The sequence below is a fragment of the Oncorhynchus kisutch genome, linkage group LG14, assembly GCF_002021735.2.
Source record: "Oncorhynchus kisutch isolate 150728-3 linkage group LG14, Okis_V2, whole genome shotgun sequence".
Taxonomy (NCBI): domain Eukaryota; kingdom Metazoa; phylum Chordata; class Actinopteri; order Salmoniformes; family Salmonidae; genus Oncorhynchus; species Oncorhynchus kisutch.
In genome coordinates, this window is record NC_034187.2 from 5,552,655 (window position 1) to 5,696,833 (window position 144,179).

The following is a 144,179-nucleotide window of genomic DNA, read 5'->3' on the forward strand; positions in this document are numbered from 1 at the left end:
GGCAGTATTAGACCACAACAGATAAAGACAACAAGGCAGTATTAGACCACAATAGATAAAGACAACAAGGCAGTATTAGACCACAACAGATAAAGACAACAAGGCAGTATTAGACCACAACAGAAAAAGACAACAAGGCAGTATTAGACCACAATAGATAAAGACAACAAGGCAGTATTAGACCACAACAGATAAAGACAACAAGGCAGTATTAGACCACAACAGATAAAGACAACAAGGCAGTACTAGACCACAACAGATAAAGACAACAAGGCAGTACTAGACCACAACAGAAAAACAACAACAAGGCAGTACTAGACCACAACAGATAAAGACAACACAATTATACTTACTCCTGGAGATATCACGAGTCCTCTCGATATTGAATGAAGTAATGACACCCTATTGCCTATACAGTGCACTTTGGGCCATGGTAAAAGTAGTCTGCAGTCTCGTTTGGGCCACCACAAGCCCGCCAGAACAGCTTCAATGCACCTTGGCATAGATTCTATAAGTGTCCGGAACTCTATTGGAGGGATGCAAATCTAATTCTTCCACAAGAAAGTCAATAACTTGGTGTTTTGTTGATGCTGGTGGAAAACGCCATCTCATGCAACGCTCCAGAATCTCCCATAAGTGTTCAACTGGGTTGAGATCTGGTGCCTGAGACAGACACACTTGTCAGTCTAAACAGTTTGCGCATATATTTTGACAAAATGTGATGTTTCGGCTGTTCGCTCACACAATACGTTTTCTTGAAGCAAGTCGAGCAAAACGAACATAGCATACGGACTGGAGGGAGGGAAGGACACACACACACACACACACACACACACACTATCCTCTTTTGAGACCCTTCTTCCCAAATAACTGAGCTTCTAGCAAAGGTAGTAAAAATATTTGGGAAAGTGGGGCATTTTTAATAGATGACCCTGAACACGATGGGATGTTAATTTCTGAATTAACTCAGGAATCACAACTGTGTGGAAACACCTGATTTCAATATACTTTGTATCCCTCATTGGACAACTGCAAATACCTAGGTGTCTGGCTAGACTGTAAACTCTCCTTCCAGACTCACATTAAGCATCTCCAATCCAAAATTAAATCTAGAATCGTCTTTCTATTTCACAACAAAGCATCCTTCACTCCTGCTGCCAAACATACGTAAAACTGACTATCCTACCGATCCTTGACTTCGGCGATGTCATTCACAAAATAGCCTCCTACACTCTCCTCAGGTAATTGGATGCAGTCTATCACAGTGCCATCCGTTCTATCACCAAAGCCCCATATACTACCCACCACTGCGACCTGTATGCTCTCGTTGGCTGGCCCTCGCTTCATATTCGTTGCCAAACCCACTGGCTCCAAGTCATCTATAAGTCTCTGCCAGGTAAAGCCCCGCCTTATCTCAGCTCACTGGTCACCATAGCAGCACCCACCCGTAGCAGGTGCTCCAGCAGGTATAGCTCACTGGTCACCATAGCAGCACCCACCAGTAGCACGCGCTCCAGCAGGTAAATCTCACTGGTCATCCCCAAAGCCAATTCATCCTTTGGCCGCCTTTCCTTCCAGTTCTCTGCTGTCAATGACGGGAACGAAATGCAAAAATCACTGAAGCTGGAGATTCCCATCTCCCTCACTAGCTTTAAGGAATGCATATATGGAGATTCTGGAGATTCCCATCTCCCTCACTAGCTTTAAGGAATGTATATATGGAGATTCTGGACATTCCCATCTCCCTCACTAGCTTTAAGGAATGTATATATGGAAATTCTGGAGATTCCCATATCCCTCACTAACTTTAAGCACCAGCTGTCAGAGCAGCTCACAGATCACTGCACCTGTACATAGCCCATCTGTAAATAGCCCATCCTACTACCTCATCCCCACTGTATTTATTTATCTTGCTCCTTTTGCACCACAGTATCTCTACTTGCACATCCATCTTCTGCACATCTACCATTCCAGTGTTTAATTGCTATATTGTAATTATTTCACCACCATGGCCTATTTATTGCCTTACCTCCGTTATTTGCACTCACTGTATATAGACTTTTTTCTACTGTATTATTGACTGTATGTTTGTTTATTCCATGTGTAACTCTGTGTTGTTGTTTGTGTCAAACTGCTTTGCTTTATCTTGGCTAGGTTGCAGTTGTAAATGATAACTTTTTCTCAACTAGCCTACCTGGTTAAATAAAGGTGTTCTCAACTAGCCTACCTGGTTAAATAAAGGTGAAATAAATATAATAATAATAAATATAATAATAACGTAACATACACTATTCTAGACCAATGTGTTTGGTCTGGTATTACTCAGCTTTTGATTAAATAAAACCTTGACAATGAATTTGTACAGTATGAAACTGTATCGGTGAACTTTACTGTGGAACAGAAGAGATACTGTTGACTCAGAGACATATTAGTGTACTGAGAACAGTTGGAATGACTGTTCACTGAATGACTAATCTCTGTGACTGTACACTGAATTACTGTAGTCTCTGAATGACTGTACACTGAATTACTGTAATCTCTGCAGTAACCAGGTTTCCATCTAACCATTTAAATGCAGATGAATTTACCTGACGCATTTAAAAAGTCACGACATGGGGCTTAACGGAAACAGGAAATGGTGACAGATGGCGGGATCTTTTTTTTGTGTCTGTAGAATTAATTATGCAAGAAATAGCCCTGGAAACACCTTCATGTGCAAATGTTGATATAGAAACATACCAGTACATGGGACAGGGCAGCTTATTTCTGCTGACATTTCATCTATTTTCATTCTAGCTTGATAAATTGTTTCATGGACAGTGTGTAGAGAAGTGTAAACCCAGAAAGGTTATAACACCACAGTAAATCGATCAATTCAATCAAATCAATGCCATTTGACAGGTGATATTCTATACTCAAGTGAACAGACAGTCAAGTGTCCCAATAGCCTGGGCCAACCAGAGGCCTATATACACAGAATGATTATATAGCCTATACATCAATTGGCTCCAACTCAGTGGCTGGCTAGGAACCCAGTTGGGTGTCCCGACTCCAGGCTCGTTTCCAAGGAGACGCTTGAACAGTCTAAAATGTACATGACAATGATTCAGCCAATACAACAAGACCCCGATCATCATGAAACAGACATTACTCGAAGTGCAACTGTCCTGAGCTCTCTTTATTGGCATTCGTAGGATAATATAAAATGGACTTATTTTTGCTTCATACAAGGTCAGTAGGGTGACGACACACACCTATATACAGATTATACAAAATACATGGAATGTAAAATGTTAAACATCAACCATGGATTGAGTCCCAAATGGCACCCTATTCTCTACATAGGACTCTGGTCAAAAGTAGTGCACTACTTAGGGAATAGGGTGCTAATTATGACCCCCAAAAAAGAAAAACGATTTATACACACACCCTTAATCCACCCCTCTATTACAGTGATTGGATGAGCTGCAGGACTGCTATACATCCACTAGGTGGCAGCGTCGTGCCTTGAGGAGTAAATGAATGGCTCCATATGGATTTCAAAACAGCATCAAATGGTCTGTTTTAAAGTCATATTTGTTTGAAAGTCAAATCATTTTGTTTTCCTTCTTTGCAAACAATACTAAAGTAGATAAAGCAATAAATGTCCGTTTCTCCATAAAAACTATTCACTTACTGCTGTTAATGTGTTAGTGATGCACACCACATGGATTAGACAGAAAGAACAAAAAAAGTTCATTAGATTAACAAATAACACCAGCCTCAATGTGAACCTGGAAACATTTAAAAATAACATTTCTCTTTTAGGGACACACATTAGTGACATAGTCCAGACAGATATAAAACATGTCTCTCCTACTTTACAACATGGACAGCGTAACCGTCATCACTGTGCATTCTAATGAGACGCCTGATTTATATAGTAGCCTGATGATGCCAGTTTGTGCCATCATGTCAACTCCTTGTCACACCAAACAGTTTGTCTTGATAGGGACAGCAGTGGAGTAGGCAAGAGCACAAACAGATCTGAGACCAGGCTATAGGAGGAGACAGCAGATCTGAGACCAGGCTATAGAATGAGACAGCAGATCTGGGACCAAGCTACTATGTTCACAACACATCACCGATTCAAAATTCATCACAAGCCTCAATGTGACTAGTCTGAACCACCTCTCAACCTCAAACACCACAAGCTCAAATGTTATCTTCACACATATAGAGCTACTCAACCTGAAATGATTCTGGTACAATTAGAGACATTTTAACCACAGGAGGGACAAAACATAAGAATTATGAAATCAAAACACACAGCTAATTTGCATCTGTACAGACGGACAAATCAAAACACACAGCTAATTTGCATCTGTACAGACGGACAAATCAAAACACACAGCTAATTTGCATCTGTACAGACGGACAAATCAAAACACACAGCTAATTTGCATCTGTACAGACAGACAAATCAAAAACACAGGGTACCAGTGAGTTCTCAGCCTACTGGCTCACCAAAAAAAACAGATCAGCCATTCAGTTACAAAGGCTACTCTGAGTGACTGAACACAACATGGCCTTTCAGTTTCCAAAAACACCCTGTAAGAACAGGAAACTGGTGAGCAGGCAGGCCCCTTGAGTGAGTCAGGCTCAACCTCTGCCTAGAAACTCTACAAATAAATCTCTATCCTGACAGAGAACGATATCTTTGGGATAAATAAGCTTTTTAGGTCAGCCAAGTCCTTCTGTCTGAGGAGCACAGCTCTGCCCAGCAGAGGGAATGCCATGCGCACATCTTTTCAATTTATTTGTACAATTACAAAGTTCTCATTATCTCGTCGGTGTTATACCTGTAGCAAGAAAGTAAAGTTCAGCATTTTGGTAATCACAAAAAAATATATGTATATACAGTACCAGTCAAAAGCTTGAACACACCTACTCATTCCAGGGTTTTTCTTTATTTTGACTATTTTCTACATTGTAGAATAATAGTGAAGACATCAGAACTATGAAATAACATGTATGGAATCATGTCGTTACCAAACATTTATTTTAAATTTTTAAATAAACTTAAATCAACATACATTTTATATTTTAGATTCTTCAAAGTAGCCACCCTTTGCCTTGATGACAGCTTTGCACACTCTTGGCATTCTCTCAACCAGCTTCATGAGGAATGCTTTTCAATTAACAGGTGTGCCTTGTTAAAAGTTCATTTGTGAAATTTCTTTCCTTCTTAATGCATTTGAGCAAATCAGTTGTGTTGTGACAAGGTAGCGGTGGTATACAGAAGATAGACCTAATTGGGAAAAGACCAAGTCCATATTATGGCAAGAACAGCTCAAATAAGCAAAGAGAAACGACAGTCCATCTTTACTTTAAGACATGAAGGTCAGTCAATCTGGAGAATGTTCAAGAACTTTGAAAGTTTCAAATGCAGTCGCAAAAACCATCGAGCTCTATGATGAAACTGGCTCTCATGAGGACCGCCACAGGAAAGGAAGACCCAGAGTTACATCTGCTGCAGAGGATAAGTTCATTAGAGTTAACTGGCTCTCATGAGGACCGCCACAGGAAAGGAAGACCCAGAGTTACATCTGCTGCAGAGGATAAGTTCATTAGAGTTAACTGGCTCTCATGAGGACCGCCACAGGAAAGGAAGACCCAGAGTTACCTCTGCTGCAGAGGATAAGTTCATTAGAGTTACCAGCCTCAGAAATTTCAACCCAAATAAATTATTCACAGAGTTCAAGTAACAGACACATCTCAACATCAACTGTTCAGAGGAGACTGTGTGAATCAGGCCTTCATGGTCGAATTGCTGCAAAGAAACTCCTACTAAAGGACACCAATAAGAGGAAGAGACTTGCTTGGGCCAAGAAACATGAGCAATGGACATTAGACCAACCGCCGTGTCTTTGTGAGATGCAGAGTAGGTGAACGGATGATCTCCGTATGTGTGGTTCCCACCGTGAAGCATGGAGGTGGTGGTGTGGTGGTGTGATAGTGCTTTGCTGATGACACTAATTTTTTTCAAATCCAAGGCACACTTAACCAGCATGGCTACCACAGCATTCTGCAGCGATACACCATCCCATCTGGTTTGCGCTTAGTGGGACTATCATTTGCTTTTCGTCAGGACAATGACCCAACACACCTCCAGGCTGTGTAAGGGCTATTTGACCAAGAAGGAGAGTGATGGAGTGCTGTATCAGATGACCTGGTCTCCTCAAATCACCCGACCTCAACCCAATTGAGATGGTTTGGGATGTAAAGGAAAAGCAGCCAACAAGTGCTCAGCATATGTGGGAACTCCTTCAAGACTGATGGAAAAGCATTCCAGGTTAAGCTAGTTGAGAGAATGCCAAGAGTGTGCAAAGCTGACAAGGCAAAGGGTGACTACTTTGAAGAATCTAAAATATATTTTGATTTGTTTCACACTTCTTTTGGTTACAACATGATTCCATATGAGTTATTTCATAGTGTTGATGTCTTCACTATTATTCTACAATGTAGAAAATAGTAAAAATAAAGAAAAAAACCCTTGAATGAGTAGATGAGTTCAAACTTTTCACTGGTGCTGTATATTTTCTTTTTTGGGAGGTGGGGGGGGGGGGGGGGGGGGGGGGGGGCTTCAACAAAGTGTTCAGTCCTAGGTTTTGCTTTTAAAAATGCTTTGGAGGAGAAAGATACATAGGTTTAAAAATGCCTCCTCAGTTGTGGTTGGAAGCGCATGAAGAGGACAGTAACGGCTGCAGCAGCTCCTAGGACAGCTACAAGTATTCCCAAGGAGGAGACAGACGAGCCCCCGTCAGGTCTGGAACTGGGGGGACCATTCATGGCCATGGTGGGCTGTTGGGAAAGAGGGAGTACTTCAACTGGCAACAAAGTGACATGTTACAACACATCAGAGTGTGTTCAGCAGGCACGAAAAGTGAAACGGGGAAGGTAGGAGCTATCTGAAAATGGGGGGTGGGGTCAATTTGCAAAACACTTTGCTACAATGTTCCCTAATGAATACGACCAAACCTGCCAAAGATGTTCATAGATTTTTTTAATTATATATATATATATATATTTTTTTTTTAACCTTTATTTAACTAGGCAAGTCAGTTAAGAACAAATTCTTATTTTCAATGATGGCCTAGGAACAGTGGGGTTAACTGCCTGATCAGGGACAGAATGACAGATTTGTACCTTGTCAGCTCGGGGGTTTGAACTTGCAACCTTCCGGTTACTAGTCCAACGCTCTAACCACTAGGCTACCCTGCCGCCCCTCCACTCTAACCACTAGGCTACCCTGCCGCCCCTACACTCTAACCACTAGGCTACCCTGCCGCCCCAGGCAGATTGAGAAGTGAAAAAGAGCCCCCACTCACCCTCTGCTGTACGCGTAGCTGTACGTCCTCTCCTGCTGACCTGAAGAGCTCCACCGCAGCACTGTGTGACAGGTTCTCCAGCTTGTGGCCATTTATCTACATACAGACAAAACAGAGCTTAATACATACTACTGTGATCAAATACTAGACCTAAAGTAGACTGTACTGGTTATATCCTTCCTGTTTGGCCCTGTCCGGGGGTGTCCTCGGATGGAGCCACAGTGTCTCCTGACCCCTCCTGTCTCAGCCTCCAGTATTTATGCTGCAGTAGTTTATGTGTCGGGGGGCTGGGGTCAGTTTGTTATATCTGGAGTACTTCTCCTGTCCTATTCGGTGTCCTGTGTGAATCTAAGTGTGCGTTCTCTAATTCTCTCCTTCTCTCTTTCTTTCTCTCTCTCGGAGGACCTGAGCCCTAGGACCATGCCCCAGGACTACCTGACATGATGACTCCTTGCTGTCCCCAGTCCACCTGGCCATGCTGCTGCTCCAGTTTCAACTGTTCTGCCTTATTATTATTCGACCATGCTGGTCATTTATGAACATTTGAACATCTTGGCCATGTTCTGTTATAATCTCCACCCGGCACAGCCAGAAGAGGACTGGCCACCCCACATAGCCTGGTTTCTTCCTAGGTTTTGGCCTTTCTAGGGAGTTTTTCCTAGCCACCGTGCTTCTACACCTGCATTGCTTGCTGTTTGGGGTTTTAGGCTGGGTTTCTGTACAGCACTTTGAGATATCAGCTGATGTACGAAGGGCTATATAAATACATTTGATTTGATTTGATTTGTACCACGATAAGTTCATTTAGGATCTCCCTTCCAGAGATAAGACTGGAGTCTTCTGCAGTAGATGGCTAAAACCTCAAGCATAATACACATTTTCCCCAGATACACTATTTGATTAATTTATTGATTCAAACATCACATTCCTCGTCCTAACCACTCTGCTCCCCAAACTAGTCCACTAGTCGGCTCTCTAGCGGTTGAGCTAGTGGGGGAAGAGGTTTTCTGCTTCCCAAACTCAAAAATTGAAAGTCCATCTTTACCGCCAATATCTTGTCTCCTTCTTGTAATCTTCCATCCAGCGCTGCAGCTCCATTCTGTTTGATTTTAGCCACATAGAACCCACTGTCATTAAGAACATACTGCTGGTCCAGACCCCCCACGATGTTAAACCCCAGACCTGGAGAGACAGAGACAGACAGAGAGAGAGACAGAGACAGACAGAGAGAGAGACAGAGACAGAGAGAGAGAGAGAGGGTGAGAGGGGGGGGGGGGAGGGTGAGAGGGGGGGGGGGGGGGAGGGTGAGAGGGGGGGGGGTGAGAGGGGTGAGAGTGAGTGAGAGGGGTGAGGGGGTGAGAGGGGTGAGAGTGAGTGAGAGGGGGGAGTGAGTGAGAGGGGGGGGGGGGGGATTGAGGGGAAGAGAGTGAGTGAGGGGGGGGTACAGTAAGTGAAAGTTAACAGCCTACTGATAACGGTCTGGATATTCAAAGAAGGAGAGGCCATAGAGAAATATAAAACATTCTAATTATATGGGGAAGGCAATGTAACTATGGTAATGCAGCCAGTAGTATGTGTTGCAGACAGGTCTGGAGAGGTGTGGACTAGAGGTCGACCTCTAGAGTGGACTGAATGGGAAGTCTGCCGATTAATATGTTGGCATCTATTTGGGACAAAGTACAATCATAACCACTCCAATAATAGCCTATAAAATGCAGTCAGGCTTCTTGTCATGTCGTAAAGTCATGTCATAAATAATGTCGAAAAATAATGTCATAAAACTTGTGAACAAATGGTTCTGAGACAAAGATCTGCCAAGTACACACACTATTTTTTTTCACGGCTAAAATCTGACTTAAAATATTGGTAGGAGAGGTAGCTAATACTACTGTACAGGGATCGGATTGTCACTTCTGATTAGCTGAGAAATGCTATTGCGACAACATTGAATGAGTAGAGGCTATCAGTTAACATTAGCTAACTAGTTGCTAGCTCGATTTTCATTTGGCTCAGTGAACTACATGTGGAAAACTCAATATCGGCGGCGTTCAAGTTGCAACTTATTTGCAATGACCAGATTAGATACCAAGTTGACAAAAGTTTAATTTAAAAAAAAAGACAGCCAGCTGAGCTAGCAAGCAACAGCTTATGAGCTAGCTACCTAGTTAGCCAGGCCATCAGTTTGCAAGCTAGCTAGCTGTCAGGAGATGAGACTGAAAGCTATTTTCTTACCTTGTGGTCCTCTTTTCAACTGTATACCCAGCACTGTAGGCGCAGTATACTTTGCTGACCCGTTCATGATGTAAGGAAATCCCAAAGGACAAGCTAAATAGCTGTTTTTTGGGGAGGGGAGTTTAGTTATAAATGTGAAGGTGAACTCATGCAGGAGTTGTGTGTGTGTGTGAGACACACTGCCTGCCTCGTTCCCTTTCTGCAGTTTGCTGCCCTCTGATGGACTACAACAACTACACTTCAATCTACTGCTCTACTTATCATGACTTTCGATTGAACCAACCAGAAATGTTTTTATCGGTCAAGTGCAAACAGGAAACAGAGGTTACCAAAAGTGCAATGCAAGGGAGTTATGTACTATAGCCACCACTCCTAACACACACACAGTGTATTTTTGACACACCAGAATGACATACATTTTCCAATGACACGCTGCGTGGTGTGTACGTTGGATTTATTTAAGGTATGCGTCAAACTATATGCGTAACGAAGGCTTTGTGACAGAAAGGGTAGCAGAAGGTGAATGTTGAACGTGTTGCACACATACCCAGACGATGCTGCGTACCAATTTTGCGCATTGACCCTGTGTCCCGAAGCGTAAAGGAAAAACAGCTTCTGTCAAACAGTGGTTCTCAACCTGGGGTGCATTCACTAGGAACCAAACAGAACCAAAAGGACAAAACGGGGCGGGACCTAACTGAATTTGTCCAATAGAAACCAGTTTTCATTTGCAAAACCTTTTCTATTCGGAGTGAACGATTTCCATTGCAAAACGTTTAGGACTAATGATTACACCCCTGGCCTATCCACAGGGCGTATTCCTTACGAATGAATACTCATTAGAATATATCACAAGGCATAACGATCAGCGCTCAGGTTTCCCCCTGAGTACAGATCTAGGATCAGCTTCTCCTCCCCCCAATCCATTAATGGGTCAAATCCACAAACTGACCCACGATCAGTGTCTAGGCAGTTGCTGAGAAAGAAACCAACTGATAACTAGTCATAGAATGTATCAGCTCTCTTCATTCTTTATTGACAAAACTTCATTTTGAAAATAATACTTAAGTCTTTGGTAACATCTACAAAATGATACATTGATTCATCTACGACAGTTCACATTTCATTTTTAGCTTCAGATCTGACTACTTCATAACATTTAACAGACCTTAAAAATCAGCGAGACCTAGAGGATTAATACTGTAAAATGTCTAAAACACATTTGTTATGATCTTAGCTAAATGAACCCTAGACCAGTTTACAGTACACAGAGGCTCTCTCTCTCTCTCTCTCTCTCTATCCTTCTAGTCCATGTCCATTCAGCCTTGCAGACAGCATTGCAATAGAGTGTGTCAAAGCTAAAGCTACACGGATGTTCAGTCCATTGGTTACACACACAACATGCATCATAACCCTGAAAGGCTCATTTGTAATTAATAGACATACAAAAACAATATACAGTCTACTTTGCTGCCGTCATGACAACATTGTGAAATGCTAAAAGGACACAAATGTCCTTGAGACATTTCATGCAGAATAAATATGGTTACGTTCCCTAGAACTGCCGTTAAAAAGCAGATATCTCCTTCTCCGAATACCGTTACACAGCCTAGTTCCTTGCCCTCATTTGTATAGATTACTACCACGTTTTAAATGACACAGTCAAATAATTAGATCTCTTTTTTTTTACCTATAGCCTACAGGACATGCTGTGTAGGGCTTTTCACACCACGGAGCTAAACCGAGCCGGGCCTGGTTACCCATCCGCCACAGTAGCTGGAACCATGCTAGCTAGCACAGTTTGGTTCAGCACGGTAGTGTGAAAAGAGGTATGTGAGCTGCACCGCCCCCATCCAGATCATTGGCCACAGTGTCAGTCAGGTGAAGTGAACTGGACTTACATCCCAAATGGCACCCTATTCCCTATGTAGTGCACTACTTTTTTTTGACAAGAACCTATCGGAATAGGGTGCCATTTGGGACACGGCGGTAGTCTCTTGAGTGTTAGATCATGCTTGGGGCCACGCTGTAGAGAGTGACATCCCCCACCACACGTAGCAGGGTGACGTCCTCAAACCCTCCGGCTCTGTGCTCATACTCCAGACAATGGTTCCCATCCACGGCTACTTTAAACGAGTCCTCTTCCACTAGCACCTTCAGCTGCAGAGGGGGGGGGGGGGGGGGGGGGGGGAACAGTCACAATAACAACTCAGCAATTAAATAACATTTGTGTTCAAATACGAATACAGAGCTTAAAAAAAGTGCAAATCTTTAATAGTTACTGATCTTTGTCAGAAAAATTTATTAGAGATTGTAAATTAAATTAATGACAGTACAGGTAAGTGATTATCTATAGTTGAGGTCACAGTACATCATCTATATAAGTAATGTCACTACTTTATTTTTAATGGTTGACATTCTCTACCCACAAAACACCAGGGGACCCCATCCCTGCTCAATACTGTACCTCAAAACACCAGGGGACCCCAACCCTGCTCAATACTGTACCTCAAAACACCAGGGGACCCCAACCCTGCTCAATACTGTACCTCATAACACCAGGGGACCCCAACCCTGCTCAATACTGTACCTCAAAACACCAGGGGACCCCAACCCTGCTCAATACTGTACCTCAAAACACCAGGGGACCCCAACCCTGCTCAATACTGTACCTCAAAACACCAGGGGACCCCATCACTGCTTAATACTGTACCTCAAAACACCAGGGGACCCCAACCCTGCTCAATACTGTACCTCAAAACACCAGGGGACCCCAACCCTGCTCAATACTGTACCTTAAAACACCAGGGGACCCCATCACTGCTCAATACTGTACCTCAAAACACCAGGGGACCCCAACCCTGCTCAATACTGTACCTCAAAACACCAGGGGACCCCAACCCTACGGTACCTCAAAACGTTGTCCAGGAACGAAGGGGAAGCCTCCATCTCTCTCCTCTGGACCCCAACCCCCATCCAGGTGGGAGTTACGGACAACCTGCTGTTCATAGAAACGAGGGTTGAGGTGGAATACAACCTCTTCATCGTCCTCCTCGTCCTCCTCTTTTAAAAAGTCAACATGGAACCTGGAATTTAAAAAAACTAACTGTTTTCATGTATCATCACCAATATACATAAAGACCACGCATTTGACTATAGATAAGGAGTATGAATGGATATACAGCGCCTTAGAAAAGTATTCAGACCCCTTGACTTTTTCCACATTTTGATATACATTACAGCCTTATTCTAAAACGGATTCAATATTTTTTGGCCCCCTCATCAATCTACACACAATACCCGATAATGATAAAGAAAAAACTGGTTTTAGACATTTTAGCTAATTTATAAAATAAATTAAACTGAAATATCACATTTACATGAGTATTCAGACCCTTTACTCAGTACTTTGTTCAAGCCCCTTTGGCAGCGATTACAGCCTCAAGTCTTCTTGGGTATGATGCTATAAGCTTGGCACACCTGTATTTGGGGAGTTTCTCCCATTCTTCTCTGCAGATCCTCTCAAGCTCTGTCAGGTTGGATGGGGAGCGTCGCTGCACAGCTATTTTCAGGTCTTTCCAGAGATGTTTGATCAGGTTCAACCCTGGCTGGGCCACTCAAAGACATTCAGAGACTTGTCCCGAAGCCACTCCTGCGTTGTCTTGCCAGTGTGCTTAGGATCGTTGTCCTGTTGGAAGGCGAACCTTCGCCCCAGTCTAAGGTCCTGAGTGCTCTGGAGCAGGTTTCATCAAGGATCTCTGCACTTTGCTCTGTTCCTCTTTGCCTTGATCCTGACTAGTCTCCCAGTCCCTGCCGCTGAAAAAAATCCCCACAGCATGATGCTGCCACCACCATGCTTCACCGTGGGTATGGTGCCAGGTTTCCTCAAGACGTGACGCTTGGCATTGAGGCCAAAGAGTTCAATCTTGGTTTAATCAGACCAGAGAATCTTGTTTCTCATGGTCTGAAAGTCTTTAGGTGCCTTTTGTCAAACTCCAAGCAGGCTGTCATGTGCTTTTTACTGAGGAGTGGCTTCCGTCTGGCCACTCTACCATAAAGGCCTGATTGGTGGAGTGCTGCAGAGATGGTTGTCCTTCTGGAAGGTTCTCCAATCTCCACAGAGGAACTCTGGAGCTCTGTCAGTGACCATCGGGTTGTCTCGGAGCTGTACGGACAATTCCTTTGACATCATGGCTTGGTTTTTGCACCAATAAATATAATTTACCACAGGTGGACTCCAATCAAGTATAAACATCTCAAGGATGATCAATGGACACAGGATGCATCTGCGCTCAATTTCGAGTCTCATAGCAAAGGGTCCGAATACTTATGTAAATATGATATCTTTTTTTTTTTTTTTTATACATTTGCAAACATTTCCAAAAACCTGTTTTCTGTCATTATGGGATATTGTGATGTCATTATGGGATATTGTGATGTCATTATGGGATATTGTGATGTCATTATGGGATATTGTGATGTCATTATGGGATATTGTGATGTCATTATGGGATATTGTGATGTCATTATGGGATATTGTGATGTCATTATGGGATATTGTGATGTCATTATGGGATATTGTGTGTCGGATTGATGAGGATGTTTTTTTTTTTTATCGAATCCATTTTAGAATAAGGCTGTAACGTAACAAAACATGGAAATAGTCAAGAGGTCTGAATACTTGCTGAAGGCACTGTACATAAAGACCATGCTTTTGATAAGATAAGGTGTAAGGAGCGGAATGAATGTGCAAATGAATGAATGACTGAATGGCTAAATGCACAAACGAATGAACAGATAATGAATGGATTAATTAATTAATTAATGGATGGATGGATGGATGAATGGTGTGTGTGAGTACCTACCTTTCTCCTCCAACAATGGGTTCCCCTACAATGGTGATCAACAGCCTGGACATGATGCCAGCATGGAGAGGCAGTTCGTACGGCACTGGCTGAAACAGGCGTTATATTTACATGTCGTCATCATCAGATGCACTACCGGAAGTGTCTCAGGAATAATACAATAACAGGTGTAAACTGTCTTATCAACCTATCTAATGTAAAAGTGCACATTTTAAAAGATACCACAGTACTTCACCCCAACTACTGCACTGGAAAAGCACCATATAAATCCAATCAATTGTTATTATTAGTTACCACGTCCAGAGTGGTCAGTAGTGACACTAAAAAGTAGCCCTCAGACCAATATAATGCTATTGCAGTATCTAGAATATCAACAGCATTTTTTCCCCCAGCCCTGCAGCAAATCCCTAGCCTGATCCACCATCCTGACCATTGCACTCAGTGTAAGCTGGTGAGATCGGGATGGTCACACAAGGCTAGAAACCCCTCCAAAGAGCCACACTGTGTGTACAGGGAAGCCGAGGATAGAAATGCACCAGGAAGGAAGCAAATGTGTATTGTTTTAAAATCATGTATTTACTCACCAACATGCCTCCTGGAGCTGCCGATCCCCCATATGGTCCCATGGGACCTGGACCGAAAGAGCCAGGGTGACCGGGCTGGGGAGGGAAAACTCCACCGCCCCCAGGACTCCATGATCCAGGGGGGATTGGAGGGAAGGCCCCACCAGGGAACCCAGGGAAGGTGCCTCCTCCAGGGGGGAAGGCAGCTCCTGGACCTCCAGGCCCATACATCCCTCCACCAGGCTGGGCTCCTGGGTAAGGCACGTTGGGATAGGGTCCTGGGGGTGCTCCAGGGCTAGTCTGGAAGGGTTCAGATGGGTACTGCATTGGGCCTCCAGGGAAATGACCGGGGGTCCCACCAGGGGGGAACTGTCCCGGTGCTCCGGGCCCGGCTGGGTACTGTCCAGGTGCTCCGGGCCCAGCTGGGTACTGTCCCGGCGCTCCGGGCCCGGCTGGGTATTGTCCCGGTACCCCTGGTCCGGGCGGGAACCCACCGGGGGCAGAGGGAGCTCCAGGATACTGCCCTGGGGCTCCGGGACCAGAAGAGAAGGGTCCTTGACTTCCAGGGAACTGCCCTGGGGCCCCTGGACCAGACTGTGGCCCCCCAGGGAATCCCCCAGGAGCAGAGGGCTGTGTTGGGGCTCCAGGAGCTGCACCAGGCCATCCTGGGTTAGTGGGAGGAGGAGGGGCGGTTGGGTTGGGGTTACTCGCTTTCTCAGCTTGGCCCGGGACATCGTCCGCTATGGCATCTGCCAGCTGCATACCAGAAAGGAACTTTCATTGGTACCATGATCGTCACCAACACATTTACCAGCTTAAATAAGGTATACATTGATGATAAACTTGATTGATAAAAATAACTAACTCACCGAGAAATCCATGTCCTGAAAGGTAATGGGGGTAAAATAAAGTTGTTAGGTCTGAAGCTTACCATAGACCATCACTTGACATATAACAGGCTGAAGTAGCTAGTTAGCTGGCTAGCTATCACAAGCTACCTAGCTATAAGCTTTTTATTCAACTGGATGGATTACAGGCTGGTTAGTGTTGCACACATGCAGAAAGCTAGAAGCTAGCGGCGTGGCTAGTGGCTCGATGTACACTTACGTAGTTAACTAGCTAGCAAACACTAGCTAGCTAGCTAGCTGATTAGACATATTTATAATGTTCAACGATCAAAGTACAATCAAGACATGTTTTAAAAGTACGGTAGCTAGATTATTCAACGTTACCTCGACAAAAGAGGGACGTCTTTCAACAAATCCTAAAGTTAGATACAAAAAGAATGTACCAGGTTGAGATTAAAAATACTGTACAAAACTCCTGAAAGGAAGTGCACAGTCTGCACACGCCTCGAATATGACGTCAACGGGTGGAACCAAATGGGTGCGTTCCAGAGTCACATGCATTTTCTTGAATTGAAGCGAGTCAGCAATTGAAGATTACCGCAGAGTAACATTTTTTTTAAAATAATAAAATAAGTAAATCTTCCTTTTTTTCCCTCAACTTTATATGAGTAAAACTCAATTAGTACAGTATGAAATGATGCGAAAATATGTCAGTTGAAAGACTGCCTATTCGCTGGAGATCATGTGTTTCAGTGAATTTGGCTTCATAGTCATGGTTATCAACTGTACCGCAGAAATGGAACCTAAATCACAGAATATAGATGTTGTGGTGGCAGCTGCAGAGATGTACGAGATTTTACTGCAGATGAGGTGTGTTGAATGATAGCGTTTCGTAGTGATGTGCGGATTGACTCATAACTCGCCGATTAGCAGGGGCGGGCGGCTTTAGGGCCAGTAATATTGTGTAGATGACATGGCGGGTTGAATAAAGAGAAAACTATACTTTAAAAAAAATCCATCAATGAATAATTATTGTTCATTTTATATCTGTAGCCTACATTGAGGTTTTTCTTTAACTATTTTAGGTTATCTGGCAATGGTGCATAAGCTTTAGAGCCAAACTGTAAACGCTCCAAATACGACATTCGCCATATGGGAAGAACAAATTAACATCGATCCACGGACGCTAAAGTGGCAATGTCGGAGATGAATTCAATAAGAGAAAAGCTGTGAAATGCAGAGTTGAAAATAAAGAGAAGGCAGGCCCAGAAAAGTAATGTTTGGAAAAGAGCATTAGTGAGGTCGGACATTGATGTTGGGCGATTAGGCCTGGCTTGCAGTCTGCATAACAATTAATTCCAAAGGTGTTTGATGGGGTTGAGGTCAAACTCTTCCACACTTCCTCAAGTTCTTCCACACTGATGTCGACAAACCATTTCTGTATGGACCTCGCTTTGTGCACGGGGGCATTGTCATGCTGAAACAGGAAAGGGCCTTCCCCAAACTGTTGCTACAAAGTTGGAAGCACAGAATTGTCTAGAATGTCATTGTATGCTGTAGCATTAAGGTTTCCCTTCACTGGAACTAAGGGGCCCGAAACCATGAAAAACAGCCCCAGACATTTATTCCTCCTCCACCAAACTTTACAGTTGGCACTATGTATTCGGGCAAGTAGCATTCACCTGGCATCAGCCAAACCCAGATTTGTCTGTCAGACTGGCAGTTGGTGAAGTGTGATTCATCACTCCAGAGAACGTGTTTCCACTGCTCCAGAGTCCAATGGTGGCGAGCTTTACACCACTCCAGCCGACGCTTGGCATTGCACATGGTGATCTTAGGTTTGTGTGCGGCTGCTCTGCCATGGAAACCCATTACATGAAGCTCCTGATGAACAGTTCTTGTGTTGACGTTGCTTCCAGAGGCAGTTTGGAACGCGGTAGTGAGTGTTGCAACAGGGGACAGATGATTTTTACGAGCTACGCACTTCAGCACTTGGCGAAACCGTTCTGTGAGCTTGTGTGGCCTACCACTTCGTGGCTGAGCCGTTGTTGCTCCTAGACATTTCCACTTCACGATAACAGCACTTACAGTTGGCCGGGGCAGTTCTAGCAGGGCAGTATTCTGACCATTTGACTTGTTGGAAAGGTGGCATCCTATGACGGAGCCATGTTGAAAGTCACTGAGCTCTTCAGTAAGGGCCATTCTACAGCCAATGTCTGTCTATGGAGATTGCATGGCTGTGCGCTCGGTTTTATACACCTGTAAGCAACGGATGTGGCTGAAATAGCCCGAATCCACTCATTTTGAAGGGGTGTCCACATACTTTTGTATGTTGTGTGTCACATTGAATTGATTTAAGACATGCCTATAGTTGGGTTTTAGTTTTACCCACAGAGATTTCATCTCGTCTGTTTTTTTGTCAGGATGTAAACCCGAGCAACAGATGATGTACGCCGGAAACAAAAACTAACTTGTGCAAACTGTCCAGTTGACCAAAGGTTAGTGTTTTAACCCGTTTCTGTCATCTTTTGGAGCTCATTATTACCTGGATGTATCTGTATTTATTACTAGTTTATTATTGTTATTAGTTAATTGCTATTATGTGATTACATCATACAGTCTAGTACTCTATTACGTGATTACATCCTACAGTCTAGTACTCTATTATGTGATTACATCCTACAGTCTAGTACGCTATTACGTGATTACATCCTACAGTCTAGTACACTATTATGTGATTACATAAAATTGTCTCCAAGGTGTTGGCTTATATTTTGTATTTAAAAAAAGTTTTTAAAAGAGGCGTTATCAGCCTTCTATCGTCTCTTTGTCATTTCTTCCAGGTGTTTGAGATCAGAAACACGGAGGACCTGACAGAGGAATGGCTTAGAGAGGAGCTTGGCTTCTTCGGTTAACACAAGGCCATTTTGGTTGTTCTACTGTACTGAATGGCTTAGAGAGGAGCTTGGCTTCTTCGGTTAACACAAGGCCATTTTGGTTGTTCTACTATACTGAATGGCTTAGAGGAGGAACAAGACAGCGTAGAGAGACTGGTGTCTGTCACTTTAAGGGGAGAAAACAACATCATTGCTTACGTTTCCCTCTGTGTAGCTATTTATCTCCCCATACGATCTCCTCCTTCCCCCCACAACGTCTCCTCCTTTCCCCAACAACATCTCCTCCTTCCCCCAAAAACGTCTCCTCCTTCCCCCCACAACGTCTCCTCCTCCTTCCCCCCACAACGTCTCCTCCTTCCCCCCAAAACGTCTCCTCCTTCCCCCCACAACGTCTCTTCCTTCCCCCCACAACATCTCCTCCTTCCCCCCACAACGTCTCCTCCTTCCCCCCACAACATCTCCTCCTTCCCCCAACAACGTCTCCTCCTCCTTCCCCCCACAACGTCTCCTCCTTCCCCCACAACATCTCCTCCTTCTCCCAACAACGTCTCCTCCTTCCCCCAACAACGTCTCCTCCTTCCCCCAACAACGTCCCCTCCTTCCCCCACAACGTCTCCTCCTTCCCCCAACAACGTCTCCTCCTTCCCCAACAACGTCTCCTCCTTCCCCCAACAACATCTCCTCCTTCCCCCAACAATGTCGCCTCCTCCTTCCCCAACGTCTCCTCCTCCTTCCCCCAACAACGTCTCCTCCTCCTTCCCCCAACAACGTCTCCTCCTTCCCCCAACAACGTCTCCTCCTTCCCCCACAACGTCTCCTCCTTCCCCCAACAACGTCTCCTCCTTCCCACCAACAACGTCTCCTCCTTCCCACCAACAACGTGTGCCAGTTTCCTGAGTCTATATGAAATGGAACACTCCTACTGAGGCGGACAGGTCGTTCCGTCGACTATACAGGCAAAACAAGGGGCTAATTGAAAAGGAGTTGTCATGGCGACAAATGTTTTAGATTTTGAGTTTGTTTATTACATAATTATGACTTGATTAGATTCGAAACAAAAAAAATTTGTGGTCCTTTTTTCCCGCCATTTTTTTTTCTTAATTTCTTCTACAATTAAAAGAAAGGTTTGGATAGTAGATGATTTTGGGGAGCTGTTATTTTGATTTTGAGTTTGTTTATTACATAATTATGACTTGATTAGATTCTAAACAAAAAAAAATTCTGGTACTTTTTTCTGTTATTTTGATCAAGTCATAACGATATTACTTGTGAGAGGATAATATACATCTACTTTTGATTCTTTCTGATATATGTTCAAGGTGGAAGTGTCACCAGGCTCGAAGCACTTTTGACAATCATAGCCACACATGTTGCATTTGGATGTCAAATGTATCTTTTGATTATCGTGGACTTAACACATTTTCTCTTCCTGCTTGGAAATGTCAGTATAAAGAAATTTAAAATGCATTCATTTTTCACAATATCTCTTTTAAACGACAACCGTATGACAACAAACGATCATCATCTAAATTACAATAACAACAACATAAAAGACCGTTTAGAATATAATTCACAATCTGATGGGTGTAGATTCTCTTTCCTGAAGTTTGGGGGGAAACGAGGTAAAGGAATTATGCATATTAATACTCTTATTCACTAACTGACAAGGTAAAAAATCTGTCGTTCTGCCCCCTGAACAAGGCAGTTAACCCACTGTTCCTAGGCCGTCATTAAAAATAAGAATGTGTTCTTAACTGACTTGCCTGGTTAAACAAAGGTAAAATTTAAAAAAATAAAAATGAACTCATTTTCAACCACTCCACAAAATGTCTTGTTAACAAACTATAGTTTTGGCAAGTTGTTTAGGACATCTACTTTGTGCATGACACAAGTCATTTTTCCAACAATTGTTTGTTCCTAGACCAGTTAACCCACTGTTCCTAGACCAGTTAACCCACTGTTCCTAGACCAGTTAACCCACTGTTCCTAGACCAGTTAACCCACTGTTCCTAGACCAGTTAACCCACTGTTCCTAGACCAGTTAACCCACTGTTCCTAGACCAGTTAACCCACTGTTCCTAGACCAGTTAACCCACTGTTCCTAGACCAGTTAACCCACTGTTCCTAGACCAGTTAACCCACTGTTCCTAGACCAGTTAACCCACTGTTCCTAGACCAGTTAAACCACTGTTCCTAGACCAGTTAACCCACTGTTCCTAGGCCGTCATTAAAAATAAGAATGTGTTCTTAACTGACTTGCCTAGTTAAATAAAGGTTACATTATAACTATCAATTATAAACTGCAGCAGCTAAAAGTCCTTGAGAGTCACACCGACAGTTTGTGTGACATGAAGGACAGTTACATATCTCTGTTCATCTTTGTTTTAGAGGAGAAACAGTGTGATTCTTTAGTGATACTTTGCAGTGAGGTAATATCTGTGTCCCAAAATGGCACCTTATTCCCTGCATACTAGTGCACTAGCCTATGGGTCCTCTGAAGGAGAGAGGAGAGGACGGATCCTCTGAAGGAGAGAGGAGAGGACGGATCCTCTGAAGGAGACAGGAGTGGACGGGTCCTCTGAAGGAGACAGGAGAGGACAGGTCCTCTGAAGGAGACAGGAGAGGACATGTCCTCTGAAGGAGACAGGAGAGGACAGGTCCTCTGAAGGAGAGAGGAGAGGACTGGTCCTCTGAAGGAGACAGGAGAGGACAGGTCCTCTGAAGGAGACAGGAGAGGACATGTCCTCTGAAGGAGACAGGAGAGGACAGGTCTTCTGAAGGAGGAGAATAAAGATGAAAAGTCAAATCAAAGGAGTCAAATTCTGATGAACTGTATATTGATTCAGTGACACAGAAAAGTCAGACATCCCAAACAGAGTAAGCCTGACATTGAGATAGGAGCACAGAGCTCAAGCTCAAACAAGTCACAGGTAAAACGTTGTTCCTCTGAATGAGTACCACAGCTTGACATCGGAGCCAGGGGCAGACTGACTGGTTACTGTGGTGAATCAGACAGACTGACTGGTTACTGTGGTGAATCGGATCCAGGGGCAGACTGACTGGTTACTGTGGTGAATCAGACAGACTGACTGGTTACTGTGGTGAATCAGACAGACTGACTGGTTAGGGTGGTGAATCGGACAGACTGACTGGTTACTGTGGTGAATCAGACAGACTGACTGGTTAGGGTGGTGAATCGGACAGACTGACTGGTTACTGTGGTGAATCGGAGCCAGGGGCAGACTGACTGGTTAGGGTGGTGAATCGGAGCCAGGCGCAGACTGACTGGTTACTGTAGTGAATCGGAGCCAGGCGCAGACTGACTGGTTACTGTAGTGAATCGGAGCCAGGGGCAGACTGACTGGTTACTGTGGTGAATCAGACAGACTGACTGGTTACTGTGGTGAATCAGACAGACTGACTGGTTAGGGTGGTGAATCGGACAGACTGACTGGTTACTGTGGTGAATCGGACAGACTGACTGGTTACTGTGGTGAATCAGACAGACTGACTGGTTAGGGTGGTGAATCGGACAGACTGACTGGTTACTGTGGTGAATCGGAGCCAGGGGCAGACTGACTGGTTAGGGTGGTGAATCGGAGCCAGGCGCAGACTGACTGGTTACTGTGGTGAATCGGAGCCAGGGGCAGACTGACTGGTTACTGTGGTGAATCAGACAGACTGACTGGTTACTGTGGTGAATCAGACAGACTGACTGGTTAGGGTGGTGAATCGGAGCCAGGGGCAGACTGACTGGTTAGGGTGGTAAATCGGAGCCAGGGGCAGACTGACTGGTTAGGGTGGTGAATCGGACAGAGTGACTGGTTAGGGTGGTGAATCGGACAGACTGACTGGTTAGGGTGGTGAATCGGACAGACTGATTGGTTATGGTGGTGAATCGGACAGACTGACTGGTTACGGTGGTGAATCGGACAGAGTGACTGGTTAGGGTGGTGAATCGGGCAGACTGATTGGTTAGGGTGGTGAATCGGACAGACTGATTGGTTATGGTGGTGAACAGCTCACAGTAAAAGGCACATACATGTAGTTAAAAAAAAGGTGACACACTGGACTCTTTATATTGACACTGGATCACGTGCAGTGCTAGGTTGTAAAGCATGTTTAGAGACGGACCTTATCAGGCAGTGTTATCAGGGACCTCATCAGGCTAGTGTTATCAGGGACCTCATCAGGCTAGTCTTATCAGGGACCTCATCAGGCTAGTGTTATCAGGGACCTCATCGATGGAGAATGGACCTCATCAGGCTAGTGTTATCAGGGACCACATCAGGCTAGTGTTATCAGGGACCTCATCAGGCTAGTGTTATCAGGGAAATCATCAGGCTAGTGTTATCAGGGACCTCATCAGTGGAGACAGAGAATGGACCTCATCAGGCTAGTGTTATCAGGGACCTCATCGATGGAGAATCGACCTCATCAGGCTAGTGTTATCAGGGACCTCATCAGGCTAGTGTTATCAGGGACCTCATCAGGCTAGTGTTATCAGGGACCTCATCAGGCTAGCCTTATCAGGGACCTCATCAGGCTAGTGTTATCAGGGACCTCATCGGTGGAGAATGGACCTCATCAGGCTAGTGTTATCAGGGACCACATCAGGCTAGTGTTATCAGGGACCTCATCAGGCTAGTGTTATCAGGGACCTCATCAGGCTAGTGTTATCAGGGACCTCATCAGGCTAGTGTTATCAGGGACCTCATCAGGCTAGTGTTATCAGGGACCTCATCGGTGGAGACAGAGAATGGACCTCATCAGGCTAGTGTTATCAGGGACCTCATCGGTGGAGAATGGACCTCATCAGGCTAGTCTTATCAGGGACCTCATCGGTGGAGAATGGACCTCATCAGGCTAGTGTTATCAGGGACCTCATCAGTGGAGACAGAGAATGGACCTCATCAAGCTAGTGTTATCAGGGACCACATCAGGCTAGTGTTATCAGGGACCTCATCAGGCTAGTGTTATCAGGGACCTCATCAGGCTAGTGTTATCAGGGACCTCATCGATGGAGAATGGACCTCATCAGGCGAGTGTTATCAGGGACCTCATCAGGCTAGTGTTATCAGGGATCTCATCAGGCTAGTGTTATCAGGGACCTCATCAATGGAGAATGGACCTCATCAGGCTAGTGTTATCAGGGACCTCATCAGTGAAGACAGAGAATGGACCTCATCAAGCTAGTGTTATCAGGGACCACATCAGGCTAGTGTTATCAGGGACCTCATCAGGCTAGTGTTATCAGGGACCTCATCAGGCTAGTGTTATCAGGGACCTCATCAGGCTAGTGTTATCAGGGACCTCATCGATGGAGAATGGACCTCATCAGGCGAGTGTTATCAGGGACCTCATCGATGGAGAATGGACCTCATCAGGCTAGTGTTATCAGGGACCGCATTGGTGGAGAATGGACCTCATCAGGCTAGTGTTATCAGGGACCGCATTGGTGGAGAATGGACCTCGTCAAGCTAGTGTTATCAGGGACCTCATCGATGGAGAATGGACCTCATCAGGCTAATGTTATCAGGGACCTCATCAGGCTAGTGTTATCAAGGACCTCATCGATGGAGAATGGACCTCATCAGGCTAGTGTTATCAGGGACCTCATCAGGCTAGTGTTATCAGGGACCTCATCAGGCTAGTGTTATCAGGGACCTCATCAGGCTAGTGTTATCAGGGACCTCATCGATGGAGAATGGACCTCATCAGGCTAGTGTTATCAGGGACCTCATCGATGGAGAATGGACCTCATCAGGCTAGTGTTATCAGGGACCTCATCGATGGAGAATGGACCTCATCAGGCTAGTGTTATCAGGGACCGCATTGGTGGAGAATGGACCTCATCAGGCTAGTGTTATCAGGGACCGCATTGGTGGAGAATGGACCTCATCAAGCTAGTGTTATCAGAGACCTCATTGATGGAGAATGGACCTTATCAGGCTAATGTTATCAGGGACCTCATCGATGGAGAATGGACCTCATCAGGCTAGTGTTATCAGGGACCTCATCGATGGAGAATGGACCTCATCAGGCTAGTGTTATCAGGGACCTCATCGATGGAGAATGGACCTCATCAGGCTAGTGTTATCAGGGACCTCATCGATGGAGAATGGACCTCATCAGGCTAGTGTTATCAGGGACCGCATTGGTGGAGAATGGACCTCATCAGGCTAGTGTTATCAGGGACCGCATTGGTGGAGAATGGACCTCATCAAGCTAGTGTTATCAGGGACCTCATTGATGGAGAATGGACCTTATCAGGCTAATGTTATCAGGGACCTCATCGATGGAGAATGGACCTCATCAGGCTAGTGTTATCAGGGACCGCATCAGTGGAGAATGGACCTCATCAGGCAGTGTTATCAGGGACCTCATCGACGGAGAATGGACCTCATCAGGCTAGTGTTATCAGGGACCTCATCAGGCTAGTGTTATCAGGGACCTCATCAGGCTAGTGTTATCAGGGACCGCATCAGTGGAGAATGGACCTCATCAGGCAGTGTTATCAGGGACCTCATCAGTGGAAACAGAGAATGGACCTCATCAAGCTAGTGTTATCAGGGACCTCATCAGGCTAGTGTTATCAGGAACCTCATCGGTGGAGAATGGACCTCATCAGGCTAGTGTTATCAGGGACCTCATCGGTGGAGAATGGACCTCATCAGGCTAGTGTTATCAGGGACCGCATTGGTGGAGAATGGACCTCATCAGGCTAGTGTTATCAGGGACCGCATTGGCGGAGAATGGACCTCATCAGGCTAGTGTTATCAGGGAACGCATTGGTGGAGAATGGACCTCATCAAGCTAGTGTTATCAGGGACCTCATCAGGCTAGTGTTATCAGGGACCTCATCGATGGAGAATGGACCTTATCAGGCTAGTCTTATCAGGGACCTCATCGGTGGAGAATGGACCTCATCAGGCTAGTGTTATCAGGGACCTCATCAGTGGAGACAGAGAATGGACCTCATCAGGCTAGTGTTATCAGGGACCACATCAGGCTAGTGTTATCAGGGACCTCATCAGGCTAGTGTTATCAGGGACCTCATCAGTGGAGACAGAGAATGGACCTCATCAGGCTAGTGTTATCAGGGACCTCATCGATGGAGAATGGACCTCATCAGGCTAGTGTTATCAGGGACCTCATCAGGCTAGTGTTATCAGGGACCTCATCGGTGGAGACAGAGAATGGACCTCATCAGGCTAGTGTTATCAGGGACCTCATCAGTGGAGACAGAGAATGGACCTCATCAAGCTAGTGTTATCAGGGACCACATCAGGCTAGTGTTATCAGGGACCTCATCAGGCTAGTGTTATCAGGGACCTCATCGGGCTAGTGTTATCAGGGACCTCATCAGGCTAGTGTTATCAGGGACCTCATCGATGGAGAATGGACCTCATCAGGCGAGTGTTATCAGGGACCTCATCAGGCTAGTGTTATCAGGGATCTCATCAGGCTAGTGTTATCAGGGACCTCATCAATGGAGAATGGACCTCATCAGGCTAGTGTTATCAGGGACCTCATCGATGGAGAATGGACCTCATCAGGCTAATGTTATCAGGGACCTCATCAGGCTAGTGTTATCAGGGACCTCATCAGGCTAGTGTTATCAGGGACCTCATCGATGGAGAAGGGACCTCATCAGGCTAGTGTTATCAGGGACCTCATCGATGGAGAATGGACCTCATCAGGCTAGTGTTATCAGGGACCTCATCAGGCTAGTGTTATCAGGGACCTCATCGGTGGAGACAGAGAATGGACCTCATCAGGCTAGTGTTATCAGGGACCTCATCAGTGGAGACAGAGAATGGACCTCATCAAGCTAGTGTTATCAGGGACCACATCAGGCTAGTGTTATCAGGGACCTCATCAGGCTAGTGTTATCAGGGACCTCATCAGGCTAGTGTTATCAGGGACCTCATCAGGCTAGTGTTATCAGGGACCTCATCGATGGAGAATGGACCTCATCAGGCGAGTGTTATCAGGGACCTCATCAGGCTAGTGTTATCAGGGATCTCATCAGGCTAGTGTTATCAGGGACCTCATCAATGGAGAATGGACCTCATCAGGCTAGTGTTATCAGGGACCTCATCGATGGAGAATGGACCTCATCAGGCTAATGTTATCAGGGACCTCATCAGGCTAGTGTTATCAGGGACCTCATCAGGCTAGTGTTATCAGGGACCTCATCGATGGAGAAGGGACCTCATCAGGCTAGTGTTATCAGGGACCTCATCGATGGAGAATGGACCTCATCAGGCTAGTGTTATCAGGGACCTCATCAGGCTAGTGTTATCAGGGACCTCATCGGTGGAGACAGAGAATGGACCTCATCAGGCTAGTGTTATCAGGGACCTCATCAGTGGAGACAGAGAATGGACCTCATCAAGCTAGTGTTATCAGGGACCACATCAGGCTAGTGTTATCAGGGACCTCATCAGGCTAGTGTTATCAGGGACCTCATCAGGCTAGTGTTATCAGGGACCTCATCGGTGGAGAATGGACCTCATCAGGCTAGTGTTATCAGGGACCGCATTGGTGGAGAATGGACCTCATCAGGCTAGTGTTATCAGGGACCGCATTGGTGGAGAATGGACCTCATCAAGCTAGTGTTATCAGGGACCTCATTGATGGAGAATGGACCTTATCAGGCTAGTGTTATCAGGGACCGCATCGGTGGAGAATGGACCTCATCAGGCTAGTGTTATCAGGGACCGCATCAGTGGAGAATGGACCTCATCAGGCAGTGTTATCAGGGACCTCATCGACGGAGATTGGACCTCATCAGGCTAGTGTTATCAGGGACCTCATCAGTGGAAACAGAGAATGGACCTCATCAAGCTAGTGTTATCAGGGACCACATTGGTGGAGAATGGACCTCATCAGGCTAGTGTTATCAGGGACCGTATCGGTGGAGACAGAGAATGGACCTCATCAGGCTAGTGTTATCAGGGACCACATCAGGCTAGTGTTATCAGGGACCGTATCGGTGGAGACAGAGAATGGACCTCATCAGGCTAGTGTTATCAGGGACCTCATCAGGCTAGTGTTATCAGGGACCACATCAGGCTAGTGTTATCAGGGACCGTATCGGTGGAGAATGGACCTCATCAGGCTAGTGTTATCAGGGACCTCATCAGGCTAGTGTTATCAGGGACCACATCAGGCTAGTGTTATCAGGGACCACATCGGTGGAGAATGGACCTCATCAGGCTAGTGTTATCAGGGACCACATCGGTGGAGAATGGACCTCATCAGGCTAGTGTTATCAGGGACCTCATCAGGCTAGTGTTATCAGGGACCACATCAGGCTAGTGTTATCAGGGACCACATCGGTGGAGACAGAGAATGTCATGGAGGAGTTCTGATGTTTTTACAGGAATAGGATTATTCCCAGGAGAATGTACCAGTCACCTTGACCCAAAGCAAACCCCTGTGGTCTACCCACCGAGAAAGATATCCCCTTGCTCTCTGTGCCCGTCTGAAGAAAGAGTTGGAGAGCGCATGGAGCAATCTGATATCGTCACCAAGGTCAGTTGTTGACGAGCCGCAGACTTTGCTCAATTCCTTCCCAGCACCAACCAGCAGCTGCTCCCTGAGGTCGTCAGCTACAACGAAGTGTTTTGCAAAACGGGAAACAGAGACGACAACACTAAAAGAGGTACTACGACAGGTCAGCTAGACCGCTGCCACCACTGAATGAACGGAGAGTCGGGTTAGAATCCAAGAGGCCTCTGGGAACCAGCAGTCGTCATCCAACCAGCTGACGCCTGAACGGTCTTTTCACGTCCGCACCGCAGAAGGATCGACGTCGCCTACTGAACAAAAGAAAAACACACAGTGACGGGATTAACTGTTGTGATGGACTGAACAACACAACACACACACACCACCCGAAAACACCACAACAAATGTTAACTGACACCGAAGCGTGCTCAGCTTCATACCACACAAGGCCAGGAAGAGAGGTCAAGCCCAGAACTGTCCTAGACCTGTTAAATGTCAAAGGGTGTAGGTGGATCGCTCCCCTAAAAGAGTTCCAGACTGTAAACTGGTTATTGAACAGTTGAACTTTGAGAAGCTTTGATATTGCATGTCTTTCAAATGTTGTCATGGCTACGGTGAAATGCAGAGTTGCTGAGAAATCATGGTACTAAAACATTGTTTCAGAGTCTGTTATGTTGACGCGGTACGTCAGTATACATGAAGAGGACCAGAAGAAGACTGGCCACCCCTCAGAGCCTGGTTCCTCTCTAGGTTTCTTCCTAGGTTTTTGGCCTTTTCTAGGGAGTTTTTCCTAGCCACCGTGCTTCTACACCTGCATTGCTTGTTGTTTTATGGGGTTTTAGGCTGGGTTTCTGTACAGCACTTTGAGATATCAGCTGATGTAAGAAGGGCTTTATAAATACATTTGATTTAACATGGTTACTTACCTTGAATTCATACTACAGAGCATGTATTCAAATGAAATGCTTGAAAATATGGAGAACATTTGTATTTAATTATTATATATATTTTTTAAGTAATAAGGGGGATGTAATATTCATGTGTGTTAACATACTGTATTATAATTGGTTTGCGTTCTAATATCATATACTGTGCTGTGATTTGTTGAGACCACCCAGGTAGTGAGGTCATTGCAGTTGATCGTTGCCGGAGACACATGACAGATAGGGAAAACACTTTAAATTGCTATGGATTGAAAATGAAGATGGCCAATCCCTAAACCAAATCAATTTTTTAAATATAATTTTAGCAAATGTAACTCTCTTACTTGTTTTTTAAATATTTATTTTCATTACCAAGAAAGATATTTGGTTAGTAATATGATTCAGCAATACCTTCTCCAGATACTATGTACTGTGAACAGCAAAACAACATCCCCCCTGAACTACCAGACATTCTCAAACAGTTCACCAAAGCTGCAATCAGAACCCAACCCCATGACATACTACAGTGGTCTGCAGCGTACTTCTCTGCCCTGTCCAAAGGAGACACTCTGCCCTGTCCAAAGGAGATACTCTGCCCTGTCCAAAGGAGACACTCTGCCCTGTCCAAAGGAGACACTCTGCCCTGTCCAAAGGAGACACTCTGCCCTGTCCAAAGGAGACACTCTGCCCTGTCCAAAGGAGACACTCTGCCCTGTCCAAAGGAGATACTCTGCCCTGTCCAAAGGAGACACTCTGCCCTGTCCAAAGGAGACAATCTGCCCTGTCCAAAGGAGACACGCTGCCCTGTCCAAAGGAGACACGCTGCCCTGTCCAAAGGAGACACTCTGCCCTGTCCAAAGGAGACACTCTGCCCTGTCCAAAGGAGACACTCTGCCCTGTCCAAAGGAGACACTCTGCCCGGCCAAAGATAGGCTGGAGATGCCCGTTGCCACACAGAAGACTGATACCGGATTGACACCAGGCCTGCTGAAGGTCCTACACTAACAGCTGGCCCTTAAGGAGTATAATCAGTAAAGAGGAGATGCAGCAGAAGAGGAAGTGTCTGTGTCTTCCCTCAGAGCAGCTGGACACTCTGCTGGCCCTGGGGAACTTCAACGACAACATCCACTGGATGCACTTCTTCGCTCTGGGAGGGACCATCATCAGTGCCCCGAGGTATGTGTGTGAGATCCTGACGGGGAATGAGGAGGGTGGAGCGGAGAGAGGATCCCCTTTGATTCGTTCGTAGGGCTGTACACTTACCTGGCCCACCTGGATGGAGAGATCCCCTCCATAAGCAGCCTGCAGGAGTCTGTCACCAAGCAGAATGGGATGATTCAACTGGCAAAAAAACAACTGCAAAAAAAAAAATGATAATAGGAGAGATTGAGGGAGAGACGAAAAGGACAGGAAAGAGCAGGAAGGAACTGACTTTACTACTTATTCTACAAATAAATAGTCTTCTCTAAAAAAAACAATGTTTTTTTTAAAGTCAGAGTATGTTTTAGTATTTTCTCGTTAATACCTGCGTTCTGTTTTGTATGATGTAACAATGTAAATTGTTGATCTGTATTTTGAATGAAAAAATAAATACCCCCCACACAAAAAAAAACAAAAACGTGACAGTTGAAAATTGTTGTGAGAGGCAGAGGAGACAGCCGTGTTTGTGAGAGTGCAGTCATTTCTGAGTCTGGACATGGAGTACAAGCATTTCGCTACACTCGCATTAACATCTGCTAACCATGTGTATGTGGCCAATAACATTTGATTTAGTACGTATTCCTTGAGGGGGAACAAAAATCTCTGCTCTCGGATTAATTTACTGCGCGCGGCACTGCAGTTCTGCTCGTTCAAAATCACGCTCACAAACCCTCACGTTTCATTTGCACGCATCATGCTGGCCTGCGCTCCTCTGCTCGCTCGACCACAGTTCTTCTCAATTCCATTTAAGGGGCTTTATTGGCATGGGAAACATTGCCAAAGCAAGGGAAATAGATAAACAAAAGGGATATAAACAATTTTAAAAAATGAACAGTAAACATTACACAAAAGTTCCAAAAGAATGAAGACATTTCAAATGTCATTATGTCTAATTTCCCCCTGTTTTGTAACGATATGCAGATAGTTCAAATAAATAAATATGGTTTGTATTTACAATGGTGTTTGTTCTTCACTGGCTGCCCTTTGGTGGCAACAGGTCACACATTTTGCTGCTGTGATGGCACACTGTGGTATTTCACCCAATAGAATTGATTAAAATTGGATTTGTTTTTTATGGGTCTGTGTAATGTGTAGCATTGGGGAAAGTAGTGGTATGTGTTAATTGTAAGGGTGCCCATGGGGCTGTGGATCAGAAATGTCCCGTGCGAGAGAGGCAGGTTGAGGTTTCCAGGGTTGGAGTAGTACAGAAGTTGACCTATGCTGAGGCAGTGAAGAAAGTAGAGGAAGATGGGTCAAGGTGGAGGGATCCTGAGAGGATTGGTGTGACTAGTAGATCTGTACCAGAACAGAGGGAGGGATCCTGAGAGGAAGGGAGTGACTAGTAGATCTGTACCAGAACAGAGGGAGGGATCCTGAGAGGAAGGGAGTGACTAGTAGATCTGTACCAGAACAGAGGGAGGAATCCTGAGAGGAGAGGTGTGACTAGTAGATCTGTACCAGAACAGAGGGAGGGATCCTGAGAGGAGGGGTGTGACTAGTAGATCTGTACCAGAACAGAGGGAGGGATCCTGAGAGGATTGGTGTAGTAGATCTGTACCAGAACAGAGGGAGGGATCCTCAGAGGAGGGGTGTGACTAGTAGATCTGTACCAGAACAGAGCGATGAACCAACAAGTGATATATGTTTCAGTGAGATTGGATTTATAGCATTTATAGCAATGGCTATCAACTGTACTGCAGGGATGGAACGTAAGTTGCAGAAAATAGAGGTTGGGAAAGGGGGATACCTAATCAGTTGTCCAACTGAATGTATTCATCTGAAATGTGTCTTCTGCATTTAACCCAACCCCTCTGAATCAGAGGTTGTGGTGGCAGCTGCAGAGAGGTATTTGGGTGTGCGAGACTTGACATCAGAAGAGTTACAGGGTGTGTTAAGTGGTGGTGTCCCGTCCTTTCAGGTTGTTAGCCTGAAGTAGGACTAAATACATTTAAATAGTGGAGTAGGATGGGGTTATTTTGTATTATTTTAGTTATTATTTTATTTTTTATTTTTAAAGGTTTAAGTGTTGTGTTTAGTGTCACAGTCTATCAGGCATTCGACGACTGGAATTGCCCACCCCTGTGTTAGATGGTAGGGTTTTTATTTTTCAAACAAAGTGTAAGGGAGTTGTACTCCCAGCCTAGTAGGTGGCGGTAATGCAACATTTATTGGATGCCAACCGCCGTTAAACCTCATCGAAGAAGAACTGCGACTTTGAAGGAAAAAAACAAAGTAAAATCATGAAATCTGTGATCATCAGGTCGGAACTCCAGAAAGACACCCGAGTTTATAAACTTGAAATTCTGAGTTGGATGACCGTTCAAAAAAAATATTACCCCCCCCCCCTCCGTTGGAGCTCGTTTCTTCCCGAGTACCCAGTTGTCTTTGAACGACTGAAGTCAGAGATGACCGAGTTCCCAGTTGTTTTGAACGCAGCATCATTTTTTTTTGCCCTGGTCTGCGTTTTGTAGTTTATCGCTTCCCTCTAGAAGGCAACGGATGACAGATCTCTGTGGTTATAGATATCAGCCAGCAAAGCAACACAAACATGGCGTTCACATTCGCGGCCTTTTGTTACATGCTTGCGCTATTGCTTACGGCCGCTCTCATTTTCTTCGCTATTTGGCATGTAAGTAGCTATATTGGTATCATAATCAAATAGTATGATTTGAACTATAGTGATGTATCTAGGCAATATAGATAACCAACGTTTTGCAATGAACCATTTGCAAACAGGCTTGTCATTCGTTAGTTTAATAACTAACCAAGAATGAATGGCACCGTACATCCGTGCTGTTTGACTGAAAAGACCCGAGTCATTTTGTTTTCATTCGCTATCAAATAATATCTGGCCTACCTTTTCTAAACAAACCTTTTTGTTCAACTCCGAATTTAAACGTCAGCCAGCTAGTAAACTATATCGACATCCGTTAACGTTACCAGTGCTGGCTAAATGGTAACGCTATTAGTTTATACTAGCTAGGTAACTAATTATACTGAACAAAAATTATAAACGCAACAATTAACGATTTTAATGAGTTACAGTTCATATAAGGAAATCTCTTATTGAAATAAATCCATTATAAGGCCTTAATCGCAGCCAATACGCCCATCCAATCAGAATGAGTTTCCCCCCCCCCACTAAAGAGGGCTTATATACTAATACTCAGTTTCATCAGCTGTCCCGGTGGCTTGTCAGACGAACCCGGATGTGGAGGTCCTGGGCAGGCGTGGTAACACGTGGTCTGCTGTTTTGACGAAGATTGGACATACTGCCAAATTCTCAAACGATGGAGGTGGCTTAGAAATGATCTGGTGGACATTCCTGCAGTCAGCATGCCAGCATCCCTCTATTTGAGACATCTGTGTCATTGATGTGACAAAACTGCACATTTTAGTGGCCTTTTATTGTCCCCAACACAAGGTAACATCTGTGTAATGATCCTGCTGTTTAATCAGCTTCTTGATATGCCACACCTGACAGGTGGATGGATTTTTTTTTTTTAGCAAAGGAGAAACGCTCACTAACAGGGATGTAAACACATTTGTGCAGAAATAAGCTTTTTTTGTGCGTATGGAACATTTATGGGATATTTTATTTCAGCTCATGAAACATGGGACCAACACTTTGGGTTTATATTTTTGTCCAGTGTAGTTAACATTAGCTTCCTACATTTCAAACGGGTGAACACGGTAGTTGACTAGCAAACTAAACTAGCTAGTTTATGCAGTAATGAACCGGGGCCTCGTTGTTAGGATTTGATTGCTGTCATTCTCTGTCATGTTTCCTTTTCTGGCCCAGTCATCTATATTCTAACCTTTCAATTCTACTTAGATATTTTGACTTACTGTGTTTGGATTCCATTTCCTAGTCCCCAGACTCGCATAATGTTGTTGGCCCCTAACACTGTACCCAAACAGTCCACACGCGTGCGCAAATTGATTTTTGTCCTCCCACACCAAATGTTATCAGGAAAATATCAAAACAAACTCTGAACCAATTATATTAATTTGGGGACAGGTCGAAAAGCATTAAACATTTATGGCAATTTAAGCTAGCTAGCTAATGTGTCCTATTGAGCTAGCTTGAGGTTGCTAGCTAATTTGTCCTGGGATATAAACGTTGAGTTGTTTACATACTCCTACAATTAATCCACATACAAAACGATCAACCAAATCGTTTCTAGTCTCCTCCTTCCAGGCTTTTTCCATATGGAGATTGGCATCTCATAGTTACCATGACGACTGACCAAACTCTGCTACGGGGGCGATTTTTGAAAGATGAACTATCTGCTTCTGTAAACCAATGAGAAGATGGGAGAGGCAGGACTTGCACCTCGTTCAACGTCACACAGAACTGACTTCTATTTTAGCGCTTGGCAACGCAGACTGTCTTGGGCGCGTGTGAGCAGTGTGGGTGCAATGATTGAATAACTTATTGTTTAAATTAATTTTTGCAACGCTCGCGCACAGCATGTTATGCTTGTTGTACCAGCCATTGTTGTAGGCAAGTTGTACCGGAGGACATTGAAATAATAAATAGGAGGATATGTATTCTCTATGAAAGACAACAGCTGTCCCTCATTGCATATGGCCATAGTTCCAGGACATTTGCAATCTGCAGCCTTTGTTTTTTGTTCAATGATCCAGTTGTCTTTGTCAAACAAGAATGGGGAAGAATTAATTTACTTACACAGGCACATGTTCTCTCTTTCTCTCCAGATCATTGCATTTGATGAACTGAAGACTGATTACAAGAATCCGATAGACCAATGTAACACATTAAATCCGGTAAGTATAGACTTAATGGTTGCAGGTAACATCTTTCTCCTGACTTCATCGACTGCATACTGATCTGCTTTCTATAATATGTGCAGTCAGGCTGGATGAGGTTACGGCCTAGCGGTCAGGCTGGATGAGGTTGCGGTCAGGCTGGATGAGGTTGCGGTCAGGCTGGATGAGGTTACGGTCAGGCTGGGTGAGGTTTCAGCCTGGCGGTCAGGCTGGATGAGGTTGCGGTCAGGCTGGATGAGGTTGCGGCCTGGCGGTCAGGCTGGATGAGGTTGCGGTCAGGCTGGAAGAGGTTGTGGCCTGGCGGTCAGGCAGCATGAGGTTATGGCCTGGCGGTCAGAATGGATGAGGTTGCGGTCAGGCTGGGTGAGGTTGCGGCCTGGCGGTCAGGCTGGATGAGGTTGCGGTCAGGCTGGATGAGGTTGCGGCCTGGCTGGATGAGGTTGCGGTCAGGCTGGATGAGGTTGCGGTCAGGCTGGATGAGGTTGCGGTCAGGCTGGATGAGGTTGCGGTCAGGCTGGATGAGGTTGCGGTCAGGCTGGATGAGGTTACGGCCTGGTGGTCAGGCTGGATGAGGTTACGGTCAGGCTGGATGAGGTTGCGGTCAGGCTGGATGAGGTTGCGGTCAGGCTGGATGAGGTTGCGGTCAGGCTGGATGAGGTTGCGGTCAGGCTGGATGAGGTTGCGGCCAGGCGGTCAGGCTGGATGAGGTTACGGTCAGGCTGGATGAGGTTGCGGTCAGGCTGGATGAGGTTGCGGTCAGGCTGGATGAGGTTGTGGTCAGGCTGGATGAGGTTATGGCCTGGCGGTCAGGCTGGATGAGGTTACGGCCTGGTGGTCAGGCTGGATGAGGTTGCGGTCAGGCTGGATGAGTTTGCGGTCAGGCTGGATGAGGTTGCGGTCAGGCTGGATGAGGTTGCGGCCAGGCTGGATGAGGTTGCGGCCTGGCGGTCAGGCTGGATGAGGTTGCGGTCAGGCTGGATGAGGTTGCGGTCAGGCTGGATGAGGTTGCGGTCAGGCTGGATGAGGTTGCGGTCAGGCTGGATGAGGTTGCGGCCTGGCGGTCAGGCTGGATGAGGTTGCGGTCAGGCTGGATGAGGTTGCGGTCAGGCTGGATGAGGTTGCGGTCAGGCTGGATGAGGTTACGGCTGGATGGCTTCCTGTGCACTGTTGTTAATCTATAGTGATCTTGTCAGCTGTCAAACTCTCAACACTTTTAGTTTTTTGTAATCTGCTTTTTTTTCCATGTACATTTTTTTAATGGCATAAAGACAGTTGAAAAGGTCAAAAAGATAAAAATAATTGAATGTTTGTACCAATCTCCGATATAAAATGCAGTTTCGGTCTCCAGTCGGTCACTTCTGCACATGGGGAGTGTTTGCAAACGTCTTTTTCAGTCAACGAATCTCAAGAGGCGTTGGACTAATTTACAGCAGCAGGGTTATTGATTCAAGCCTCAACGTTCTGCGCTCATTGGTATTAGAAATGACCTGGCATTACCGACCAGGCTCTATGCAGTTCATAGGATGTCTTGTCTGAGAGCGTCAGACCTCAACTCAGTCAGCCTAACATCCTCAGGAGGTGAGTCCAAAGTCCAAAGTTATGTAAATGGGGGGGGGGGGGGCGCGCAGTCATGTCTCAATGTCACTACTTTGCATTACTTCCTGTGTGTGTGTGTGTGTGTCTGTGTGTGTGCGCCTGTCTGTGTGTGTGCGCCTGTCTGTGCGTGTGTGCGTGTGTGCCTGTCTGTGCCTGTCTGTGCGTGTGTGCCTGTCTGTGCCTGTCTGTGCGTGTGTGCCTGTCTGTGCCTGTCTGTGCGTGTGTGCCTGTCTGTGCGTGTGTGCCTGTCTGTGCGTGTGTGCCTGTCTGTGCGTGTGTGCCTGTCTGTGCGTGTGTGCCTGTCTGTGTGTCTGAGTGTGTGTGTGTGTGTGTGCCCAGCGTGTTTCCCCATGAGATCTTTAATGATTAGAGAGGACAGTATAGCTTTGTAGGGTAGAAGGGAGTTTCAACCCGTTCTACCAGACTTCTATGTTTCCATGTATGTAGAGGGCTCGTCATGGTTTTCTCTTCGTTTCATACTTAAAAAAATGTTGAAACATCAAAGTGTAATGAAAGTTGGGGGTGAAGATTAAACCATTTTAAGAGAAATCTATTTTCAAGCTGCGCTGAAATGTATTTTGGTACACTTTTATTCTAAACATTAAGGCTGCATCCCTATGAGCTCTGGTCTAAAGTAGCACTATATAGGGAATAGTGTGCCATAGGGCTCTGGTCTAAAGTAGTGCACTATATAGGGAATAGGGTGCCATAGGGCTCTGGTCTAAAGTAGCACTAAATAGGGAATAGGGTGCCATAGGGCTCTGGTCTAAAGTAGTGCACTATATAGGGAATAGGGTGTCATAGAGCTCTGGTCTAAAGTAGTGCACTATATAGGGAATAGGGCTCTGGTCTATAGTAGTGCACTATGAAGGGAATAGGGTGCCATTTGGGGCAAAGGATACAAAAACAAACAACAAAATGACCCTTGTAATATCCCTGATATAAAGTTACCCATTATTAATTCACTAATAATTACCCATTATACCCAGGATTTACTATTATATCATACCAACTTTTCCCAAGGAGATAATTTTATTAAGTCAACGTTTTTGAAGTAGGGTTTAGCCTATATCTTAGTTCTGAGAATACTAGGCTAGGGTGCCTATAATATTTAACGAGTAGTCTAGTCACACTGACAGATCTCCTACAGTTGATCGTGGGATTTTGTGAGGACAGACGGGAGGCTCTATAAACCAAGAGTTTATGGGATTAAATAACACATGAACTGTGGGTCTCAGGACTGGTTAATCCGTGCTTTGTGTCCCCCCTGGACTATTCAGCTGTAGTGTCGCACGACAACCATACTGCCTTTCTATGATTTAAGGCAACAATAAAAAGCAGCTGAAGAAGAAGAATCAGTAGACATACATCTAGTCTAGTGACACCCCCCCCACCACACACACACATACATCTAGTCTAGTGACACCCCCCCCCCACCACACACACACATACATCTAGTCTAGTGTAACATGACATCTACACCCCCCCCACCACACACACATACATCTAGTCTAGTGTAACATGACATCTACACCCCCCCCACCACACACACACACATACATCTAGTCTAGTGTAACATGACATCTACACCCCCCCCCACCACACACACACACATACATCTAGTCTAGTGTAACATGACATCTACACCCCCCCCACCACACACACACATACATCTAGTCTAGTGTAACACGACATCTACACCCCCCCCACCACACACACACACACACATACATACATCTAGTCTAGTGTAACATGACATCTACACCCCCCCCACCACACACACACACATACATCTAGTCTAGTGTAACACGACATCTACACCCCCCCCACCACACACACACACACATACATCTAGTCTAGTGTAACATGACATCTACACCCCCCCCACCACACACACATACATCTAGTCTAGTGTAACATGACATCTACACCCCCACCACACACACATACATCTAGTCTAGTGTAACATGACATCTACACCCCCCCCCCCCACCACACACACATACATCTAGTCTAGTGTAACATGACATCTACACCCCCCCCCCCCCCCCCACCACACACACATACATCTAGTCTAGTGTAACATGACATCTACACCCCCCCCCCCCCACCACACACACATACATCTAGTCTAGTGTAACATGACATCTACACCCCCCCACCACACACACATACATCTAGTCTAGTGTAACATGACATCTACACCCCCCCCCCCCACCACACACACATACATCTAGTCTAGTGTAACATGACATCTACACCCCCCCCACCACACACACATACATCTAGTCTAGTGTAACATGACATCTACACCCCCCCCACCACACACACATACATCTAGTCTAGTGTAACATGACATCTACACCCCCCCACCACACACACACACATACATCTAGTCTAGTGTAACATGACATCTACACCCCCCCCCCCCACCACACACACATACATCTAGTCTAGTGTAACATGACATCTACACCCCCCCACCACACACACACACATACATCTAGTCTAGTGTAACATGACATCTACACCCCCCCACCACACACACACATACATCTAGTCTAGTGTAACATGACATCTACACCCCCCCCACCACACACACACACACACATACATCTAGTCTAGTGTAACATGACATCTACACCCCCCCCACCACACACACATACATCTAGTCTAGTGTAACATGACATCTACACCCCCCCCCACCCCACACACACACATACATCTAGTCTAGTGTAACATGACATCTACACCCCCCCCCCACCACACACACATACATCTAGTCTAGTGTAACATGACATCTACTTTCACATGTTTCAATGTAGCAGTGCTGTAACCCCCCCCCACACACACACACACACACATGTTATAGAAGCTACTGTCTAGTAATGTTATAGAAGCTACTGTCTAATGTTATAGAAGCTACTGTCTAGTAATGTTATGGAAGCTACTGTCTAGTAATGTTATGGAAGCTACTGTCTAGTAATGTTATGGAAGCTACTGTCTAGTAATGTTATGGAAGCTACTGTCTGTCTAGTAATGTTATAGAAGCTACTGTCTGTCTAGTAATGTTATGGAAGCTACTGTCTGTCTAGTAATGTTATGGAAGCTACTGTCTAATGTTATAGAAGCTACTGTCTAGTAATGTTATGGAAGCTACTGTCTAGTAATGTTATAGAAGCTACTGTCTAGTAATGTTATGGAAGCTACTGTCTGTCTAGTAATGTTATGGAAGCTACTGTCTGTCTAGTAATGTTATAGAAGCTACTGTCTGTCTAGTAATGTTATGGAAGCTACTGTCTGTCTAGTAATGTTATGGAAGCTACTGTCTGTCTAGTAATGTTATGGAAGCTACTGTCTGTCTAGTAATGTTATGGAAGCTACTGTCTGTCTAGTAATGTTATGGAAGCTACTGTCACAAACGATATCAAGGGATTAAAACGCATGTCAAGGGAATGTCTTAACAGTTTAGGCCTAAATTGTTCTTAACAGTTTAGGCCTAAATTGTTCTGTTAGTCCCAATATCTATTTAATTCATGCCCATGGTGTCCACTGTACTTTAACATTTTGCTGTACATAGGCAACAATCATTCTATGACCCAAAACAACATGCAAGTCTTGCGTACATTTTCTCTCATTTCTACGGTCTGTTTTCTGCATAGCAGTGAGTACATTTTCAGTATCTGTTTTCTGAGAGTACATTTGAGTGTATTTTCTTGAGGTCTGAAGGCAGCCGTCAGCGACTCCTGACTCTGATCTTGTTGATAACACTGTGTTGTTTACATGTTCATGCAGCTCGTACTCCCGGAGTATCTCATCCATGTGTTCTTCTGCGTGATGTTCCTGTGTGCTGCTGAGTGGCTCACCCTTGGCCTCAACATGCCACTGCTGGCCTACCACGTCTGGAGGTACGTTCAAGGGGTTTTATATGTCACCTTTAAGCAATGTACACAGTGAACACTTTCTTTGAAAATATTCTGAACCTTATATTTATTTCCACTGCAACATTCACCATCCTATGGCAATTTTCATGGTTCATAATTTGTTAAAACCATTTAATGAATCTCAGCCAGGATGACAGATTTTTTTTTATTTCTCTTGGATATACGCCACTTGCAATTCTGGAGTGTTAACCATGCTGACTATAGCTAAATGTGTCATTTTCAATCAGGTTTTGTGAGGAAACGTGTCCTGTTACTATAAATAGGCCTAAATGTGTTTCTATGCAGGCACATACATACTCTTTACTTTTAACAGATTCAAACCCTGTGGACCTTTAAAAAATAAAGTCCCGCTGCCATGAACCAGCACGTTTCCTGGTTAATAATTTGTTGAAACACAGCAACTTGTGACTTCCATGCGTCATGTTTCTCTGCAGGTATACGAGCAGGCCGGTGATGAGTGGTCCAGGCCTCTATGATCCAACTACGATCATGAACGCTGACGTCTTGGCCTACTGTCAAAAGGAGGGCTGGTGCAAACTGGCCTTCTACCTCCTCTCCTTCTTCTACTATCTCTATGGGTATGTTATTATCTCTACCTCCTCTCTCTACGGGTATGTTATTATCTCTACCTCCTTTCCTTCTACTATCTCTATGGGTATGTTATTATCTCTACCTCTCCTACTGTCTCTATGGTATGTTCTCTACCTCTCCTTATTCTACGGGTATGTTATCTCTACCTCTCCTACTGTCTCTATGGTATGTTCTCTACCTCTCCTTATTCTACGGGTATGTTATCTCTACCTCTCCTACTGTCTCTATGGTATGTTCTCTACCTCTCCTTATTCTACGGGTATGTTATCTCTACCTCTCCTACTGTCTCTATGGGTATGAAAGTAATAACTGATCTGCCTTAAAGGCAGAGTTTTTTTTTTTAGCTCATATCCTGTTTACCCGAAGTGTCTTAACGAATGTTAGTTTCAATGATGAGAATTTCCCCCTAAACAGTGTTCTTTCTTACAGGATGATCTATGTGTTGGTGAGCTCTTAGAGGGGAAAGATCTGCATGTAGGAGATAAAACTGGTTTTAGTGGCCGCAGGAGAAGCTGAAGTGGGACCTGCTGCGAAGACCAAACACTCAATGACTCAAGATGGCTGCCGTTTTCAAGAGACTGGATTGACTCACCCCCAACACAGTGCAGAGCGCCATTAATAAACAAACATTTCTCACCTTTTTTAAAAAATGAATATTGTCGCAGCTGTCCTCGTTCAACAGTCAACACAATGCTTTTTGAGAGGAAGAATGACCGACCTCAGAATCATTATCTTGTCATTATTTAATAATCCCAACAGAAATTAGTGCCGATGTGCATCGTCAGTTTATAATATACAGACCACTCTGAATCTAACACTTTATTGACTATTAGGAAATGTGGATGTGAATTAGATGCCAAGCTTTTAAAATGTATTTAAGGTATGCAATGGGGGGTTTTTAATTATAATTACATAGTAAAATGGTTCTCTTGTCCAGATACATTGAACTCACCTCTTGATCACCGGGTGGAAAATGTGTTGCACAGACGAGGACAATCAGTATGGTTCTTACACTATTTGATATCGTTTTAGGTTTGCCATGCTTTCTGCAGTCTCATTCTGCTTTTAGAGCCCTTGTCAGTAGATGCTATTTGATGTGTGAAGCTATAACAATCCCAAGAGATTTCTGATCATGAAAAGTTCCTTATGAGGAATACCTGTAATGAGCTCAAAGAAAAACAACTTCCGGTAGTTCCCCCCCCCCCATCTAAACAATATTCTGTCAGTGCCCCCCCCCCCATCTAAACAACCAACTCCATAATATTGTCAGTCCCCCCCCCCCCATCTAAACAACCAACTCCATAATATTGTCAGTCCCCCCCCCCCCCCCCCATCTAAACAACCAACTCCATAATATTGTCAGTCCCCCCCCCCCCCCATCTAAACAACCAACTCCATAATATTGTCAGTCCCCCCCCCATCTAAACAATATTCTGTCAGTCCCCCCCCCCCATCTAAACAACCAACTCCATAATATTGTCAGTCTCCCCCCCTCCATGATTTCTAAGATGAATTCTAGATTGAATGTTTTATTTTCCTCCAAGTCGTTGCAGATTAATCAGATTGTCCCTTTTTTGTATTTCCAAATGAAAGATAGTTATTAACCCACAGTCTAAAAAAGATCAAGAATGTTATGTCTTCTGTGTTTCCCTGTTTTCCCACCCTGTAAAGTCAGAGACGAGGTTGGCATGTGTGTTATACATCCATATAGTTGGGGCTTTAACGTATTCAAACTAGAGTAGCTCATTTCACCTTAGGGAATGACAACTTGAGTTATGAACCCAAATAAACCTACCCCCACTATACTCTGTGTACCAGATTGGTTTGATTTTCCAGTGAGTTAGCTAGGGCTAACATGTTAGAGCTGCTGAATAAACTATTTCATTTAAACCTGAGAGGTATACCACGTCATTTAGCAGACCCTAATTAATGAACATTGTGTGTAGGGGTCGATCATTTTCCCTTAAGAAAAATGTAAGTCTCAAATTTCAATGTGGAATTTACTAACTTCAGAAGTATTTTTAAACCTAAAATACACCAACCCCTCTTCACCGACAGAGCCAAATGAGGCCGGACGTTTCTGACACCGATGATCTTACCACCCTCAAAGTCGCTTAGAATGGGCAAAACCAGTGACCTAACGTTCAATCCAACAGTAACAGAATGTCTCGATGCCTGTCTGCCTGCTTTATATAGCAAGCCATAGTAATTTGTGAAAGGGGTGGTGTACCTAATAAACTGGCCTGAGTGTGGATATATATATCCACACACTTTTGGCCAGGGCCCATAGGGTATTACTGCACTACATAGGGAATAGGGTGCAATTTGGGACACACCCTTTCGTTCCTTTACACTAGCTGGGAGGGAGAAATTAGCCTGAGTCCCAGATCTGCATGTGTCATCTTGCCAACTCCTATTTCTTTGTCACGTCATGACAACATACTTTTAATGACAGAAAAAAAAAAAAAATAATACAAAAGAGTTGGCAAGACAGCACAAGCCAGGCTAGAACTCAGGCTAGGGTCGGAAGACATGGCTTCCTTCTGTTTAAGTCCCGGGGTTTAGATTCTAGCCTGGGGGGGGTGACCTGTTATCTGACCATTGGATAGTTAGGCAACGTGGGGTGGGGGGGTGGTATATGTAATACAACCGAGAAGTCAATTTATGCAAATTATTTAGTTATAGTATACATACACAGCATTCACAAGCGTGTACAGTTTTTCTAGTGTATAGCTTTTGTTCTAAGCATTACATAGGAAACCGTGTTTAGTTTTTCTTTTCAGGATTTATTTTTAATAGCATTAGACACCTTTTGCCTCTACTCTGTAAAATAGAAAACTAAATAAAAAGGCACATCCGAGCATGATGCATGTGTTCAAATTAAAAAAGGTATTTCTTGAGAGGACAAGAACCTCTCGCTAACAGAAGCAGGCTCCCCTCTCTGTGAATACAGATATTTCAAACAGCCACTCGGGGAGCTGTGGTGCCAATTCCCAGTTTGTCCACTAGGGGAACCAATTCCCTGTTTGTCCACTGGGGGAGCCGATTCCCCGTTTGTCCACTGGGGGCGCTGTGGAGCCGATTCCCCGTTTGTCCACTAGGGGAGCTGTGGAGCCATTTCCCGGTTTGTCCACTAGGGGAGCTGTGGAGCCATTTCCCAGTTTGTCCACTAGGGGAGCTGTGGGGCCATTTCCCAGTTTGTCCACTAGGGGAGCTATCCTTCTCTTTGTCCCAGGCTTTGGTGGGGTTGCTAAGTGTGATGCCTCCAGTGCTGAATTTCCATACAGAACCAGAAGGCTGGTACAGTAACTGGGGATGATGGTACTAACAAGTCTGTAGTGTTGGACATATAGGACACATTTTTAACTTGGGGTGGTTAGTTTAATTTAAGACGTCATCTTGGCTTTTTAGGGATGTATCCATTAGCAAAACACAACAACAACCTTGCAACAGAAAACATTATGAAACAAGAGTTTCTATTGGACACATTCAGGTCGGTCTCATCCCGTTTGCATCGGTTTGGTTCCTAGTTAATACACCTCTGGAGATGACTATTAAAAAAGATCCCCTGGTCAGACCATTACTCTGTTCCAGCTGGCTGATGTGTGTTATTATTAGGTAGGTACTGATTGGCTTAGCACAGAGAATGTTGGATTGATGGTGTTTGAAACGTCCATGTGTAGTTGCAAGGGGTTCGTTTGAATAGTAGTGCTGAGCTGTCGGTTCGGTTTTTGTACAATTATATCAATATTTATAAAAAAAAAATTACATTTCTTTTCGGTTTCCATCTTTAAAAAACCAAACATGAAATGCATTATGTGAAAAACAGAATAATCCAAGTCCCTTGATGGTAGTGAATCCCATTACTGACTGACCATAGTCTATTCACATTACTGTAGTAAAGTTGCTTATATTAGCAGACATTGTTTTTGTTTGATGACCATTTCATGACAAGCCTCATCTCATGTCTATAAAGCTGCTGTCTGATCACTATTTTACTAGTTCTTCAAAGGAAATAAGACATATTTTTATGCCAACTATCAATCACTTAGATCAGGTAGTTTCAGGTAGAGATACTGCTGATACTGCTGCCGCTGTTCTCAATCCCTCGGATTTAACTACATCTCCTTTCGCTCTCTGGTCTGCCCACAGACCAGACAAGTAGGCGCGCAATGGATTATGGGAATTGTAGTTAATTACTACGTTTTCGGGCCGCTAATCTATGCAGAATATTGGTTTGTTGGAAACTACAACTCCCTTTCGACATCTCACAGTTCGGGCTTGATCTGACTTCTCTCAAGAGGAACTGTGCATTGAGGTCACAGAAAAAAACCCGGAACGAAATGGAATTGAACTGAACTCAATCAATTTCCTGTTTGACCGCCCCCCCCCCCTCCACAGCATTTAATTGCTCAGAACTCAAATGTAGAAAATATTCCTTTATTTGAAATTGACAAGATGGCGGCATACACAATGTTGGATTTACTTCATGGAGTAATTTTTTAATTACGCAGCATTTTCTAAAATTCAAACAAACCCCCTGCAACTAGACAAGGACATTTAGAGGACATTGGTTGTCTTCCAAGTCGGCAATTGAGGGAAGTATGGACAAGTTAAGGCTGGTCGATCTGACCCTACACCAAACAGTAACTAACATGTAACGGCTAACGGAGCCTCACATTAGCATGTTGCAATCTGCTCGCTACCCTGGACAGATAAAGGTCTGGCTGCTGTTGTCACCACGTCACTGGCAGAGGAGAAGAGATATCTCAGAGGAGAGGGCAGAGGAGAAGAGAGATCTCAGAGGAGAGGGTAGAGGAGAAGAGATATCTCAGAGGAGAGGGTAGAGGAGAAGAGATATCTCAGTGGAGAAGAGGAGAAGAGATATCTCAGAGGAGAAGAGGAGAAGAGATATCGCAGAGGAGAAGAGATATCGCAGAGGAGAAGAGATATCAGAGTGGAGAGGGCAGAGGAGAAGAGATATCAGAGTGGAGAGGGCAGAGGAGAAGAGATATCTCAGAGGAGAGGGTAGAGGAGAAGAGATATCTCAGAGGAGAGGGTAGAGGAGAAGAGATATCTCAGAGGAGAGGGTAGAGGAGAAGAGATATCTCAGTGGAGAAGAGGAGAAGAGATATCAAGGTTGTCGTCAAATCCTTTTCCGAGATCGGAGCTCTTTGATATCCATCATATGACTAAAAAAAGGGTAGACAAAACCAACGTTGACCAAGCTTTATGTGCAAGTGGAGCGAACACACACCACCCATCCCTCTAGCAGAGGGTGGAGCGAACACACACCACCCGTCCCTCTAGCAGAGGGTGGAGCGAACACACACCACCCGTCCCTCTAGCAGAGGGTGGAGCGAACACACACCACCCATCCCTCTAGCAGAGGCCTACAGAGGTCAGTAGTGTGGGGTCAAAGGCAACATCTGAAATGGAGGGTAATTCTAGGACCAGCAGGGCTGGATGTAGCTACCAACTACAGCAAGGACCCCATGTCCAGGGCTATATGATCCTCCTGTACCACACAGTAACACAGCCCTGTGAATACCGCTGAGCTCACACCCATTACAGTCACAGCTCTACTCAGTTCAGTGCACAGTGGAGACCAACAAAACAAAGGAGGGGAATGATTTCAGTGTGACAACGATCAGGTTGGTAATGTCTGAACGACTGGATGGAAATATCCACAGTCCAGTTTTAGTTAGTCATTCCTCAAAACATGAATCCCTTATATGACCCCCTGCAGAACATAGGACTGGTCACTAAAAAGTGGGAGTCGACACAGATGGGAGGAGCCTCACGAGGAGAACTTCCAACACTTTGATGATCCTCGTGCTTGTTCCAGACAGAACCAACAGTAAATGTGTGTTTGATTAGTTCCATGATAAAAAGAGCATTGAGGTCTTGTACGGTCCAGAGTGGAGTCCGTCCGTCCGTGAACCACAGGACAGGAGGACTGACTCCTGGGGTGAACGAGTGAATGGCGTTCGCAAACACAACCGTGTGCCAACGCAACAATGCCCATAGATCCACACAAAGCGTTGGCAGTGAGAAGACCTGTCCATGCCGATGGAAGTGTCAGTGGTCTGTATAGTCCCCAACCACCAGGACAGGCTGAAGAGGACACGGCCCTCTCCTTTCTGGGTTCAGCACAGTGTCTCTTTTGGGGGTAGGAGAGTTACTTGCTGGACTATGGCATACTGTCCTGTCCACTCCAGTACAGAGTGGAATATCTATATGAAGAAAATGACACAGTCAATGTTGTGTACAGGTGTGTGACGTGTACTGCACACAGAGGAGGAGTCAGTGTCTTGGGGCTCCTTGTTCATTGGCTGGCACACTGGTGTGGATTATCCATTGGCACAGAGGGCTTGAAATGAAGGTGGGGCTACTGATACCCTGAGAGGAGTGGCCGTGTTGTGATTGGTCAATGTAGGAGATGAGTGGGAGGGGTTTGGAGTCTTTGTTACGATCAGTAGCTTTAAAAAAAAAATCCTGATTAGTTTGTTTTTAAATCGCTCTGTGTCATGAGGTCATAGTATGATACAGTTTGTATTGTGTGGAGCAGCAGCCATGATGAGAAGGAAACAACAAAAGAAGCAAGGAGGCTCCTCATTGGCTACCCTCTGTGCTCTCCACCATTGAGAGGCTCTGTAAAGGAGGTGACAACAGCTCCCTCTTGTAGGTCTTTGGGGGAAGTTTGGGGAGCTGGGAGGAGGAGTTGTGGCGGGGAGGTACAGGTGGGGCCATGATGGGCAGGGGGAGTGGGCAGAGACTGTTCTGGCTGGCGCTGAGCAGGCAGCTCCGTCGGGGGACGCGGGGCGAGGGGGAACCCGGGGGCGTTCCAGGGGAGGAGGGGGAACTGCCAAAATCCCAGTGGAAGCGGCCGAGGGGGGAGGGTTGGAGGTTCGGGGGGTAGTTAATGAAGATCTCTGGTGGCTTCTGGGGGACGGGGGGAGGGGTGTCTGGCTGGGGGTCCCGGGGTGGTGGAGGTGGGGGGCTGCTGGGGAGGGGGCCGTCGCTGAGGCCGTTGTAGACTGGGGTGCGGGGCTGGACCCTGGGGAGAGGAGGGGGCAGTCTGGGGGGGATGGCTGGGGGACCTTTGGACCTGGAACTCAACTACAAAACACAGGAGGGTCAAAGTCATATAAACAAAGAGAAATAGATTATTAAACAGGAGTCAGAGTTGAGAACCAATCAGATTGTCTTTTAGTAGTTAGTCTAACAGGAGTCAGAGTTGGGAACCAATCAGATTGTCTTTTATTAGTTAGTCTAACAGGAGTCAGAGTTGAGAACCAATCAGATTGTCTTTTAGTAGTTAGTCTAACAGGAGTCAGAGTTGAGAACCAATCAGATTGTCTTTTAGTAGTTCGTCTAACAGGAGTCAGAGTTGAGAACCAATCAGATTGTCTTTTAGTAGTTAGTCTAACAGGAGTCAGAGTTGGGAACCAATCAGATTGTCTTTTATTAGTTAGTCTAACAGGAGTCAGAGTTGAGAACCAATCAGATTGTCTTTTAGTAGTTCGTCTAACAGGAGTCAGAGTTGAGAACCAATCAGATTGTCTTTTAGTAGTTAGTCTAACAGGAGTCAGAGTTGGGAACCAATCAGATTGTCTTTTATTAGTTAGTCTAACAGGAGTCAGAGTTGAGAACCAATCAGATTGTCTTTTAGTAGTTAGTCTAACAGGAGTCAGAGTTGAGAACCAATCAGATTGTCTTTTATTAGTTAGTCTAACAGGAGTCAGAGTTGGGAACCAATCAGATTGTCTTTTATTAGTTAGTCTAACAGGAGTCAGAGTTGAGAACCAATCAGATTGTCTTTTAGTAGTTAGTCTAACAGGAGTCAGAGTTGAGAACCAATCAGATTGTCTTTTAGTAGTTCGTCTAACAGGAGTCAGAGTTGAGAACCAATCAGATGGACTAACTCAGAGAAGCATCTTGAATGGTGTACTGTACTAAGTGTGTGTTAGCTTGACCCCAGTAAAACAATCCTTCCATTTCACAAAAAACACAAAACTTGAAATTGCACGGTGTGTGTATGTTACCTTGGTCTCAGAGAAAGCATCCTTCCTGCGAGGGGGAAGTGGAGGGGGCTTCAGTAACTCCTCTCCTAGCTGGTGAAGGCTTCCACAAGACACTGAGTGGAACTCTACACATGTACAGAAAGGTATAGTCAATCAATCAATCAATCAGTCAATCAAATGTATTTATAAAGCCCTTTTTACACCAGCAGTTGTCACAAAGTTATCAGAAACGTTCTGGGGGGGGAAAACGGGCTGGGGGGGGAAAACGGGCTGGGGGGGGAAAACGGGCTGGGGGGGGGAAACGGGCTGGGGGGGGGAAACGGGCTGGGGGGGGAAAACGGGCTGGGGGGGGAAAACGGGCTGGGGGGGGAAAACGGGCTGGGGGGGAAAACGGGCTGGTTTCCAAAGCCGACAAGGTAAAAATCTGCCATTCTGCCCTTGAGCAAGACAATGAACTAGTAATTGCTTCAAGGTTGCCGTCAATGATGGCTGATCCACTGGCTGTGTCCCAACTCTGAGGGTCTCAGGGGGAGTGGGATATGCAAAATATACATACTCACCCTACCCAGGTTACTCACACTAAATGTGGAGCACGACCACCCAGTCTACCAGACACCAGTCTACCAGACACCAGTCTACCAGACACCAGTCTACCAGACACCAGTCTACCAGACACCAGTCTACCAGACACCAGTCTACCAGACACCAGTCTACCAGACACCAGCCTACCAGACCCCATTAACCCAGCCTACCAGACCCCATTAACCCAGCCTACCAGACCCCATTAACCCAGTCTACCAGACCCCATTAACCCAGTCTACCAGACCCCATTAACCCAGACCCCATTAACAAAGTCTACCAGACCCCATTAACCCAGTCTACCAGACACCAGTCTACCAGACCCCATTAACCCAGCCTACCAGACCCCATTAACCCAGCCTACCAGACCCCATTAACCCAGTCTACCAGACCCCATTAACCCAGTCTACCAGACCCCATTAACCCAGACCCCATTAACAAAGTCTACCAGACCCCATTAACCCAGTCTACCAGACCCCATTAACCCAGTCTACCAGACCCCATTAACCCAGTCTACCAGACCCCATTAACCCAAGACCCCATTAACCCAGTCTACCAGACCCCATTAACCCAAGACCCCATTAACCCAGTCTACCAGAACCCAAACCCCATTAACCCAGTCTACCAGACCCCATTAACCCAGCCTACCAGACCCATTAACCCAGTCTACCAGACCCCATTAACCCAGTCTACCAGACCCCATTAACCCAGTCTACCAGAACCCCATTAACCCAGTCTACCAGACCCCATTAACCCAGTCTACCAGACCCCATTAACCCAGTCTACCAGACCCCATTAACCCAGTCTACCAGACCCCATTAACCCAGTCTACCAGACCCCATTAACCCAGTCTACCAGACCCCATTAACCCAGTCTACCAGACCCCATTAACCCAGTCTACCAGACCCCATTAACCCAGTCTACCAGACCCCATTAACCCAGTCTACCAGACCCCATTAACCCAGTCTACCAGACCCCATTAACCCAGTCTACCAGACCCCATTAACCCAGTCTACCAGACCCCATTAACCAGTCTACCAGACCCCAGTCTACCAGACACCAGTCTACCAGACACCATAACCCAGTCTACCAGACCCCATAACCCAGTCTACCAGACCCCATTAACCCAGTCTACCAGACCCCATTAACCCAGTCTACCAGACCCCCATTAACCCAGTCTACCAGACCCCATTAACCCAGTCTACCAGACCCCATTAACCCAGTCTACCAGACCCCATTAACCCAGTCTACCAGACCCCATTAACCCAGTCTACCAGACCCCATTAACCCAGCCTACCAGACCCCATTAACAAAGTCTATGAGACCCCATTAACCCAGCCTACCAGACCCCATTAACAAAGTCTATCAGACCCCATTAACCCAGTCTACCAGACCCCATTAACCCAGTCTACCAGACCCCATTAACCCAAGACCCCATTAACCCAGTCTACCAGACCCCATTAACCCAAGACCCCATTAACCCAGTCTACCAGACCCCATTAACCCAAGACCCCATTAACCCAGTCTACCAGACCCCATTAACCCAAGACCCCATTAACCCAGTCTACCAGAACCCAAACCCCATTAACCCAGTCTACCAGACCCCAGTCTAGCAGACCCCATTAACCCAGTCTACCAGACCCCATTAACCCAGTCTACCAGACCCCATTAACCCAGTCTACCAGACCCCAGTCTACCAGACCCCAGTCTACCAGACCCCAGTCTACCAGACCCCAGTCTACCAGACCCCAGTCTACCAGACCCCAGTCTACCAGACCCCAGTCTACCAGACCCCAGTCTACCAGACCCCAGTCTACCAGACACCATAACCCAGTCTACCAGACCCCAGTCTACCAGACACCATAACCCAGTCTACTCCATAGGAAGGCTGTGTTCTTGTTTGTCCAGCTAAAGAAGCTCTGTTTCCTAAATCCTAAACACAGACAGACACAACTCATCGTACAGCGATAACAGTGACACTCACTTGAGGGCGGGAGGAGAACAGAACAGAATATGGAGTTTCCACCTGATATAAAATGGCCACAGAGAGAAGTTGAGCCACCTGTAAAATGAAGACAGACATCAAATTATATCCACTTCAACTTCTGCAATTATTAGTCTGTGTCTCTCTCTCTGCCTCAGCCTCACCATAAACACTATAGAGATCTGGTTCCATGAAGACAGAGCTGAGGTCTGAGCAGGCAGACTGTGGGGGCGTAGGGGTGCTGGGTGAGGTGGGGACCGAGGCTACGGAAGAGGTCTCATGCTCTGTCTCAGCGATGCTCCTGAAGGTGATCTTGTGTGGGGGCTCTCTCTCCAGGGGTACGGGGTGGCCCTTCAGGGTCCCTGACGTAGAGGTACGCACCGGCCGGATCCCCGGGGACTTCAGGGGGTACAGGGTCTTCCTGGGCTGGAGGGGAGAGAGAGGGGGACAGAGAGAGAGAGGGGGATTAAGTCGTGACAGAGTTGGGGTAAGCATGCACAACTCACACTCACACAAATCTGTCATTTTTATTTTATGCAAATTTTTTGGGGGAACCTTTATTTAACTAGGCAAGTCAATTAAGAACAAATTCTTATTTTCAATGACGGCCTACCGGGGAACAGTGGGTTAACTGCCTTGTCCAGGGGCAGAACGACAGATTTTTACCTACCACCCATTGATGTTACATTTGAGCTAAATACAAAGTGATAATAAATGTATTTGTAAAAAAAAATATATATATATATTTTTTTTTACAAAAAAATGCTCTCGGTTTGACTGATTAGCGAGCAGCGTTTCCATGGAAACAATGATCAGTAATTAAATCTCACTACCGGAAGGTTTGATCTGGTTACTTACGAATCGTGGCGGCTGCTTGCAGTTGCGAGGCTCTATCTCCTGAGACTTGTTGAACAGGTAGTCAGAGAACTCCTTCTCACCCAGACTGCCCATCGGGTTCAGGTTCTCAAAAAACCTCTGGGATAAAAACACAGGCCATCTGATTAACAATATTCCCTTTGGAATGTGTGGATCAAAGGCAAGGTGACCACTGTTGTTATGGTGCAGGGGAAGGAGAGAGGATCTAGGACAGGTAGAGAGAGAGAGAGAGAGACACTGGGACAGGTAGAGAGAGACACTGGGACAGGTAGAGAGAGACACTGGGACAGGTAGAGAGAGACACTGGGACAGGTAGAGAGAGACACTGGGACAGGTAGAGAGAGACACTGGGACAGGTAGAGAGAGACACTGGGACAGGTAGAGAGACACTGGGACAGGTAGAGAGACACTGGGACAGGTAGAGAGAGACACTGGGACAGGTAGAGAGGGACTGGGACAGGTAGAGAGAGGGACTGGGACAGGTAGAGAGAGAGGGACTAGGACAGGTATAGAGAGATGGACTAGGACAGGCAGAAAGAGAGATGGACTAGGACATGTAGAGAGATGGAGAAACATGATGTCCTGCTGCACCTTGAGACAGTAAGGCTGGTTTTGATCGGCCTACCTTGATGTCCTGCTGCACCTTGAGACAGTAAGGCTGGTTCTGATCGGCCTACCTTGATGTCCTGCTGGACCTTGAGACAGTAAGGCTGGTTCTGATTGGCCTACCTTGATGTCCTGCTGGACCTTGAGACAGTAAGGCTGGTTCTGATTGGCCTACCTTGATGTCCTGCTGGACCTTGAGACAGTAAGGCTGGTTCTGATTGGCCTACCTTGATGTCCTGCTGGACCTTGAGACAGTAAGGCTGGTTCTGGTTGGCCTACCTTGATGTCCCGCTGCACCTTGAGACAGTACGGCTGGTTCTGATCGGCCTACCTTGATGTCCCGCTGCACCTTGAGACAGTACGACTGGTTCTGATCGGCCTACCTTGATGTCCCGCTGGACCTTGAGACAGTACGGCTGGTTCTGATCGGCCTACCTTGATGTCCTGCTGGACCTTGAGACAGTACGGCTGGTTCTGGTTGGCCTACCTTGATGTCCTGCTGGACCTTGAGACAGTAAGGCTGGTTCTGATTGGCCTACCTTGATGTCCTGCTGGACCTTGAGACAGTAAGGCTGGTTCTGATTGGCCTACCTTGATGTACTGCTGGACCTTGAGACAGTACGGCTGGTTCTGATCGGCCTACCTTGATGTCCTGCTGGACCTTGAGACAGTACGGCTGGTTCTGGTACTGCTGTATCTCTCCTGTGATTTCGGCTACTTTCCTCCTCTTACTGAAGTTGATCAGCTCTTTGCCGTGTCTCTTCAGGAAGTCGGGGTTCCCCTCCTCTGTCTTCAGGATGTTGGTCAGGTAGATACCTGGGACAGACGGGGAGGTAGGTAGTTATTGGTCAGGGACAGACGGGTAGGTAGGTAGTTATTGGTCAGGTAGATACCTGGGACAGACAGGTAGGTAGGTAGTTATTGGTCAGGGACAGACGGGTAGGTAGGTAGTTATTGGTCAGGTAGATACCTGGGACAGACGGGTAGGTAGGTAGTTATTGGTCAGGTAGATACCTGGGACAGACTGGTAGGTAGTTATTGGTCAGGTAGATACCTGGGACAGACGGGTAGGTAGTTATTGGTCAGGTAGATACCTGGGACAGACGGGTAGGTAGTTAGTTACTGGTCAGGTAGATACCTGGGACAGACGGGTAGGGAGGTAGTTATTGGTCAGGTAGATACCTGGGACAGACGGGTAGGTAGTTATTGGTCAGGTAGATACCTGGGACAGACGGGGAGGTAGTTATTGGTCAGGTAGATACCTGGGACAGACGGGGAGGTAGTTATTGGTCAGGTAGATACCTGGGACAGCCGGGTAGGTAGTTATTGGTCAGGTAGATACCTGGGACAGCCGGGTAGGTAGGTAGTTATTGGTCAGGTAGATACCTGGGACAGATGGGTAGGTAGGTAGGTATTGGTCAGGTAGATACCTGGGACAGACGGGTAGGTAGGTAGTTATTGGTCAGGTAGATACCTGGGACAGACGGGTAGGTAGGTAGTTATTGGTCAGGGACAGACGGGTAGGTAGGTAGTTATTGGTCAGGTAGATACCTGGGACAGACGGGTAGGTAGGTAGTTATTGGTCAGGTAGATACCTGGGACAGACGGGTAGGTAGGTAGTTATTGGTCAGGTAGATACCTGGGACAGACGGGTAGGTAGGTAGTTATTGGTCAGGTAGATACCTGGGACAGACAGGTAGGTAGTTATTGGTCAGGTAGATATCTGGGACAGACGGGTAGGTAGGTAGTTATTGGTCAGGTAGATATCTGGGACAGACGGGTAGGTAGGTAGTTATTGGTCAGGGACAGACGGGTAGGTAGGTAGTTATTGGTCAGGTAGATACCTGGGACAGACGGGGAGGTAGTTATTGGTCAGGTAGATACCTGGGACAGACGGGTAGGTAGGTAGTTATTGGTCAGGTAGATACCTGGGACAGACGGGTAGGTAGGTAGTTATTGGTCAGGTAGATACCTGGGACAGACGGGTAGGTAGGTAGTTATTGGTCAGGTAGATACCTGGGACAGACGGGTAGGTAGGTAGTTATTGGTCAGGTAGATACCTGGGACAGACGGGTAGGTAGGTAGTTATTGGTCAGGTAGATACCTGGGACAGACATGTAGGTAGGTATTGGTCAGGTAGATACCTGGGACAGACGGGTAGGTAGGTAGTTATTGATCAGGTAGATACCTGGGACAGACGGGTAGGTGGGTAGTTATTGGTCAGGTAGATACCTGGGACAGATGGGTAGGTAGTTATTGGTCAGGTAGATACCTGGGACAGACGGGGAGGTAGTTATTGGTCAGGTAGATACCTGGGACAGACGGGGAGGTAGTTATTGGTCAGGTAGATACCTGGGACAGATGGGTAGGTAGTTAGTTACTGGTCAGGTAGATACCTGGGACAGACGGGGAGGTAGGTAGTTATTGGTCAGGGACAGACAGGTAGGTAGGTAGTTATTGGTCAGGTAGATACCTGGGACAGACGGGTAGGTAGGTAGTTATTGGTCAGGTAGATACCTGGGACAGACGGGTAGGTAGGTATTGGTCAGGTAGATACCTGGGACAGACAGGTAGGTAGTTATTGGTCAGGTAGATACCTGGGACAGATGGGTAGGTAGGTAGTTATTGGTCAGGTAGATACCTGGGACAGATGGGTAGGTAGTTATTGGTCAGGTAGATACCTGGGACAGACGGGTAGGTAGTTATTGGTCAGGTAGATACCTGGGACAGACGGGGAGGTAGTTATTGGTTAGGTAGATACCTGGGACAGACATGTAGGTAGGTATTGGTCAGGTAGATACCTGGGACAGACAGGTAGGTAGTTATTGGTCAGGTAGATACCTGGGACAGATGGGTAGGTAGGTAGTTATTGGTCAGGTAGATACCTGGGACAGATGGGTAGGTAGTTATTGGTCAGGTAGATACCTGGGACAGACGGGTAGGTAGTTATTGGTCAGGTAGATACCTGGGACAGACGGGGAGGTAGTTATTGGTTAGGTAGATACCTGGGACAGACGGGTAGGTAGGTAGTTATTGGTCATGTAGATACCTGGGACAGACAGGTAGGTAGATACCTGGTCAGGTAGGTAGTTGGGGCAGGTAGATACCTGGTCAGGTAGGTAGATACCTGGTCAGGTAGGTAGATACCTGGTCAGGTAGGTAGATAGGGCAGGTAGATACCTGGTCAAGCAGGTAGATACCTGGTCAGGTAGGTAGATATCCAAGATGGCGTAGCAGTAAGTCGTCCTGTCGTGTCGTGTCCCTGTATATTTTGTTTATATTTTGTTTATTTTTCGTTTTTTTACATATTTTTCGTTTTTTACATAGCTATCCCTTTAAAAACATTTTGCTAAACCTAAGCTTCCAAATACGCTGGATCTTCACAACTAGCTATCCAGCTAAACCGCAACCCTGGACGATTACCCCTGGCTAGCGTTTCCACCCACTTAGCTTGAAGCTAGCCCGGCCTGCGCTACCACCGTAGCATACTCCTGAGCTACAATACCCGGGCCCACGACCGGTCTATCGATGTCACCGCATGAAGAGGAATAAACAGACTCACCCCATCGCGACGTCCCCCAAAGGCTAACTCTCTAGCCCTCGCTATCTCCCTGCTTGCTAATTCGGCCTGCTAACTGCTAGCTTGTCCAGCTCCGGTCCGCTAACTGCTACCTTGTCTAGCCCGGGCCTACAAACTGTTAGCTTGTTAGCACAGGCCTGCTAACCGCCTGAATCCCTGCGTCCCAAACGCCCTCCGGACCCATATTTACTTTCTATCTCTTTTGACTTTTAATTTGTTTATACCTTCCGGAAACCTGCCTCACCCAATGTGATACGGAATCGCTATTATTTTTTATTTATTTTTAGAACACACTCAAGAACCTCCAGAAGCTAACCAGCTAACTAGCTACAAGCTATTTAGTCATTGTTCGTTTTTTTTACCTGGATAACACTCGCCAGTCCAGCTTCCCTTCCCCATCCACCGCTGCCCCCTGGACACTGATCTCTTGGCTACATAGCTGATGCACGCTGGACTGTCCATAAATCACGGTACTCCATTCTGCTTGTTTGTTTTATCTGTTGGCCCCGTTGCCTAGTCTACGCCATTTTACCTGCTGTTGTTGTGCTAGCTGATTAGCTGTTGTCTCACCTACTGTTTTAGCTAGCTTTCCCAATTCAACACCTGTGATTACTGTATGCCTCGCTTTATGTCTCTCTCAAATGTCAATATGCCTTGTATACTGTTGTTCAGGTTAGTTATCATTGTTTTAGTCCACAATGGAGCCCCTAGTTCCACTCTTCATACCCCTGATAACTCCTTTGTCCCACCTCCCACACATGCGGTGACCTCACCCATTACTACCAGCATGTCCAGAGATACAACCTCTCTCATCATCACCCAGTGCCTGGGCTTACCTCCGCTGTACCCGCACCCCACCATACCCCTGTCTGCGCATTATGCCCTGAATATATTCTACCATGCCCAGAAACCTGCTCCTCTTATTCTCTGTCCCCAACGCTCTAGGCGACCAGTTTTGATAGCCTTTAGCCGCACCCTCATACTACTCCTTCTCTGTTCCGCGGGTGATGTGGAGGTAAACCCAGGCCCTGCATGTCCCCAGGCACCCTCATTTGTTGACTTCTGTGTTCGAAAAAGCCTTGGTTTCATGCATGTCAACATCAGAAGCCTCCTCCCTAAGTTTGTCTTACTCACTGCTTTAGCACACTCTGCTAACCCTGATGTCCTTGCTGTGTCTGAATCCTGGCTCAGGAAGGCCACCAAAAATTCAGAGATTTCCATACCCAACTATAACATCTTCCGTCAAGATAGAACTGCCAAAGGGGGAGGAGTTGCAGTTTACTGCAGAGATGGCCTGCAAAGTAATGTCATACTTTCCAGGTCCATACCCAAACAGTTCGAACTACTAATTTTGAAAATTACTCTCTCCAGAAATAAGTCTCTCACGGTTGCCGCCTGCTACCGACCCCCCTCAGCTCCCAGCTGTGCCCTGGACACCATTTGTGAATTGATCGCCCCCCATCTAGCTTCAGAGTTTGTTCTGTTAGGTGACCTAAACTGGGATATGCTTAACACCCCGCCAGTCCTACAATCTAAGCTAGATGCCCTCAATCTCACACAAATCATCAAGGACCCCACCAGGTACAACCCTAACTCTGTAAACAAGGGCACCCTCATAGACGTCATCCTGACCAACTGGCCCTCCAAATACACCTCCGCTGTCTTCAACCAGGATCTCAGCGATCACTGCCTCATTGCCTGTATCCGCTACGGAGCCGCAGTCAAACGACCACCCCTCATCACTGTCAAGCGCTCCCTAAAACACTTCTGTGAGCAGGCCTTTCTAATCGACCTGGCCCGGGTATCCTGGAAGGACATTGACCTCATCCCGTCAGTTGAGGATGCCTGGTCATTCTTTAAAAGTAACTTCCTCACCATTTTAGATAAGCATGCTCCGTTCAAAAAATGCAGAACTAAGAACAGATACAGCCCTTGGTTCACCCCAGACCTGACTGCCCTCGACCAGCACAAAAACATCCTGTGGCGGACTGCAATAGCATCGAATAGTCCCCGTGATATGCAACTGTTCAGGGAAGTCCGGAACCAATACACGCAGTCAGTCAGGAAAGCTAAGGCCAGCTTCTTCAGGCAGAAGTTTGCATCCTGTAGCTCCAACTCCAAAAAGTTCTGGGACACTGTGAAGTCCATGGAGAACAAGAGCACCTCCTCCCAGCTGCCCACTGCACTGAGGCTAGGTAACACGGTCACCACTGATAAATCCATGATTATCGAAAACTTCAATAAGCATTTCTCAACGGCTGGCCATGCCTTCCGCCTGGCTACTTCAACCTCGGCCAACAGCTCCGCCCCCCCCGCAGCTCCTCGCCCAAGCCTCTCCAGGTTCTCCTTTACCCAAATCCAGATAGCAGATGTTCTGAAAGAGCTGCAAAACCTGGACCCGTACAAATCAGCTGGGCTTGACAATCTGGACCCTCTATTTCTGAAACTATCTGCCACCATTGTCGCAACCCCTATTACCAGCCTGTTCAACCTCTCTTTCATCTCGTCTGAGATCCCCAAGGATTGGAAAGCTGCCGCAGTCATCCCCCTCTTCAAAGGGGGAGACACCCTGGACCCAAACTGTTACAGACCTATATCCATCCTGCCCTGCCTATCTAAGGTCTTCGAAAGCCAAGTCAACAAACAGGTCACTGACCATCTCGAATCCCACCGTACCTTCTCCGCTGTGCAATCTGGTTTCCGAGCCGGTCATGGGTGCACCTCAGCCACACTCAAGGTACTAAACGACATCATAACCGCCATCGATAAAAGACAGTACTGTGCAGCCGTCTTCATCGACCTCGCCAAGGCTTTCGACTCTGTCAATCACCATATTCTTATCGGCAGACTCAGTAGCCTCGGTTTTTCGGATGACTGCCTTGCCTGGTTCACCAATTACTTTGCAGACAGAGTTCAGTGTGTCAAATCGGAGGGCATGCTGTCCGGTCCTCTGGCAGTCTCTATGGGGGTGCCACAGGGTTCAATTCTCGGGCCGACTCTTTTCTCTGTGTATATCAATGATGTTGCTCTTGCTGCGGGCGATTCCCTGATCCACCTCTACGCAGACGACACCATTCTATATACTTTCGGCCCGTCTTTGGACACTGTGCTATCTAACCTCCAAACAAGCTTCAATGCCATACAACACTCCTTCCGTGGCCTCCAACTGCTCTTAAACGCTAGTAAGACCAAATGCATGCTTTTCAACCGGTCGCTGCCTGCACCTGCATGCCCGACTAGCATCACCACCCTGGATGGTTCCGACCTAGAATATGTGGACGTCTATAAGTACCTAGGTGTCTGGCTAGACCGCAAACTCTCCTTCCAGACTCATATCAAACATCTCCAATCGAAAATCAAATCAAGAGTCGGCTTTCTATTCCGCAACAAAGCCTCCTTCACTCAAGCCGCCAAGCTTACCCTAGTAAAACTGACTATCCTACCGATCCTCGACTTCGGCGATGTCATCTACAAAATGGCTTCCAACACTCTACTCAGCAAACTGGATGCAGTCTATCACAGTGCCATCCGTTTTGTCACTAAAGCACCTTATACTACCCACCACTGCGACTTGTATGCTCTAGTCGGCTGGCCCTCGCTACATATTCGTCGCCAGACCCACTGGCTCCAGGTCATCTACAAGTCTATGCTAGGTAAAGCTCCGCCTTATCTCAGCTCACTGGTCACGATGGCAACACCCATCCGTAGCACGCGCTCCAGCAGGTGTATCTCACTGATCATCCCTAAAGCCAACACCTCATTTGGCCGCCTTTCGTTCCAGTACTCTGCTGCCTGTGACTGGAACGAATTGCAAAAATCGCTGAAGTTGGAGACTTTTATCTCCCTCACCAACTTCAAACATCAGCTATCTGAGCAGCTAACCGATCGCTGCAGCTGTACATAGTCTATTGGTAAATAGCCCACCCTTTTCACCTACCTCATCCCCGTACTGTTTCTATTTATTTACTTTTCTGCTCTTCTGCACACCAATATCTCTACCTGTACATGACCATCTGATCTTTTATCACTCCAGTGTTAATCTGCAAAATTGTAATTATTTGCCTACCTCCTCATGCCTTTTGCACACATTGTATATAGACCCCCCCTTCGTTTTCTACTGTGTTATTGACTTGTTAATTGTTTACTCCATGTGTAACTCTTTGTTGTATGCTCACACTGCTATGCTTTATCTTGGCCAGGTCGCAGTTGCAAATGAGAACTTGTTCTCAACTAGCCTACCTGGTTAAATAAAGGTGTTCTCAACTAGCCTACCTGGTTAAATAAAGGTGTTCTCAACTAGCCTACCTGGTTAAATAAAGGTGTTCTCAACTAGCCTACCTGGTTAAATAAAGGTGAAATAAAAAAAATAAAAAAAAGATACCTGGTCAGGTAGATAGATGGGACAGGTAGATACCTGGTCAGGTAGATAGATGGGACAGGTAGATACCTGGTCAGGTAGATAGATGGGACAGGTAGATACCGGGACAGGTAGGTAGGGCAGGGCCAGATGGTATGCGTGTGTTACCTAATACCCTTTTCACAGTATAATTCTGACCCGAACCGTACTGTGCTGGCTTCAACATATTCCTTTCTCATGGTCCTTTACAGTATGGTTCCAGGAACTATGTTGGATGGGTGTCAGGTCAGTAGAGTTCAGTCTCAGTACTGTGTGTCAGGTCAGTAGAGTTCAGTCTCAGTACTGTGTGTCAGGTCAGTAGAGTTCAGTCTCAGTACTGTGTGTCAGGTCAGTAGAGTTCAGTCTCAGTACTGTGTGTCAGGTCAGTAGAGTTCAGTCTCAGTACTGTGAGGAGGATGTGGTTCTGTGTGTCAGGTCAGTAGAGTTCAGTCTCAGTACTGTGTGTCAGGTCAGTAGAGTTCAGTCTCAGTACTGTGTGTCAGGTCAGTAGAGTTCAGTCTCAGTACTGTGAGGAGGATGTGGTTCTGTGTGTCAGGTCAGTAGAGTTCAGTCTCAGTACTGTGAGGAGGATGTGGTTCTGTGTGTCAGGTCAGTAGAGTTCAGTCTCAGTACTGTGAGGAGGATGTGGTTCTGTGTGTCAGGTCAGTAGAGTTCAGTCTCAGTACTGTGAGGAGGATGTGGTTCTGTGTGTCAGGTCAGTAGAGTTCAGTCTCAGTACTGTGAGGAGGATGTGGTTCTGTGTGTCAGTGTGCTCCCGTCTGTCCGGAAGGTCTTACCAAAGAAAGGCACGCAGGGTGGGTTAATGGACTTGAGCTTAGCCAGGTACTTCTTGAAATGGTCCTGGCTCAGTTCCACTGCTTCCTCTAGGATCCTCTTCTTCCTCTCGGGGACCGCCTGAAAGACAAGAACAACATCTCTCGTTAACTTGCTGCTCGGTAAAGGATTGGGAGAATGTCAATTGCATTTTTATGATTCTTTGCCTCCTTCTCCAAAACCCATTGGATGAGAAGGTCAGAGGGGAGTGACCTCTGACTTTCTCATCCAATGGGTTTTGGAGGAGGAGATTGGACGTGATGAATCAAATAAATGTATTGTCTTAGTGCTCAATAGGCACCAGACAGTAGGCACCAGACAGTAGCACCAGACAATACACATTGCATGCTGGCAGGATTGGGGGACAATTATATTTCATTGTATGAAACAGAAGATATATACCCGTTTGTTTACTACTGGACCGAAACAGAAGATATATACCCGTTTGTTTACTACTGGACCGAAACAGAAGATATATACCCGTTTGTTTACTACTGGACCGAAACAGAAGATATATACCCGTTTGTTTACTACTGGACCGAAACATAAGATATATACCCGTTTGTTTACTACTGGACCGAAACAGAAGATATATACCCGTTTGTTTACTACTGGACCGAAACAGAAGATATATACCCGTTTGTTTACTACTGGACCGAAACAGAAGATATATACCCGTTTGTTTACTACTGGACCGAAACAGAAGATATATACCCGTTTGTTTACTACTGGACCGAAACAGAAGATATATACCCGTTTGTTTACTACTGGACCGAAACAGAAGATATATACCAGTTTGTTTACTACTGGACCGAAACAGAAGATATATACCCGTTTACTACTGGATCGAAACAGAAGATATATACCCGTTTGCTTCTGACCGAAACTGAATTGACGTCAACCTTGCATCCATGTTCTGCTACAGACATTAATGGTTGGTTAAACTGACATTTTTGTCCCAAATGGCACCCTATTCCCTACATAGTGCACTACTTTTATCCTGAATTGGCAACCTATGCTCTCTATATAGGGAACAGTGTACCATTTGGGGCCGTCACCCTACGGTACATGTCTGGGCTGTGTTCACCTTGACGGTGCGTCTGTTTGTGTATGTCTGGCTGTGCGATCACCTCGAAGGTGTGGTCGAGCCGGTAGACGGGGACAGAGTTGATGGCAGAGACCACCTCCAGAACACCATTGAAGTTGTTGAGCTCCTGAAACACCTGAAGGATCTCAATGACCCGCGTTAACACCGCTACTCTCTCATCCAGGTTCTCTGCTTCCACAATACACCTGAGACAGAGAGAGAGACAGACCGAGGGAGAGACAGACCGAGGGAGGGACGGGAGACAGTGAGAGAGAGACGGGAGACAGTGAGAGAGAGACAGTGAGAGAGAGACAGAGAGACAGTGAGAGAGAGAGAGAGAGAGAGAGAGAGAGAGACAGAGAGAGAAAGGGTGGTGAGAAAAGTGAGGAATTAATCTCGTCTCTCAAGACCAGGGATGGAAAACTGGTGGCCACTGTTCTATCAGAGACCAAACCCACCGTTGGTGTGCGTGGCCAAAGATCTCTGTTTCCATGTAATCTGACCATAGCACCACCTGGAGTTCGCTAAACAGCATTGGTACTTGGACCGGAAACCAGTGCCATTTCAACACAGTAATATTATCCTTTGGCCACGCACACCAGCGATGGTTTGGGCCTCTGAAAGAACAATGCCTACAGTATGTAGAAAATCCCTCATCCCTACTGTAAAATATGGTGGTGGATCTTTGATGTTATGGGGCTATTTTCCGACCACTGGTCCTGGGGCCATTAAGGTCAACGGTATCATGAACTTTACCCATTTCCAGGACATTCTAACCCCCCCCAAAAAAAACACTTGGCCACAAGTGGATCTTCCGGCAAGACAATAACCCCAAGCACACATCAAAATCCTCAAAGAAATTGTTAATTTGCCATAAAAAAAAAAGTCTCCAGACTTGAACCCCGTTGGAAACCTGTGTTTTTAATTGTAGAGGGCAGATGAAGGATATCAATGATCTGGAAAGATTCTGTAGAGGAACGGTCTAAGATCTCTCTAAATGTGTTCTCCAATCTCATAAAACATTTTAGAAAAAGACTCATTATCCTGGCAAGGGCAGCGTGCTGGAGCGTTGAAAACAGGGTAGCATACTGGAGCATTGAAAACAGGGCAGCGTGCTGGAGCATTGAAAACAGGGCAGCGTGCTGGAGCATTGAAAACAGGGTAGCATACTGGAGTATTGAAAACAGGGTAGCGTGCTGGAGCATTGAAAACAGGGCAGCGTGCTGGAGCATTGAAAACAGGGTAGCATACTGGAGTATTGAAAACAGGGCAGCGTGCTGGAGTATTGAAAACAGGGTAGCATACTGGAGCATTGAAAACAGGGCAGCGTGCTGGAGCATTGAAAACAGGGCAGCGTGCTGGAGCATTGAAAACAGGGTAGCATACTGGAGTATTGAAAACAGGGCAGCGTGCTGGAGCATTGAAAACAGGGCAGCGTGCTGGGGTATTGAAAACAGGGCAGCGTGCTGGGGTATTGAAAACAGGGCAGCGTGCTGGGGTATTGAAAACAGGGCAGCGTGCTGGAGCATTGAAAACAGGGCAGCGTGCTGGGGTATTGAAAACAGGGTAGCATACTGGAGCATTGAAAACAGGGCAGCGTGCTGGGGTATTGAAAACAGGGCAGCGTGCTGGGGTATTGAAAACAGGGCAGCGTGCTGGGGTATTGAAAACAGGGCAGCGTGCTGGAGCATTGAAAACAGGGCAGCGTGCTGGGGTATTGAAAACAGGGCAGCGTGCTGGGGTATTGAAAACAGGGTAGCATACTGGAGCATTGAAAACAGGGCAGCGTGCTGGGGTATTGAAAACAGGGCAGCGTGCTGGAGTATTGAAAACAGGGCAGCGTGCTGGGGTATTGAAAACAGGGTAGCGTGCTGGGGTATTGAAAACAGGGTAGCATGCTGGAGCATTGAAAACAGGGTAGCGTGCTGGGGTATTGAAAACAGGGTAGCATACTGGAGCATTGAAAACAGGGGTAGCATGCTGGAGTGTTGAAAACAGGGCAGCGTGCTGGAGTGTTGAAAACAGGGCAGCGTGCTGGGGTATTGAAAACAGGGGAATCCAATCATTTTGACACCCATCTTTTTAAAATGACTTGTTAAATGTATTTCTCTGAGCAATTGTATTCGTATAAAATGTCAAATTGTTTTAGAATTTTTGTTTTTCCTCAGTATTTGTAAAATACATTTTTTATTGTATTATTTGCTCATCAAGGGATCCAATAATTATAAACTCCTACTGTACGTGTATCAGCAGAGTTGTCCTGTGAAGACGTATGGTTCATACCCAGGCTTGCGTCGGGGCAGGTGTTTGGTGTAGATGCGTTCCACGCTACACTGGAGGTTGAGCAGAGCGGTGATGGCCTGCTTCAGACCCTCTCGGTCATCCTGCTCCTCACTGTGCTCCTGCAGCTGCTGCTCGCAGTAGAGACAAGGTGGACAGCGTTAGGGCCTTCAGGTTCATGTTTTAACACAGATGTAATGCATGTCATTTCCCCATGCAGGGAGGGTAATAAAGTCATTATCTTAGACAGAAGAGTGTCTGTGGATGAATGAAAAGGACAGTTGTTCCCTAAAAAGTATGGATAGAAACTAGTGATGTTCCCTGGTGCTGTCTGCACTACTCCTGGTAGAGCCCACCTGGTGCTGTCTGCACTACTCCTGATAGAGCCCACCTGGTGCTGTCTGCACTACTCCTGGTAGAGCCCACCTGGTGCTGTCTGCACTACTCCTGGTAGAGCCCACCTGGTGCTGTCTGCACTACTCCTGGTAGAGCCCACCTGGTGCTGTCTGCACTACTCCTGGTAGAGCCCACCTGGTGCTGTCTGCACTACTCCTGGTAGAGCCCACCTGGTGCTGTCTGCACTACTCCTGGTAGAGCCCACCTGGTGCTGTCTGCACTACTCCTGGTAGAGCCCACCTGGTGCTGTCTGCACTACTCCTGGTAGAGCCCACCTGGTGCTGTCTGCACTACTCCTGGTAGAGCCCACCTGGTGCTGTCTGCACTACTCCTGGTAGAGCCCACCTGGTGCTGTCTGCACTACTCCTGGTAGAGCCCACCTGGTGCTGTCTGCACTACTCCTGGTAGAGCCCACCTGGTGCTGTCTGCACTACTCCTGGTAGAGCCCACCTGGTGCTGTCTGCACTACTCCTGGTAGAGCCCACCTGGTGTTGTCTGCACTACTCCTGATAGAGCCCACCTGGTGCTGTCTGCACTACTCCTGATAGAGCCCACCTGGTGCTGTCTGCACTACTCCTGGTAGAGCCCACCTGGTGCTGTCTGCACTACTCCTGGTAGAGCCCACCTGGTGCTGTCTGCACTACTCCTGGTAGAGCCCACCTGGTGCTGTCTGCACTACTCCTGGTAGAGCCCACCTGGTGCTGTCTGCACTACTCCTGGTAGAGCCCACCTGGTGCTGTCTGCACTACTCCTGGTAGAGCCCACCTGGTGCTGTCTGCACTACTCCTGGTAGAGCCCACCTGGTGCTGTCTGCACTACTCCTAGAATACATCTATAGAACGGTGGGAGGGGCATGCCTGGAGTGGGGAGGGGCATGCCTGGAGTGGGGAGGGGCATGCCTGGAGTGGGGAGGGGCATGACTGGAGTGGGGAGGGGCATGACTGGAGTGGGGAGGGGCATGACTGGAGTGGGGAGGGACATGACTGGAGTGGGGAGGGACATGACTGGAGTGGGGAGGGACATGACTGGAGTGGGGAGGGACATGACTGGAGTGGGGAGGGACATGACTGGAGTGGGGAGGGACATGACTGGAGTGGGGAGGGACATGACTGGAGTGGGGAGGGACATGACTGGAGTGGGGAGGGACATGACTGGAGTGGGGAGGGACATGACTGGAGTGGGGAGGGACATGACTGGAGTGGGGAGGGACATGACTGGAGTGGGGAGGGACATGACTGGAGTGGGGAGGGACATGACTGGAGTGGGGAGGGACATGACTGGAGTGGGGAGGGACATGACTGGAGTGGGGAGGGACATGACTGGAGTGGGGAGGGGCATGACTGGAGTGGGGAGGGGCATGACTGGAGTGGGGAGGGGCATGACTGGAGTGGGGAGGGGCATGACTGGAGTGGGGAGGGGCATGACTGGAGTGGGGAGGGGCCCCTCCATACTACTGTAGAGACAGACACCAGGGACATGACTGGAGTGGGGAGGGACATGACTGGAGTGGGGAGGGACATGACTGGAGTGGGGAGGGGCATGACTGGAGTGGGGAGGGACATGACTGGAGTGGGGAGGGACATGACTGGAGTGGGAGGGGCATGTCTTACACACAAGGATTGGAAAGGCCTGAAGGCTGAAAGTGAGGCAGGAGAGAAACAGGACTGAGATACAGGTATGGTAGGACAGGGGTTCATACTTAGGCAAAGTCTGTAACATACAGTCTCTACTGGATCAGACAGAACGTGTGTGTGTGTGTGTAAACACTCACCTGCAGTAGTTCAAAGTAGTGCAAACAGTGGTATACAGGAACCATCATGAGCTGTGGCAGGACGTACTGAACCGCCTCCTTGAAACCTTCAGCTATGGACTGTAGAGACAGACACCATTACATATTACTGTAGAGACAGACACCATTACATATTACTGTAGAGACAGACACCATTACATACTACTGTAGAGACAGACACCATTACATACTACTGTAGAGACAGACACCATTACATATTACTGTAGAGACAGACACCATGACATACTACTGTAGAGACAGACACCATGACATACTACTGTAGAGACAGACACCATGACATACTACTGTAGAGACAGACACCATGACATACTACTGTAGAGACAGACACCATGACATACTACTGTAGAGACAGACACCATGACATACTACTGTAGAGACAGACACCATGACATACTAGTGTAGAGACAGACACCATGACATACTAGTGTAGAGACAGACACCATGACATACTACTGTAGAGACAGACACCATGACATACTACTGTAGAGACAGACACCATGACATACTACTGTAGAGACAGACACCATGACATACTACTGTAGAGACAGACACCATGACATACTACTGTAGAGACAGACACCATTACATACTAGTGTAGAGACAGACACCATTACATATTACTGTAGAGACCGACACCATTACATACTACTGTAGAGACAGACACCATTACATATTACTGTAGAGACAGACACCATGACATACTACTGTAGAGACAGACACCAACATTACAGAGAGACGAAAAGGATGAAGGGATGACCAGGAGTTCAGAGAAGAGGGATGACTGGTGGTGTAAGCTGAAAAACAGCTGATGAAGGGATGACTGTGGCGGACTAGGCAGAGTAACCTGATGAAGGGATGACTGTGGCGGACTAGGCAGAGTAACCTGATGAAGGGATGACTGTGGCGGACTAGGCAGAGTAACCTGATGAAGGGATGACTGTGGCGGACTAGGCAGAGTAACCTGATGAAGGGATGACTGTGGTGGACTAGGCAGAGTAACCTGATGAAGGGATGACTGTGGCGGACTAGGCAGAGTAACCTGATGAAGGGATGACTGTGGTGGACTAGGCAGAGTAACCTGATGAAGGGATGACTGTGGTGGACTAGGCAGAGTAACCTGATGAAGGGATGACTGTGGTAGACTAGGCAGAGTAACCTGATGAAGGGATGACTGTGGTGGACTAGGCAGAGTAACCTGATGAAGGGATGACTGTGGTGGACTAGGCAGAGTAACCTGATGAAGGGATGACTGTGGTGGACTAGGCAGAGTAACCTGATGAAGGGATGACTGTGGTGGACTAGGCAGGGTAACCTGATGAAGGGATGACTGTGGCGGACTAGGCAGAGTAACCTGATGAAGGGATGACTGTGGCGGACTAGGCAGAGTAACCTGATGAAGGGATGACTGTGGTGGACTAGGCAGAGTAACCTGATGAAGGGATGACTGTGGTGGACTAGGCAGAGTAACCTGATGAAGGGATGACTGTGGTGGACTAGGCAGAGTAACCTGATGAAGGGATGACTGTGGCGGACTAGGCAGAGTAACCTGATGAAGGGATGACTGTGGTGGACTGGGCAGAGTAACCTGATGAAGGGATGACTGTGGCGGACTAGGCAGAGTAACCTGATGAAGGGATGACTGTGGTGGACTAGGCAGGGTAACCTGATGAAGGGATGACTGTGGTGGACTGGGCAGAGTAACCCGAGTCAACATTGTCATAGCATCCATCTCCCGCCCAGAGAAGCAGGCCAGACAGAGGCTCTGAGGCTAGACAGCCCAGAGAAGCAGGCCAGAGGTTAACAACAAAGGACCAGAACCAGGAAGGACGTTTCCATCAGAACATAAGAGCATCACAGGACCACAAAGAGGCTCACTCTTTATCAACTATATTTAAAAAAGGCAAGAGTTTTCCCAGTGACCTCACCTGGAAACACTACGTGTTATATAGCCCTGATTTATCTTGCCTGTCTCAACGCTCTCAGATGGAATACAACATCAAACACTGTCTTGAATAGGTGCCGGGCGGCAATCGTTTTTAGTATAATAATTGACTGCTGTTCCTGAGGGGAGGAATGTCCAGGTAACAACACCACAGATCAATGTGGATAACTAACGAAACTACAAAGGAAGCATGTCCTTCACAGACATTTTAGGGAATTTAGCATCAGCTAGAATATCTCCTGTTACGGACACTGAACAACCAAATCAGAAAAGGGTAAGCCCGAGAACCTCGTTACAGACACTGAACAACCAATCAGAAAAGGGTAAGCCAGAGAACCTCGTTACGGACACTGAACAACCAATCAGAAAAGGGTAAGCCAGAGAACCTGGTTTGCATTAACCATGCAACATGTTGGAAACCTCCATGTTAACTTCCAGTTGAGAGTTTAAGACACCAACGCAGTGTATATCTCTGAAATAATCTCTCTGTGTCAATGCCAGGTTGCATGTTTACCTAGAGGTACTATTGTGGGCCTGGCCATCCGGTACCGTGTGTGTGTGTGTTACCTGGAAGTATAGTCCTACAGTAGGCCGGGCCATCAGGCTGCTGAAGTGCTCGTGGAACTGTCTGGACAGGATGTCCTGAGACAGGGTCTCATAAGGATCAAACGCCTGCTCCTGGATTTGAAAGAAGAGATCTAGGAGTAGGCTAGAAGTGTCCCTGAATGTGTGTAATGTAGAACTAGGTATTGTAGGTACCTATGACAGGCAGAACAACACCCGTTAACTGGAAATATATTCCCAATATAACACTCTGGTACAGTATTGATGAACTAGATTCCCAATATAACCCTCTGGTACCTTATTGATTAACTAGATTCCCAATATAATCCTCTGCTACCTTATTGATTAACTAGATTCCCAATATAACACTCTGGTACAGTATTGATGAACTAGAGTCCCAATATAACCCTCTGGTACTGTATTGATGAACTAGCTGTGTATGATGTCCTACCTCTGCCAGGTCCTCGAAGCAGCTGCCCACCAGAGGATGAGGGCTAGTGTCAGCGGTCATCTCCACTGCGTCCTCTATCAGCCCCAGAAGTTTGACCGTCAGCTCATGAATGTCCGAAATGTTGCTGAAGATAACCTCAACATCCTGCAGGGAGCCAGAGAGGGACATGATGTCCGTTTAACACGGAAATACACGGCCCCATAAAACGGTACACCGCACAGTCCTTAAGAGATGATAAGGCATTAGATAGTGGACATCATCCTTCACATTTGGAGGTTGTGGTCTCATCCTGGACATCCTTAAGCCATATTTGACCCATCCCACTCCCTGGACATCTCAAAGCCATATTTGACCCATCCCACTCCCTGGACATCTCAAAGCCATATTTGACCCATCCCACTTCCTGGACATCCTTAAGCCATATTTGACCCATCCCACTCCCTGGACATCTCAAAGCCATATTTGACCCATCCCACTCCCTGGACATCTCAAAGCCATATTTGGCCCATCCCACTTCCTGGACATCTCAAAGCCATATTTGACCCATCCCACTCCCTGGACATCTCAAAGCCATATTTGACCCATTCCACTTCCTGGACATCTCAAAGCCATATTTGACCCATCCCACTTCCTGGACATCTCAAAGCCATATGTGACCCATCCCACTTCCTGGACATCTCAAAGCCATATGTGACCCATCCCACTTCCTGGACATCTCAAAGCCATATTTGACCCATCCCACTTCCTGGACATCTCAAAGCCATATGTGACCCATCCCACTTCCTGGACATCTCAAAGCCATATGTGACTCATCCCACTTCCTGGACATCTCAAAGCCATATTTGACCCATCCCACTTCCTGGACATCTCAAAGCCATATTTGACCCATCCCACTTCCTGGACATCTCAAAGCCATATGTGACCCATCCCACTTCCTGGACATCTCAAAGCCATATGTGACCCATCCCACTTCCTGGACATCTCAAAGCCATATTTGACCCATCGCACTTCCTGGACATCTCAAAGCCATATTTGACCCATCCCACTTCCTGGACATCTCAAAGCCATATGTGACCCATCGCACTTCCTGGACATCTCAAAGCCATATTTGACCCATCCCACTTCCTGGACATCTCAAAGCCATATGTGACCCATCCCACTTCCTGGACATCTCAAAGACATTTTCCAGGATATTTTTGCAGTCAGCTCTAAATTTATTTTGGCAGGAGCAACAGATGTGGCTATCTGTTAGTAGTTAATTATGTATATAGTCGTGCTCACTCAAACGATACACTGTCTGTCCCAAATAGGCAAAGCCACAGCAGACCATTAAATAAAACTAAACTCTCCACTCAGCACAGTTTTTCTTCAGCCAAGTGAAATGCAATCCAGTGTTTTAACAAAAAAAGGGGATTTTCTGTGTTTAAACCGGTGATTTGAACCTCAGTGTTTACAAGGTTTTCTTTTTTTTGGCAGCAGGACAATAATCTTTACTTCTCTGAAAAGTCTCAGAACAGAACAGTCTTCTAGGATACAGTAGTGAATGTTCAGCACAGGTTCAGGTTATGGAGGTGCACAGGTTCAGGAGGTGCACAGGTTATGGAGGTGCACAGGTTCAGGAGGTGCACAGGTTATGGAGGTGCACAGGTTCAGGTTATGGAGGTGCACAGGTTCAGGTTATGGAGGTGCACAGGTTCAGGTTATGGAGGTGCACAGGTTCAGGTTATGGAGGTGCACAGGTTCAGGTTATGGAGGTGTACAGGTTCAGGTTATGAAGGTGCACAGGAAGGTTATTAAGTCAACCCAAGCATTTCACATCACAGCAGCATTGCAGCTCCTGATTAGCTAGTTAGCTGATTACGGTAGTTTAGCGGTAATGGTCTGACACAGGGGTTGGGTGAAAATGGCTTTGGTATACGGTCAAAATGTTGGTAAACTTGACTGAGTGTTTGTAAACAGGCCTCTGTCATAATACATACACGACTTAGTCGACTGTTCTCTTGACCTGTTGTAAACTTTCGTTCGTAGGCTAGCTTGTAGCAACCTCATGATGGGTATAGGGACAATTCGAGTATCACGTAGTATCCTAAACAGAGGTCGACCGATTAAAATCGGCATAGCCGATTAATTAGGGCCGATTTCAGGTGCTCAAAACAAAATCGTTAATCTGCCTTTTTGGACGGCGATTATGGCCGATTACATTACGATATACGAGGAGACTGCGCGGCAGGCTGACCTCCTGTTACGGCAGGCTGACCTCCTGTTACGGCAGGCTGACCTCCTGTTACGGCAGGCTGACCTCCTGTTACGGCAGGCTGACCTCCTGTTACGGCAGGCTGACCTCCTGTTACGGCAGGCTGACCTCCTGTTACGGCAGGCTGACCTCCTGTTACGGCAGGCTGACCTCCTGTTACGGCAGGCTGACCTCCTGTTACGGCAGGCTGACCTCCTGTTACGGCAGGCTGACCTCCTGTTACGGCAGGCTGACCTCCTGTTACGGCAGGCTGACCTCCTGTTACAAGAGTGCAGTGTCAAAAGGACCTTGTGGCAGCAAGGTGCCAAGGTAAGTTGCCAGCTAGCATTAAACTTATCTTATAAAAAAACAATCAATCTTCACATAATCACTAGTTAACTACACATGGTTTATGATATTACTAGGTTAACTAACTTGTCCTGCGTTGCATATAATCAATGCCTGTTAATTTATCATCGAATCACAGCCTACTTCAACTTCGCCAAAACGGGTGATGATTTTTTTAAAAGCACATTCGCGAAAAAATGTACCGAACCATAAACATCAATGCCTTTCTTAAAATCAATACACAAGTATATATATATATATATACACACACACACACACATCTTTAAACCTGCATATGTAGTTCAAAGAAATTCACGTTAGCAGGAAATATTAACTAGGGAAATTGTGTCACTTCTCTTGCGTTCAGTGCAGGCAGTCAGAGTATATGCAGCAGTTTGGGCCGCCTGGCTCGTTGTGAAATGCGTTTCTTCCTAACAAAGACCGTAACTAATTTGCCAGAATTGTACATAATTATGACATAACATTGAAGGTTGTTACAATGTAACAACAACATTTAGACTTATGGATGCCGCCCGTTAGATAAAATACACAACGGTTCCATATTTCACTGAAAGAATAAACGTTTTGTTTTCTAAATTATATAGTTTCCGGATTCAACCATATTAATGACCTAAGGCTCGTATTTCTGTGTGTTTATTATATTATAATGAAGTCTATGATTTGATAGAGCAGTCTGACTGAGCGGTGGTAGGCAGCAGCAGGCTCGTAAGCATTCATTCAAACAGCACTTTACTGCATTTGCCAGCAGCTCTTAGCAATGCTTGAAGCACAGCGCTGTTTATGACTTCAAGCCGATCAACTCCTGAGATTAGGCTGGCAATACTAAAGTATCTATTAGAACATCCAATAGTCAAAAGGTATATGAAATACAAAATGCTAAAGAGAGAAATAGTTGCCGTGTCATAATTCCTATAATAACTACAACCTAAAACATCTTAACTGGGAAATTGACAAACTGGGAATATTGAACCACCAGCTTTTCATATGTTCTCATGTTCTAAGCAAGGAACTGAAACGTTAGCTTTTTTTACATAGCGCATATTGCACTTTTACTTTCTTCTCCAACACTTTGTTTTTGCATTATATTTAAACCAAATTGAGCACGTTTCATTTTTTATGTGAGACTACATAGATTTGATGTATTATATTAAGTTAAAATAAGTGTTCATTGTTCATTCAGGATTGTTGTAATTGTCATTATTACACACACACAGTTTTTATTCGGTATCAGCTTTTTTTGGGGGTCTTCCAATAAATTGGTATCGGCATTGAAAAAACATTGTCCGTCGACCTCTAGCCCTAAACCCGTCGACCTCTAGCCCTAAACCCGTCGACCTCTAGCCCTAAACCCGTCGACCTCTAGCCCTAAACCCGTCGACCTCTAGCCCTAAACCCGTCGACCTCTAGCCCTAAACCCGTCGACCTCTAGCCCTAAACCCGTCACTGTTACATTGAACTGGTTGAATGGAATATGAATGGACAGTCATCCAATATGATGTCATAGAAATAAGGCCATACTCATCTTAAACAGCACAGACCGCCACTGGGCTCAGTAGAGTCCGTTCTAATACATACAGTACCAGTCACAAGTTTGGACACACCTACTCATTCAAGTTTTTCATAAAAATAAAAAATACGATTTTCTACATTGTAGAATAATAGTGAAGACATCAAAATGATGAAATAACACATATGGAATCATGTAGTAACCCCCAAAAATAAAATAAAAGTGTTAAACAAATCCAAATATATTTCATATTTGAGATTCTTCAAATAGCCACCCTTTGCACACTCTTGGCATTCTCTCAACCAGCTTGACCTGGAATGCTTTTCCAACAGTCTTGAAGGAGTTCCCACATAATGTTGAGCACTTGTCGGCTGCTTTTCCTTCACTCTGCGGTCCAACTCATCCCAAATTAGGTTGAGGTCAGGTGATTGTGGAGGCCAGGTAATCCGATGCAGCACTCCATCACTCTCCTTGGTCAAATAGCCCTTTCATTAATTAATGAATTAATTATTGAACCTTTATTTAACTAGGCAAGTCAGTTAAGAACAAATTATTATTTACAATGATGGCTTACCACGGCCAAACCCTAACGCGGACGATGCTTGGCCAATTGTGTGCCGCCCTATGGGAAACTCCCAATCTCAACTGGTTGTGATACAGCCTGGAATCAAACCAGGGTCTGTAATGATGCCTCTAGCACTGAGATGCAGTGCCTTAGACCGCTATGCCACTCGGGAACCCCTTACACAGCCTGGCGGTGTGTTTTACGTCCAACCCTACCTTGGTCACAACACAGTGGATTGGCTCAAACGCATTAAGAAGGAAAGAAATTCACATCTGTTAATTTAAATGCATTCCAGGTGACTACTTCATGAAACTGGTTGGGAGAATGCCAAGAGCATGCAAAGCAGTCATCAAGGCAAAGGATGGCTTCTTTGAAGAATCAAACATCTTAAGTATATTTTGATTTGCTGAACACTGTTTTGGTTACTACCGGATTCCATTTGTGTTATTTCATAGTTTTGATGTCTTCACTATTATTCTCCAATGTAGAAAGTAGTCAAAATAAAGAAAAACCCTTGAATGAGTAGGTGTGTCCAAACTTCTGACTGGTACAGTATAGGACTCAGACAATGTTTGAATGTTCAACTAAGACTATTCTAACATAAGACTCAGCTGACTGTTCAAATATACAGTTTAAGGATGATGTTTACATTCACCTTAGCCAAATACATTTAAACCGTATTATAATAATTGATTATGCTTATGAGGTATTAATAGAAGAGTGGTTATAAGACCCCTCCCCTCCTTAGATTTATAGGGTCCTTAGACTACAGATTAAATATAGATATATTCCATATAGAGATGTATTATTGTTCCACAGTACTTTTCTAGTCTCTCTGCGTCTTATGAAGAAACTGTCTGGAGAAATGTGTGACTGTGAAGACAGAACTCTGCAGGGGAGTGTAAGAGACAAGAGATTAGTCAGACATTCCACTATAAATCAACTTGGACATTTACTGCTATGCTTTTAGATAGCTATATAAACAAGAGTTTAAAAGTGTCGAGTAGGCATGGTTTTGGGTCTCCGGAATAGAAGATAATGACGTAGGCAGTGGCATCACTAGGGTCGGACTTTGGGTTTAATAAAACGACTTGAGACTTCTTCTTTGATGCAGAACTTACTCGGAAACATGCATTCATTGTTCCTGTTGTCAACTTCTGTCTGCAATTGCATTAATAAAGGTTTTTGAATGATTTAATTAAAGATATTGTCATAATGCTAATTTCACCAATGAGCCAATGATTGACAAGGAACAAGGAAACGAACACCAACAAGGTGTCTACGCGCCGTTTCCCACCCGAGGTGTCTACGCGCCGTTTCCACCCGAGGTGTCTACGCGCCGTTTCCACCCGAGGTGTCTACGCGCCGTTTCCACCCGAGGTGTCTACGCGCCGTTTCCACCCGAGGTGTCTACGCGCCGTTTCCACCCGAGGTGTCTACGCGCCGTTTCCACCCGAGGTGTCTACGCGCCGTTTCCACCCGAGGTGTCTACGCGCCGTTTCCACCCGAGGTGTCTACGCGCCGTTTCCACCCGAGGTGTCTACGCGCCGTTTCCACCCGAGGTGTCTATAAGCTGTTACACTGTTTTCACCTGAGGCGTGAAGATCTTGTTGTTGAACAGGAAGTGATGTCGGAACACCTTGATGATGAGGTCAAGCTCCCCGCAGGTACTGGCGCTCCTCTGCAATCTCCAAGCGCACCAGGTCATCGTAGGTCAGCTCTCCCGACGACGACGGCTCCTCCGTACACTGAGACACCAGACCGATGTCCTCGTCCTGGTCAAACATGTCCATTAGGACCTGCAACAGAGACATCAGGTCAGACATGTCCATTAGGAGCTGCAACAGAGACATCAGGTCAGACGTGTCCATTAGGAGCTGCAACAGAGACATCAGGTCAGACGTGTCCATTAGGAGCTGCAACAGAGACATGAGGTCAGACGTGTCCATTAGGAGCTGCAACAGAGACATGAGGTCAGACGTGTCCATTAGGAGCTGCAACAGAGACATGAGGTCAGACGTGTCCATTAGGAGCTGCAACAGAGACATGAGGTCAGACGTGTCCATTAGGAGCTGCAACAGAGACATGAGGTCAGACGTGTCCATTAGGAGCTGCAACAGAGACATGAGGTCAGACGTGTCCATTAGGAGCTGCAACAGAGACATGAGGTCAGACGTGTCCATTAGGAGCTGCAACAGAGACATGAGGTCAGACGTGTCCATTAGGAGCTGCAACAGAGACATGAGGTCAGACGTGTCCATTAGGAGCTGCAACAGAGACATGAGGTCAGACGTGTCCATTAGGAGCTGCAACAGAGACATGAGGTCAGACGTGTCCATTAGGACCTGCAACAGAGACATCAGGTCAGATGTGTCCAACACCTGGGACGGACACAGAGACAGGTTAGCAAGTCAACCAGGACCATAGAATATATCTACCGACTTTGGAGTGGATTGGCATTGAAGGTGAGCGAGAGATGCACAAAAACACATAGACAGAGACAGCTAGACGCAGACAGAGCAGCTAGACGCAGACAGAAACAGCTAGACGCCGACAGAGACAGCTAGACGCCGACAGCTAGACGCAGACAGCTAGACGCAGACAGAGACAGCTAGACGCAGACAGAGACAGCTAGACGCAGACAGAGACAGCTAGACGCAGACAGAGACAGCTAACAGAGCCAGCTAGACGCAGACAGAGCCAGCTAGACGCAGACAGAGCCAGCTAGACGCAGACAGAGCCAGCTAGACGCAGACAGAGCCAGCTAGACGCAGACAGAGCCAGCTAGACGCAGACAGAGACAGCTAGACGCAGACAGAGACAGCTAGACGCAGACAGAGCCAGCTAGACGCAGACAGAGCCAGCTAGACGCAGACAGAGCCAGCTAGACGCAGACAGAGCCAGCTAGACGCAGACAGAGCCAGCTAGACGCAGACAGAGCCAGCTAGACGCAGACAGAGCCAGCTAGACGCAGACAGAGCCAGCTAGACGCAGACAGAGCCAGCTAGACGCAGAGCCAGCTAGACGCAGACAGAGCCAGCTAGACGCAGACAGAGCCAGCTAGACGCAGACAGAGCCAGCTAGACGCAGACAGAGACAGCTAGACGCAGACAGAGACAGCTAGACGCAGACAGAGACAGCTAGACGCAGACAGAGACAGCTAGACGCAGACAGAGACAGCTAGACGCAGACAGAGACAGCTAGACGCAGACAGACAGATGGTATGGTATGTTTCCTACCTTGTCTGCACACATGGACACCTTGATGTCTTGCTGGCTGATCTCATAGTGTCTGATGTTACCAACGTAGTTTCCTGCTAGCTTCAGGATGTCAGCTGATATGTACTCTAGAACCGCCACGATGTAGAGGCAGACGTGGTAGTCTATCTTATAACCCAGCACCTCCTGTTGACGGGACAAACAGCGGGGGGTTTAGAGGTAGGGGGGAGAGAGAGAGGGTTTAGAGGTAGGGGGAGAGGAGAGAGGGGGTTTAGAGGTAGGGGGAGAGGAGAGAGGGGGTTTAGGAGGTAGGGGGAGAGGAGAGAGTGGGTTTAGGAGGTAGGGGGAGAGGAGAGAGGGGGTTTAGAGGCAGGGGGAGAGGAGAGAGGGGGTTTTAGAGGTAGGGGGAGAGGAGAGAGGGGGTTTAGAGGTAGGGGGAGAGGAGAGAGGGGGTTTAGAGGTAGGGGGAGATGAGAGAGGGGGTTTAGAGGTAGGGGGAGAGGAGAGAGGGGGTTTAGAGGCAGGGGGAGAGGAGAGAGGGGGTTTAGAGGCAGGGGGAGAGGAGAGAGGGGGTTTAGAGATAGGGGGAGAGGAGAGAGGGGGTTTAGAGATAGGGGGAGAGGGTGATTAGAGATAGGGGGAGAGTGGGTTTAGAGGCAGGGGGGGAGGGGGTTTAGAGGCAGGGGGGGGAGGGGGTTTAGAGGTAGGGGGAGATGAGAGAGGGGGTTTAGAGGTAGGGGGAGATTTTCTGGAGCTCCTAAATGTTGTGTGATGCCAGTGCTACCAATGACTTATTTCTCATTTGAGCCCTGGTAAGGGGGACATGTACCTTGAGTAGAGGGTGTATCTTATCCACAGGGAGCAGTAGGGGGTTCCTCCTCTTCCTCTTCTCGATGGCCGACTGGGCGTCAGCTATGGCCCATTTATCTATGGGGTGGGGGAAGGTCTTCTGGACACGCTCCTCCACGTCCTGTACAGAGCGCGGCTGGGCCACACACAGCATGTTGAGGAGCTGCAGGATCAGCTCTTCGATGTGCTCCAGAGCTCCCTCCTTGGCTGACAGGGTGGGATGCACCTGCAGCTGCACCTGGAAGAGGCACAGAGACACAGAGGGACAAACGTCAGAGACACAGAGGGACAACGGGATCTAATTCTCTCGGAGGAGGAGGAGGACAAGAGCCCTAGGACCATGCCTCAGGACGACCTGGCCTGATGACTCCTTGCTGTCCCCAGTCTACCTGGCCGTGCTGCTGCTCCAGTTTCAACTGTTCTGCCTGCGGCTATGGAACCCTGACCTGTTCACCGGACGTGCTACCTGTCCCAGACCTGCTGTTTTCAACTCTCTAGAGACAGCAGGAGCTGTAGAGATACTCTGAATGATCGGCTATGAAAAGCTAACTGACATTTACTCCTGAGGTGCTGACTTGCTGCACCCTCGACAACCAATGTGATTCTTATTATATGACCCTGCTGGTCATTTATGAACATTTGAACATCTTGGCAATGTTCTGTTATAACCTCCACCCGGCACAGCCAGAAGAGGACTGGCCACCCCACATAGCCTGGTTCCTTTCTAGGTTTCTTCCTAGGTCCTGGTCTTTCTAGGGAGTTTTTCCTAGGGAGTTTTTCCTAGCCACCGTGCTTCTACACCTGCATTGCTTGCTGTTTGGGGTTTTAGGCTGGGTTTCTGTACAGCACTTTGAGATATCAGCTGATGTTAAGGCTTTATAAATACATTTGATTTGAGTTAAGTCATATAAAAAAACCATCCTTGTGATGTGAGGATTGTAATGGTGTAGCCTCCCCCCCCCCCCCCCATCCTTGTGATGTGAGGATTGTAATGGCGTAGCCTCCCCCCCCCCCCCCCCCCATCCTTGTGATGTGAGGATTGTAATGGCGTAGCCCCCCCCCCCCCCTTGTGATGTGAGGATTGTAATGGCGTAGCCTCCCCCCCCCCCCCCCCCCATCCTTGTGATGTGAGGATTGTAATGGCGTAGCCCCCCCCCCCCCCCCCCCATCCTTGTGATGTGAGGATTGTAATGGCGTAGCCCCCCCCCCCCCCCCCATCCTTGTGATGTGAGGATTGTAATGGCGTAGCCCCCCCCCCCCCCCCCCCATCCTTGTGATGTGAGGATTGTAATGGCGTAGCCCCCCCCCCCCCCCCCATCCTTGTGATGTGAGGATTGTAATGGCGTAACCCCCCCCCCCCCCCCCCCATCCTTGTGATGTGAGGATTGTAATGGCGTAGCCCCCCCATCCTTGTGATGTGAGGATTGTAATGGCGTAGCCCCCCCCCCCCCATCCTTGTGATGTGAGGATTGTAATGGCGTAGCCCCCCCCATCCTTGTGATGTGAGGATTGTAATGGCGTAGCCCCCCCCCCCCCCCCCATCCTTGTGATGTGAGGATTGTAATGGCGTAGCCCCCCCCCCCCCCCCATCCTTGTGATGTGAGGATTGTAAATGGCGTAGCCCCCCCCCCCCCCCCATCCTTGTGATGTGAGGATTGTAATGGCGTAGCCCCCCCCCCCATCCTTGTGATGTGAGGATTGTAATGGCGTAGCCCCCCCCCCCCCCCCCCCCATCCTTGTGATGTGAGGATTGTAATGGCGTAGCCCCCCCCCCCCCCCATCCTTGTGATGTGAGGATTGTAATGGCGTAGCCCCCCCCCCCCCCATCCTTGTGATGTGAGGATTGTAATGGCGTAGCCCCCCCCCCCCCCCCATCCTTGTGATGTGAGGATTGTAATGGCGTAGCCCCCCCCCCCCCCCCATCCTTGTGATGTGAGGATTGTAATGGCGTAGCCCCCCCCCCCCCATCCTTGTGATGTGAGGATTGTAATGGCGTAGCCCCCCCCCCCCCCCCCATCCTTGTGATGTGAGGATTGTAATGGGCGTAGCCCCCCCCCCCCCATCCTTGTGATGTGAGGATTGTAATGGCGTAGCCCCCCCCCCCCCCCCCCATCCTTGTGATGTGAGGATTGTAATGGCGTAGCCCCCCCCCCCCCATCCTTGTGAATGTGAGGATTGTAATGGCGTAGCCCCCCCCCCCCCCCATCCTTGTGATGTGAGGATTGTAATGGCGTAGCCCCCCCCCCCCATCCTTGTGATGTGAGGATTGTAATGGCGTAGCCCCCCCCCCCCATCCTTGTGATGTGAGGATTGTAATGGCGTAGCCCCCCCCCCCCATCCTTGTGATGTGAGGATTGTAATGGCGTAGCCCCCCCCCCCCCCCCATCCTTGTGATGTGAGGATTGTAATGGCGTAGCCCCCCCCCCCCCATCCTTGTGATGTGAGGATTGTAATGGCGTAGCCCCCCCCCCCCCATCCTTGTGATGTGAGGATTGTAATGGCGTAGCCCCCCCCCCCCATCCTTGTGATGTGAGGATTGTAATGGCGTAGCCCCCCCCCCCCCCCATCCTTGTGATGTGAGGATTGTAATGGCGTAGCCCCCCCCCCCCCCCCCCCATCCTTGTGATGTGAGGATTGTAATGGCGTAGCCCCCCCCCCACCCCCCATCCTTGTGATGTGAGGAGGTAATGGCAGTAGCCCCCCCCCCCCATCCTTGTGATGTGAGGATGTAATGGCGTAGCCCCCCCCCCCCATCCTTGTGATGTGAGGATTGTAATGGCGTAGCCCCCCCCCCCCCCCCCATCCTTGTGATGTGAGGATTGTAATGGCGTAGCCCCCCCCCCCCCATCCTTGTGATGTGAGGATTGTAATGGCGTAGCCCCACCCCCCCCCCCCCATCCTTGTGATGTGAGGATTGTAATGGCGTAGCCCCCCCCCCCATCCTTGTGATGTGAGGATTGTAATGGCGTAGCCCCCCCCCCCCCATCCTTGTGATGTGAGGATTGTAATGGCGTAGCCCCCCCCCCCCCCCCCATCCTTGTGATGTGAGGATTGTAATGGCGTAGCCCCCCCCCCCCCCCCCCATCCTTGTGATGTGAGGATTGTAATGGCGTAGCCCCCCCCCCCCCCCATCCTTGTGATGTGAGGATTGTAATGGCGTAGCCCCCCCCCCCATCCTTGTGATGTGAGGATTGTAATGGCGTAGATTCTGCCGGTCTGGGTGATAGTGACAGACAGGGCTCTATTAGATTCTGCCGGTCTGGGTGATAGTGACAGACAGGGCTCTATTAGATTCTGCCGGTCTGGGTGATAGTGACAGACAGGGCTCTATTAGATTCTGCCGGTCTGGGTGATAGTGACAGACAGGGCTCTATTAGATTCTGCCGGTCTGGGTGATAAAAAAAAACATTCATTAACCCATAGATCTTTAGACAATTGAATGACTTAATCTATTTAAGTTAGCAGAAATGTTTCATTGCTCCATACACTACTATAGTACCATTTCTACTTGGAATACACACAATCCTCTTGCTTACGCTCAACATTGTGCTCATCTGGTTAACCAAAGTCCAGAGAGACTAAATGGAAACTAAAAGCCAAACCTAAAATGGAACATGAAAATAGAAAAACAGCAGAAGACCAAAAAAAATAAAAAACCATCTTCGCCTCAGATTCCACACGACACCATGCATTGTTAGGATTCTGAGTCACCACACAGAGAGACAGGAAGTACGGGGGTTTCCTTTCCTAAGCCTGGCTCCATTCACAAAACCCTACTGGTCCGTTTGTTACTTTCATCAGCTAACAAGTGCTCGCTGTCCCACAGACAGGAAGAGGCGGTAGAGGGAGGAGACACATTTTAAAATCTACGGTGCATTCAGGAAACTATTCAAACCCTTTCACTTTTTCCACATTGTTACGTTACAGCCTTGTTCTAAAATATGATTAAATCATATTAAAATATATAAAATATATATATTATATATATATATTATATAATAAATATAAATTATTTTTCCCCCTCAACCTACACACACAGTACCCCATAATCACCAAGCAAATGGAGGTTTAGAAATGTTTGCAAATGTGATATTTCAGTTTTATTTTTAATACATTTCCATAAGTGTTCAGACCCTTTACTCTGTACTTTGATGAAGCACCTTTGGCAGAGATTACAGCCTTGAGTGTTCTTGGGTATGACGATACAGGCTTGGCACACCTGTATTTGGGGAGTTTCTCTGCAGATCCTCTCAAGCTCTGTCAGGTTGGATGGGGAACGTCGCTGCACAGCTATTTTCAGGTCTCTCCAGAGATGTTGGATCAGGTTCAAGCCCGGGCTCTTGCTGGGCCACTCAAGGACATTCAGAGACTTGTCCCGAAGCCACTCTTGCTTTGTCTTGGCTGTGTGCTTAAGGTCATTGCCCTGTTGGAAGGTGAACCTTCGCCCCAGTCTGAGGTCCTGAGTGCTCTGGAGCAGGTTTTCATCAAGGATCTCTCTGAGTTTTCTCCGTTCATCTTTGTCTCGATCCTGACTAGTCTCCCAGTCCCTGAATAACATCCCCACAGCATGATACTGCCACCACCATGCTTCACCGTAGGGATGGTGCCAGGTTTCCTCTAGACGTGGCGCTTGGCATTCAAGCCAGAATTCAATATCGGTGTCATCAGACCAGAGAATCTTGTTTCTCATGGTCTGAGAGTCTTTAGATGCCTTTTGGCAAACCAAGCGGGTTGTCATGTGCCTTTTTACTGACAGGTGTGTTCCTTTCCAAATCATGTCCAACTAATTTAATGTACCACAGGTGGACTCCAATAAAGTTGTAGAAACATCAAGGATGATCAATGGAAACAGGATGCACCTGAGCTCAATATCAAATCTCAATTTCAGGTCTGATACTTCTGTAACGTTTAAAAAAATTGTTTTTTATACATTTGCAAACATAAAAATATATATATATTTTTTTCACTTTGTCATTATGGAGTATTGTGTGAAGATTGATGAGGATTTAATTTTAAAAATAAATTTTAGAATAAGGCTGTAGTGTAACAAAATGTGGAAGTAGTCAGAAAGGGTCTGAATACTTTCCGAACGCACTGTGTACTATACTACCATAAAAGGCTACCATCTTTATTTACTTCTATTAGCAAGAGACATCCCTGAGTCGACAACACCTTACCACTGTGCCCATCCCTGGGTCGTCAACACCCTACCACTGTGCCCATCCCTGGGTCGTCAACACCTTACCACTGTGCCCATCCCTGGGTCATCAACACCTTACCACTGTGCCCATGTAATCTGATCCAAATGTGGGCACTTTGACCTGATCATAAAGCAACTAAGCAGAAAAGTCAAGCCCCTAAAACAGAGCTATAAAATGTCAGGGAGATTACATTGAAATGACGTTGAACCGACATGGAATTTACTTTGAATTGACATCTGTGTCCAGTTGGGTGGCTTTATTGAGGTGAAAAATTTGACAGAAAATAAAATAGAAACTGGAGTAGCTATATAGTGTAATAGTAATGGTAATGTATAGTCAGTTCAGTTGTCAAAATCAAATCAAATGTTATGTCACATGCGCCAAATACAACAAGGGTAGACCTTACAGTGAAATGCTTACCTTGAAGCCCTTAACTTCACTAGGGTAGGGGGCAGCAATCTGAATTTTGGATGAAAAGCGTGCCCAAATTAAACTGCCTGCTACTCAGGCCCAGAAGATAGGATATGCATATAATTAGTAGATTTGGATAGAAAACACTAAAGTTTCCAAAACTGTTAAAATAGTGTCTGTGTTTTACTGTGACTAGGTGCTGACCTAACATAATCGCATGGTGTGCTTTCTCAGTAAAGCCTTTTTGAAATTCGACACTGTGGCTGGATTTACAACAAGTGTATCTTTAAAATGGTGTCAAATTTATTATTCGACCATGCTGGTCATTTATGAACATTTGAACATCTTGGCCATGTTCTGTTATAATCTCCACCCGGCACAGCCAGAAGAGGACTGGCCACCCCACATAGCCTGGTTCCTCTCTAGGTTTCTTCCTAGGTTTTGGCCTTTCTAGGGAGTTTTTCCTAGCCACCGTGCTTCTACACCTGCATTGCTTGCTGTTTGGAGTTTTAGGCTGGGTTTCTGTACAGCACTTTGTGATATCAGCTTATGTAAGAAGGGCTATATAAATACATTTGATTTGATTTGATTTTAAAACACATCGATGTTTGAGGAATATTAATTATGGGATTTCTGTTGTTTTGAATTTGACGCCCTGCAGTTTCACTGGCTGTTGACGAGGTGAGACGCTACCGTCCCACATAGCATACAGTAGTAGTGGTAGTAGCAGCGGATGTGGTAGAGGTAGTAGCAGTAGTAGAGTAGCGGTAGCATCAGTAGTAGTAGCAGCGGTAGAAGTAGTAGCAGAGCTAGCATCAGTAGTAGTAGCATCAGTAGCAGTAGCAGCGGCAGCAGTAGTAGTCGTAGCAGCAGAGGTAGCATCAGTAGTGGTAGCAGCATTAGTCGTAGTAGCAGAGGTAGCATCAGCAGTAGCGGCAGCATCAGTAGTAGTGGTAGTAGCAGCAGAGGTAGCATCAGTAGTAGAGGTAGCATCAGTAGTGGTAGCAGCAGTAGTCGTAGTAGCAGAGGTAGCATCAGCAGTAGCGGCAGCATCAGTAGTAGTGGTAGTAGCAGCAGAGGTAGCATCAGTAGTAGAGGCAGCATCAGTAGTAGTAGCAGCAGTAGTCGTAGTAGCAGAGGTAGCATCAGCAGTAGCGGCAGCATCAGTAGTAGTGGTAGTAGCAGCAGAGGTAGCATCAATAGTAGAGGCAGCATCAGTAGTAGTAGCAGCAGAGGTAGCATCAGTAGTAGCGGCAGCATCAGTAGTAGTGGTAGTAGCAGCAGAGGTAGCATCAATAGTAGAGGCAGCATCAGTAGTAGTAGCAGCAGAGCTAGCATCAGTAGCAGCGACAGCAGTAGTAGTCGTAGCAGCAGAGGTAGCATCAGTAGTAGTGGCAGCAGTAGTTGTAGTAGCAGAGGTAGCATCAGCAGTAGCGGCAGCATCAGTAGCAGCAGAGGTAGCATCAGTAGTAGTAGCAGCAGTAGCAGAGGCAGCATCAGCAGTAGTGAAAGTAGTAGTAATAGTGGCAGTAGTAGCATGGTTAGCAGTAGTGAAAGTAGTAGTAGTAGCACTAGCAGTACTAGCAGTAGCACTAGCAGTACCACTAGCAGTGCTGTTAATTGCTTCACGACTGACATTTTCACCGGCGATATCAGCCCCATGAGCATGCAGAGTTCGACAGCACAGTGGGTCGTCGAGGACTCCGTACTGAGGAAAGCCAAATGTCATGCTCAACAATGTGCTGGTTGTCGTACCGCTGCTGCTATTTCAATGGCATTTGAGAACATGTTTAAGTCGCTCCATTCGAACAACTGACTGGAGAAATAAGCTTATCAACTGTGTCTGCAGCAGACGTGATACCCTCTGACATGGCATTGAAACTAGAGGTCGACCGATTAATCGGAATGGCCGATTAATTAGGGCCGATTTCAAGTTTTCATAACAATCGGAAATCTGTATTTTTGGACACCGATTTTGCCTATTTTTTATACCTTTATTTAATCTTTATTTAACTAGGCAAGTCAGTTAAGAACATTCTTATTTACAATGACGGCCTAGGAACGGTGGGTTAACTGCCTCTTTCAGAACGACAGATTTTCACCTTGTCAGCTCAGGGGATCCAATCTTACAGTTAACTATTCCAATGCAATAACGACCTGCCTCTCTCTCGTTGCACTCCACAAGGAGACTGCCTGTTATGAGAATGCAGTAAGCCAAGGTAAGTTAATAGCTTGCATTAAACTTATCTTATACAAAAAACAATCAATCATAATCACTAGTTAACTACACATGGTTGATGATATTATTAGATATTATCTAGCGTGTCCTGCGTTGCATATAATCTGACTAAGCATACAAGTATCTAAGTATCTGACTGAGCGGTGGTAGGCAGAAGCAGGTGTGTAAACATTCATTCAAACAGCACGTGCGTTTCGTGCGTTTTGCCAGCAGCTCTTCGTTGTGCGTCAAGCATTGCGCTGTTTATGACTCCAAGCCTATCAACTTCCGAGATGAGGCTGGTGTAACCGAAGTGAAATGGCTGGCTAGTTAGCGCGCGCTAATAGCGTTTCATACGTCACTCGCTCTGAGCCTGTGGTTGTTTCCCTTGCTCTGCATGGGTAACGCAACTTCGATGGTGGCTGTTGTCGTTGTTGCTGGTTGCTGGTTCGAGCCCAGGTAGGAGCGAGGAGAGGGAAGGAAGCTATACTGTTACACTGGCAATACTAAAGTGCCTATAAGAACATCCAATAGTCAAAGGTTAATGAAATACAAATGGTAGAGAGGGAAATAGTCCTATAATAACTAAACTAAAACTTCTTACCTGGGAATATTGAAGACTCACCACCACCAGCTTTCATATGTTCTCATGTTCTGAGCAAGGAACTGAAACGTTAGCTTTCTTACATAGCACATATTGCACTTTTACTTTCTTCTCCAACACTTTGTTTTTGCATTATTTAAACCAAATTGAACATGTTTCATTATTCATTTGAGGCTAAATTGAATTTATTGATGTATTATAATAAGTTAAAATAAGTCTTCATTCAGTATTGTTGTAATTGTCATTATTACAAAAAATAAATAAATAAATAAATAATAATATATATATATTTTTAAATTATAAATCAACCGATTAATCGGTATCGGCTTTTTTGGTCCTCCAATAATCGGTATCGGCGTTGAAAAATCATAATCGGTCGACCTCTAATTGAAACACCCGCTCATCAAAACGAAAAGGAAGAGGAAGAGAGGCCACGGACAGACAGGACAACATGGAAACGGACAGTGACAGTGCGCACCGAGGAAGAGAGGCCACGGACAGACAGGACAACATGGAAACGGACAGTGACAGTGCGCACCGAGGAAGAGAGGCCACGGACAGACAGGACAACATGGAAACGGACACAGTGACAGTGCGCACCGAGGAAGAGGCCACGGACAGACAGGACAACATGGAAACGGACACAGTGACAGTGCCCACCGAGGAAGAGGCCACGGACAGACAGGACAACATGGAAACGGACACAGTGACAGTGCCCACCGAGGAAGAGGCCACGGACAGACAGAGCTGAAACTTGACAGCTTGACATATATGATGAAATTCGTAAAATGCCAACATGCCGACATACGTAAATGCCAACAAAATAACTTTTTGGTCCGTGTGGTGTGTGTGTGTGTAACCTTAACTAGGCAAGTCAGTTGAGATTATTTACAATGACGGCCTACCCCTGACGACGCTGGCCCAATTGTATGCCGCCCTATGGGACTCCCAAACACGGTCGGATTCGATACAGACTGGATTCGAACCAGGGACTGTAGTGACGCCTCTTGCACTGAGATGCAGTGCCTTAGACTGCTGCGTCTGTGTGTGGGTAACTATATAACTGTACTAGAATGCTTAAAAAGGCCGCTAAAATGTTAAATATCAGTTACCGTTTTTTTGGGCAAGGAAAATATTGAATATCGGTATCAGCCAAAAATGTCATATCGAAGCATCACTAAGCCCTACTGTTGACCAATCACAGATGCCCTACTGTTGACCAATCACAGATGCCCTACTGTTGACCAATCACAGATGCCCTACTGTTGACCAATCACAGATGCCCTACTGTTGACCAATCACAGATGCCCTACTGTTGACCAATCACAGATGCCCTACTGTTGACCAATCACAGATGCCCTACTGTTGACCAATCACAGATGCCCTACTGTTGACCAATCACAGATGCCCTACTGTTGACCAATCACAGATGTAGGGGTATAGACTTCAGCTAGGAATATTGGCTTGCCTCAAGAAAAAAAATGTGTGCACGAACAGCCGAAAAAACCCTTGTCGAAGACCAAAACATTGTCATAATATATGAACCAACTGTTTCCAACAGGAAGCATGCAGGTGCCTTAAAACGATTTCATCTTCCTGCCCAGTCAGTGAAGCCCCTCAGGACAGCTGTTAAAGATAGAGCGTGAGTCACAGTTAGGAGAGGTTTGTTATGGTTTTGACTTTGTCAGTCAGTCTCCCTCTCTCTCTCTGTGTGTGTGTGTGTGTGACAGGCCGTATTCCACGCAGGAGAAGTGAAACAAACACCAAAACTTCACCCACCACATATCTTCACCTGGGAGGGTCCTGTTCATTAGGGCATGCAACAGAAATCGCTTCTTTTAAACATTTTGCAACCAATAAGAGCTTTTTTTGTAGTCTTTTCCTGTTTTGAGTTCATTTTTCTTCTGTTTGGTGTCTTAACAAACACCAGCCAGATTCACACCCTCCCCAGGATCATTCACACACAGCTTTGTGGAAAAAGGATGGTGCAGTTGTATTGGCTCATTTCCTTGTCGAACGTATCAGCTTTTCAATCAGAAGCAGTTGGTTAACCAATTGGATGATTAGCATCGACAGCAACCGTTACAAAACCATTACAGGAATCTAACGTGCGCTGCTGACAAGGACAAAGCGGTACCACTTCAGTCTAGACATGGCCCTGATGTGACTTGTGTTTTGAGTCACTTCTGATTTGAGAGGGACATGAGCCTCTATACATGGTCAGATATGTAGCTGTGACAGGCACACACAGACAGGCAGGCAGGCAGGCAGACACAGACAGGCAGGCAGGCAGACACAGACAGGCAGGCAGGCAGGCAGGCAGGCACACACATACAGACAAGTACTAGAAGGGTGTACCTAATAAATTGTCAAGTGAGATCTACGTTTAAAACCCGACAGAGCATGTGGTTTAGTCAGCCGGTATACAAGTCTGTATAGGTCACAGGTTCAAACGAGAGAGAAACCAGCTCAACCCAGTGACAGACAGAGACCTGGGAACAGAGACCGAAAAGAAGTGCGAGTGATATCGTGAAAGAGATGCATCGGCCACAGGGATACAGACAGCACACGTCCTCTTGGCTAAAAATGTTTGCCTCGTAAGCTTCAATTGGCTTTGTGAATATCAAGTTGTCTATTTAGAGAAGGGGAAACCCACTACTCTACTCCGCGACAGCTGCAGCTCGGTCAGGACCAGGGCTCTCCAACCCTGTTCCTGGAGAGATACCCTCCTGTAGGTTTAAACCAGGGCTCTCCAACCCTGTTCCTGGAGAGATACCCTCCTGTAGGTTTAAACCAGGGCTCTCCAACCATGTTCCTGGAGAGACACCCTCCTGTAGGTTTAAACCAGGGCTCTCCAACCCTGTTCCTGGAGAGATACCCTCCTGTAGGTTTAAACCAGGGCTCTCCAACCCTGTTCCTGGAGAGATACCCTCCTGTAGGTGTACGCCAACCCTAATATAGCACACCTGATTAATAAGCTGAACCAGGTTAGTTACACCTGGGGTTGGAACGAAAACCTATAGGCGTGGAGAGTCCTGCCATGGACTAAAATATGATGAAGACATGAATAAAAATGGCCGCCAAAATATTAAGTGTACTGACAGTTTGGCTGTGTCTTATTGGATTGGAATTGGGGGGGGTTTGAACTAGGCTAAACCTGAAAGTGCATCGGCTGCTTTGGCTTGATCTCTACAGTGGACCTGGTTGGTTACTACTGTAGGAGGTTTGGCAAACCAATAGCCTAGTCACATCAGTGATTAAACTGTCATGTCAATCGCTAAGCAATGTGTTGACAGTACTATGCTGCTAGTCACATAGAGAGATACTACCTCAAAACAAGACAGTGGAAAGAATCAATGAGCCAAACCTTTGACTTCAGAAACACAGACAAAAAAAACTTGGCCTGGTGCTGCTTTTGCCAAGTAATGCATATTGTAGCTAATGCATATTGTTATGGGCTAAGAGATAGATATATGGTTTGTGACAACATTTTCCACAAGGCAAATGCGTGGTAGTAACAGTGTCAAGGAGCCATCCCTCATTTCTGTTTGGCTCTGATCTCAACTAGGGCTAGAGGTCAATGACGCTCTCTCGTTTTCACTTTTAGGCATCTGTATTGAGGGCGATGTGTTCCAAAACAAGAGAGGAAAACATGATCTTGTTGATAACAAGGGAGTACCAATATCAGGGCTAGGTTCATTACGTTTACCTTTAAAACAAACGGAAGCAAACAGAGCAAACGAAACGGGGAGGAACTACCCTAACTTGCTCAATAGAACCTCTCGTTTTCGTTAAATATTTTTCCGTTTGGAGTAAACGGTTTGTTGCAAAAAGTTTTACAACAGAATAGGAGTAATGAACACACCGGATTCTGCCTGCAACATGTTGACGCTCTGACTCTGAGCCAAGTTGCAAGTTGTATATTGTTGGCCTGCAGTATATTTCACAGTGTGCATTTTGGGAGCATAAATCAAAATAAAGATAAGTCAGTAGCTACTCCATCACCTCGCCAATTAACAACACAGTTTGAGATGTGTTAATAGTTCAAGTTGATTAAGAAAAAGTAGTTTTACCTTTCGCAACGCTTGCACGAAGAGGCCTCGCCATTTGTGACTGTTCTCGTCACTTGAAAAGTCGTATATTTGCTGCGGCTGCATGGCTCCTTACGTTGCCGTGATCAGGACCGTCTGCATCGGCCCCGGCTTGTCCTGGTGGGGTCGGTCAGTCCAGGCACGGTGGAAAAGTCCGCTAGCTAGCTACACCATACACCTAGTCGAGTAAGGTAATGTTAACTATTTAGAAATTAAAAACAAACAAAAAAATGTGTATATATATATATTACCGTTAGCTAACGTTATTGGTAAGTTAACACAGTTAAGTGAAAAGCCTACAGGCTAACATTAGTTAGCTAGAAAGTGGTTGTCAGATTTGACACAAGAAAAAAAGTGTTACTGTAGTTCGCTAACTGGCTAGCAACTCCAACCGTTAAATGGTCTCATTTACTAGCCAGGATGCTAGCCGATTAGCTACCGTTAGCTAGCTCTATGCTCTCTGAGCTAGCTGATTAACTACCGTTAGCTAGCTCGAGTTAGTTAAAACAAGCTATTTAAAAAAACAAGTTCGTCAGCTAGCTACGCCAACTGGCTATCTGAGCTAGCTGATCAGCTACCGTTAGCTAGCTCGAGCGCTATTTAAAAAACAAGTTCGTCAGCTAGCTACGCTAACTGGCTAGCTCTATGCTATCTGAGCTAGCTAGCTACCAAAAATAAACATATAGCTAGCCAGCTAGCTACATATTTCAGTTAGATGTCATGACTAAACGTATAGCTAGTATGACTATTGTAACTTTAAAAAAAGTTTGATAGCTATTATTACGGTAGCTAGAGACTGACAACACATCTGTATGTGAAAAGCTGCCTCTATCATGGCCTTGGTGGTGCACTTCGAGTTGCGTTGTGGCACAAGACTCTTCATTCAATTCCAAAGATGAGAGACTTCTTGTTAGTTTATAACCCGTCATTTTTCACGCGTTGGTTATTCTCGCAGACGCAGAACAATCCCACTTGAATAGTCCGATGCATGTTTAGCCAGTGTCCAGCGACACAAGAAGCGCTTGTTGATGTGTGGTAATCGTTGAATCTCGGCCCTTCACTTGGCGTCCTGCGTAGACAGTTAGTGCGTTTGCGTAAAAGCACAGGGAGGTATCGCCTCTTTTGTCCAGTGAAAGTGTGGGACCACAAGTTTGCACCTCATCTTAGGGGGCTTCGATCAAAAGAAATAGGATACCTAGGTTATTCAAGTCAAATTTACAGTTTGAATAGCTTATAAAAAATCAATTACTGGCTCAGATTTTTTGCATTCCTAAATCACTCGGCAACCAAATCTACATTTGTTCCATTTCATTGGGAACATATTCAAAATGTATACTTCTTCGATGGGGTTTAACAGCGGTTGTCATCGAATGTTAATGGTGCATTATCGCCACCAGTTGGACAGGGTATAGAATAAAAAAATACATTGCGGGAAACGGCATCATTCAAAATTCAACACATCAGCTAACAAAACCAATTCCACTGCTTCAATCACCGTCCATTCCAAAATACATCTGTACACAGGCTCGGGGGCTTGTGATGGCGGAACATTCACTTGATATGATTTCTTGTAATCACGAAGACCCCCCAAAACGTTCATCTGTGTTCATAATGATTGCATTCATCTTATCCCCTCGATCACACCGACAGTGTTTTTGCATTTAGGTACACCAGAAGTACTTTCATTTACGCTGCGTTTGCCTTGCAGCGTTGCGTCGCAGAGTATTCTATGTGGTGCGCTGGGTTGGGTAGGTTACTTTCTAAATGTAATCGGTTACCGGTCCAAAATTGTAATGAGTAAAGTAACCTTTGGATTACCCCAGACTCAGTAACGTAATCTGATTACATTCATTTACTTTTAGGTTACTTTCACTTTAAGAGGCATTAGAAGAAGACAAACATGTCCAATTGAATGACATCTAATTGCAGGATAAATTAATGTTGAAGTTTACATAGCTGGTCATATGTGGATGTTCATTTTTACTTTATGGGTTGGTTATGTAGGCTTCTTCTAACCCATCGCTTTCTACTACATATAATAATACGATTAAATCATAACTTTACATTAAAAACATAAGTAGGCGGTAGTGTAGCCTAGTGGTTAGAGTGTAGAGGCGGCAGGGTAGCCTAGTGGTTAGAGTGTAGAGGCGGTAGTGTAGCCTAGTGGTTAGAGCGTTGGACTAGTAACCGTAAAGGTTGCAAGTTCAAATCCACAAGCTGACAAGGTACAAATCTGTCGTTCTGCCCTTGAACAAGGCAGTTAACCCACTGTTCCTAGGTCGTCATTGAAAATAAGAATTTGTTCTTAACTGACTTGCCTAGTTAAATAAAGGTAAAATAAAAATACCAGAATTCAAGTAATTCCAATAAATGTCATACCCCTTGATCTTCAAGAATTATTATGGAAGTACAGATTAGCCAAATTGTTTTGCCTGAGCATAACTCTAAAACTCAAATCAAATCACATTTTATTGGTCAGATACACATGGTTAACAGATGTTAATCTGAGTGTAGCGAAATGCTTCTGGTAATATCTAATAAGTAATCTAACAAATTCACTACCTTATGTACACAAACAATGTAAGGAGATGGAATAAGAATATGTACATATTAAATATATGGATGCGCAATGGCCGTGCAGCATCAAGATGCAATAGATGGTATAAAATACAGTAGATACAGTTGAAGTCAGAAGTTCACATACGCTTAGTTTGGAGTCATTAAAACTAGTTTTTCAACCACTCCACAAATGTCTTATTAACAAACTATAGTTTTGGCAAGTCGGTTAGGAAATCTACTTTTTCCAACAATTGTTTACAAACAGATTATTTCACTTATAATTCACTGTATGACAATTCCAGTGGGTCACAAGTTTACAAACACTAAGTTGACTGTGCCCTTAAACAGCTTGGAAAATCTCAGAAAATGATGTCATGCTTCTGAAGCTTCTGATAGGCTAATTCACATAATTTGTTTTAAATTCACATAATTTGTTGGTGTCTGTCTGTAGAGACAGACACCATTACATATTACTGTACATGTTAAAGTAACAAAGCCTACCATACTCTACGGCGCCAGGGACTCAAATCCTGCAGTGCCAGACGTGTCCCCCTGCTTAAGACAGTACATGTGCAGGCCCGTCTGAAGTTTGCTAGAGAGCATTTGGATGATCCAGAAGAAGATTGGGAGAATGTCATATGGTCAGATGAAACCAAAATATAACTTTTTGGTAAAAACTCAACTCGTCGTGTTTGGAGGACAAAGAATGCTGAGTTGCATCCAAAGAACACCATACCTACTGTGAAGCATGGGGGTGGAAACATCATGCTTTGGGGCTGTTTTTCTGCAAAGGGACCAGGACGACTGATCCGTGTAAAGGAAAGAATGAATGGGGCCATGTATCGTGAGATTTCGAGTGAAAACCTCCTTACATCAGCAAGGGCATTGAAGATGAAACGTGGCTGGGTCTTTCAGCATGACAATGATCCCAAACACACCGCCCGGGCAACGAAGGAGTGGCTTCGTAAGAAGCATTTCAAGGTTCTGGAGTGGCCCAGCCAGTCTCCAGATCTCAACCCCATAGAAAATCTTTGGAGGGAGTTGAAAGTCCGTGTTGCCCAGCAACAGTGTGTGAAAACCTTGTGAAGACTTACAGAAAACGTTTGACATCTGTCATTGCCAACAAAGGGTATATAACAAAGTATTGAGATACACTTTTGTTATTGACCAAATACTTATTTTCCACCGTAATTTGCAAATAAATTCATTAAAAATCCTACAATGTGATTTTCTGGATTTTTTTTCTCATTTTGTCTGTCATAGTTGAAGTGTACCTATGATGAAAATGACAGGCCTATCTCATCTTTTTAAGTGGGAGAACTTGCACAATTGGTGGCTGACTAAATACTTTTTTGCCCCACTGTATATATAATTTATAAATCCAAAAATGGATGTAGCAACTACAGATTGAAAAAAAATTTATGTAGCAATTGTGCTAGTTTGAGCATGTGTCCATTAGGCCTATGGATTTATTTATTTATTATTGATCAACATGAATTAGATTGAGCAATAAAAAGCCCCACTTTTATTCTATAGGCTGGGATCCACACTATGCAGCTGTTATTCTATAGGCTGGGATCCACACTATGCAGCTGTTATTCCATAGGCTGGGATCCTCACTATGCAGCTGTTATTCTATAGGCTGGGATCCACACTATACAGCTGTTATTCTATAGGCTGGGATCCACACTATGCAGCTGTTATTCTATAGGCTGGGATCCACACTATGCAGCTGTTATTCCATAGGCTGGGATCCACACTATGCAGCTGTTATTCCATAGGCTGGGATCCACACTATACAGCTGTTATTCTATAGGCTGGGATCCACACTATGCAGCTGTTATTCCATAGGCTGGGATCCACACCATGCAGCTGTTATTCCATAGGCTGGGATCCACACCATGCAGCTGTTATTCCATAGGCTGGGATCCACACCATGTAGCTGTTATTCCATTGGCTGGGATCCACACTATGCAGCTGTTATTCTATAGGCTGGGATCCACACCATGCAGCTGTTATTCTATAGGCTGGGATCCACACTATGCAGCTGTTATTCCATAGGCTGGGATCCACACTATGCAGCTGTTATTCTATAGGCTGGGATCCACACTATACAGCTGTTATTCCATAGGCTGGGATCCACACTATGCAGCTGTTATTCTATAGGCTGGGATCCACACTATACAGCTGTTATTCCATAGGCTGGGATCCACACTATGCAGCTGTTGCAAGAGCACATCTTTCACTGGCTGTCCACTGGTTTAAAAAACAATGATTGATAGGCAGCTTAAACTTCTTGAATTCAATCATTCAAATACACATTTAGATTTGTGAACAGCCATCCACAACCACAACCCGCGCAAATAGCTAAATGAGAGAGCACCAGTGTGATTCACATCAATGTGCTATGGAGATATCAATCATAAGTGATATCCGTATCGTTGTAGACTACACCTCCAAGCATTTATTCAAATTGGATAATCTTTGGATGCCGACAGCAGTCACACCATTGGAAGACATAGATTGGACTGTAGCCTACAAAAGCAAATTCCTGCTATTTTCCCGCGATCCATCAAACACATTTGGCGTGTCATCACAGGGGTCTCTGACATCATAGTGGTCTCTGACATCATAGTGGTCTCTGACATCACAGTGGTCTCTGATTTGTGGTCGAACTCGCTCAGGTGGAACAAACTTGTGCCTTCTTTTCAATGCTGATTTGAATGTCATTAAGAAAACAGAGACGTATCAAATATATTTTTTTCGCAAACATCCTTTCTGAATTTCAAAGTAATCATCTAGTTTTTCAAAAGTGCCTGTAATCTGATTAGAATATATATTTTTGGCTGGTAACGGATTAGTTACCGTTTTTTGTTGTTGTAATCCTTTATATATAATCCGTAACTCCCCAACCCTGGAGGTGTGGACATTAGATGTATGGACTGTATGCGTCAAACTGTAGGCTAAATTAAGGCGGCTTGACAGAAACGGTAGCAGGTGAATGTTGAACGTTTGTTGCGTACATATCCAGATGCTGCTGCGTTTCATTTTCGCGCAATGTCGGTTTGATCGAGGCGTTCACCGCTTCTACTGTACAGTTTTATGACCATTGCAATACATGGTCCATCTTTTTAACATGTAGCATGTCACTATCCCTCGGTTTGATGAGAAACCTTCACTGTGGCCTCTACTACCATTGTTTCTTCCCCGCTACTCGTTCTTTCCAAACTTCTCACCGCCTCCAGATAGGACACACGCGGGACACTCGTTGCCAACTCAGTCGCCTTCACAATAACGGGGCACTCCAGGAATTCAAGCGAATGTTATGGCCACGTTTGAACAATAACTAATAATATAATTGCACATTCATCTTCTGTCGATCTAGCATTCCAGTGTTTAATTGCTATATTGTAATTACTTCGCCACCATGGCCTATTTATTTCCTTAACTTACCTCATTTGCACTCACTGTATATAGACTTTTTGTTTTCTTTCGTTCTACTGTATTATTGACTGTATGTTTTGTTTATTCCATGTGTAACTCTGTGTTGTTGTATGTGTCGAATTGCTATGCGTTTATCTTGGCCAGGTCGCAGTTGCAAATGAGAACTTCTCAACTAGCCTACCTGGTTAAATAAAGGTGAAAATAAATAAATAATAATAATAGGCCTACATGATTTCACTGAGCCAACTTCTATCGTTGCGCAGTTTGGGTAGTATACTGGAAGAACCTGCCCCTACGTGGGCATACAGTGACCTTGCATACAAATTCAACATAGCCAAAAATAATCATACAAAACATGTAAACAGATATATTACTGAATAAAAATATAAAAGCAACATGCAACAATTTCAAAGATTTTATTGAGTTACAGTTCATATATGGAAATCAGTCAATAAATACATTCAGTAGGCCCTAATCTATGGATTTCACATGACTGCAGTCAAGGGTGGAACTGGGAGGGACAACCGCATCCAGGGTGGAACTGGGAGGGACAACCGCATCCAGGGTGGAACTGGGAGGGACAACCGCATCCAGGGTGGAACTGGGAGGGACAACCGCATCCAGGGTGGAACTGGGATGGACAACCGCATCCAGGGTGGAACTGGGAGGGACAACCGCATCAAGGGTGGAACTGGGAGGGACAACCGCATCAAGGGTGGAACTGGGAGGGACACCGCATCAAGGGTGGAACTGGGAGGGACACCCGCATCCAGGGTGGAACTGGGAGGGACACCCGCATCCAGGGTGGAACTGTGAGGGACAACCGCATCCAGGGTGGAACTGGGAGGGACACCCGCATCAAGGGTGGAACTGGGAGGGACAACCGCATCAAGGGTGGAACTGGGAGGGACACCCGCATCCAGGGTGGAACTGGGAGGGACACCCGCATCAAGGGTGGAACTGGGAGGGACACCCGCATCCAGGGTGGAACTGGGAGGGACACCCGCATCAAGGGTGGAACTGGGAGGGACACCCGCATCCAGGGTGGAACTGGGAGGGACAACCGCATCAAGGGTGGAACTGGGAGGGACAACCGCATCAAGGGTGGAACTGGGAGGGACAACCGCATCAAGGGTGGAACTGGGAGGGACACCCGCATCAAGGGTGGAACTGGGAGGGACACCCGCATCAAGGGTGGAACTGGGAGGGACACCCGCATCAAGGGTGGAACTGGGAGGGACAACCGCATCCAGGGTGGAACTGGGAGGGACAACCGCATCCAGGGTGGAACTGGGAGGGACAACCGCATCCAGGGTGGAACTGGGAGGGACAACCGCATCCAGGGTGGAACTGGGAGGGACAACCACATCAAGGGTGGAACTGGGAGGGACACCCGCATTTTAGGGTGGAACTGGGAGGGACAACCGCATCCAGGGTGGAACTGGGAGGGACAACCGCATCAAGGGTGGAACTGGGAGGGACACCCGCATCCAGGGTGGAACTGGGAGGGACACCCGCATCCAGGGTGGAACTGGGAGGGACAACCGCATCCAGGGTGGAACTGGGAGGGACACCCGCATCAAGGGTGGAACTGGGAGGGACAACCGCATCAAGGGTGGAACTGGGAGGGACACCCGCATCCAGGGTGGAACTGGGAGGGACACCCGCATCAAGGGTGGAACTGGGAGGGACACCCGCATCCAGGGTGGAACTGGGAGGGACACCCGCATCAAGGGTGGAACTGGGAGGGACACCCGCATCCAGGGTGGAACTGGGAGGGACAACCGCATCAAGGGTGGAACTGGGAGGGACAACCGCATCAAGGGTGGAACTGGGAGGGACAACCGCATCAAGGGTGGAACTGGGAGGGAGGGGAGGGCCCATCCCAGTTCAAAGGTGGAACTGGGAGGGAGGGCCCATCCACATCGAGGGTAGAACTGGGAGGGACACCCGCATCCAGGGTGGAACTGGGAGGGACACCCGCATCAAGGGTGGAACTGGGAGGGACACCCGCATTTTAGGGTGGAACTGGGAGGGACAACCGCATCAAGGGTGGAACTGGGAGGGAGGGGGAGGGCTCATCTGCATCGAGGGTGGAACTGGGAGGGAGGGGGAGGGCCCGCACCACCCGCATCAAGGGTGGAACTGGGAGGGACACCCGCATCAAGGGTGGAACTGAGAGGGACACCCGCATCAAGGGTGGAACTGGGAGGGAGGGGAGGGCCCATCCCAGTTCAAGGGTGGAACTGGGAGGGAGGGCCCATCCCAGTTCAAGGGTGGAACTGGGGGGGAGGGCCGTTCCGCATCAAGGGTGGAACTGGGAGGGTGGGCAGCAAGGGTGGAACCACCCGCATCAAGGGTGGAACTGGGAGGGAGGGGCCACCCGGGGAGGGCCCACCCGCATCAAGGGTGGAACTGGGAGGGATCACCCACTGGGGAGCAAGGCCCAGCCAATCAGAATGAGTTTTTCCCCACAAAGAGGGCTTTATTACGGACAAAAATAGTCCTCAGCACCACACCCATCCACCCTCTGACGATCCCGCAGGTGAAGAAGCCGGATGCGGAGGTCCTGGGCTGGCGTGGTCGAGGCCGGTTGGACGTACTGTCAAATTCTCTAAAACAACGTTGGAGGCAGGTTATGGTTTATGGTAGAGAAATGAACATGCAACAGCTCTGGTAGACATTCCTGCAGTCAAGCATGCCAATTACACAATTCCTCAAAACTTGGGAGACATCTGTGGCATTGAGTGACGAGAAAATTCACATTCGAGAATGGCCTTTTAAAATTGTCCTCGGCACAAGGTGCACCTGTGTAATGATCATGCTGTTTTAACCATGTTCTCACTTTACATGTTGCTTTTATAGGTGATATTTGCGTTCCGTATAATATAATCTCTTCTCTCACCTAATAACTTTGTAAAAAAGTAACTGACTTTAACCTAATCAATACTGTATCAGTTCTTTCCATACAACTAGTCTGCCCTGGTCCCAGATCTGGTTTTTTGCTACCTTCCATGGTCAATATCATTCATGACATTCATGCCATAACAGATCTGGGACCAGGCTAGTACACAGCAGGGTATAGCCTACGTATTCTGGTCGTGTATCAACATCTGGCTGTGATTGGCAGGCCCATAGGGCGACGCACAATTGGCCCCAGTGTCATCCGGGTTTGGCCGTCATTCTAAATAAGAATTTGTTCTTAACTGACTTGCCTAGTTGAATGAAGGTTAAATTAATAAAAATAAAATATGTTAATAATAATGTTCATTACAAAAACCTGCATACATTAAAAGTTTTGCAAAGGGAAATGCCAATAATGTCACAAACTAAAGCATTTCCCTTTTCTGTCATTTAAATAAAAAACAGAAAATGTACAAAAGTGCTTCTAACATGGTGCAAATATTGAATTACAACAACAACAAAATTAAGGAAAAAAAAAAAAACAATCTATATTTTACACTATAGTCTACTTTCTAAAATGCAACCAAGCGGGAGAGAGAGGAATATGCATGTGACCAAATGGCACCCTATTCCCTATTTAGTGCACTACTTTTTGACCAGGGACCGTGCACTATATAGGGAATAGGGTGCCATTTCAGACAAACTTAATTGCATTTCAGTAACCCAGAGCTGCATAGCAACCTCTGGATAGGAAGGTAGTTCAGCTTAGCCTGGATGCCAGTCTGTCATGCATGGAGTTGGCAAGAGAGCAGAAACAATCTCAAAGAGTTGGCAAGAGAGCAAAAACCAACCGGCACCCAGGCTAAGGTCATCCCTGGCCTGGCTGAGCTGGATCCCACTGTCAGCATGACTACAGCAAGAGTGTCTCTCTCTGCTTAAAGGGGACAGTTCACCCTCTCTCTCTCTCTCTCTCTCTCTCTCTCTGCTTAAAGGGGACAGTTCACCCTCTCTCTCTGCTTAAAGGGGACAGTTCACCCTCTCTCTCTCTCTGCTTAAAGGGGACAGTTCACCCTCTCTCTCTCTGCTTAAAGGAGACAGTTCACCCTCTCTCTCTGCTTAAAGGGGACAGTTCACCCTCTCCCTCTCTACTTAAAGGGGACAGTTCACCCTCTCTCTCTCTGCTTAAAGGAGACAGTTCACCCTCTCTCTCTGCTTAAAGGGGACAGTTCACCCTCTCTCTCTCTGCTTAAAGGGGACAGGTCACCCTCTCTCTCTCTGCTTAAAGGGGACAGTTCACCCTCTCTCTCTCTGCTTAAAGGGGACAGTTCACCCTCTCTCTCTCTGCTTAAAGGGGACAGTTCACCCTCTCTCTCTCTCTGCTTAAAGGGGACAGTTCACCCTCTCTCTCTGCTTAAAGGGGACAGGTCACCCTCTCTCTCTCTGCTTAAAGGGGACAGTTCACCCTCTCTCTCTCTGCTTAAAGGGGACAGTTCACCCTCTCTCTCTCTGCTTAAAGGGGACAGTTCACCCTCTCTCTCTCTCTGCTTAAAGGGGACAGTTCACCCTCTCTCTCTGCTTAAAGGGGACAGTTCACCCTCTCTCTCTCTCTACTTAAAGGGGACAGGTCACCCTCTCTCTCTGCTTAAAGGGGACAGTTCACCCTCTCTCTCTCTCTCTCTCTGCTTAAAGGGGACAGTTCACCCTCTCTCTCTCTCTATCTGCTTAAAGGGGACAGGTCACCCTCTCTCTCTGCTTAAAGGGGACAGGTCACCCTCTCTCTGCTTAAAGGGGACAGTTCACCCTCTCTCTCTCTCTCTACTTAAAGGGGACAGTTCACCCTCTCTCTCTCTGCTTAAAGGGGACAGTTCACTCTCTCTCTCTGCTTAAAGGGGACAGTTCACCCTCTCTCTCTCTGCTTAAAGGGGACAGTTCACCCTCTCTCTCTCTGCTTAAAGGGGACAGTTCACCCTCTCTCTGCTTAAAGGGGACAGTTCACCCTCTCTCTCTCTGCTTAAAGGGGACAGTTCACCCTCTCTCTGCTTAAAGGGGACAGTTCACCCTCTCTCTGCTTAAAGGGGACAGTTCACCCTCTCTCTGCTTAAAGGGGACAGTTCACCCTCTCTCTGCTTAAAGGGGACAGTTCACCCTCTCTCTCTACTTAAAGGGGACAGTTCACCCTCTCTCTCTCTGCTTAAAGGGGACAGTTCACCCTCTCTCTCTCTGCTTAAAGGGGACAGTTCACCCTCTCTCTCTCTGCTTAAAGGGGACAGTTCACCCTCTCTCTCTCTGCTTAAAGGGGACAGTTCACCCTCTCTCTCTCTCTGCTTAAAGGGGACAGTTCACCCTCTCTCTCTCTGCTTAAAGGGGACAGTTCACCCTCTCTCTCTCTGCTTAAAGGGGACAGTTCACCCTCTCTCTCTCTGCTTAAAGGGGACAGTTCACCCCTCTCTCTCTCTGCTTAAAGGGGACAGTTCACCCTCTCTCTCTCTGCTTAAAGGGGACAGTTCACCCTCTCTCTCTCTGCTTAAAGGGGACAGTTCACCCTCTCTCTCTCTGCTTAAAGGGGACAGTTCACCCTCTCTCTCTGCTTAAAGGGGACAGTTCACCCTCTCTCTGCTTAAAGGGGACAGTTCACCCTCTCTCTCTCTGCTTAAAGGGGACAGTTCACCCTCTCTCTCTCTGCTTAAAGGGGACAGTTCACCCTCTCTCTCTGCTTAAAGGGGACAGTTCACCCTCTCTCTGCTTAAAGGGGACAGTTCACCCTCTCTCTCTCTGCTTAAAGGGGACAGTTCACCCTTTCTCTCTCTGCTTAAAGGGGACAGTTCACCCCTCTCTCTGCTTAAAGGGGACAGTTCACCCTCTCTCTGCTTAAAGGGGACAGTTCACCCTCTCTCTCTCTGCTTAAAGGGGACAGTTCACCCTCTCTCTGCTTAAAGGGGACAGTTTCACCCTCTCTCTGCTTAAAGGGGACAGTTCACCCTCTCTCTGCTTAAAGGGGACAGTTCACCCTCTCTCTGCTTAAAGGGGACAGTTCACCCTCTCTCTCTCTGCTTAAAGGGGACAGTTCACCCTCTCTCTGCTTAAAGGGGACAGTTCACCCTCTCTCTCTCTGCTTAAAGGGGACAGTTCACCCTCTCTCTCTCTGCTTAAAGGGGACAGTTCACCCTCTCTCTCTCTGCTTAAAGGGGACAGTTCACCCTCTCTCTCTCTGCTTAAAGGGGACAGTTCACCCTCTCTCTGCTTAAAGGGGACAGTTCACCCTCTCTCTGCTTAAAGGGGACAGTTCACCCTCTCTCTCTCTGCTTAAAGGGGACAGTTCACCCTCTCTCTCTCTGCTTAAAGGGGACAGTTCACCCTCTCTCTCTCTGCTTAAAGGGGACAGTTCACCCTCTCTCTCTCTGCTTAAAGGGGACAGTTCACCCTCTCTCTGCTTAAAGGGGACAGTTCACCCTCTCTCTCTCTCTCTCTGCTTAAAGGGGACAGTTCACCCTCTCTCTCTCTGCTTAAAGGGGACAGTTCACCCTCTCTCTGCTTAAAGGGGACAGTTCACCCTCTCTCTCTCTGCTTAAAGGGGACAGTTCACCCTCTCTCTCTCTGCTTAAAGGGGACAGTTCACCCTCTCTCTGCTTAAAGGGGACAGTTCACCCTCTCTCTCTCTGCTTAAAGGGGACAGTTCACCCTCTCTCTCTCTGCTTAAAGGGGACAGTTCACCCTCTCTCTCTCTGCTTAAAGGGGACAGTTCACCCTCTCTCTGCTTAAAGGGGACAGTTCACCCTCTCTCTCTCTGCTTAAAGGGGACAGTTCACCCTCTCTCTCTCTGCTTAAAGGGGACAGTTCACCCTCTCTCTCTCTGCTTAAAGGGGACAGTTCACCCTCTCTCTCTCTGCTTAAAGGGGACAGTTCACCCTCTCTCTGCTTAAAGGGGACAGTTCACCCTCTCTCTGCTTAAAGGGGACAGTTCACCCTCTCTCTGCTTAAAGGGGACAGTTCACCCTCTCTCTGCTTAAAGGGGACAGTTCACCCTCTCTCTGCTTAAAGGGGACAGTTCACCCTCTCTCTCTCTGCTTAAAGGGGACAGTTCACCCTCTCTCTGCTTAAAGGGGACAGTTCACCCTCTCTCTGCTTAAAGGGGACAGTTCACACTTTCAAAGTTCTCTTATTTCAACTTGAACAACCTTTATCTCGTTTCATCCTAAAAGGTTTTATCATGTGTCTGCTATTAACATCAGTCCGACAGTGACATCATGCCATGTAAAACCCCTTTATACACCTTTAAATCTGGCAGTCATCCTTGGGTTAAATTTCCTTTATAACCTGGTGGGTTTCATGCGTGATGAAACCGTAGCCATTCCTGACATTGAATCCCTTGACTGTAACCAAGACATTAGTTGTGATGACCTCCTAACCATAGATAGGATTTGACCAGAGCCCCAGGGAAGTGTTCCATTTGGGACGAAGATGACATCAGATGTCTATGAAGTAAATCAACGATGCAAGGCAGATTGACCAACTGTCAAAACGTTTGGATGAAACGACAACACCTCAAGTGTATTGAAAATGATATACAAACTGAACTCTCTCTCACGGCTAGTAAATCCAACATACCCGAATATAGCTTCGAGATTAATAAATAAAGTTTAAACGATTTTCTTTGGGAACCATTCTATAATTAGTTAAACTAGAGCTGGAAAATCAACCAACTAGTCAAGGCTCAGCGTTAGCAAGCCGCACTATCGTCCTAGACCAGAGCTAATCGGCAACCAGACCTGTGACAAAAAGATACAACACTCCCATTTCCTACCAGACCTAAATATCTGAATTATTATAGTAGTCGTTTTCAGTAACCCCTCTAGATATTGTCTTGTCATATTGCAGTATTTCAGCTGATATGTAACAGGTTGAGAGAAGAAGTGGAGGCTCCAGAGTAAGACTGTCCATAGGTCTGAACCTTTCCTGCCTACATTCTGCTTCACCAGTCCAGTCGATCAGTTTTTAGCCCATTCTGAGCAGAGGACTCAGGCCTGGAGAGGTGGTGAACGGGGCTGGAGAAGGAGGTGAACGGGGCTGGAGAGATTGTGAACGGGGCTGGAGAAGAGAGGTGGTGAACGGGGCTGGAGAAGAGAGGTGGTGAACGGGGCTGGAGAAGAGAGGTGGTGAACGGGGCTGGAGAAGAGAGGTGGTGAACGGGGCTGGAGAAGAGAGGTGGTGAACGGGGCTGGAAAAGAGCGGTGGTGAACGGGGCTGGAGTGGGTGAACGGGGCTGGAGAGGGTGAATGGGGCTAGAAAAGAGAGGTGGTGAATGGGGCTGGAGAGGAGAGGAGGTGAACGGGACTGTCAAAAGTAGTTCACTATAACAACCCTCGTCTGACATGTTTGTTTCACTGGACAGAGAGGCTGAGTGAAGGGTTATTGGTGATCAGAGAGGCTGAGTGAAGGGTTATTGGTGATCAGAGAGGCTGAGTGAAGGGTTACTGGTGATCAGAGGCTGAGTGAATGGTTATTGGTGATCAGAGAGGCTGAGTGAATGGTTATTGGTGATCAGAGAGGCTGATTGAAGGGTTACTGGTGATCAGAGGCTGAGTGAATGGTTATTGGTGATCAGAGAGGCTAAGTGAAGGGTTACTGGTAATCAGAGGCTGAGTGAAGGGTTATTGGTGATCAGAGAGGCTGAGTGAAGGGTTACTGGTGATCAGAGAGGCTGAGTGAAGGGTTATGGTGATCGAAGAGGCTGAGTGAAGGGTTATTGGTGATCAGAGAGGCTGAGTGAAGGGTTACTGGTGATCAGAGAGGCTGAGTGTAGGGTTACCGGTGATCAGAGAGGCTGAGCCAGACAGGGCTACCCGTCTTTGGGCCAGACAGCTTTAGCAACTGTTCTCAGTAACAGGGACAGGGCTGGGGTCAGGGCTAGTAACTGTTCTCAGTAACAGGGCTGGGGTCAGGGATAGTAACTGTTCTCAGTAACAGGGCTGGGGTCAGGGCTAGTAACTGTTCTCAGTAACAGGGCTGGGGTCAGGGCTACTAACTGTTCTCAGTAACAGGGACAGGGCTGGGGTCAGGGCTAGTAACTGTTCTCAGTAACAGGGTCAGGGCTAGTAATTGTTCTCAGTAACAGGGCTGGGTTCAGGGCTAGTAACTGTTCTCAGTAACAGGGCTGGGGTCAGGGCTAGTAACTGTTCTCCGTAACAGGGCTGGGGTCAGGGCTAGTAACTGTTCTCAGTAACAGGGACAGGGCTGGGGTAAGGGCTAGTAACTGTTCTCAGTAACAGGGCTGGGGTCAGGGCTAGTAACTGTTCTCAGTAACAGGGTCAGGGCTAGTAACTGTTCTCAGTAACAGGGCTGGGGTCAGGGCTAGTAACTGTTCTCAGTAACAACAGGGCTGGGGTCAGGGCTAGTAACTGTTCTCAGTAACAACAGGGCTGGGGTCAGGGCTAGTAACTATTCTCAGTAACAGGGTCAGGGCTGGGGTCAGGGCTACTAACTGTTCTCAGTAACAGGGCTGGGGTCAGGGCTACTAACTGTTCTCAGTAACAGGGACAGGGCTGGGGTCAGGGCTAGTAACTGTTCTCAGTAACAGGGCTGGGGTCAGGGCTAGTAACTGTTCTCAGTAACAGGGCTGGGGTCAGGGCTAGTAACTGTTCTCAGTAACAGGGTCAGGGCTAGTAATTGTTCTCAGTAACAGGGCTGGGGTCAGGGCTAGTAACTGTTCTCAGTAACAGGGCTGGGGTCAGGGCTAGTAACTGTTCTCAGTAACAGGGCTGGGGTCAGGGCTAGTAACTGTTCTCAGTAACAGGGCTGGGGTCAGGGCTAGTAACTGTTCTCAGTAACAGGGTCAGGGCTAGTAATTGTTCTCAGTAACAGGGCTGGGGTCAGGGCTAGTAACTGTTCTCAGTAACAGGGCTGGGGTCAGGGCAAGTAACTGTTCTCAGTAACGGGGACAGGGATGGGGTCAGGGATACTAACTGTTCTCAGTAACAGGGCTGGGGTCAGGGCTAGTAACTGTTCTCATGTCCGGCCAGGATGTAGAGGTTGCTGAGGGCTGTGGGGTTGTCAGTGGGCCGGCTCTCCAGAACCACCACCCTGTCAGAGAGAGATGTCAGTTAGCAGCAGCACATCAGTAACACATTAACACTGCAGGTTATAGCTGCCAGCCAGGTCCAATTTATACAATAGAATTGATAGAATATAATGAATAGAGTCAGAGAGAGTAGCAGGCAGAAAGATAAGAGGACTGGCTACATTTTAAAATGTCACTAAGTTAATATGACACTACAGATCATGAGATGAGATGAGGTAGGTGCCATCCATCCAGCAGCGTGACAGATGAGATGAGATAGGTGCCATCCTTCGGTCAGCGTGACAGATGAGATGAGGTAGGTGCCATCCTTCCAGCAGCGTGACAGATGAGTAGAGATAGGTGCCATCCTTCCAGAAGCGTGACAGATGAGATGAGGTAGGTGCCATCCTTCCAGCAGCGTGACAGATGAGATGAGGTAGGTGCCATCCTTCCAGCAGCGTGACAGATGAGATGAGATAGGTGCCATCCTTTGGTCAGCGTGACAGATGAGATGAGGTAGGTGCCATCCTTCCAGCAGAGTGACAGATGAGATGAGGTAGGTGCCATCCTTCCAGCAGAGTGACAGATGAGATGAGGTAGGTGCCATCCTTCCAGCAGAGTGACAGATGAGTAGAGATAGGTGCCATCCTTTGGTCAGGGTGACAGATGAGATGAGAGGGGTGTCTCTGCCCACAGAGGGCACAGTCCAAGACCATAGCGTCTGATCCATCAGATGGAATTACAGAGGATCAGAGAGACACTCCAACCAGGCTGGCGTGGCAGTGCCCAGGTGCCAGTCTGAATAAAACATGCAGGTTGGTAGAGCAGAGGCTGTTGCAGGGGATAGGAATGGTGCTGGGCTCCTGCCCTCCAGGGGTCTCCTGCCCTCCAGGGGGTCTCCTGCCCTCCAGGGGGCTCCTGCCCTCCAGGGGTCTCCTGCCCTCCAGGGGGTCTCCTGCCCTCCAGGGGTCTCCTGCCCTCCAGGGGGTCTCATGCCCTCCAGGGGGCTCCTGCCCTCCAGGGGGTCTCATGCCCTCCAGGGGGCTCCTGCCCTCCAGGGGTCTCCTGCCCTCCAGGCCAAAAGGTCTCCTGCCCTCCAGGGGTCTCCTGCCCTCCAGGGGTAGGAGACCCCACATGTATAATACCTCACATGTATAATATGTGGAGGTTTTCAAGCCTCTTCTGATAACGTTGAGATTACAATTACTTTTCCCACTCAGGATCTTATCATACTGAATGATCAAAGACTGTTGATTTGATCTGAGGCACCTGCCTCGTCATAGGAATGGAAGCAAACCGGGAGAAAGAGATGGAATCTCTCTGTAGAGAGGTCTGAAGAGGACTCTGAAGAGGAGTTGGATGTTTGGTGGTTTCCAGGCAATGAACAATGAGATCCTGTGCAAGGACACTGGAGATAACGGCTAGCTACCAGCCCTGACCTCTACGGCTTAAGAGGTCGAGAGGAAATGTAGAGAGAATATATAGAGATGTATAAATATATAGAGATGAGAGGAAATAAGGGAGATAAAAAAGCAATGGATATGAGAGAAGGGGGGAGAGGGAGATAAGATGGATATGAGAGAAGGGGGGAGAGGGAGATAAGATGGATATGAGAGAAGGGGGGAGAGGGAGATAAGATGGATATGAGAGAAGGGGGGAGAGGGAGATAAGATGGATATGAGAGAAAGGGGGGAGAGGGATATATGAGAGAAAGGGGGGGAGGGAGATATGAGAGAAAGGGGGGGAGAGGGATATATGAGAGAAAGGGGGGGAGAGGGATATATGAGAGAAAGGGGGGAGAGGGAGATAAGATGGATATGAGAGAAAGGGGGGAGAGGGAGATAAGATGGATATGAGAGAAAGGGGGGGAGAGGGATATATGAGAGAAAGGGGGAGAGGGATATATGAGAGAAAGGGGGAGAGAGGGATATATGAGAGAAAGGGGGAGAGAGGGATATATGAGAGAAAGGGGGAGAGAGGGATATATGAGAGAAAGGGGGGAGAGGGAGATAAGATGGATATGAGAGAAAGGGGGGGAGAGGGATATATGAGAGAGAGGGGGGGGGAGATAAGATGGATATGAGAGAAAGGGGGGAGAGGGAGATAAGATGGATATGAGAGAAAGGGGGGGAGAGGGATATATGAGAGAAAGGGGGAGAGAGGGATATATGAGAGAAAGGGGGAGAGAGGGATATATGAGAGAAAGGGGAGAGGGATATATGAGAGAAAGGGGGAGAGGGAGATAAGGTGGATATGAGAGAAAGGGGGGAGAGGGATATATGAGAGAAAGGGGGAGAGAGGGATATATGAGAGAAAGGGGGAGAGAGGGATATATGAGAGAAAGGGGGAGAGGGATATATGAGAGAAAGGGGGAGAGGGATATATGAGAGAAAGGGGGAGAGAGGGATATATGAGAGAAAGGGGGAGAGAGGGATATATGAGAGAAAGGGGGAGAGAGGGATATATGAGAGAAAGGGGGAGAGAGGGGATATATGAGAGAAAGGGGGAGAGAGGGATATATGAGAGAAAGGGGGAGAGAGGGATATATGAGAGAAAGGGGGGAGAGAGGGATATATGAGAGAAAGGGGGAGAGAGGGATATATGAGAGAAAGGGGGAGAGGGATATATGAGAGAAAGGGGGAGAGGGATATATGAGAGAAAGGGGGAGAGGGATATATGAGAGAAAGGGGGAGAGAGGGATATATGAGAGAAAGGGGGAGAGAGGGATATATGAGAGAAAGGGGGAGAGAGGGATATATGAGAGAAAGGGGGAGAGAGGGATATATGAGAGAAAGGGGGAGAGAGGGATATATGAGAGAAAGGGGGAGAGAGGGATATATGAGAGAAAGGGGGAGAGAGGGATATATGAGAGAAAGGGGGAGAGGGATATATGAGAGAAAGGGGGAGAGGGATATATGAGAGAAAGGGGGAGAGGGATATATGAGAGAAAGGGGGAGAGGGATATATGAGAGAAAGGGGAGAGAGGGATATATGAGAGAAAGGGGGAGAGAGGGATATATGAGAGAAAGGGGGAGAGGGAGATAAGATGGATATGAGAGAAAGGGGGAGAGAGGGATATATGAGAGAAAGGGGGGAGAGAGGGATATATGAGAGAAAGGGGGAGAGGGAGATAAGATGGATATGAGAGAAAGGGGGAGAGAGGGATATATGAGAGAAAGGGGGAGAGGGATATATGAGAGAAAGGGGGAGAGAGGGATATATGAGAGAAAGGGGGAGAGAGGGATATATGAGAGAAAGGGGGAGAGAGGGATATATGAGAGAAAGGGGGAGAGGGATATATGAGAGAAAGGGGGAGAGGGATATATGAGAGAAAGGGGGAGAGGGATATATGAGAGAAAGGGGGAGAGGGAGATAAGATGGATATGAGAGAAAGGGGGGAGAGGGAGATAAGATGGATATGAGAGAAAGGGGGAGCGAGGGATATATGAGAGAAAGGGGGAGAGAGGGATATATGAGAGAAAGGGGGAGAGAGGGATATATGAGAGAAAGGGGGAGAGGGAGACAAGATGGATATGAGAGAAGGGGGAGAGGGAGATAAGATGGATATGAGAGAAAGGGGGGGAGAGGGATATATGAGAGAAAGGGGGAGAGGGAGACAAGATGGATATGAGAGAAGGGGGAGAGGGATATAAGATGGATATGAGAAAAAGGGGGGGGAGAGAGAAGATGGATATGAGAGAAAGGGGGGAGAGGGAGATAAGATGGATATGAGAGAAAGGGGGGGAGAGGGAGATAAGATGGATATGAGAGAAAGGGGGGGGAGAGATATGAGAGAAGGGGGAGAGGGATATATGAGAGAAAGGGGGAGAGAGATATGAGAGAAGGGGGGAGAGGGATATATGAGAGAAAGGGGGGAGAGGGATATATGAGAGAAGGGGGGAGGGAGGGAGATAAGATGGATATGAGAGAAAGGGGGAGAGGGAGATAAGATGGATATGAGAGAAAGGGGGGAGAGGGAGATAAGATGGATATGAGAGAAAGGGGGGAGAGGGATATATGAGAGAAAGGGGGGAGAGGGATATATGAGAGAAAGGGGGGGAGAGGGAGATAAGATGGATATGAGAGAAAGGGGGGAGAGGGAGATAAGGTGGATATGAGAGAAAGGGGGGAAGAGGGATATATGAGAGAGAGGGGGGGAGAGGGAGATAAGATGGATATGAGAGAAAGGGGGGAGAGAGAGGGAGAAAAGGAGAGCTAAAGAGGGGGGGGGGACATAAGAGACGACGGGTAAGAGAGGACAGGAAGAAGAGTGACGAGTTAAAGACAGAGAGAATCACTTCCATCACCACCCACCTGTCAGATCCTAGGAGGCGGAAGACTCTGCTGGGATCAGAAATCTCCTGGGTGACCTGCACATGAATGAACATGGTAACATACACAGTATTCCACACAGGGAATTGTTGAGGAACTACATTGAAAAATCCCATCTGTACCCAAAGTTACAGCCAGACTGCTACACTTTACACAGGAGAAAGAACCTTTTCATTTCCATGCTTAATATGGAAATCCACACCGTCACCCCAGTAGACCCGCACCGTCACCCCAGTAGACCCGCACCGTCACCCCAGTAGACCCGCACCGTCACCCCAGTAGACCCCACACCGTCACGCCAGTAGACCCCGCACCGTCACCCCAGTAGACCCACACCGTCACGCCAGTAGACCCCACACCGTCACCCCAGTAGACCCACACCGTCACCCCAGTAGACCCACACCGTCACCACACCGTCACCACAGCAGACCCACACCGTCACCCCAGTTGACCCTGCACCGTCACCATACATCGTCACCCCAGTAGACCCACACGGTCACCACAGTAGACCCACACCGTTACCATACACAGTCACCCCAGTAGACATGCACCGTCACCCCAGTAGACCCACACCTTCACCCCAGTAGACACACACCGTCACCACAGTAGACTCCATACCATCACCCCAGTAGACCCACACGGTCACCACAGTAGACCCACACCGTCACCATGCACCATCACCCCAGTAGACACACACCGGCACCACAGTAGACTCCATACCATCACCCCAGTAGACCCACACCCTCACAGTGCACCGTCACCCCAGTAGACACACACCGTCACCACAGCAGACCCCACACCGTCACCACAGCAGACCCACACCGTCACCACAGCAGACCCGCACCGTCACCACAGCAGACCCACACCGTCACCACGCACCGTCACCACAGTAGACCCGCACCATCACCAGAGTAGACCCCATACCGTCACCCCAGTGGACCCACACCGTCACCACGCACCGTCACCACAGCAGACCCACACCGTCACCACAGCAGACCCCACACCGTCACCACGCACCGTCACCACAGCAGATCATGCACCATCACCACAGCAGACCCCACACTGTCACCACAGCAGACCCACACCGTCACCACAGCAGACCCACACCGTCACCACGCACCGTCACCACAGCAGACCCCGCACCGTCACCACAGCAGACCCACACCGTCACCACAGCAGACCCCGCACCGTCACCACATCAGACCCCACACCGTCACCACAGCAGACCCACACCGTCACCACAGCAGACCCACACCGTCACCACGCACTGTCACCACAGTAGACCCCACACCGTCACCACAGCAGACCCACACCGTCACCACGCACCGTCACCACAGCAGACCCCGCACCGTCACCACAGCAGACCCACACCGTCACCACAGCAGACCCGCACCGTCACCACAGCAGACCCCACACCATCACCACAGCAGACCCACACTGTCACCACAGCAGACCCCACATCGTCACCACAGCAGACCCCACACCGTCACCACAGCAGACCCCACACCGTCACCACAGTAGACCCACACCATCACCACAGCAGACCCACACCGTCTCCACAGCATACCCACACCGTCACCACACCGTCACCAAGGCAGACCCCGCACCGTCACCAAATCAGACCCCACACCGTCACCACAGCAGACCCACACCGTCACCACAGCAGACCCACACCGTCACCACACACTGTCACCACAGTAGACCCGCACCATCACCAGAGTAGACCCCATACCGTCACCCCAGTAGACCCACACCGTCACCACGCACCGTCACCACAGCAGACCCACACCGTCACCACAGCAGACCCCACACCGTCACCACAGCAGACCCCACACCGTCACCACGCACCGTCACCACAGCAGATCATGCACCATCACCACAGCAGACCCCGCACCGTCACCACAGCAGACCCCACACAGTCACCACAGCAGACCCCACACGTCACCACGCACCATCACCACAGCAGACCCCGCACCGTCACCACATCAGACCCCACACCGTCACCACAGCAGACCCCACACCGTCACCACAGCAGACCCCACACCGTCACCACAGCAGACCCCACACCGTCACCACAGTAGACCCACACCGTCACCACAGCAGACCCACACCGTCACCACAGCAGACCCACACCGTCACCACAGCAGACCCCGCACCGTCACCACATCAGACCCCACACCGTCACCACAGCAGACCCACACCGTCACCATGCACTGTCACCACAGTAGACCCGCACCATCACCAGAGTAGACCCCATACCGTCACCCCAGTAGACCCACACCGTCACCACAGCAGACCCACACCGTCACCACAGCAGACCCACACCGTCACCACAGCAGACCCACACCGTCACCACAGCAGACCCCGCACCGTCACCACATCAGACCCCACACCGTCACCACAGCAGACCCACACCGTCACCATGCACTGTCACCACAGTAGACCCGCACCATCACCAGAGTAGACCCCATACCGTCACCCCAGTAGACCCACACCGTCACCACAGCAGACCCACACCGTCACCACAGCAGACCCCACACCGTCACCACAGCAGACCCCACACCGTCACCACAGCAGACCCCACACAGTCACCACGCACCGTCACCACAGCAGATCATGCACCATCACCACAGCAGACCCCGCACCGTCACCAAAGCAGAACCACACCGTCACCACAGCAGACCCACACCGTCACCACGCACTGTCACCACAGTAGACCCGCACCATCACCAGAGTAGACCCCATACCGTCACCCCAGTAGACCCACACCGTCACCACGCACCGTCACCACAGCAGACCCACACCGTCACCACAGCAGACCCCACACCGTCACCACGCACCGTCACCCCAGCAGATCATGCACCATCACCACAGCAGACCCCACACTGTCACCACAGCAGACCCCACACCGTCACCACAGCAGACCCACACCGTCACCACGCACCGTCACCACAGCAGACCCCGCACCGTCACCACAGCAGACCCACACCGTCACCACAGCAGACCCCGCACCGTCACCACATCAGACCCCACACCGTCACCACAGCAGACCCACACCGTCACCACAGCATACCCACACCGTCACCACAGCAGACCCACACCGTCACCACGCACTGTCACCACAGTAGACCCGCACCATCACCAGAGTAGACCCCATACCGTCACCCCAGTAGAACCACACCGTCACCACAGCAGACCCACACCGTCACCACAGCAGACCCCACACCGTCACCACACACACCGTCACCACGCACCGTCACCACAGCAGACCCACACCGTCACCACAGCAGACCCCACACCTTCACCACGCACCGTCACCACAGCAGATCATGCACCATCACCACAGCAGACCCCGCACCGTCACCACAGCAGACCCCACACCGTCACCACAGCAGACCCCACACCGTCACCACAGCAGACCACGCACCGTCACCACAGCAGACCCATCACCGTCACCACATCAGACCCCACACCGTCACCACAGCAGACCCCACACCGTCACCACAGCAGACCCACACCGTCACCACAGCAGACCCCGCACCGTCACCACAGCAGACCCACACCGTCACCACAGCAGACCCGCACCGTCACCACAGCAGACCCCACACCGTCACCACAGCAGACCCACACCGTCACCACAGCAGACCCCACACCGTCACCACAGCAGACCCCACACCGTCACCACAGCAGACCCCACACCGTCACCACAGTAGACCCACACCATCACCACAGCAGACCCACACCGTCTCCACAGCATACCCACACCGCCACCACAGCAGACCCCGCACCGTCACCAAATCAGACCCCACACCGTCACCACAGCAGACCCACACCGTCACCACAGCAGACCCACACCGTCACCACGCACTGTCACCACAGTAGACCCGCACCATCACCAGAGTAGACCCCATACCGTCACCCCAGTAGACCCACACCGTCACCACGCACCGTCACCACAGCAGACCCACACCGTCACCACAGCAGACCCCACACCGTCACCACAGCAGACCCCACACCGTCACCACAGCAGACCCACACCGTCACCATGCACTGTCACCACAGTAGACCCGCACCATCACCAGAGTAGACCCCATACCGTCACCCCAGTAGACCCACACCGTCACCACAGCAGACCCACACCGTCACCACAGCAGACCCACACCGTCACCACAGCAGACCCCGCACCGTCACCACATCAGACCCCACACCGTCACCACAGCAGACCCACACCGTCACCATGCACTGTCACCACAGTAGACCCGCACCATCACCAGAGTAGACCCCATACCGTCACCCCAGTAGACCCACACCGTCACCACAGCAGACCCACACCGTCACCACAGCAGACCCCACACCGTCACCACAGCAGACCCCACACCGTCACCACAGCAGACCCCACACAGTCACCACGCACCGTCACCACAGCAGATCATGCACCATCACCACAGCAGACCCCGCACCGTCACCAAAGCAGACCCACACCGTCACCACAGCAGACCCACACCGTCACCACGCACTGTCACCACAGTAGACCCGCACCATCACCAGAGTAGACCCCATACCGTCACCCCAGTAGACCCACACCGTCACCACGCACCGTCACCACAGCAGACCCACACCGTCACCACAGCATACCCACACCGTCACCACAGCAGACCCACACCGTCACCACGCACTGTCACCACAGTAGACCCGCACCATCACCAGAGTAGACCCCATACCGTCACCCCAGTAGAACCACACCGTCACCACAGCAGACCCACACCGTCACCACAGCAGACCCCACACCGTCACCACACACACCGTCACCACGCACCGTCACCACAGCAGACCCCCACCGTCACCACAGCAGACCCCACACCTTCACCACGCACCGTCACCACAGCAGATCATGCACCATCACCACAGCAGACCCCGCACCGTCACCACAGCAGACCCCACACCGTCACCACAGCAGACCCCACACCGTCACCACAGCAGACCACGCACCGTCACCACAGCAGACCCATCACCGTCACCACATCAGACCCCACACCGTCACCACAGCAGACCCCACACCGTCACCACAGCAGACCCACACCGTCACCACAGCAGACCCCGCACCGTCACCACAGCAGACCCACACCGTCACCACAGCAGACCCGCACCGTCACCACAGCAGACCCCACACCGTCACCACAGCAGACCCACACCGTCACCACAGCAGACCCCACAGCGTCACCACAGCAGACCCCACACCGTCACCACAGCAGACCCCACACCGTCACCACAGTAGACCCACACCATCACCACAGCAGACCCACACCGTCTCCACAGCATACCCACACCGCCACCACAGCAGACCCCGCACCGTCACCAAATCAGACCCCACACCGTCACCACAGCAGACCCACACCGTCACCACAGCAGACCCACACCGTCACCACGCACTGTCACCACAGTAGACCCGCACCATCACCAGAGTAGACCCCATACCGTCACCCCAGTAGACCCACACCGTCACCACAGCAGACCCACACCGTCACCACAGCAGACCCCACACCGTCACCACAGCAGACCCCACACCGTCACCACGCACCGTCACCACAGCAGATCATGCACCATCACCACAGCAGACCCCGCACCGTCACCACAGCAGACCCCACACAGTCACCACACCGTCACCACGCACCATCACCACAGCAGACCCCGCACCGTCACCACATCAGACCCCACACCGTCACCACAGCAGACCCACACCGTCACCACATCAGACCCCACACCGTCACCACAGCAGACCCCACACCGTCACCACAGCAGACCCACACCATCACCACAGCAGACCCACACCGTCACCACAGCAGACCCACACCGTCACCACAGCAGACCCACACCGTCACCACAGCAGACCCACACCGTCACCACAGCAGACCCACACCGTCACCATGCACTGTCACCACAGTAGACCCGCACCATCACCAGAGTAGACCCCATACCGTCACCCCAGTAGACCCACACCGTCACCACAGCAGACCCACACCGTCACCACAGCAGACCCCACACCATCACCACAGCAGACCCCACACCGTCACCACAGTAGACCCACACCATCACCACAGCAGACCCACACCGTCTCCACAGCATACCCACACCGTCACCACAGCAGACCCCGCACCGTCACCACATCAGACCCCACACCGTCACCACAGCAGACCCACACCGTCACCACGCACTGTCACCACAGTAGACCCGCACCATCACCAGAGTAGACCCCATACCGTCACCCCAGTAGACCCACACCGTCACCACGCACCGTCACCACAGCAGACCCACACCGTCACCACAGCAGACCCCACACCGTCACCACAGCAGACCCCACACCGTCACCACGCACCGTCACCACAGCAGATCATGCACCATCACCACAGCAGACCCCACACAGTCACCACAGCAGACCCCGCACCGTCACCACAGCTTTAAAGTAGTACTTAAGTCGTTTTTTGGGGATATCTGTACTTTACTATTTATATGTTTGACAACTTTTACTTCCCCACATTCCTAAAGAAAATAATGTACTTTTTACTCCATACATTTTCCCTGACACCTAAAAGTACTCATTACATTTTGACAGTCAAATGGTCCAATTTAGTCACTTATCAAGAGAACATCCCTGGTCATTCCTACTGCCTCTGATCTGGAGGACTCACTAAACAGAGAACATCCCTGGTCATCCCTACTGCCTCTGATCTGGAGGACTCACTAAACAGAGAACATCCCTGGTCATCCCTACTGCCTCTGATCTGGATGACTCACTAAACAGAGAACATCCCTGGTCCTCCCTACTGCCTCTGATCTGGAGGACTCACTAAACAGAGAACATCCCTGGTCATCCCTACTGCCTCTGATCTGGAGGACTCACTAAACAGAGAACATCCCTGGTCATCCCTACTTCCTCTGATCTGGAGGACTCACTAAACAGAGAACATCCCTGGTCATCCCTACTTCCTCTGATCTCGAGGACTCACTAAACAGAGAACATCCCTGGTCATCCCTACTGCCTCTGATCTGGAGGACTCACTAAACAGAGAACATCCCTGGTCATCCCTACTGCCTCTGATCTGGAGGACTCACTAAACAGAGAACATCCCTGGTCATCCCTACTGCCTCTGATCTGGAGGACTCACTAAACAGAGAACATCCCTGGTCATCCCTACTGCCTCTGATCTGGAGGACTCACTAAACAGAGAACATCCCTGGTCCTCCCTACTGCCTCTGATCTGGAGGACTCACTAAACAGAGAACATCCCTGGTCCTCCCTACTGCCTCTGATCTGGAGGACTCACTAAACAGAGAACATCCCTGGTCATCCCTACTTCCTCTGATCTGGAGGACTCACTAAACAGAGAACATCCCTGGTCATCCCTACTGCCTCTGATCTGGAGGACTCACTAAACAGAGAACATCCCTGGTCATCCCTACTGCCTCTGATCTGGAGGACTCACTAAACAGAGAACATCCCTGGTCATCCCTACTGCCTCTGATCTGGAGGACTCACTAAACAGAGAACATCCCTGGTCATCCCTACTGCCTCTGATCTGGAGGACTCACTAAACAGAGAACATCCCTGGTCAACCCTACTGCCTCTGATCTGGATGACTCACTAAACAGAGAACATCCCTGGTCATCCCTACTGCCTCTGATCTGGAGGACTCATTAAACAGAGAACATCCCTGGTCATCCCTACTGCCTCTGATCTGGAGGACTCACTAAACAGAGAACATCCCTGGTCCTCCCTACTGCCTCTGATCTGGAGGACTCACTAAACAGAGAACATCCCTGGTCATCCCTACTGCCTCTGATCTGGAGGACTCACTAAACAGAGAACATCCCTGGTCATCCCTACTTCCTCTGATCTGGAGGACTCACTAAACAGAGAACATCCCTGGTCATCCCTACTTCCTCTGATCTCGAGGACTCACTAAACAGAGAACATCCCTGGTCATCCCTACTGCCTCTGATCTGGAGGACTCACTAAACAGAGAACATCCCTGGTCATCCCTACTGCCTCTGATCTGGAGGACTCACTAAACAGAGAACATCCCTGGTCATCCCTACTGCCTCTGATCTGGAGGACTCACTAAACAGAGAACATCCCTGGTCATCCCTACTGCCTCTGATCTGGAGGACTCACTAAACAGAGAACATCCCTGGTCCTCCCTACTGCCTCTGATCTGGAGGACTCACTAAACAGAGAACATCCCTGGTCCTCCCTACTGCCTCTGATCTGGAGGACTCACTAAACAGAGAACATCCCTGGTCATCCCTACTTCCTCTGATCTGGAGGACTCACTAAACAGAGAACATCCCTGGTCATCCCTACTGCCTCTGATCTGGAGGACTCACTAAACAGAGAACATCCCTGGTCCTCCCTACTGCCTCTGATCTGGAGGACTCACTAAACAGAGAACATCCCTGGTCATCCCTACTGCCTCTGATCTGGAGGACTCACTAAACAGAGAACATCCCTGGTCATCCCTACTGCCTCTGATCTGGATGACTCACTAAACAGAGAACATCCCTGGTCATCCCTACTGCCTCTGATCTGGGAGGACTCATTAAACAGAGAACATCCCTGGTCATCCCTACTGCCTCTGATCTGGAGGACTCACTAAACAGAGAACATCCCTGGTCATCCCTACTGCCTCTGATCTGGAGGACTCACTAAACAGAGAACATCCCTGGTCATCCCTACATCCTCTGATCTGGAGGACTCACTAAACAGAGAACATCCCTGGTCCTCCCTACTGCCTCTGATCTGGAGGACTCATTAAACAGAGAACATCCCTGGTCATCCCTACTGCCTCTGATCTGGAGGACTCACTAAACAGAGAACATTCCTGGTCATCCCTACTGCCTCTGATCTGGAGGACTCACTAAACAGAGAACATCCCTGGTCATCCCTACATCCTCTGATCTGGAGGACTCACTAAACAGAGAACATCCCTGGTCATCCCTACTGCCTCTGATCTGGTGGACTCACTAAACAGAGAACATCCCTGGTCATCCCTACTGCCTCTGATCTGGAGGACTCACTAAACAGAGAACATCCCTGGTCATCCCTACTGCCTCTGATCTGGAGGACTCACTAAACAGAGAACATCCCTGGTCATCCCTACTGCCTCTGATCTGGAGGACTCACTAAACAGAGAACATCCCTGGTCATCCCTACTGCCTCTGATCTGGAGGACTCACTAAACAGAGAACATCCCTGGTCCTCCCTACTGCCTCTGATCTGGAGGACTCACTAAACAGAGAACATCCCTGGTCATCCCTACTTCCTCTGATCTGGAGGACTCACTAAACAGAGAACATCCCTGGTCATCCCTACATCCTCTGATCTGGAGGACTCACTAAACAGAGAACATCCCTGGTCATCCCTACATCCTCTGATCTGGAGGACTCACTAAACAGAGAACATCCCTGGTCATCCCTACTGCCTCTGATCTGGAGGACTCACTAAACAGAGAACATCCCTGGTCCTCCCTACTGCCTCTGATCTGGAGGACTCACTAAACAGAGAACATCCCTGGTCCTCCCTACTGCCTCTGATCTGGAGGACTCACTAAACAGAGAACATCCCTGGTCATCCCTACTGCCTCTGATCTGGAGGACTCACTAAACAGAGAACATCCCTGGTCATCCCTACTTCCTCTGATCTGGAGGACTCACTAAACAGAGAACATCCCTGGTCATCCCTACTGCCTCTGATCTGGTGGACTCACTAAACAGAGAACATCCCTGGTCATCCCTACATCCTCTGATCTGGAGGACTCACTAAACAGAGAACATCCCTGGTCATCCCTACATCCTCTGATCTGGAGGACTCACTAAACAGAGAACATCCCTGGTCATCCCTACTGCCTCTGATCTGGAGGACTCATAAAACACAAATGCTTCGTTTGGAAATGATATCCGAGTGTTGGAGTGTGGCCCTGCGCTCCGTCAATAAATAATAATTAAAAAACCATTTACTTTGGATAATTAAATATATTTAAAACCAAATACTTTGACTTTTACTCAAGTAGTATTTTACTGGGTGACTTTTACTCAAGTAGTATTTTACTGGGTGACTTTTACTCAAGTAGTATTTTACTGGGTGACTTTTACTCAAGTAGTATTTTACTGGGTGACTTTTACTCAAGTAGTATTTTACTGGGTGACTTTTACTCAAGTAGTATTTTACTGGGTGACTTTTACTCAAGTAGTATTTTACTGGGTGACTTTTACTCAAGTAGTATTTTACTGGGTGACTTTTACTCAAGTAGTATTTTACTGGGTGACTTTTACTTGAGTCATTTTCTATTAAGGTATCTTTACTTTTACTCAAGTATGACAGTTGGGTACTTTCTCCACCACGGCTGTATATTATGGACATTTTCTGAAATGACAACGCAAAAATAGAAAGAAATAATAGTTAGAGTCTGGTTGTGTTACTACGGTAACACCTACCTCGTTGGATTTGAAGCTCTTTCCCTGCATGCCGTGCTTCCAGAAGGCCAGAACACTGTCCTGAAGGCACACTGGAGCAGGAGGAGAGGAGGGTAGAGGGACGTCAGTCAAGACAGGAAGGATATCAAGCATTGGTCTTTTCATTTACATTATATTTTGATCATTTAGCAGGCACTCTTATCAAGAGTATCAGTCAGTGTATTCAACTCGGTAGTAAAACAACCACAAATAAACCTTTCCTTGATAAAGCAGAAATCATATACATTATTACACTGTTACTATACATATGCATTATAACACTGTTACTATACATATGCTATAACACTGTTACTATACATATGCATTATAACACTGTTACTATACATATGCTATAACACTGTTACTATACATATGCTATAACACTGTTACTATACATATGCTATAACACTGTTACTATACATATGCTATAACACTGTTACTATACATATGCTATAACACTGTTACTATACATATGTTATAACACTGTTACTATACATATGCTATAACACTGTTACTATACATATGCTATAACACTGTTACTATACATATGCTATAACACTGTTACTATACATATGTTATAACACTGTTACTATACATATGCTATAACACTGTTACTATACATATGCTATAACACTGTTACTATACATATGCTATAACACTGTTACTATACATATGCTATAACACTGTTACTATACATATGCTATAACACAGTTACTATACATATGCTATAACACTGTTACTATACATATGCTATAACACTGTTACTATACATATGCTATAACACAGTTACTATACATATGCTATAACACTGTTACTATACATATGCTATAACACTGTTACTATACATATGCTATAACACAGTTACTATACATATGCTATAACACAGTTACTATACATATGCTATAACACTGTTACTATACATATGCTATAACACTGTTACTATACATATGCTATAACACTGTTACTATACATATGCTATAACACTGTTACTATACATATGCTATAACACTGTTACTATACATATGCTATAACACTGTTACTATACATATGCTATAACACTGTTACTATACATATGCTATAACACTGTTACTATACATATGCTATAACACTGTTACTATACACCAGGGATCATCATCAAATGATTCAGCCGTGGGTCAATTTCTTCTGGAACGGATGGTCAAGGGGTCGGAACATAATTACAAATAATTACATAATTAATTAACTACATAATTATTTAATTTGTAGACAGAAAATTGACCACAAGAAACCCAAACAGATGTGTTTGATAAAAAATAAATAAAAATAAATTCAAATCTGGCTTCCATTTGTATATGATCACGTGTTGCACATTTTGGGGACTATTCAGAGGACGAAACTTTCCGTGGGAATTAACGTGAATATATGGGAATTAATGGAAAAATATGCAAATTAATATTAATACAATTTAAATGGAGACAGAAACATAAACCTTACCTTATCATAAGTAGACATATTTGCAAATTATTAAAATCTTCCAATATAAATTTTTAAAAAACAATTTAGTTACGAATTGAACTTTAATTAAATGAGTTGACTCTTCACATGGGATGATTTCATTGAACAACAAAAGGGAAAATTGAATGATCCATCACATCTCCCAAAACATTTTCAACATACAGTTGACAAATTGACAAACACCTTAGCCAAATACATTTAAACTCAGTTTTTCACCATTCCTGACATTTAATCAGACTAAAAATTCCCTGTTTTAGGTCAGTCAGGATCACCACTTTATTTGAAGAATGTGAAATGTCAGAATAATAGTAGAGAGAATGATTTAGTTTAGCTTTTTATTTCTTTCATCACATTCCCAGTGGGTCAGAAGTTTACATACACTCAATTAGTATTTGGTAGCGTTGCCTCATCGGAGATGACTGCAAATACAGTCTGCTTTCTCTATGATTTGCTTGACCTTCACTTGAACTCGGCACCCAGCAAATGAGTAGATAAAGCATGTCTGGTTGGAGGGGTGTATGCTGGGAAAAGAATATTCAGAAATCTCTTCCAATACACATTGCCTGTGAGCGTCAGAGGTGAACCAGTTGCATACACCGCTCGAGCAAGACCTTCATCAGCATTTCTCGGACTACGTTCCTCCATTGAGAGAAAAAAACGTCTGATTCCAGGAGGACCATGAGCTGTTGCTATCGATAAGGTGTCTGATTCATAATTTACACCTCGAATAGAAGTAGAGGAACTTAAGTCAGAGGTTGCTTGTTGTGAGGGCTGAGGGAACTTTATGCACTTGGCCAGATGATTCCGCAAGAATGCACTGTGGATGCAGAGGGTTGGAATTCCATTGAATTGGGGAAGTTTAACCAAAATATACCCACAAGACCTAGAATTGCCTTATGTGTGTCCCGCAAAAAAAGTTCACCGTTATAAGCTAACTTTTTTGATGAATTTAAGCAACATTCCCAGGCTCAACTTCCAATGGAAAATGTCCGGAAATTTCCAGGAAAGTTTCCGACCCTAATCTCTCTATTATACGTGGGAATAGTCGGGAACAGATATCTTAATTTCAAATAACTTGGAGCTGATTTCCTGGTGTTTTTACAGGTCTTCTATGTCCAACATTGAAAATTCAACACACAAAAATAAAGTTGGGGAACGTTATAACACTTCCTGTACACGTTATAACACTTCCTGTACACGTTATAACACTTCCTGTACACGTTATAACACTTCCTGTACACGTTATAACACTTCCTGTACACGTTATAACACTTCCTGTACACGGTATAACACTTCCTGTACACGGTATAACACTTCCTGTACACATTATAACACTTCCTGTACACATTATAACACTTCCTGTACACGTTATAACACTTCCTGTACACGTTATAACACTTCCTGTACACGTTATAACACTTCCTATACACGTTATAACACTTCCTGTAGACGTTATAACACTTCCTGTAGACGTTATAACACTTCCTATACACGTTATAACACTTCCTATACACGTTATAACACTTCCTGTAGACGTTATAACACTTCCTGTACACGTTATAACACTTCCTATACACGTCATAACACTTCCTATACACGTTATAACACTTCCTGTAGACGTTATAACACTTCCTATACACGTTATAACACTTCCTATACACGTTATTACAATGGATGTACAATAGAAGGTGAATAAGAGAGCACATCTTACCAACGGATCCAATGGTGAAGTCAAAGCTGAGCTCCGAGGCTAGCTTCTTGTTGGACTTCAGTCTTCCCTGGAGGTTAACGATCTTGAGATTTTCTAGAAGAGGAAGAGAATCCTTTAGAATAGTGGGTTGGATAAAAGCAGACATTCACAGTATATCACAAAAGTGAGTACACCCCTCACATTTTTGTAAATATTTGAGTATATATTTTCATGTGACAACACTGAAGAAATGACACTTTGCTACAATGTAAAGTGGTGAGTGTACAGCTTGTAAAATGGCTAATTGGGCCCGATTTGGACATTTTCACTTAGGGGTGTACTCACTTTTGTTGCCAGCGGTTTAGACATTAATGGCTGTGTGTGGAGTTATTTTGAGGGAACAGCAAATTTACACTGTTATACAAGCTGTACACTCACTACTTTACATTGTAGCAAAGTGTCATTTCTTCAGTGTTGTCACATGAAAAGATATACTCCAATATTTACAAAAAATGTGAGGGGTGTGTACTCACTTTTGTGATATACTGTGTATGAGCAGGGAAAACTTTTCTCAGGGCAGTGCAGGACAACAGTTAAGACTGGGGGAGGGGGGCAGTGCACTACTTTAAACCAGAGCCCTACGGTGACCAGAAAACTATGGTCTCTGGTCAAAAGTAGTGCACTGCACAGGGAATAGGGGTGCCATTTGGAACACATCTTAGGATAGGGGCGGCAGGGTAGCCTAGTGGTTAGAGTGTAGAGGTGGCAGGGTAGCCTAGTGGTTAGAGTGTAGAGGTGGCAGGGTAGCCTAGTGGTTAGAGTGTAGAGGTGGCAGGGTAGCCTAGTGGTTAGAGTGTAGAGGTGGCAGGGTAGCCTAGTGGTTAGAGTGTAGAGGTGGCAGGTAGCCTAGTGGTTAGAGTGTAGAGGTGGCAGGTAGCCTAGTGGTTAGACTGTAGAGGTGGCAGGTTGCCTAGTGGTTAGAGAGTTGGACTAGTAACCGGAAGGTTGCAAGTTCAAACCCCCGAGCCGACAAGGTACAAATCTGTCGTTCTGCCCCTGAACAAGGCAGTTAACCCCACTGTTCCTAGGCCGTTATTGAAAATAAGAATTTGTTCTTAACTGACTTGCCTGGTTAAATAAAGGTAAAAAAAAAATAATAATAATAATAATAATAATATTGAGTGCAGGTCAAGAGGTCATCATCTCTATGGGTTCAGAGGTCATACTTACTGTCCAGGCACACTAGCAAGGTGTCCCTCTCCAGCTGGGTCACATGGATGGCGTCCACTGCTCGACCAGCTAGGGGGAAGAAATATAGAACGGTCACCGTGGAGATATCCCTCCTGGCATCCAATAGAAACGGTTTGTTTCAATATGCAAATACCAGTGACGGGTCGGTGCCCTCCCTCTTAAAAGGCACCGACCGTCACTGGTATTTGCATATTGAAACAAACCGTTTCTATTGGATGCCAGGAGGGATATCTCCACGGTGACAGGTCTATTGGATGACTTGTTGTTCGTATTCCATTCATCCGGTTCAATGTTAACATGGATAGGTTTAGGCTGGTGTAGCCTAGTCATTTAGCATAGTGCCTTTTAAGAGGGAGGGCACCGACCCGTCACTGGTATTTGCATATTGAAACAAACCGTTTCTATTGGATGACTTGTTATTCGTATTCCATTCACCCAGTTCAATGTTAACATGGATAGGTTTAGGCTGGTGTAGCCTACAGTCATAGTCAGATCAGGACCTAACATAAGGATAACTCAGGAGTATGCTATTCTGTTCCTTCTGAAATAAGACTACATTTTCACATTATCATGTTTCTTTAGACCTGTCTAAAATAAATAATGGATTCATTGTGACGGTGTAGACTATATTACATGGATTTATTATACTGTTTAAACTGTAGATGTTCCAAAGGTCTGCATCAGTGGCTGGTAAGATGTGTGTGGAAGCCAGGAGATGCTAAACGTTAATTAACGGTCGATCACCGTGAGACCGGCAGTTATTTGCTTGACAATCACCAGCTGACAAAATGTCATGACGACCACAGTTCTGAGTGTCAATACCAATACGTTGAAGTCATGACGACCACAGCCCTAGTTGAGGTTGATTGTTTCTCCATGTAGAGCAGGGGGTAGGCTGGTCCTGGAGTGCCGTAGTTCTTGATTTTACTGACCTTGAAGACCAGGTGTGTTGAATTGAATCAATGTCTGACCTGATCAATTAGCTCAGTTGGTCAGGTGTGGTGCCTCGTTGGGGACAACTCCTGCAGGACCTGTGGCTCTCCAGGAACAGGGTTGTGGTGATGTGCGGGTAAGATGTTTTTTCACTATATGACGGTGGAAAGCCCCCTGACTATATGACGGTGGAAAGCCCCCTGACTATATGACGGTGGAAAGCCCCCTGACTATATGACGATGAAAAGCACCCCGACTATATGACGATGAAAAGCCCCCCGACTGACTATATGACAGTGGAAAGCCCCCTGACTATATGACAGTGGAAAGCCCCCTGACTATATGACGATGGAAAGCCCCCTGACTATATGACGGTGGAAAGCCCCCTGACTATATGACGGTGGAAAGCCCCCCGACTGACTATATGACAGTGGAAAGCCCCCTGACTATATGACAGTGGAAAGCCCCCTGACTATATGACGATGGAAAGCCCCCTGACTATATGACGGTGGAAAGCCCCCTGACTATATGACGGTGGAAAGCCCCCTGGCTATATGACGGTGGAAAGCCCCCTGGCTATATGACGATGAAAAGCCCCCTGACTGACTATATGACAGTGGAAAGCCCCCTGACTATATGACGGTGAAAATCCCCCTGACTATATGACGGTGGAAAGCCCCCTGACTATATGACGATGAAAAGCCCCCGACTATATGACGGTGAAAAGCCCCCTGACTATATGACGATGGAAAGCCCCCTGACTATATGACGGTGGAAAGCCCCCTGACTATATGACGGTGGAAAGCCCCCTGGCTATATGACGGTGGAAAGCCCCCTGGCTATATGACGATGAAAAGCCCCCTGACTGACTATATGACAGTGGAAAGCCCCCTGACTATATGACGATGAAAATCCCCCTGACTATATGACGGTGGAAAGCCCCCTGACTATATGACGATGAAAAGCCCCCCGACTATATGACGGTGAAAAGCCCCCTGACTATATGACGATGAAAATCCCCCTGACTATATGACGATGAAAAGCCCCCTGACTATATGACGGTGGAAAGCCCCCTGACTATATGACAGTGGAAAGCCCCCTGACTATATGACGGTGGAAAGCCCCCTGACTATACGACGGTGAAAAGCCCCCTGACTATACGACGATGAAAAGCCCCGACTATATGACGATGAAAAGCCCCGACTATATGACGATGAAAAGCCCCCTGACTATATGATGGTGAAAAGCCCCCTGACTATACGACGGTGGAAAAGCCCCCTGACTATATGACGATTGAAAGCCCCCTGACTATATGACGATTGAAAGCCCCCTGACTATATGACGGTGGAAAAGCCCCCTGACTATATGACGGTGGAAAGCCCCCTGACTATATGACGATGGAAAGCTGAGGCCCTCACCCACAAATATAGAAAATACGCCGTCCAGTCAGATGGTTGAATGATTGTTTGACAAGCCTTTTCTAGATAGGCCTATGTTTCTGCTTATGACATCATAAATCAATAGAAGGAATGCTTCAATATCGTCGCCGTTGGTGACGTTTGTTTCCTCTTTCATCTCTGCTTCTCTCAAGCAGCAAAGACATTTAGGGACCGGGGAGAAAAAGCAAAAAAAAACAACAACAAAAAAAAATAAAATGATAAAGATAGCATTATACAAAAACGGTCCCTAACTACAGATGAATTCTATCAAGATGCTAAAATAAATTAAATCACATTTCTCCTCTCCTGTTCCAGAGTAAAAACAAACATTTGAGGGATCATTTCATTACATGAAATGCTTAATTCAGCAGGAGTTAATATTAAGGCTACGTGAGATGTTACAGACCGACAAGTCAGTGTCCAGATTTCAGCCGGGCTACTATTCCGTTTAAACCCATCTCAGACAGTACCCTACAGTTCCCTTGACGTTGCATTTTGAAAAATCCCCGTCTTATGACTGAAGAATTCGTATAGCGCCTCACAATCATCGCGTCATAACACACAGTCGACACTGCTAGTGACCTCTTTTACAAGTCTCTCTCCCAAACAGTTCTGGCCCCGCCTCCTTTCTCTTTTACAACTTCTCCCTCCCAAACAGTTCTGGCCCCGCCTCCTTTCTCTTTTACAACTTCTCTCTCCCAAACAGTTCTGGCCCCGCCTCCTTTCTCTTTTACAACTTCTCCCTCCCAAACAAACAGTTCTGGTCCCGCCTCCTTTCTCTTTATTTTCAACTTTACATTATACACAGCTTTTCTCTTGAATTAAACTCCCAACGTTGTCATTTTTGCCCCAGTGGATCAACTTAACTTCGTACAGTTAAGCCCTAAAGCATAGGCTATACGCACTAACGCCATACGACTGAAGAAAAAAACTCAATGTAGCCTATAGATATGAATGTAGTGTTACTGTGTGTGAATTCCTTACTTGATCCCATCTCAGTGAACCAGGAAGAGCAGGAGTTGAGGTTGATGGTCTCAAAGCGAACCACCTGGCCTGGCTCCGTGGCCTGGCTGACAGCTATACACACCATGGGGTATTCCTGCTCTGGAACCACTAACATCTCAAACACCTTCAGAGGGCTGGGTAGGGGGAAGTCAAAGTGCTGAGGGACAGAACACCAGAGAGGAGAGGGAGAGAGATAGGAGGGAGAGGAGAGGAAGAGGAGAGGAAGAGGAGAGGTAGAGGAGAGGTAGAGGAGAGGAGAGAGAGAAAGAGCAAGGAGAGAGAGAGAAAGAAGCAAGGAGAGAGAGAGAAAGAGCAAGGAGAGAGAGAGAGAGAGAGAGAGAGAGAGAGAGAGAGAGAGAAAGAGCAAGGAGAGAGAGAGAGAGAAAGAGCAAGGAGAGAGAGAGAGAGAGAGAGAGAGAGAGAGAGAGCGAGAGCAAGGAGAGAGAGCGTGAGCAAGGAGAGAGAGAGAGAGAGAGCAAGGAGAGAGAGAGAGAGCAAGGAGAGAGAGATAGGAGAAAGAGGAGAGGGAGAGAGAGAGGAGAGAGAGAGAGGAGAGAGAGATAGGAGAGAGAGATAGGAGAGAGAGGAGAGAGAGATAGGAGAGAGAAAGCAAGGAGGGAGAGGAGAGGGAGGAGAGGGAGGAGAGGGAAAGGGATGAGAGAGAGATGAGGGAGAGTGAGGAGAGAGATGAGGGAGAGATGAGAGAGGGGAGAGAGAGAGAGGGGAGAGAGAGAGAGGGGAGAGAGAGAGAGGGGAGAGAGAGGGGAGAGAGAGGGAGGGGAGAGAGAGAGGGGAGAGAGAGGGGAAGAGAGGGAGGGGAGAGAGAGAGGGGAGAGAGAGAGGGGAGAGAGAGGTGAGAGAGAGAGAGGAGAGGAGAGAGAGAGGGGAGAGAGAGAGAGGAGAGTTAGAGAGGAGAGGAGAGAGAGAGAGGAGAGAGGAGAGAGAGAGGGGAGAGAGAGAGAGGAGAGGAGAGAGAGAGAGGAGAGAGAGAGGGGAGAGAGAGAGAGGAGAGGAGAGAGAGAGGAGAGAGAGAGGGGAGAGAGAGAGGAGAGGAGAGAGAGAGAGAGGAGAGGAGAGAGAGAGAGAGGAGAGAGAGAGGGGGGAGAGAGAGAGAGAGAGAGAGAGAGAGAGAGAGAGAGAGATGAGGCTCTGAAAGTAATGCTGAGGAAGTAAAGTGGGTCGTACTAAAGCACGAGATGATTCTTTGTCTGTTTGAAATGTGCCTTGCATCACAATGGTCCCTTATCATGGTCCAGAGAAATGTCTGTTTTAACATGGTAAACAAGTAAACGATTCATGCTGTTGGATGCAGAACATATAACAGTAAAGAGAAGTGTATGTGCTTCTTGATTTGCTCATCCTCACAGACCATCTAACGGTATCTGTGACCATCTAACAGGAAATATAAGGAAATAGTCCATTGAAATTTATTAATTAGGCCCTAATCTATGGATTTCACATGACTGGGAATACAGATATGCATCTTGTTGGTCACAGATACCTTTAAAAAAAGGTAGGAGCGTTGATCAGAAAACAAGTCAGTATCTGGTGTGACCACCATTTGTCTCATGCTGCGCAACACATCTCCTTCACATAGAGTTTATCAGGCTGTTGATTGTGGCCTGTGGAATGTTGTCCTACTCCTCTTCAATGGCTGTGAAGTTGCTGGATATTGTAGGGAACTGGAACACGCTGTTGTACACGTCAATCCAGAGATCAATGGGTGACATGTCTGGTGTGTATGTAGGCCAGGGAAGAACTGGGACATTTTCAGCTTCCAGGAATTGTGTACAGATCCTTGCAACATGGGGCCGTGCATTATCATGCTGAAACATTTGTGTTCGTTGTCCGTAGCGTATGTCTGCCTATACCATAACCACATCGCCACCATGGGGCACTCTGTTCACAACGTTGACGTCAGCAAGTCTCTCACAAAAACAACTCCACACACGCTGTCTGCCATCTGCCCGGTACAGCTGAAACTGGGATTCGTCCGTGATGAGCACACTTCTCCAACGTGCCAGTGGCCATCGAAGGTGAGCATTTACCCACTGAAGTTGGTTACAACGCTGAACTGTAGTCGGGTCGAGACCCTGGTGAGGACGGCGAACACACAGATGAGCTTCCCTGAGACGGTCCCTGACAGTTTATGCAGAAATTATTTGGTTGTGCAAACCCACACATCAGCTGTCTGGGTGGGTGGTCTCAGACGATCCCAGTTTCATCAGCTGTCCAGGTGGCTGGTCTCAGACGATCCCGCAGGTAAAGAAGCCAGATATAGAGGTCCTGGGCTGGCGTGGTTATACATGGTCTGTGGTTGTGAGGCCGGTTGGACCTACTGCCAAATTCCCTAAAACGACGTTGGAGGCAGTTTATGGTAGAGAAATGAACATTCCATTTGCACGCCCCCTCAAAACTTGATACATGTGTGTCATTGTGTTGTGTGACAAAACTGCACATTTTAGAGTGGCCTTTTATTGCCCCCAGCACAAGGTGCACCTGTGTAATGATCATGCTGTGTAATCAGCTTCTTGAAATGCCACACCTGTCAGGTGGATGGATTTTCTTGGCAAACGAGAAATACTCATGACCAGAGATGTAAAAACACATTTGTGAGATTCAGAGAAATAAGCTTTTTGTGTGCTTCAGCTCATGAAACCAACAACTTTACATGTTGCGTTTATGTTTTTGATCAGTATAGATAAAGGACTGACCTTGATAAGCATGAACCTCTGCATGGGTTCATACCACTGTAGCAGGATTATCCCAAACTGGAGCGCTCCACACAGGTACTTATGGCCCGTATACGGGTTCCTCACTGCCAGGGGAAGAGAGAGATACCCAGGAGAAGAGAGAGAAACCCAGGAGAAGAGAGAGAAACCCAGAGAAAGAGAAAGATACCCAGGGGAAGAGAGAGATACCCAGAGGAAGAGAGATACCCAGGGGAAGAGGGAAGAGAGATACCCAGAGAAAGAGAGAGAAACCCAGAGAAAGAGAGAGAAACCCAGAGAAAGAGAGAGAAACCCAGAGAAAGAGAGAGGAGGTTGAGGTAAATCAAAGCATAGGACTTGATATTTGCTCTGTCCAGGACCAAGGGGGGATGTGGAACTCACCAATGCAACACTTGTGACAGCCCTTTGTGTCAGGGATCTTCGTTGTCAAGGCAAACCTCCTGCAGAGAGAAAACTGTCAGCCTGAACCAACACACAGTCAGTCATACAGCCTGAACCAACACACAGTCAGTCATATAGCCTGAACCAACACACAGTCAGTCATATAGCCTGAACCAACACACAGTCAGTCATATAGCCTGAACCAACACACAGTCAGTCATATAGCCTGAACCAACACACAGTCAGTCATATAGCCTGAACCAACACACAGTCAGTCATACAGCCTGAACCAACACACAGTCATATAGCCTGAACCAACACAGTCAGTCATATAGCCTGAACCAACACACAGTCATATAGCCTGAACCAACACACAGTCAGTCATATAGCCTGAACCAACACACAGTCAGTCATATAGCCTGAACCAACACACAGTCAGTCATACAGCCTGAACCAACACACAGTCAGTCATACAGCCTGAACCAACACACAGTCATATAGCCTGAACCAACACACAGTCAGTCATATAGCCTGAACCAACACAGTCAGTCATATAGCCTGAACCAACACACAGTCATATAGCCTGAACCAACACACAGTCATATAGCCTGAACCAACACACAGTCATATAGCCTGAACCAACACACAGTCATATAGCCTGAACCAACACACAGTCATATAGCCTGAACCAACACACAGTCATATAGCCTGAACCAACACACAGTCATATAGCCTGAACCAACACACAGTCATATAGCCTGAACCAACACACAGTCATATAGCCTGAACCAACACACAGTCATATAGCCTGAACCAACACACAGTCATATAGCCTGAACCAACACACAGTCATATAGCCTGAACCAACACACAGTCATATAGCCTGAACCAACACACAGTCATATAGCCTGAACCAACACAGTCTGTCATACAGCCTGAACCAACACACAGTCATATAGCCTGAACCAACACACAGTCATATAGCCTGAACCAACACACAGTCATATAGCCTGAACCAACACACAGTCAGTCATATAGCCTGAACCAACACACAGTCAGTCATATAGCCTGAACCAACACACAGTCAGTCATATAGCCTGAACCAACACACAGTCATATAGCCTGAACCAACACACAGTCATATAGCCTGAACCAACACACAGTCATATAGCCTGAACCAACACACAGTCATATAGCCTGAACCAACACACAGTCATATAGCCTGAACCAACACAGTCAGTCATATAGCCTGAACCAACACACAGTCATATAGCCTGAACCAACACACAGTCATATAGCCTGAACCAACACACAGTCTGTCATATAGCCTGAACCAACACACAGTCTGTCATATAGCCTGAACCAACACACAGTCTGTCATATAGCCTGAACCAACACACAGTCTGTCATATAGCCTGAACCAACACACAGTCATATAGCCTGAACCAACACAGTCAGTCATATAGCCTGAACCAACACACAGTCATACAGCCTGGGTCCTGCAGGCCGCACCGTAGCAAAATGTTTTGAAACTGAAGTTTCTTATTGGACAAGTTCAGATCGTACAGGGCCTTGCAAGTATTCAGCCCCTTTGGGGTTTTCCCCATTTTGTTGCAAAAGACCAAAGATAACCCTAACCCTGGACCTGCAAAGCTCCACAGTGGAGTGTCTGCGCATAGGACCACTAAGCCGTACACTCCACAAAGTTGGGCTTTACGGAAGAGTGTCCAAAAAAAGCCATTGCTAAAAGAAAAAATAAGCAAACACATTTGGTGTTCACCAAAAGGCATGTGGGAGACTCCCCAAACATATGGAAGAAGGTACTCTGGTCAGATGAGACTAAAATAGAGCTTTTTGTCCATCAAGGAAAACACCATGTCTGGCGCAAACCCAACACCTCTCATCATCCCGAGAACACCATCCCCACAGTGAAGCATTGTGGTGGCAGCATCATGCTGTGGAGATGTTTTTCATCGGCAGGGACTGGGAAACTGGTCAGAATTGAAAGAATGATGATTGGCTCTAAATACAGGGACATTTTTGAAGGAAACTTGTTTCAGTCTTCCAGAAATGTGAGACTGGGACGGAGGTTCACCTTCCAGCAGGACAATGACCCTAAGCATACTGCTAAAGCAACACTCAAGTGGTTTATGGGGAAACATTTACATGTCTTGGAATGGCCTAGTCAAAGCCCAGACCTCAATCCAATTGAGAATCTGTGGTATGACTTAAATATTGCTGTACACCAGCGGGAACCCATCCAACTTGAAGGAGCTGGAGCAGTTTTGCCTTGAAGAATGGGCAAAAATCCCAGTGGCTAGATGTGGCAAGCTTACAGAGACATACCCCAAGAGTCTTGTGGCTGTAATTGCTGCAAAAGGTGGCTCTACAAAGTATTGACTTTGGGGGGGTGAATAGTTATGCACGCTCAAGTTCAGTTTTTTAAAACATATTTCTTGTTTATTTCACAATAAAACATATTTTGCATCTTCAAAGTGGTAGGCATGTTGTGTAAATCAAATGATACAACCCCCCCAAAAATCTATTTTAATTCCAGGTTGTAAGGCAACAAAATAGGAAAAATGCCAAGGGGGTTGAATAGTTTCGCAAGACACTGTATCTCCCCGTTTCTCTCTGTTTCATGTCTACTGAACACGACACAGTCATATACAGTCATATAGTGTCAACACAGCCTCTGTTGAGGACAATAGAATCGACCCCTGTGTCTCTCACTTGGGTGAGATCTTGTCTGGGAAGCGGTGTGTGCGTGTGTGTGTGTCACCTTGGTAACATCTTGTCTGGGAAGCGGTGTGTTTGGAACTGAGAGGCCAGGCCAGGCTTCTTCAGCTGCTCAAACAGCCCAATCAGGTTGTGTGAGTAGAGCTGGAAGGTCTTCCCTGTGATCACATAATCACATTATAGGAAAAACAGGGATGTGTTGCACCCTATTCCCTATATAGGGCACTACTGTTGACCAGGGGGGGGGGGGGGGGGGGGGGAAGTGCACTATATAGAGAATAGAATGTAATTTGGGACGTAGACATGACATTGTTTCTGGGTGTCACATCTCTTACAGTGGTCATGAAATCTCCCCCAAAACATTCCTGTATAGTTAAACAGACAAACGACAACACGGAGATAGATTGAAGGACTAAGGAAACTAGATCAAAAGAGGATGCATGGTAGAAACACTTAGTATTATTATTATTAGTGTAGATGTATTCACCATCAACAGCAATTTGGTTTTAAGGAGCTGATCTCAGATGAACTTTTATCTGAACATACAGGCATGTGGGCTGGGATGGAGTTCGCTTAATGTTGAAAAGGGTAGGGGGGTAAGGAGGGTCATTTTACCCCAAATTCCCTCGGTTTTCTAGAAATCCCGGTTGGAGAATTCCTGGATTTCCTGCTTATTCCAGGAATATTCTAACTAGGATTTCTTGGGGAAAAACCCAGGAATTTTGGGACAGTAACCAAAAGGTTGCAACCCTGGATGAGGGGTGAACAAGGGTGGGATTAAAATATGGGTATGACGATGAGGGGTGATGATGACTGTGATGATGATGATGATTTGTGAATGTGATGATTACCTTCTGATGAAGCCGGTTAGTAGAATACCAAATCAAGCCAGACCAGAGGAAGGAGGAGGAGGAAGAGGGACAGAGCCCAAGAGGAAGAGAAGAAAGAAACCAGAGATTAGATATTCTCTGAGCCAGAGCATAGGGTCTACTCTTCAGTAGGAACGACGCTACACATCACACTGAACTTTGACCTAGGCTACATCCCAACTCTCTCTCTCCTGCCTCCTAAAGTGGGTCTACTCTTCAGTAGGAACGACGCTACACATCACGCTAAACTTTGACCTAGGCTACATCCCAACTCTTTCTCTCCTGCCTCCTAAAGTGGGTCTACTCTTCAGTAGGAACGACGCTACACATCACACTGAACTTTGACCTAGGCTACATCCCAACTCTCTCCCTCCTGCCTCCTAAAGTGGGTCTACTCTTCAGTAGGAACGACGCTACACATCACGCTAAACTTTGACCTAGGCTACATCCCAACTCTTTCTCTCCTGCCTCCTAAAGTGGGTCTACTCTTCAGTAGGAACGACGCTACACATCACACTGAACTTTGACCTAGGCTACATCCCAACTCTCTCCCTCCTGCCTCCTAAAGTGGGTCTACTCTTCAGTAGGAACGACGCTACACATCACACTGAACTTTGACCTAGGCTACATCCCAACTCTCTCTCTCCTGCCTCCTAAAGTGGGTCTACTCTTCAGTAGGAACGACGCTACACATCACACTGAACTTTGACCTAGGCTACATCCCAACTCTCTCTCTCCTGCCTCCTAAAGTGTGCACTTGTTCACTTCCCTTCACCGATTTCAAATGAAATGACTGGAATAAGAAACATGTTAAAGCTCTGCCGGAAGTCGTGAGGCCCGATATGTAAAACGTAATAAAGAGCAGTGTTACTACCAGTCATTTTTTTCTCTCTCATTTTTTATTCAACTGTTACCAGGCAACAAAGATTGCTGAGATGTGCGAATGCCTTGTGAATAAGAAATAGGGTAGAAACTCCCATTAGCCCATGACCTCCACCAACACAACGCTGCTAGATTTTTTTTGGGGGGGGGAGGAGTAGCGAACGAGTGTACACTTCAGGAGAAAGGAGATAGTATTGGGGACATACTCCAAGTATTAAATTCCAATAAGTTTACTTTCACTTTATTACAACAGAGAAATTCAACAACCAAATGGTTAAAACCCAGATATACAGTATTTTGTTTAACCTCGATTAAACCAGGAAGTGCTCAGTGTGCTGATCCGCTACACATTTGGGACATGCATCATCTAGCTACAATTAAGAGTTCTTCTTCTCTCACATAAAACTATCTACATTGCTACTGTCACCAGGAGTTTTCCTGTCCTACTGACTCACCTGACAGAGACATCAGGTTGTTGTTGATACCTGTCCTACTGACTCACCTGACAGAGACATCAGGTTGTTGTTGATGATGTAGAGCCAGGTACACTTCCTGGGGAACAGCTAGAGGGGGAACATGAGACAATGAAGACATTGAATAACTCATTACTTTACGGATACAGAGGACAGCAGACCTCACAATATTAGTGCTTGAAAGCAGTGATCCTAAGTCCTACTCCTGGAGAGCCCCAATACTGCAGGTCAATAATCACTGAGTCATGGTTTGGTTATCCCAGTACTGCAGGTCAAAAATCACTGAGTCATGGTTTGGTTATCCCAGTACTGCAGGTCAAAAATCACTGAGTCATGGTTTGGTTATCCCAGTACTGCAGGTCAAAATCACAGAGTCATGGCTTGGTTATCCCAGAGAGCCCCATGTTCTCCTACCTGTTCCATGGTGGCTTCATGCAGCTCATTCAGGTTGAGGGTATAGATCCCATCCTCCGTCCCAAATATAAGGTACTGGTCTGAAACAAAACAGTAGAAATACATTGAATGGTGTGTGACACACTCATTCAATGAAACGTTGTTGTTGTGTGTGTGTGTGTGTTACCTTTGGTATCAGGGTGTATCCACGACGTAGCACAGTTGATGTTCAGTGGGCAGCCATCAAACACCTTGGAGAAACAGGCCCCCATCTAGAGTAGTGATACGGAGGACCAAATGAGAACGTAAACAAACACAAATGTCTCCTTGTCCAAAAGACTGCTCCCAGGGTAAGGAAGCTAAACATGTTTATTTTGGAGAAATAAAAATGTGTGAACTATCCCATTTAAGTATGGTCTTCAGATGGATCATGTTTAAAATGTCAGCTGGGGGTTATTTTAAAAGGGAATATGAGAGATGGATAACCACAATACACACACATGACCACAAAAACTAGAGTCCACTGGTATTATGCAGCTCACAGACAGTTATGACCGCTCACAGACAGTGACCCCAGACCGTGACCCCAGACAGTTATGACCGCTCACAGACAGTGACCCCAGACCGTGACCCCAGACAGTTATGACCGCTCACAGGCAGTGACCCCAGACCATGACCCCAGACAGTTATGACCACTCACAGACAGTGACCCCAGACCGTGATCCCAGACAGTTATGACCGCTCACAGGCAGTGACCCCAGACCATGACCCCAGACAGTTATGACCACTCACAGACAGTGACCCCAGACCGTGACCCCAGACAGTTATGACCGCTCACAGACAGTTATGACCGCTCACAGACAGTTACGACCGCTCACAGACCGTTATGGCCGCTCACAGACCGTTATGACCACTCAAAGACAGTTATGACCACTCAAAGACAGTTATGACCGCTCACAGACAGTTATGACCGCTCACAGACAGTGACCCCAGACAGTTATGACCGCTCACAGACAGTGACCCCAGACAGTTATGACCGCTCACAGGCAGTGACCCCAGACCGTGACCCCAGACAGTTATGACCGCTCACAGACAGTGACCCCAGACAGTTATGACCGCTCACAGGCAGTGACCCCATGCAGTGACCCCAGACAGTTATGACCGCTCACAGACAGTGACCCCAGACAGTTATGACCGCTCACAGACAGTTATGACCACTCACAGACAGTTATGACCACTCACAGACAGTTATAACCGCTCACAGACAGTTATGACCGCTCACAGACAGTTATGACCGCTCACAGACAGTTATGACCGCTCACAGACAGTTATGACCGCTCACAGACAGTTATGACTGCTCACAGACAGTTATGACTGCTCACAGACAGTTATGACCGCTCACAGACAGTTATGACCGCTCACAGTTATGACCGCTCACAGGCAGTGACCCCAGACCGTGACCCCAGACAGTTATGACCGCTCACAGACAGTGACCCCAGACAGTTATGACCGCTCACAGACCGTTATGACCGCTCACAGACCGTTATGACCGCTCACAGACCGTTATGACCGCTCACAGACCGTTATGACCGCTCACAGACCGTTATGACCGCTCACAGACCGTTATGACCGCTCACAGACCTTTATGACCGCTCACAGACCGTTATGACCGCTCACAGACCGTTATGACCGCTCACAGACCGTTATGACCGCTCACAGACCGTTATGACCGCTCACAGACCGTTATGACCGCTCACAGACCGTTATGACCGCTCACAGACCGTTATGACCGCTCACATACCTTTATGACCGCTCACAGACCGTTATGACCGCTCACAGACCGTTATGACCGCTCACAGACCGTTATGACCGCTCACAGACCGTTATGACCGCTCACAGACCGTTATGACCGCTCACATACCGTTATGACCGCTCACATACCGTTATGACCGCTCACAAACCGTTATGACCGCTCACAGACCGTTATGACCGCTCACAGACAGTTATGACCGCTCACAGACAGTTATGACAGCTCACTATATAGGGAATATGGTCTAAAGTATGAAGGGAATAGGAGCCTCAGACTCATGGAGACGAGTCACTATATAGGGAATAGGGGTCTCAGACTCATGGAGACGGGTCACTATATAGGAACTAGGGGCCTCAGACTCATGGAGACGGGTCACTATATAGGGACTAGGAGCCTCAGACTCATGGAGACAGGTCACTATATAGGGACTAGGAGCCTCAGACTCATGGAGACGGGTCACTATATAGGGACTAGGGGTCTAGACTCATGGAGACGGGTCACTCACCAGGACTTTAGGAGTTGGCGGCAGGCCGTTGATGGCAGGTTTCTGAGGAGAAACAAACAGCCACACATCAGACTGGAGGAGGAGTGGAGTGTTTAACCAGGTAAGAACACATTGAACCTTTGTTTAACCAGGTAAGTCAGGTAAGAACACATTGAACCTCTGTTTAACCAGGTAAGAACACATTGAACCTCTGTTTAACCAGGTAAGTCAGGTAAGAACACATTGAACCTCTGTTTAACATGGTAAGTCAGGTAAGAACACATTGAACCTCTGTTTAACCAGGTAAGTCAGGTAAGAACACATTGAACCTCTGTTTAACCAGGTAAGTCAGGTAAGAACACATTGAACCTCTGTTTAACATGGTAAGTCAGGTAAGAACACATTGAACCTCTGTTTAACCAGGTAAGTCAGGTAAGAACACATTGAACCTCTGTTTAACATGGTAAGTCAGGTAAGAACACATTGAACCTCTGTTTAACCAGGTAAGTCAGGTAAGAACACATTGAACCTCTGTTTAACATGGTAAGTCAGGTAAGAACACATTGAACCTCTGTTTAACCAGGTAAGAACACATTGAACCTCTGTTTAACCAGGTAAGTCAGGTAAGAACACATTGAACCTCTGTTTAACCAGGTAAGTCAGGTAAGAACACATTGAACCTCTGTTTAACCTGGTAAGTCAGGTAAGAACACATTGAACCTCTGTTTAACCAGGTAAGTCAGGTAAGAACACATTGAACCTCTGTTTAACCAGGTAAGTCAGGTAAGAACACATTGTTATTTACAATGACGGCCTACCCCGTACAAAACCGGACGCCGGCTGGGCCAATTGTGCGCCGCCCTATGGGGACTCCCAATCACGGCCGGATTGTGATACAGCCTGGATTCGAACCAGGGACTGTAAGCCTAGTGCTGGTCCGCATTTTGAGTATTTACTTCAAGCACCCTTTCATCGTCTGCGTCTCCAATTACACTACGTTCCTGTACAGTTATCCCCTTTATAGTGAATAGGTTACCATTTTGGGATGCAGACTCAGCGTCATTATGTTATCATAGTCTTCTTAGTCAACGATCCACCATCATATTTTACAGTATGTATGTTTTTTTCCCCCCCATCTGCTTATGCGTTTTCATTTCGACGTCAAATCCACCACTGGTTTGCTTGGCCAAAGAGCTTTCTTTTCTGTGTCATCCAACAAAATGTAAGACGCTCGGAGTTGACTAAAAACGGCATCGACACTTGGATTGAAAACTGGTTTCTTTTGGTCGGATGACATAAAAATAAAAGCTCTTTCACCAGGGGTAGATTTGGTGTCAAAATGAGAACGCATCAGCAGAAAATAAATCAGATTCCTACTGTAAAATATGTTACTTCTGTTTTTAATTTTTAATACATTTACAACCAAATTCTATAAAGATGTTTTGTTTTTGCTGTGTCCTTTATGGGATGTGTGTAGATTTATGAGGAACATGTTTAAAAAATCTGATCCATTTCTAGAATAAGGCTGTAACTATTGTGACGTCATTATGGGCTATTGTGATGTCATTATGGGCTATTGTGATGTCATTATGAGGTGTTGTGTGTAGATGGATGAGGAACACAATCCATGTAATCCATTTCTAGAATAAGGCTGTAACGTAACAAAATGTGGAAAAAGTCAAGGCGTTTGAATACTTCCTGAAAAGAGGTTCAACAGGAAGTATGTACTCACAAGGTAGTCTTTCTTCTCCGTCCTCTGTGGTCGGCTGGGACGAGGACTGGGATTGTCTCCGTTCACACCGTCATCGGGATCTGGTGAAAGTCAAACAAAGTCACATTTACATTTGAGTCCTTTAGCAGATGCCCTTATCCAGAGTCACAAGAAGGTAAAACAACCACATATCATCATCATCATCATCGCAAGCAGGGGGAGGGGGGGGGAGTTAGAGTTATATTCTAGCATAGAACTCTCTGAGGGTTAAATTTGAGCAGTTAGGCCCGAGGCGGTATGGTATATGGCAAATATACCACGGGCAAGGGCTGTTCTTAGGGATACAGCCCTTAGCCAAGGTATATTGGCCATATACCACAAACGACAAAGTGCCTATTAGAAACTTGTTACCCAATGTAATTAGAGCCGTAAAAATAAATGATTTGTCATACCCATTGGTATACGGGTCGGATATAGCGTAGCTGTCAGACAATCAGCATTCGTGGCTTGAACCACCCGGTTTATAATCTAGCAGAGAACTCTGAGGGTGAAAGTCCCGGGTCGATATTCAAGGAACTCCCCTCGACCGCGCCAGTGGTGGTAAAAGTACCCGATTGTCACACTTGAGTAAAAGTACAAATATTTTGAGTCATTTCCTGTAAAAGTGAAAGTCACCCATTTAAAAATACTACTTGAGTAAAAGTCTAAAAAGTATTTGATTTAAAAAAATACTTAAGGGTCAAAAGAAAAAAGTATAAATCATCTCAAATTCCTGATATTAAGCAAACCATAAGGCACCATTTATTTATTTATTTATGGATAGTCAGGGTCACACTCCAACACGCCAGTGAGTCCCCCAGATCAGAGGCAGTAGGGATGACCAGGGATGTTCTCTGTTTAGTGAGTCCTCCAGATCAGAGGCAGTAGATGACCAGGGATGTTCTCTGTTTAGTGAGTCCCCCAGATCAGAGGCAGTAGAGATGACCAGGGATGTTCTCTGTTTAGTGAGTCCTCCAGATCAGAGGCAGTAGAGATGACCAGGGATGTTCTCTGTTTAGTGAGTCCCCCAGATCA

The 144,179-nt window shown here is 47.1% G+C and overlaps 5 protein-coding genes and 1 pseudogene across 14 annotated transcripts in view; 2 read left to right on the plus strand and 4 right to left on the minus strand.

The window, feature by feature from the left end:
• Positions 1–6,603: 6,603 nt before the first annotated feature.
• LOC116353327 (synaptojanin-2-binding protein) lies at positions 6,604–10,268 on the minus strand. 2 transcript variants are annotated; one of them, XM_031787700.1, is made up of 4 exons: positions 10,150–10,268; positions 8,416–8,552; positions 7,371–7,466; positions 6,604–6,843 (listed from the first exon to the last, which is right to left on the minus strand). In XM_031787700.1, the coding sequence occupies exons 1-4, from the start codon at positions 10,178–10,180 to the stop codon at positions 6,691–6,693; spliced, it is 417 nt and encodes a 138-aa protein (XP_031643560.1). In that variant the 5' UTR covers positions 10,181–10,268; the 3' UTR covers positions 6,604–6,690. The 2 variants fall into 2 exon arrangements, with proteins under 2 accessions (XP_031643560.1, XP_031643559.1); XM_031787699.1 differs by lacking the exon at positions 10,150–10,268 and adding an exon at positions 9,603–10,009.
• Positions 10,269–10,610: 342 nt separating this feature from the next.
• Positions 10,611–16,414, minus strand: lgals3a (lectin, galactoside binding soluble 3a). Its single transcript, XM_031787698.1, has 6 exons — positions 16,263–16,414; positions 15,900–15,914; positions 15,052–15,786; positions 14,468–14,556; positions 12,514–12,688; positions 10,611–11,762 (listed from the first exon to the last, which is right to left on the minus strand). The coding sequence occupies exons 2-6, from the start codon at positions 15,909–15,911 to the stop codon at positions 11,607–11,609; spliced, it is 1,167 nt and encodes a 388-aa protein (XP_031643558.1). The 5' UTR covers positions 15,912–15,914; positions 16,263–16,414; the 3' UTR covers positions 10,611–11,606.
• An 11,010-nt stretch (positions 16,415–27,424) lies between these two features.
• LOC109904631 (ropporin-1-like protein) lies at positions 27,425–32,353 on the plus strand (annotated as a pseudogene).
• A 504-nt stretch (positions 32,354–32,857) lies between these two features.
• Positions 32,858–43,147, plus strand: LOC109904350 (protein cornichon homolog 1-like). The gene is made up of 5 exons (XM_020501604.2): positions 32,858–33,046; positions 35,140–35,208; positions 40,603–40,715; positions 41,186–41,329; positions 41,772–43,147. Exons 1-5 carry the CDS (start codon positions 32,966–32,968, stop codon positions 41,797–41,799), a joined length of 435 nt encoding a protein of 144 aa, XP_020357193.1. The 5' UTR covers positions 32,858–32,965; the 3' UTR covers positions 41,800–43,147.
• Positions 43,148–45,766: 2,619 nt separating this feature from the next.
• LOC109884630 (son of sevenless homolog 2-like) lies at positions 45,767–93,318 on the minus strand. Its single transcript, XM_031787589.1, is given in 18 exon segments — positions 45,767–48,464; positions 49,391–49,494; positions 51,933–52,010; positions 52,097–52,358; positions 52,791–52,907; positions 54,058–54,230; positions 62,188–62,305; positions 63,355–63,597; positions 64,617–64,669; positions 65,563–65,722; positions 67,759–67,857; positions 70,307–70,417; positions 70,755–70,898; positions 77,020–77,088; positions 77,090–77,227; positions 78,668–78,832; positions 79,476–79,733; positions 92,003–93,318. Coding segments are annotated over 18 exon segments (2,883 nt in total). The 5' UTR covers positions 92,087–93,318; the 3' UTR covers positions 45,767–47,957.
• Positions 93,319–105,172: 11,854 nt separating this feature from the next.
• Positions 105,173–144,179, minus strand: part of LOC109904626 (mitogen-activated protein kinase kinase kinase kinase 5) — a 141,441-nt gene continuing 102,434 nt past the window's right edge. For 5 of the 9 annotated variants that reach the window (XM_031787702.1, XM_031787701.1, XM_031787707.1 and 2 more), the window contains 15 exons: positions 143,127–143,206; positions 141,416–141,457; positions 139,288–139,372; positions 139,122–139,201; positions 138,737–138,797; positions 137,335–137,337; positions 136,527–136,641; positions 133,745–133,803; positions 133,346–133,449; positions 130,611–130,788; positions 127,234–127,302; positions 126,025–126,117; positions 122,802–122,872; positions 112,296–112,351; positions 105,173–108,004 (listed from right to left, as the gene is read on the minus strand). In XM_031787702.1, coding sequence (XP_031643562.1) covers positions 107,917–108,004; positions 112,296–112,351; positions 122,802–122,872; positions 126,025–126,117; positions 127,234–127,302; positions 130,611–130,788; positions 133,346–133,449; positions 133,745–133,803; positions 136,527–136,641; positions 137,335–137,337; positions 138,737–138,797; positions 139,122–139,201; positions 139,288–139,372; positions 141,416–141,457; positions 143,127–143,206 — 1,184 coding nt within the window. In that variant the 3' untranslated portion in view covers positions 105,173–107,916. The remainder of the gene's footprint in view (positions 108,005–112,295; positions 112,352–122,801; positions 122,873–126,024; positions 126,118–127,233; positions 127,303–130,610; positions 130,789–133,345; positions 133,450–133,744; positions 133,804–136,526; positions 136,642–137,334; positions 137,338–138,736; positions 138,798–139,121; positions 139,202–139,287; positions 139,373–141,415; positions 141,458–143,126; positions 143,207–144,179) is intronic. The other 4 variants (XM_031787706.1, XM_031787708.1, XM_031787705.1 and 1 more) reach the window with 3 other exon arrangements.

Coding starts and splice junctions, on each gene's coding strand:
- lgals3a (XM_031787698.1), bottom strand. Junction 14,557..15,051: donor CAGCTCCAGGAGGCATGTTG/GTGAGTAAATAC, acceptor CGCCTGTTTCAG/CCAGTGCCGTACGAACTGCC. Junction 11,763..12,513: donor TTCCTGGACAACGTTTTGAG/GTACCGTAGGGT, acceptor CCCCCTCTGCAG/CTGAAGGTGCTAGTGGAAGA.
- LOC109904350 (XM_020501604.2), top strand. CDS start 32,966: ATGGCGTTCACATTCGCGGCCTTTTGTTACATGCTTGCGCTATTGCTT. Junction 33,047..35,139: donor TTTTCTTCGCTATTTGGCAT/GTAAGTAGCTAT, acceptor CTTTCTCTCCAG/ATCATTGCATTTGATGAACT. Junction 40,716..41,185: donor CTGGCCTACCACGTCTGGAG/GTACGTTCAAGG, acceptor GTTTCTCTGCAG/GTATACGAGCAGGCCGGTGA.
- LOC116353327 (XM_031787699.1), bottom strand. CDS start 9,669: ATGAACGGGTCAGCAAAGTATACTGCGCCTACAGTGCTGGGTATACAG. Junction 7,467..8,415: donor AAGGAGACAAGATATTGGCG/GTAAAGATGGAC, acceptor GTCTGTATGTAG/ATAAATGGCCACAAGCTGGA. Junction 6,844..7,370: donor AGCTACGCGTACAGCAGAGG/GTGAGTGGGGGC, acceptor CTTTCCCAACAG/CCCACCATGGCCATGAATGG.